Source organism: Vigna angularis, chromosome 3 (assembly GCF_016808095.1).
Source record: "Vigna angularis cultivar LongXiaoDou No.4 chromosome 3, ASM1680809v1, whole genome shotgun sequence".
NCBI classification, from domain to species: Eukaryota; Viridiplantae; Streptophyta; class Magnoliopsida; order Fabales; family Fabaceae; genus Vigna; species Vigna angularis.
Window position 1 is genome coordinate 34,544,871 of NC_068972.1, and position 136,066 is coordinate 34,680,936.

Consider the following 136,066-nt stretch of genomic DNA (forward strand, 5'->3'; position numbering starts at 1 on the left):
ATCACACATAGTCATTCACCAACACAACACCCTTTATGCATGACACAACATTGACTTTGATTGTTCGGACTTAGAATGATTGTCGAGCTATGGTGGGTTGTGCACTCGTGGTGGCTTCTACTACTTTACAAAGCCATTGCCAATGGGTGTCATCCTACCACACTCACGAGGTTTGTAACACCCAAATATTTTAAAGGGTATTACTGATAGTAGAGACTAAATTAATTTAATATCTCATATAAACAATCAAACTTTATTTCAATTACTCCAAAGTACAATACCAAACATACAAACTTTAAACAATATAGTCTTCACCATTGAAATTTCAACTTATAAGTTTTACACAACATAATCTTCCCAATACAAATTTATTCTTTTTACAAAAATTCCTGAAAGTTTTTCCCCGCATCTCTCTCATCTCTAAGCTTTTTCAACCGCATCTGCAACATTATCTAATCACATATAACATGAGTTATATGATCATAGTACAAACAAATAAGGGTAAGCTAACCATATCATAAAATCATTAAACTTGTAATAAAAATATTATAATCATGTTTTTTTGCAATTGATAAAATATCATTATTCCGATGTCATTAATTCATCATTATCAAAAGCATCTTCCTCATTCCCATAAATCTTACAAGTGTACCATGCTTACTCATGAAGCCTTATGGTCAGACCGCTCTCTGCATGCTTCCTTAAGCCTCACTTATATACTATGTCTTACTTTCTGAAGCCTTATGGTCAGACCCCTCTCTGCCTGCTTCTATAAACCTCAATGTTACTTTGTTCATACCAAACTCTCATGGTATAACTCGATCATACTACTCCCGGTAGTAACATCATTTCATAAGTAATGAATTTCTCATATCCACCCCAACATTTCATAAAACCAACAATTCATACCCTCTTATCCACCTAACTCAATCATGTTCATTCTTTAATCATGAATTCATAATAACCCGTTTTGGTATCAATAAATTAAACATATTGCCAAATATCATGCTTCATATTATAAACTCATTTTGCCCATAACGAGTATAACTCAACATATTTTCACCAAACAAAGATTATGGATCAACAAAAATATATCAACATATCTTAGGAACTACATAATAAAGTCTGGGCTCAATGTAATAACAAATAAAATATATATGAAGTTTTTACCATGATAACGTTATGCATCTACAATTGACTTATTTTATTTTATTTTCATCCTATTAGAGATCTTTCTTTACCCCAATTGGTCACCGGAGAGGACCCAGATGTCTGAACGCATCAAACTCACCTTCGACGCCAGCACATATGACTAGTCACAACTGACTGGACCAGGCCAGGGCTGCTCTATGATCAGGGATGTGCCAACTCAGGTTTTTAAGGTTCCTCTATCCTACCAACAAAGGGAGGCCCTTAATAATTTACAATTTATTTATTTAATTTATCTACCTTGTTCTCTTATGCTCTAAATCTAAAATACCTAATTTTAATATTTTACTTCCTCTCACAACAACCTCAAACAGTATCTGTATATTTAATACCCATATACAAATTATTACAGAACCCTTTCTCCAAACCTTCCAACAAGATCAATTTCAGCCAACAAACTCATTCAATAAATTCATCACAATAAACATCCATAATAGAATTCATACAAGATAATTATAAATAATTAACAATAATAAAATATTACTATAAATGGTCATAGAAGAATACAATATTTGACAATCATAAAAATAATCTTAATATAAAATTTTATGGGGAAACAAGAAGTTGAATCTGGCAGAGCCGGTTAGACAACTTCTAATCCATCCAACAATACAATATAATTAAATAACAAGAACAATACATGTCTGGGGAAATAAGAAGTTGAATCTCGCAGAGCCGGTTAGACAACTTCTAATCCTTCCAAAAATTGCAATAAAATAAATAAGTAAAGCAATAAATAGTTTGGGGAAACAAGAAGTTGAATCTGGCAGAGCCGGTTAGACAACTTCTAATCCTTCCAAAAATGTAATAAAATAAGTAAGGAAAGAAATAAAAAAATTTGGGGAATCAAGAAATTGAATCTGGCAGAGCCGGTTAGACAATTTCTAATCCTTCCAAACTACAATAAAAATAAATAAGGAAAACAATAAAATGTTTGGGGAAACAAGAAATTGAATCTGGCAGAGCCGGTTAGACAATTTCTTATCCTTCCAAATTACAAAAATAAACAACTAATAACATACAAATGGCATAACATATTCAACATCACAATTTACAACTATCACACTCGGATATCAACACAAAAGCATACTCTCATTTAAATTCAAGATCATACATAAACAAAATATTCCATATTCAAGATTTAAGATCAAACAAAAGCAAAATATAGCATATTCAAGACTCAAGATAATATAAAAGGAATTACTCAAAGTTAGCTCCCCTTACCTCTATTCCAGACTTAGTTTCCTCTTCTCAAACCGTTCTCCGGAAACTTCCAGAATTTCCCCTCTTCAACTAGAATTTCCTCCAACTCTCTTCTCTCACAATTTCTCTAGAATTTTGGTGTAAATCTTCAGCCTCCCCCCTTGGCTATTTATAGCCAAAAATTTTACTATTCATTTTTACTATTCATTTCTACTATTCACTTTTACTATTCATTTTTACTATTCAAAAATTATTTTTTATTCACCATTCTTATCTTTGAATGATTAATTCTACGTGGAGTGTTCTCTTCCACAATTTATTTTAATATTTTTTTTTAACCATTCACTATTCACTATTCACTATTTACTATTTACTATTTACTATTCACTTTTCTAAAAAAATCCTAAATAAGTTATCAAAATTTTGAAGCTCTCCCTCTAGAATTACTATAATTTTATATCCAAAAATTTACATTTTTCTATCCATTAAAATTATTATTACTAATAAAATGCTAAAAATTACTAATAGAAATATATATATATATATATATTTTTTTTATGGGTCTTACAAGGTTAGTCTGTACCATGCCTTGGAGCATACTGAAAGCCCCCAAGACTAAGCCTCCTGCTACTTCTCACAACATGGAACAATCCTCTCTACTTGAGAATGAAAGACCATTGAAGTTTCAAGATAATGTCCAAGACTGAGCTCTTGCATTCATTCTAAACATACTTGAACCTCAACAAGAGACTTCACTTTGGATCACAACATAGGGTACCACCATGTAACCTCTCCTTGAGGATCATGAAATGTAAGACCCATGAAAAATATCTATAATAGTAAATTTTAGCATTTTATTAGTAATAATAATTTTAATGGATAGAAAATATAATTAAATAGAAAATTATGGTAAAAAATTAAAATTTTTTATATAAAATTTTAGTAATTCTAGAAGGAGAGTTTCAAATTTTTGATAACTTATTTAGGATTTTTTTTAAGAAAATTGAATAGTAAAAAGTGAATAGTGAATAGTGAATAGTAAAAAGTGAATAGTAAAAAAAAAATAAAAAATTGAAAGGATAAGAATTCCTACGTAGCATGGAAGGAGTTAGGATCAGATTTGATCAAGTTGATGATTAAAATATTATTTTTTAAAATAATATTAAAATAATAAATAATATTAAAAAATTATTGAATAGTAAATTTTTTTACCTATAAATAGCCATGGGAGGGAAGGGTATTCTGCACCAAGAAGAAGAAGAATCAAGTGAGAGCTTGAGAAATAGAGAAGAAAGAGTTAGGGAGAAATTTTTAGTTGCAAGAAGAGTAAAGGTTCTAAAGAGTTTTCGGGGAAACAAATTCGGAGCAAGAGAAGTCTAGAATAGAGGTAGGGAGCTAAGCTTTCTAAGCTTTTATATTCTGATTTAGTATTGTTTATTAGTATGCATGTCTTGAAATTATGTGTGAATACTGTTAATGCTTACTGTATATTTATTTATATTGAATTTCTGTGTTAATATTATGTGCTGTTATTTTTTGAATCTGTAAATAAGAAATTTGTTAAAACTAGTTGAGGAACACTTTGGCTAAGGAAAGAATTGGTACTTAAGTTGTCCATTGTGACGCACCTCTCTTTCCTGGAAGTCTACTCGACAAGCTTTTAACTTAAATCTTGTTGAACAGATTATGTACTGTTAAACTATTGAGCAATATACCTCGTTGGAATGAATTCATGTTATTGTGGTAGATACGAAATTATGAATTTTAATTGTGATGATTGTAATTTATTATATTGGATTTGAATTTATGCGTCTGAACATGATATGAGTATTATGGGGAGATTTCGTAATGGTATAATATGAGTTGAGGAATGTGAGCATTGTATGAGTCTCGTGGAGAGATTATGTAATGATGTGGTAATTGTGTATATGTTGATGTTGAGGGTCCTGTAGTTGGAGGTTATCCTGATACTCTAATAATCATTCAGTCTCAAGTAGAGAAGGATGAGTTATGTAGTGAGAGGGGTAGGAGGTCCTGGTCTATGTGCCGGTTTTGGACATAGTGTTGAGGACTAACCTTGTGAATGATATGGAGTATTTTTGGAACTGTATTTGTAAGAAGAAGCAGAAGTCATCACAAGTGCATAACCTCCCGTGACCGCTCATCAACGTATCATCCGGATGAGTGTCAAATAGGTATTGTGGAATGAATGTCTATTAGGTATTGTGGTGTTTATTGGGTATTGTGGGACGAGTGTCTAATAGAAATTATGGTATGATGGTATGTTGCTAAAAACTATTATAAAAAGAAGTAGTTTGTTTGAATTAAATTTATTAACAATTATTTCAGATGAACTAAACGAAATTATATTTTGTTCTATCAAACTACATTGCATTAAACTATAATAGGTCAAATTCAGACGAATTTTAGTTAGGTTGACTGGGTCAAATTCAAACGAATTTTGATTGGTTCGACTTGGTCAAATTCGACCGAATTCGCCCAAATTTTGACTGGGGTTGACTCAATCAAATTCGACCGAGATTCGATCGAGGTCTACTCGGTCGAATTTAACCAAATTTTAGTTGTGGTTGACTCGGTCAAATTTGGCTAGTTTCGATTGGGGCCGATTCAGTTCAATTCAGGCGAACTTTAGCTAGGGTCGACTTGATCAAATTTGATTGAATTTTGGTCGGGGATGCATTAGTCGAATTTGACCAAAACTCGGTTGTGGCTAAATTTAGCCAAATTTCAATTGTGGCTTGGCCTCACCCGTCTTAACCTTCGATCTAACTCGTCTCACCCTTTGTCCTAGCCGACTCGTCACAACCTTCGGTTTATATCAACTTGTTTCGATCTTCGGTCTAGATTAACCTATCTTAACCTTCAACCTAGACCGATTAATGTTGACCTTCGATTCGGGTCGGCTCGTTCAATTCGTCTCAACCTTCAATCTGAATCATTCTGTCCAGATCATCTCAAACTTATCTAGACTGACTTATCTCAACATGATCAAAATTTATCTAAATTTAATCCAAAACAATTTAAATGTGATAGAATAAATCATAGAAACTTAGATAAAGTTGATTCCAAACTTTAATGTGTACATGTATTCTAATGGAAAAGAGAAATTAATATGAATGACAACTTTGATAAAGTTTTCTTTGTTTAAATAGGTATATATTCTTAACTATTTTGCTACTTATTCTTCTTTGTTGTTTATGAGAGGAATAAAATTATTAAAAATTGAAACATTAATGATGGTGGTTGGCAGTGGAAAAAATAAATGTAAGAAAATGTTTGAAATTCGGGTTGATATATGATTTGAGTAGTTAACTGAATCATATCTTTTGTCTAAAGTATTACAATGTACAAAATTATGTTCATGTATCACGGACTAAATTAATACAAAATTTTCTAGAATATTTTTAATAACTATATACCCAAAAATAATTGACCTTAATTTATTTATACAGAAACTGAAGGAAAAGTGAATAAAAAGGTGAATTAAGAAAAGAAATATTTTGACAATCATCTTTACGAGTATTTCACAACTTTTGTTTTTCAATGATAAAACATTGAATTAAAATATAAATGAAATCATTTAATGAAAATTTAATAAAAATGATTGTAGCTAGTTATATATAATTAGAAGGTTGTTAATATATGATCATTCTTCCGTCAAAAACGTATAACCCGGAATCAGCGCATTCCTTCCTTCAGACCAAAACGCGTTTCACTCGCTTTCCCACTCATCCCCGCAAACATGCTATTTCTTCACTGTCTTAATTATAATAATATCACAAAAAGAAAATGCCACTAGCTTTTCATGCACTTTTTTTTATTATTTTTATAACAAAACAATCATTGAATTATAAATGGAATTACCAAATTTTTTCATAAATTTTATTAAAAATATTTTTTCATCAATTTTATCGTTAGAATATCTATGTTATCTTGACGATTGTATATATACAATTTAGTAACACGTTAGTTGATACAAACGGTAATCATTTATACTTCAGATCATAAATATCGGAATTTTATTAATAATTCTAATTGCAAAAATAGTGCACCAAGAAAAAATGAGTATAATTTAAGTATTTATGGTGATTATTAACTGGATTGTAATTTGGTAAGTAGTCATTTTCGATCTTGTATAATTTTTATTTCGTTTATTTCAATTAATTTTAATTTTTATGAATACAAGTAACTTTATAAAAAAATTATCAATTAATTTTTTTTAATTGACAATTCGCATTTCACATATTTCTTGCAATATAACATTTTTATAATGTAAATGTTAAAAGTAGAAAAGACAGAAAATTTCCATTATTTTCGCATTTCTTTTTGTAACAATAAATAAAAAAAAGTGTATCTGCAGGAGATTCATTCCCAGTTGAATACATTTCTTTCCCATTAAAAAAAGTGGTCGAAGAAAAAGTTGGATTCAGTCTAGATTCAAATATACTAAACAATAGTTAATTTTGTACAAAACAATGTTATCAAATTTATTTAATTTATAAAATGATAATCAAATTTAAAGGTATATATATTTTCAGAATAGTTATGTAAAATAAACTAGTTTATTTATATTATAGTAAATTAAATATGATGTTTTGTGTAATGTTTGAGAAAAATATATATAAATGACACGAGAAATTAGAAATAAATAAACGAATTAACGAAGCAGTGTAACATGGTCCAAGAGGTACGACACCAAACAACCAAACCAGAAGACCATGTTTATCTACCAAACTATCTTTGGATTCATCAAGCTCAAGGTAAACTCAAGGTTTGTCTAATCTCTGACTGTTCCTTTATGCTTCAATCTTTAACTGCTCTCTCTCTCTCTCTCTCTCTCTCTCTCTCTCTCTCTCTCTCTCTCTCTCTCTCTCTCTCTTTCTCTTCTAGCCATCCTTGACTTCTAATTTATTTACCTTCATTTTCGGTTTTTATAGTTTCTGATTTGTGCTCTTTTGATTCCATTTTTTTTTCTTTCAAAAGGGTGTCCTTGGAGTTGTATAAAGTTCGATTCTTTGTTCTTTTCACCAACTTGGGTGTTCAACTGTTCTAACTATTCATTACCTTTTGCTATTTTTTTCGTAGTTTTATGACTTCCCCCCCTTTTCTTGTGGCTGTTATTGTTAATATCAATCATTATCTATTAAATTTTTTAATGTTGTCTGAAAAATGAAAAGATTTTCTTTCTGTTTTCTGGTCCAAGCTAACTCTCATTTTGTTGGATGAGGATATGAATCTTTGGATTTGTTGATTATTTTAACAAAATTTTGGTTCAATTCTTGGGGTTTGACTTTGATGCTCACTTAGAGGGACTTGAAGTTCATATTCAGATCTTGTGTCTTGTGTTTGTATATGATGCAGGTTTTGAGATCCGAGTGATGAAAATTGGATATTTTTTAGCTGTAGCACAATTTTTTTCAGTGTGAAGCAATATGGGAAACACATGTACTGGTCCTAGCATTTCAAAAAATGGTTTGTTTCAATCGGTTTCAGCAGCAATTTGGCGGTCTCAATTGCCTGATGAATCAGTGTCCAATAGAGAATCTGTAAAAGAGGAAGCAACTAGTGTGCCCGAAACGCCTTTGCCTGTCCAAAATAAACCTCCTGAGCAGATAACTATGCCGAAACCTGAAGCCAAACAAGAGGCAAAATCAGAAATAGAACCAGCACAAGAACAAGGGAAGAAGAGGCACAAGAAACATGGTTCTGTGAGGAGAGTTTCTAGTGCAGGGCTTCGAGTTGATTCTGTGTTGCAGAGAGAGACTGATAATTTCAAGGAGTTCTTCACTCTTGGAAGAAAACTTGGACAGGGTCAGTTTGGGACAACTTTCTTGTGTATGGAGAAGGCAACAGGATATGAGTATGCCTGTAAATCTATTGCAAAGAGGAAGCTTGTCACAGATGATGATGTTGAAGATGTGAGAAGAGAAATTCAGATAATGCACCACTTGGCTGGTCATCCTAATGTTATATCCATCAAAGGTGCATATGAGGATGCTGTAGCTGTTCATGTTGTGATGGAATTGTGTGCAGGTGGAGAGCTTTTTGATAGGATTATACAGCGTGGTCATTATACTGAAAGACAGGCAGCTGAACTTACCAGAACTATAGTTGGAGTTGTGGAAGCTTGCCATTCTCTTGGTGTCATGCACAGAGACCTTAAACCTGAGAATTTTCTCTTTGTCAATCAGCAAGAAGATTCACTTCTAAAAACTATTGACTTTGGATTGTCTGTCTTCTTTAAGCCAGGTATTTTCAGATGGTCTTGCTTATATTGTGATTAAATAAATGGTTTTGTTAATGTTGCTCTTTAGGGTTGATTATGCAACTAAAAGTAAAACGGTTTTACCGAGAAAGAAAACGTTTATTGTGCAATAGATATTTTATTTCAATAAAACATTTATTTTATCAGAAGCCAGTTTGGTCTGTGCAAGTTTAGTTTATCTCATTTTAGTCTTACTCTGTGCACCTGCATGGTGTAAGATCTGAAAAATAGTATGAATGTATACTTACTAACATAGTCAGATTGAGGTGGACTGAAATATGAAGCTTCAAACTGGTATGATTAGGTTGTAATGAATTGTAACATTTATGAAGACTTCATTTATTAAACTAAAAAGTTGAGACGCCAAATTAAGAAAAAAAGCATACCTTTTGAAGTCCAAAACCAATAAATTTTCATGTGAGCACATACACCCTGATAGGACTGGAGCACAAGTGGGATGGAGATATCATTGGACGCTGAATTTGATTGATCTGCAGGCATTTTGGTTATTTTGGATTTCTTAATTTGCTGACTATTTTACATGCAATATGTTTCATAGAACTGGATTAATATTTTAAGGTGCTTGGCATTTGCCGATATGCAATGTGTTGCTGTTGCTTGTGTATGAATTTGTTAACTTCATTTGTCATACTGACTTTTTAGTCTTTAAAGGGGTCGATAATTTTTGTTGGCCTTATCAAGTCTTTGAACTTTAGAAAGCTTCTCCATCTACTATATCCTAAATTCATAGCAACAATGTAATATCCTTTTTAAATTTTTGAGAATTTCTGTATTACATGCAAATGTGCTATGAATTCTGTGGAGAAAAACTTCATAATAATCTATGTATATGTTATCTTGTCTAAATTTGGGATATGTTTCTTTGACTTTTAGTATTTTACCTTCCGTCCTGCAATTTTGTTTATACCCATATAAGCGACTTCTGTATACTGGAATTAGTGTTAGATCGACGAGCTGTTAATGTTCCAAATATTTACTCATTTATTTTTAGTGTATTATTATGACTATAAAATCATTTGAAAAGAAAATCTCTCTCTCTCTCTCTCTCTCTCTCTCTTTCTTTCTCACACACACACACACATTGTGATTAGGTAGAGAAATTTTTTCCGAGGGACTTCTGATCTGGGATTACAGGTGGTATTTTCAATCTATTATACAATTTTTCTACCTCTGTTCAGTTGGTTCTTAACAGAGTAATTCCCCACATGTGTGTATAGATGTAGATATTCAATCAGGTTTCTAGAATTATATGAATCATGCATGAGTCTGTTCATTATTTTAACTGAAGCTTTGTACAAGTTGAAGAAGTAATTTGATTCCATGGAGAAAAACTGATGATATTTCACTTCCAGGTGATATCTTTTCTGATGTGGTGGGCAGCCCCTACTATGTTGCCCCTGAAGTATTGCGAAAGCGATATGGTCCTGAGGCAGATGTGTGGAGTGCTGGTGTTATCCTTTACATTCTTTTGAGTGGAGTACCTCCGTTTTGGGCTGGTGAGATCTTTTGGATTTATTTTGACACTGTAATTGTGATCTCCTTGCTTATAAATTTATGCCACTTCTTTTTTCTGATTATTAATTTTCTCCTCCTTTGCATGGTTTGTTTGGTTGTGCAGAAAACGAACAGGGAATATTTGAACAGGTTCTGAGTGGTGATCTTGATTTTTCTTCTGATCCCTGGCCTAACATTTCTGAAAGTGCAAAAGATTTAGTACGAAAAATGCTTGCTCGTGACCCTAGAAGGAGGTTGACAGCGCATCAAGTATTATGTAAGTATAAATTTACTAATTGATAATTCAGTCATGATCTTGAAATTTCTTTAGTCTTTACAAGGATGAGGGAATTAGTTGAACGATAATGATGTTAATTTTTGTTGTTTGGCAAGAACTTCTTATAGTTTGATGCTAGGGTAAAGAGTGGGATGCTCATTTTTGTAGATTGAGCATTAATTCTTTTTAAAAGGAGAAATTCTTTGTGAAGGGGAAACCTTTCAAGGGGCAATCTTGTAACATGAACTGCTGTTGGAGGTCCTTCAGGTAGCCCTGTAGTCGATGCTACAGGCAATCCTGTAATATATGACTTCCATTAGTTCTAGTTGATTTAACCTTGTTGGATATCCTACAGACTAGGACTAAGACCAAATTATAATATATAAGTGGAGTGCAGTCCACACTTTACAAGCCAATTGTGAGGTTGAGTTTGGCATAAGCTCAATTATTAAGATGGTAAGTAAGCCATTTAGAGCTTATTCTAGTCAAGTTCTTAAGGTTGTTGTGTCACCTACTATTGGACTTATGTTAGATCATATGCAAATATCTAATTCCACACTGGACATGTTCATTCCTCAATGTGAGAAGTGTATTGGAGATCTCACATTGACTAAAAATAAAGCCAAATTATAATTCATGTGTGGGGTGCAGTTTTCATCTTTCAAGCTAGTTTTGTGAAGTTGAGTTCAATATAAACTTGCATATTACGAAACCTTTCAAGCTAGATAACATGAATTACTATTGGTTATATTTCTAGTCAATGTGTGATCTCTACATGACCAATTGAGTTTAACTCCGCAAACACTACCAACTCTTATTAGCCCAAATGTGTGTTTCCTCCATCTCAAAAACATTGATCCTTGCTCTCAAAGATCTGACATGTTAGACCAATTGTAAGAACCTAGAATTTGAAAGAGAAATACAAGAAAGACTTTATTAAATAGAATGAAAAGAACAAGAAATTGAGAGCACTCTCTCCTCCAAGGGTTTCTCCTTCACAAAGGTTTTGTCCTTTCCCAAAGAGCTAATGCTCAATCTACAAAACTGAACCTCCCTCTCTTTGATCCTCCTATTCATTGATATGATTGACCTGACCCACAATATTCCTTTAATTAGTAATTATTCTATATCCTAATACTTTCTTACATTTGAACAATGCAGATATAAGTATTATTATTGACACTATTTTAGTGCTAAATAATGTGTCTGCAACATTTGATGCTTGTGTATGGGTTGTATGCTCTTTGTATCACAAGTTTGATGTTACTTCTCCTTTGTATTACAGGAAGTATACTAGTTCTTCTATGCTATGTGGATTAATCTTTTCTATGCTATAGGAGCGCCCAAGCTAGTTACTTTGGGCATAAATTTTACAATCATAATTAATTTGAAATAATATGGCATTCCAAACTCAATTTTTCTTGCATATATATGTTTAATTGCCTGTAGGTCATCCTTGGATTCAAGTTGATGGTGTAGCTCCAGATAAGCCACTTGATTCTGCTGTATTAAGTCGCTTGAAGCAATTTTCTGCTATGAACAAGCTCAAGAAAATGGCTCTTATAGTAAGTCTCTGGATGTGGAAGCTTGAAAGTCACGTGCATATAATTTGGACTTACAGATACATAAAATTGACACACGTGTTATGTGATTTGGACTTGTAGATAGATAACATTGATTATGGGGATACTTAGCTATGTCTTTTGGATTGGAAGTCTTTAATGTGCACCTTTTCATTTAACAGTCGTTTGCCTTTTTTGTTTTTCAGATTATTGCTGAGAGCTTATCAGAAGAAGAAATTGCTGGCTTAAAAGAGATGTTCAAGATGATAGATGCAGACAACAGTGGTCAAATCACTTTTGAAGAACTTAAAGCTGGTTTGAAAAGAGTGGGTGCTAATCTTAATGAGTCTGAAATATATGATTTAATGCAAGCGGTAAGTGTTTTAAGCTTATTTTATAAAAGAAAAAGGGTATTACATAGAGTATAGAGTATGGTGTGCACAAAATCAATGAGAAATGAATATCTTTTGCACTGGTTAAGCTTTCTGTAATTATAGTTACTTTAGTTTTTGCCATACATTTTGGTTGAATATGACATAAATTTCACACCCTTAAATATTTAGATCTCCCACCAAAGAAGTTATAGGAAAGGGCTGATCACAATGTAGCAATCAATGATTCTTAATTAATCTTTATTTTGCAAGTCCTAATTTGTAATTTTAAATGAGACTGTTATTTGGTAGTCATCTGTGCATCTTTGTAGATATCGCCTTATCGACTAACTTGAAAACATTATCATTTGTTTTTTTGTTTGTTTATATATCACATGCCAGCAAGGTCATGAACTTTGTTTGACATTTGAAATAAAAATTTACTATATTCAGTAAAATATACAGGTAGCTGATGTAAAATCAAAGAAAAAATTGAAGCATTATGATTAAACCTCATCTTTATCAAATATTTATAGTAATAATGTATTTTGTTTAATAGGCTAACTCTAAGCTCTAACCTTGAAATTGTAGGCTGATATTGATAACAGTGGGACAATTGATTATGGCGAATTCCTTGCTGCAACATTACATCGCAACAAAATTGAAAGAGAAGATAATCTCTTTGCAGCCTTTTCGTACTTTGATAAAGATGGAAGTGGCTATATTACTCAGGAAGAACTTCAACAGGCTTGTGATGAGTTCGGCATAAAAGATGTTCGTTTGGAAGAGATAATCAAGGAAATTGATGAAGATAATGTAAGTTATTTACAATTCTATTGGTTCCTCTTCCATCCGTGTCACTCTATAACAAATGATGAACTACTTGTCTTTGGTATCATTTCTAGCTAACCCCTCTGATTTCTTCAGCTCAATACTTTCCTTTGATTAAAAGCAACACTAGTAATTACATAAAATAAGGGTTAATGATGTTTTTAGTTCCTGAAAATTTTCCAAATTTTGTTTTTGGTCTCCAGCTTTTAAAATGAATAGTTTTTGTCCTTGTCTTTAGTTCAGAAAGCTAACTCTTTTCCTCCATACCCAAAAGGATTGCATGAATAGTAGATTCATTACAGCTGAGAATGAATCTTATTTTCCTCTAGAGAATTCATTTGACTGAAAAAAGAAATCAAGGAGCATCAAATAAATGAATTCATAACTGTTTGTAGTTATTTTGAACATCATGGTACAGATGTTCCAGTTGTTAGTTTGTACTTGGAACAACCACACTAATGTATTGTGCTATATGTTCAATGTTTTGCTAAAAAACTGAACACCCTTTAGCAAGAATATGATGCTTAAATAGAATATATACAGTTTATGATTGATGTGAGCTATGTTTTTGTCATATGCAGGATGGACGCATAGATTACAATGAGTTTGTGGCTATGATGCAAAAAGGAAATCTTCCAACAATTGGTAAGAAGGGCCTAGAAAATAGCTTCAGCATTAAGTTCAGGGACGCCTTAAAATTGTAGTGATCATTGTCAACATTGAGATTTTATTTTTTGTTTTTTCGTATTCCTTATTTCACACACCCCTACTTTGTTCTTTAAAGGTTCAAGATTTTATGTTATGCTCTTTAAATGGATTTTTGTAATTACGTGAATATATATCAAAGAGGTATCTGGCGGAATATTGCTGTTATAGGGGAAGTTGGTTATTTATTTGTCAATTGAACTGATAGACTCACATTTATTAACTCTTTTAGGGCTCTTTGATAAATAAAAATAAATGAGGAAAAAAAAATTAAAGACATTAATGAAGAAGTAAAAAGAGAAATGGAGAGTTTAATAGAAAATATATGAAAAATAAAATATAAAGGTACTTATTAGTGTTATTCTTTTATATTTGTTAGCAACATAATCAGTATTATCTTCACTTGCTATTTTCACAACTATTTTAGTTATTAGACTTTTTTCTTTTTGCACCTCCTGGACTACTATCCACACCCCATGCTAACAACAGCAAGACTAAAGTGCCCTCATTGCATTATGCCAACGCTGCTGCTAATTGCCATCGTCATTGTCGCTGTATCTCTAACTACACCTTTGTTCTTAGTTCAATCTTTGAGAAGAAGAAGAGAGAAAAACTATGGATTTGGTGTGAGATTTGTTGCTGAAAGGTATTTTGTTCTAGAAATCTTATTCAGAAATATATCTCATATTTTGAGAAAGTTTACTTTGGAAAACTTGTTCTGAAAAGCATTTCACATGTTTCAAAAGCTTGTTGTGAAAATCCTTTTATGGAAAGTTCATTTTGTAAATCTTGTTTCAAAAAGCTTGTTCTAAAATTCATTTCTCACGTTTTAAAAGGCTTCTTCAGGAAATTGTGTTATGAAAATTCTGTTTTGAAAATCCTATTCCAAAAATCCGAAAGTTACCTAAAGAAATGATAAACTGGTAATTTTAAAATTTATGAGTGTAACAATAAATAATATATATATATATAATTTATTTATTTATTGATGCTCTTAATGTTTGTACATTATTATTCTGATCATCTTTATTTTTAATGCAATAATTTTGCAATCCGTTTCCGTAAGTCGTTTGTGGAATTTCAATTTTTTAATGATAAATGTCTTTTTCACTCTTAAGTTTTTATTAATTTCATTTTTTTGTTATTTCAGACTTTTAATCATATTTCATCTTTTTAATTTAAAAATACTCCACTTCTTGTTGTTGAGAGTTATGTTGGTGAAGAGGAGGCTTATGTTGTTGAGGAAGAGGAAGATGAGAATGTGGATGTAGAAGACGTCCACATGACTAAGGAAGAAGAAGAGGGGAATGTCATTGACGAAGATGATGGGTGACGAACAACCTTATGTTGGTGAGGATGAGGAAGAGGAAGAGGAAGAGGGGAATGTGGTTGAGGGGGAAGTTGAAGCTTCGGTTAAAGAAAATCTGGATGACAGTGAAGAGGAAAAAATGACAAATAATGATAATGGGTTTAGGATGGAAAATGAGAGGGTGGAGAAAGATCGTAGAAATATTAATCCTGTGTTGGAGAGGTGAAATAGAATGAAAAAGAAGAAGAAAACTGTGAGGAGAAGAAGCATTGTTGATGAAGGGTCGTATATCATTAATGAAGAAGTTGGAGACCATGACATAAATGAAGAATACAATACAAATGAATTGTCTTCAGATGTAGATAGTGATGACGGTGTGAGTTTGAATAGGGAAAAGTTTCGAAAGTATGGAGGAGATATGAAGAGGTTCAAATTTAAATTGGGAATGTAGTTCTATTCGTTGAAAGATTTTAAATTTAAATTGGAGATTGAGTTTTATTTATGATAGTTGAGGAACTAAAAATATATTTAATCATTTTAAGAATAAAGTTGAAACACTTTTAAATTAGTGAAACCAATATAACAAATTTTTAAAATAAAAAAAATCAAATTTTAAAATTGTAATAGCATAGAAAATATATTTAGTAAATTTCACTTCCATTTTCAGAAAAATTTTCAAACAGCACATAATATTTTTTTATTTTTATGTTTACGGCAACCATCCTTATATAGGTTATAGGTAATGTTTTTAATTATTGAGGAGGAATTTAATTTAATTAGTAAGCTGTGAGTTAATAATTGTTTTAATTCCAAATTCCTCTATTTTATTTGTGGCCGGCCTAGACACTGATGTCTAGGGTAAAAAATATCAAACATGATTTTCACTTATTTGCAGCATTTACGGGTTTGTGATGACTACATAATGTTAGCAAGTAGGTTATTTCTTTATGCACCTTCAACTCAAGGTTTTTATTTTTTTTATTATTAGTTCTGTGGAGTTTTCTACATTTTTATTTCTATGGAGTGTGTTGAAATAAAAATACATCCCTTTTAATATATCTATAAACTTCCTATATATTGAGAGAGTTCACAACTCTGATATAACCCTATCTAAAGAAAAAAATATTAAAAATTTAAATGTAAATTTAAGTCTAATGTTAAATATTAATTAAAAAGTTGAGTATTATGAAGGAAGATCATTATAAACACACTGGGCTAAGATTATGGGTTACAAGTGATATAAATTTTTTATATAGATTGAATTCACTTTTATTAATATTATGTTTTCTCCACAAATTTTCTTAAAAAATCTATTAATAATATCAAAATCGATAAAACAAAAATTAAAAAAAAAATTAAAGTGAATGGTGAACAATGGACATATGAATAAAAGTTTTTGTGAAGCCTAAGAAATTTATAAATTACAAAATGACTAAATAAATAAGAGAAAAATATTGGGTGGAAAAAGATAAAATAAATTTAAAAGTAATAGATAAACATGAATTATGTGGTTTAAGTTAGTGAATAGAAAAAGTTGTGATAAATGGAAAGGTGATGTTATGAGATGAAACAAAATTCTTCACAAATTGGGGGAAGAAAATGAAAGTCAATGGCTCCCCAAATTGTTCACAAGCAAACTAAGTTTTAGCAAAATTCTTTATATATATATGAAGTAAAGATAATGACTAGTGACTTTTACAGACACCAAAGGGGTGAATATTTTCTCTCCCAAGTGAATTATTCTAAGATGAAGACCATGCATAAAGCAATGTGAAGAAGAAAGAAATAAAAAAATGAAGTGTATGGCTCCTTAACTCCTTCACAAGGTACATGACAAACTCTAGCACAATTTTCAAGCCATTAGTAGCTTTTACACACAAGATTGAAGTCATCTTTGCACAATTATCCTTGGTTAAATATTTGATTATATACAAGGTTTCATATTTTAATGCTCTTTAAACAAATTATAAATTAAAATTGAGAGGTTTTGTCTAACTTTTGTCCATAACACTTTTGTCTCTTATCATCAAGCAACAACATTAAATAATATAATAATGTTAACATTGACTTGTATGCCTTGTAGAAGTTTGATAATACCATCATGTGTAATTTTTTTCTACTAGCTAAATGGTGTTTTTGATCCTCATTTGTTCATATCAATTTATAACATCAAACTAGTTAGTAAGTGATTGAAAACATACTTTGCTAAAATGATACTTGATTATCACGGAAGATTCTTAATGAAACATTTCGGAACTGATACCTATCAATATATTTTTATATAAGAACTAAAAACAAAAACCTAAAAAAGTTTAAAAACAACCAAAATAATAGCAAATCCTAATTTATAATGAATGAATATGGTTAATTTATAAAAATTTGAAAAAGATTTTATAATGAGTAAAATTTTATTTTAGTCTTTATAAGATTTTTATTCGATGTATCATCCTTAAAACAATAAAACAATTATGTTACACTTTTTTTATCTACATGAAAATAAAGACTTAAAAAACTTAAATGGGAGAAACAAATCACACTATTATCTTATATCAACTAAAAAAATCTTTAATAATAATGAATTAAATAATTTATTATCAAAACTTGCCTTAGTTCATATCTAAAAGAAATATATCAATCTAATATTTCGTAGTAAATATATAATATTTTAAAAATATATAAATACATAACCATTAAAATACATATAAATATTGACTATTTGATTACTATATTGTTTATTTATTTTTTCTAAAGTTTAACATAATCCATTACAATAACGTGTAATTATATATTGAAACATAATATAACTTTATAAAGACGGAGATAATTTCTACAACACTTTTATATCTTAACTTAACTTGTAGATTGTCTTTATCTTCAAGTTTTGAGCTTCTCAATCTTAGAGTTTGAGATGAGAAATGACCCGAAATACATTTGAACATTTATGTCAATGAATATATACATGAGGTAATAAATATATATTTAATGTATAATATATACAATAAAACTTACTATCTTTAAACAATTTTTATCATTAGATCCTTCACATCAAACTCAAAACTTTCAATAATACCTATAATAAAATACTATTTTCAAAAGTCATTTTGTTATTGAGAATTGATATTGTTAAGAAGTAACATTATCTCTAGTTTATGTAAAACTTGCAATACATTCTCTCACGTCGAGATATATACATCTCGTGCATGAGACTAGACATTAGTGATGAATAATTTGATAGCAGTCTGATAACAAATGGAATAATAGACTCAACAAATAGCAAATTTTGTTAGGATAGACTCTAACACATGACGTGATACTATGTTAAAAAGTGGACTTTAAACCTAATTCAAGTCCATACAACTAGCTTGCAAAGATGAGATTTACACTTACTTATATACAATAAATTGACTTTATCTTTAGTAGGACTTTCAGCATACCTCCTTCACACCAAGACATATACATCTCAAACGAGAGACTAGACATTAATGGATAGTTCAATAACGACCTAATATTGGGTGATATAATAGATCCAATAAACAACAATTTTTGCTATAATAGGCTCTAATCCACATCTCCGATACCATCTTAAGAAATGAATTAAGTTTACCTCAACCCTACAAAATCGGCTTGTAAGATGAGATTTACACCTACTTATATACGATAAATTGAAGTGAGAAGATGTTTTAAAAGTCTTACATCAATTAAAAATAATACCAATTTATCGTATATAAAGATATATAAATCTCACATTTTAAACTAGTTTTATAAGACTAGATTTAGACTTAAAAGTTTACTTTTTATCGTATATATTTTTTATTTTGTTTATATCTACTTACACTTATTTTCTTTTTCAATTTTTCCTTCTTATCACGTCACATAACTTATAAACCTTTTATTTTCTCTCTCTAAATGTATATTAGATGTTAATACAGCTTATTGGTTTCCATGAATCATGATTGAGCTAAAATCCCCACCATGTTTCCCATTATAAATAATGAAGAGGTTGAAGTTTCCCCCACTCTGAATCTCAGCATTTGTACTTTTGCGTGTTTCAAAATGAAGATTCCATTTCCCAGTGTGATGTTGTGCATGATGATGCTCAGTGGTTTTGTGGTTGAAGCAGTGGTGGCAGTGGGAGTTCCGGTGGGAGCTCCGGCAGCAGCAGCAGCTCCTTCATCAGAGTGTTGCAATGTGATGGAGCTGGTTCCATGTGCGAATGCCTTCACGAGCTCAACAGCACCGTCAGCAGAATGCTGTGAAAGACTGAAAGAGCAAAAAGCATCGTGCATATGCAAGTACATCACTGATCCAGCCCTTGGAGGTTTGATCAACACTCCCAATGCAAAGATGGTTAGTGACAGTTGTGGCTCTCCTATGCCTAACAATTGCTAGCTCTACACTCCCATCAATAAATTAGGGTTCTTCTCTCTCCTCCTAAAAATCTTACCTTTCTTCACTTTTCTCTTTCATCATCATTCTGTAACTCCTTCAACCATCATGTATTTAACATCCCATTACGTTTTTACTATTTTACTTTTTATTTTTATTCTTTTTAATGAATATTTTTTTCTAAAAGTAAATTATCAAATAGTTGGAGGAATATTACAATATAATTTCTTCAATTTATTTTGTGATAAAAATAATTATCTTACAAATTTTTACACTCGTCTTATATTTATTTTACTCTTTATTATATTTTTCTTTTTCAAATACAAAAATTATCTTTTAAATGATTATATTATTTTAATAATGAGTTGTAAGGTAGTTGGTAGAGTATCAGAATATAATTTCTTTAATTTATTTATTGACAAAAATAATTATATAACTTATTTTAATTTTTCTTGTAACTGATTTGAAATATTAATCAACCCTCTCACACAAAAGGTGGTAATTTTCTTCTTAATAATGGAATTTTAAGCACACTAACAAGGTTCCAATCTTAAACCGCTATTGAATTAAGTAATGTTTTGTAGTTTTTTATAATCTCGGCTAAATATAAATAGTTGTTTAATATGTGATTTTAAGATACTTATGATAAAAATTAACAAACTTATAATATACGTGTGATCAAATAACTGTACAAAATTTATGCTGTCAATGTAAAATTTATTTTATTCATTTGTAGTAAAGTTGTTCACATATACAAAAAAAAAAAATTAAATATTGAGAAATGAAATGTTATAAACACTTTGGATACAGACATGTCGATAAGAAAAAAATTATTTTTGGAAAATAATGTCATTTTGCAATGGAAGTGGTTATTCTCACGAATGGTGGGTTGTGTTGATGAAGATGTGCTTGTAAAGAATGCCTATCCATAGGGTCAGCATAATGAAAAGTCGTTTTTCAAGGATCTCAAAAATATCTTTCCATCGACCAGTATGCAATCACATTGTACGAAATTTGTGGGTTGTATAGTAAGAAATCATATTTATTGAAATTTATAATTTATAATTTGTGGGTAATTTTTTGATTGACATCATTACCATTGCTTTATACTGTGAAATTATAATTCTTTGGGAATACTTGATTTTGCAACATGAATATAAACATTTCCCAAACACAATTCTTAGGAATATAGATCCTAACTATGATAAGGATGGTCTAAGTATTATTTGCAGTTGGAACAATCTAGTTCCGGTTAAAATAGTTGATTTACTTAAAGTTTATGAAATTTTGATGATAACAAAACAAACACTTTATTAGACAAGAAAGTCTTTTATTAGAAGTGAAACAAAGACTAAGAGAACATCTAATATATATATATATATATATATATATATATATATATATATATATATATATATATATATAATCAATTAGAATGTCTAGTGAACATGTTTTGCAGTTCAAAATATATATTTTATAGATGTGCTTAATTATTGATATTCAAATGTTTTAAATATTAATGCAAGTTTGAAGTTTCAGATATACAAAGGCCAAGTGGTAGACGAGTCAGTGTATTAATACACCAAAGGCAACTACTGGATAAAAGCATTAGATGACCCAAGTCCTCTAAATAACCTAAGTCACTAGATAATATAAGGTGTTAGACGACTAAGGTGTTAGATAATCAAGGCGTTAGATGACCTAAGACCATTCAAGTCATTAGATGACTAAGGCATTAGACGACTCAAATAGTAGAATTAAGAGCATCAATTTTAACGAGTCTTGATGTATTGTGTTATTTGACTAAGTGCTTTTATTCCCTAGTATTTGATTGATCATTTGAATTAAGGTCTAAAATCTGATAATTTGAAATAAAGAATTAATTACAAGAGCTTCAACGTTCAAGACAATTATCTTGTGATAATTTACATTTTGAAAAAAAGAATTTTTGAAATCAAACATTCAAATAATAACAGAAATGATTGATGAACGAATTGTTTGATTGATTGAGAAGTATTTTTTCTCTGATAATTCAAATGCATAATTATATTGCACAACGCTTCCTTAACAGGACAAGCATGAACGTTGAAGAAAAAGAAGAATTCAAATCAAGTATGAGCTTATTAAAGAAAGGAAAGAAGGCATATGAAAGAGCATCAACAAATTTAGAATCGAAGTCTTGAAAAATGACATTGAAGATTCAAACTGAAGAATCAAGTTAAAGAATTAATCAAGTCATTCCTTATTAAGAGGAATCACGAAAATCATGATGAAACACTAAAAGTTGAATTCACAATGACTATCAATGGCAACAATTATATAAAGGATTTAAAGCTATACGAGAAAACTAACTAAAGCAAAACTATCTCTTAAATAATAAAGTGCTGAGAAATTGTCATATCAATAGTGTTTATTGATATTGGGTTGAGTGCACACATATTGTAAATCCTTCCCCAAGTGAAATTGTAACTTGTGCACATTCTTGTTGTGAGAGTGTCTTTTTTTTTTGTAATTATTCATTGTAATTGAGAGTTCTTGATTTGAGTACAAGATTGAGAAAGATATAAAATACAACTTTCATCACATTATTCTAGAGATTTTGATGTTGACAATCATTTATTAAAGTTTGACATATACTATGAAATATTTACATTTTGTTATTTCTAAACAAGGTATACTTGTGTCTACAAAATATTTGTGTCTATTACACGAAGCACATTTTAAACAACACTTCAATTGTTCAACCACTGGGTCTGTTAGGATACACTGGATCCTTTTTGTCTAATGTGATAAAACTGTTTTACACTTATTTATTTAAATCCACACTAAAAATTAATTGAAGGGTTTGTTGAATTTGGATCAAATAATATCCCCTTTCTTATGACGATTAAAATAATAAAGTTTAAACATATATTTTTCAAAACACATTTTCAACATATTAACTTTACATAAAAGATTTCATAAATAAAGAGGATGAAGTATAAAGTAGAAGAAACAAAGAAATTTAAAGTTTTGACCATTTTCTTCTTCTTGGAAGCTCATCCTTAAACCCAACATCATATGTTGAAGTATGTGAAAACTGTTGAGAATCCAAGTGTGAGTCTAAGTCCCACATTGAATAGAAATGAGAAAGTAGAGTCGTATATAAAAATGAAAAACCCATTAATCCATTGCCTTAAGGTTTTGGGTAGAGAGTGATGTCGATCCCTTATATAGTTGGCTCAGATGTTATTGGTGTTTGTGTAACCCACAGGGAACCTCCTCCTCGATAGACCCAACATTGGTATCAGAGTCGATGGTTTGTCTTGGTGACAGACTCGGATGAGTATAATGATCCCTATACCGAAAGTCTTCCTGGCAAAGGGTATTCAGGTAAGCAAGTCCCGTTAAGATGAACAACGGTTGAAAATGGTTACTCGTGGTTGTGGTTGGTTGGGAATGCTTCCGTTGGAAGGGGATTGTACCTATGTGGAAGGGACTCATCCTTGAGGGGGAGATGTTGGGAATCCAAGTGTGAGTCTAAGTCTCACATTGGATAGAAATGAGAAAGGTAGAGCAGTATATAAAGATGAAAGACCTATTAACCCATTGCTTTAAGGTTTTGGGTAGAGAGTAGTATCGATCCCTTATATAGTTGACTCATATGTTATTGGTGTTTGTGTAACCCACAGGGAACCTCCTCCTCGATAGACCCAACATTTTTTTCCCTGAAATTGAGTCTTACTATTCATTGATAATTGAAAGACTTTAAATAGCCATAACACTTACAATATTACGGGGAATAAAAATAAAATATCAATTATCTTTAAAATAAAATCTGTTTAATCTATCATAAAATAATATTGTACCTAGATAAACCGAAAATCATAACTACATATCCTTATTTTATCTCTATCAAATCAAACTAAATATTACTATAACTAAAAACTCATAAAATAAGATTTAAACAAAATTAGTAATAAAACCCTAAAATTTATGTTTATTCCAACAAACTCCCTCATAAACTTAAATCCTTCCTTCCTTTGTTCGACTTTCCATGTGCATCATCCCACTCCGTGTTTGCATCTTCTCTCCAAGATTTTCAACTCCAATTCATACAACCGGTTCTTCTTGACTTTTACCTGGGTTGTTAGACGACCATGCTTATCCTTTAAATACAGTACCTGATTTTTCATAAAAACTTAATTACCTTTTTCAATTATCTGACCCATGCTTAAAATAATGCTCTTCAGTTCCGGAACATAGTAAACATCCCTAATCTCTCCAACTCGTCCATTCTTTTACATACGTCGGATATTTCCAAGCCCTTTCACGGCCACCTTGGAGTCATCTCCAAAAGACATAAATTTGGCCTCCACCTTGGTGAGTTTATAAAAGAAATTCTTGTTTCCACACATATGATTGCTTGCCCCAGTATCTAGATACAATACCGAGTTGGTAGAAATCTCATCAGCCTTCATCTCTTCTTCATCTTCTTCCCTATTTTTATCTGGTTCAAGAACGTTAGATGCTTTCTCTTCCTTTTCAAGAGTCGCCTTCTTCAGTTTCTCAAGCTCAACCTTCTGTTTATTCATAATTTCATTAGCTTCATCTAGAAGCCTCCCTAACCATTGAATCTCTTCATCTTTTTGTTTGAGTTCTTTCTCCGGGTTTTCCTTCTCCACAATTGTTACATCCTTTACTAAGATCACTTCATCCATTGTTGGGATTGGGCTCTCCATGTCCATTGCATCCGAGCTCTTTGCCATCAACAAGATTCCACACTGTTCTTCAATATCTTCAGTAACGAAATTCGTCTCCCCCTTTGTCTCACTCTTGCAATACTTTGCAATATGACCAACCTTGCCACAGTTGTAGCACTTGCTTGATCTACACTCGTTTGCATAGTGACCATACTTGCCACACTTAAAACACTCAACTCCTGATCGATCACCTCGGCCATGTCCACCTCGTCCTCGACTTCCTCGCCCTCTACCGCCAGGACCTCGGCTCTGAGTAATTCGAGATTTATTCGAGTCAAACTGTACCTACAAAAACATCATCTAAATTTTCTAGTAATCACATTTTTACTCACATTTAAAATATTTAATTTTTTTTCTTGGATTATTTTTTAGATTAAATCAACTATTTTATTTAGAATTTGTCTAATTGAGATTATCTGAACTTTAATTGAAATTATTAATTAAAATTAGTTCTTAACCCTAATAGACATTCTAGTGGACCTATGGACGAACTAGAAGTTTATAATTTGGTGATTTGAATTGAATAAATGACTATGCTCACTTTGAATTGTAATCTTATTTGCAATATTGTTTGATTTGTTGCAATATAAAGATGAAGATACAACCTAATAATGCTAATTTTGATTAATTCAATTCTATTTAGAAATTGAACGAATACTAATTACATAATAACTGATGAAGAATTCAATTGAGTATATGCGTCTTTAATTGTTTTATTTTCATTATTTTAGCATTGTTGGCAAGAACCTCATTTTTACTTTACTATTCTTTCTAATTTATGATTATGTAAACATTCTTAAAATTTGATTTACCAAGAGTGTAGTTGAATTCATTTGAAGAAGACTTTGAATTGATCTCACAATGAACAATCTATTCTTTTATTAGATGATCTAGTCTTTTAATTTGATGGAAAACGACTATGATGAATTTGTCTCAAGGTAGACTTCTCTTCTATTTCTTTTCCTTTTGTACCCTCTAAACATCATCAACCTTTAAATTCTATCCTTAACTTCCCTTAAAGACCATGAAAAGATGACTTTAGAAGAAAGGATGCATGATTTATGCTCCTTGACTAGAAGTTTCTTCTTCCTATAAAGAGTACTTGCATTTGATTATCGTCTAAAATTTTAGTTGCATAGAGTTAGAACAACAATTAGTGACATTGACATTTATATAAAATGTTTGTTTAAGTAAAAAGGTCCTACTGTATAAAGGATCTGGTTTCACTTGGGGGATCTTATACATGTGATTTTCGTCTATTGCCTTGTTCATTGTACATGCAAGAGGATATATCAACTCTTTGGTACCAACATTTTCTTGGATCCTTTCTTGTTACTTTTATATGATTGCCTTTTATATTTACATAACGACCTTAACATGCTATTAAATATGTGTTTTACCTCTTTACATTCATAAATTCTTTTGATCATGGTTCTAGTGGTGGGTCTCTTAACCCATGCTCTTCCAACAAGTTTTTTCTAAATTCCAGATTACATAATTGAAAATATATTGCTAAATCTAGAAAACATATCAAATTATATAATACAATATATTTGTAGATTTGAAAATGTATTATTTTTTAAAATTGAGTGGGAAGTGTGCAGTCCGATTTGAAATGTACATTATTTGATCTTCTTGGTTGCTTAATCCCCTTCGTCTTCATACATTCACCATCCTCTCACCCAAATCCCCTATGCTTCCCACCACCATTTTAGCAAAAACTATGACCTCTTATCTTCCTTTTCCCACTACCAACCGCCCCTTTCCCTTTGCTGCACATTCCACCATGTAATTTTTTGCCTAAATTATATGAATATAAAAGCTCCGCTATGAAAATTTTTCTGAAGCAATCCATCTTAAAAACCTCCGTTCATTTATATTAACAGAAGGTGAGGTGAAGAGGAAAACCCAATGCAAATCAGTTTTTGATCAGAGGTAATTGAATGATGCATAAGGAAAAGTAATCTTTTCCTTTTAACACAAAGAAGTACGGTACCCAAAACTAAGGTGAAAGGCACAAGGGAAAATTTACATGTTAGCCCTGGCAAAAGCATTAGACATTTCCCCATCCTATCGAAGCCTCACTGACTGAAGGAAATGAAAATCCCACAATGGTGCAGTGGGCCAAAGGAAAGAGTTAACTATAACTATATTCCTATACCTTTTATACAAAAACCAGCCCCAAAATATTATGTACCAAAATAGAAAGGGACCATCATACCCAATCTCTTAACCACCAAAGATTTGTTTGCTCAAGACGTGTTTAAATCCCTATTGGAGGCTAAACCTCCGGTAAAAAAATTGAGACTACCCTGAAGAAGATTGGTAGCTTCTCAACATTCCCTGTTACCTTCACACCACTTCAAGTACAGCTGACATACAAAATTGACTTATCAAAATGAAACATGTTTCTAAACATGGATTTTTACTGCCTTCTCGTATGGGTGACGATTCTGCAAAATTAATAAATAATCATATAGTAGGCTTCTGAAACCAGTAATAAAATTAATTCCAGTAACATTACAAGCATCTATATCTACTTTTGCTGTTAACATTTAGGGGGCAGATAGTTCGCTGCAAAGGTCAATCGTGGAATGCTTGGAAAGTAAAATAGGATATCTTATTTGTACCAAGTACATGCCGTTTATTTAAATTTTAAAATTCAAGTTTCTATAGTTGTAACAAATTTCCTCTTTTCATTTATGCACCATTGACCATGTATACCTATTTTACGACAAGGAGCACAAACTCACCAACCCCCATTCCTCTAAAAAAAATGAAGAGCTTCATGATAATACTATACCTGATTCGCTGCATTCGATCTTTTAGGAGTATTGTCAGTGTGTTCCAGTCCGAGATACTGCTCCCATGCGCCATATATATCCCTTCTCTGAACAATAACAAATAAAATGAATTAATTTTGCACAAAAACAGGCATTTTTTCTGGATTCCGCACGGTAATATTCATAACCAAAAGGGAAAAGAAGATTGGCAGACCTGAAACCGAGTGGAAACAATATCTGAATCTTGAAGATACTCTGGACGACCAAATGACAAAAATGCAAATCTCCACTAAAGGAAGAAAGAAGAAATACATTAATCATTGAAGCTAGAATCTTTCCTACCAAAAGACTTTGGTTAAAAATGACAGAAAATTTTTACGAAGTATATTAAAATTCAATTACTTGACATATATGCAATTTTGTGAACCTGTCCGATTAGACGAAACATGACGCAAGTAATACATAATACACCCAGATATGATGTGATGAGAGCAAAGAAGTAGGAAACAGTGGTTTTTAATAAAAAAGATGGTTGTGTAAAATCACTCGGTGATAAAACTGCAATAATGTTTAAAAAATAAGTAGCATGCTTTAGTATCGCACAGCAAAATGACAACAAACTTAAAGTTTAACCACAGCAAAATAGTGTTGTGAAGTCAAAACTGTTTCCAAACCAACTAAACAAAATTTGCAGATATTATTAGTTCCATTTGATATGACTAGCTAACATGCACATATATGCATCGAATGCAGAGTGTTTGGAGGATGAAAAGTTTTAATAGATAATTTGAAATGCATTATAACAAAATATGTTGCTTTGATAGAGAATTTAAAAATAACTTGAAATTCTAAAACTTTAAGAATATTTTGATTATTTAAATAGAATTTCAAATTTTACCTAAAGTTCGGATTTGAAAATTTTCATTCTCTTTTTCTCTCTTACATCTGTCTTTTCGTACTCTCCTCGGTTTGGCAAAAGTTTAAACATTATCACGTCAACCTCAACCTAGATGTCCTCATCTCATTATAAATGCAACTTCGCTTTTTCAAATGATGCCAACCATCACCTTTTAAGCCCAAATCAATCATATTATTTGCTGTCAACCTCAACCTAGATGTCCTCATCTCATTATAAATCCAACTTCGCTTTTTCAAATAATGCCAGCCATCACCTTTTAAGCCCAAATCAATCATTAATGATTGATTAATTTGCTGTCAATCTCGTCAAGAATTGTTTTTTTTTTCAAATTGAAGCTGATCATGAGATTTCTAGTGTTGACTACGGAAACATTCTATCACTAATGATTGGGATTGTTTTTGACCAATGTTAGCCAGGGGAATTTTTCAGCTGACACTAACCAAAAAGTTGGTAATAAAATAATCTCGACCAACAATGTTCAAAAGTATAATACAGGTTTTTCTTTATTGTCATTGGCCAAGGTAATTTTAGCTAATGCCAGCCAGAATTATTTCAGCAGGGATTAGTAAATTACCAATTGACAACTTTGAATTTTTAAATATTTTTTAATACTAAAATAAATTTTTGTATATGGTAATAGTTGAAATACTCTATCTAAACAAGAAAACTAAAATTCAATAAATTTGAATTGTATTTTCTAAACAAAACATTAAAAAATGAAACAGTTATTCATTGTATTTTAATGTCCTTGAAATTGTAAATTCCCTATATTTATAAACACATGGTAAAAGCAAGAGCGCATAATTCAGTCACGTTAGCAATATGTACCTTGGAAAACTCCTCATCTGGAACTTGCAACTTGCTCTGTATTCGCAATTTGACTTCAGCCAATGTCTCACCCTCATGGATCACCAAGAAAAAAGGATGTCCGAAGTTCTGAACTTGCTGTTATTTTCAAGTCACACCAATACATAAGAAAACAAAAATGTTAGAAAATTCAAGGGTAGTAATTTCACAAAAATAATTTTATATTAGACTGGGGGCAAAGCACCTGATTTTGATTTGTGTCTTTCAAGAAATGATAAACATGGATCAACCGATGTTGAGGGCCAAGGTTTTTCTCCTCCTCTGGAATCTAAATCAAAAGGAATTTGAAAATGCAGCTTGTAAAATTAAGAATAATGTGCTAGGAGAAAAAGGCATAGCCCCATATCAAGAATGAAAATAACATCGAAGACAAAAGGTTTGGAAATTTAGGAACAGCCAAAATTGAAAGGTCTGGGATGGTAGACTTCAATCGTTCAAATTCAACCTAAGACTCCGTAACACCTGTCCTGTTTTCCACAAATCTGTCATGGGATTGGCAATTGTCATATTTCCCTAACAAATATTGTGTAGTAACAAATGAAGCCTAGGGTAGTATTCCCCCCATGGATAATATACCTTTGGTGAATCTTTTAAAGCATGCTTGGAAAATCTGTTCAAGACCATGCAAAGCGTTCTTCAGCTTGCACATCCTGTTCTTTCCACTATGAGGATAGAATCTAGGAAGACTATCCAAGTAGAACTCCACTTCTAGGTCTTAATGAACGAGCACATTTTTAACATCATGCTACAACAAATCCCAGCCAAAATGGATGGCTAGAAAAGAATGAATCTCACTTTATCCATTTTTTCTACTGTAGCATAAACTAGACCAAAACTTTTTATTTAAGTCTATTTGGCTAAGAAGCTCAAGCTCTGAGTCATTCAAAAATCCTTTCAGGTCTAAGAGACCAACTTATTTTAGTAAACATATATAATAAATTTTGTTTGCTACTTAGGAGAAGGTCTTTCCTTAATATGAACCTAGAATTCTTGGGAAGGAAAGACTTTCTTTTCTTTCTAAAGTCTTCTATATTGTTCAAAGTAACAAGGTTCATCAAATGTTCTCTGAGAAGGCTACCACCAAACCTGTTAATTTAAATCTTGAGAACATCAAACTCAACCCAAAAGGTAAGTGATTGGTGCTCTCGTTGTAATAAATCTAACCACACTAAGGAGACTGCTTTAAGCACAAGGAAAGTACAAAGTTATCATTCGTCTTGCAGAAGTAAAAGGTCAACCCCAAGGAAGGCTTATCGAGCAACTATAGATGTTGAAAATTCTTGCAAGACCCCTTTATCCTCTTTTGTTGAAGGAATGTTTGCACTACAAGCTAAAATTGAATGTTTAAAATCTCTCATGAATTTTATAAGTAAGCCGTTTTTTGATACTTGCTCTCTAACCATGATTGTGATAGGATATAATGTGTATGATAGGAGGAAACAAATCAAAAATTAGTTGTTAGTTGGGTTGTTAGGTTGAGTGAGACTTCCTTTATATAGTGGGGTGGGGGTGGGGGTTTTCTTTGTAGGCAGGGGATGTTTTTTGATGGTTTAGAGAATTGTTGACAGGATCATTGGCCTCTTGTGTGATGGGAACATTGTCCCTTGGAGGCATTCTTGCTATTCTCAGTGAGTTTGGGTGTTCTGCAGTGGTGTTCTTGGATTCCTCTATTTAGGAACTTAACAAAGTGGTCCGACCTGCCAGATCTCAGAAAAGGGAAAGGAATGGAAGGAAGAATCAGCGCAATAGAAAGGGCGATAGATGAGCTAAAGGAGGTTCATCAAGAACTCAAGGAGATGATCAAAGGTCTTATGAAAAATTCCAAGAATCTAGAGTCAAGGGTAGTGAATGGGGAAAGAATAGGAAAGAAAGAGGGAAAAACTGGATTGGATGTTGAAAAAGATAGTCTACAAAACAGAAAGAAAGGCAAGAAATTCTTTGAAGAAGGAGAGTACTTGGCTAATGATGAAGAGAAGAAGGAAGATTGATATACACAGAGTAGTAAACCAAATAAGGAGGGAGAAGAATTGTTGAGACCTGGGGTTAAAACAGTGGGGTCAGGGAGTGACCCAATTGAGGCCCTAGTGTCCAGGGGTGCATCCACTATAGCAGTTACAAATCCATATCCTGAATTTCCTGATGTTATAACACCTGCAAATCTTGTTTCTAGCAATGACCACAAAGGAATTTCTTGCAGAGTTGTTTTTAACTAGCCATCTTGAATTATTCAGAATGGAGGAAAGTAAATATGGTAGGAAAGAAACTTCAATAATGGAAGCAGTGCAAACAGTTTCAGAGCATACTAACACTTGTGCTTTATGGGGATGGCCAAGTAATTATGGAAGATCTAGAAGTAGAAATGAAAAAACCGAAAGATGCCGTGAAGAAAGATGTCATGAAGATATACTACAGAATTTTTAGTTGTGCAAGAAGTCACTGGTTTTCCAAGTCCTTTGGTTTGAAAAAGTCCTTTGGTTTGATCGAGTCATATCGACCACCACCCAAGCCTCAAAACCTGAATTGACGGGTAATAGCCAGTGGGTTTCCTTTTTATGATAACACGATGAATATGAGCCATCAGATCAAGATTCACTATTCCAACCTTGAGGACAAGGTTGTTCTGCAATGGTTTGTAATGATAGGATATAATGTATATGATAGGAGGAAACAAATTAGGGGGGGGGGGGGGGGGGGGGGGGGGGTTCTTTGTAGGCAGGGGATGTCTTATAGAATTGTTGACAGGATCATTGGCATCTTGTGTGAAGGGAACATTGTCCCTTGGAGGCATTCTTGTTGTTCTTGGTGCCTAGAATCAATAATACAGGATCTTTTCAGTGAGTTTGGGTGTTTTTGCAGTGGTGTTCTTGGATTCCTCTATCTCAGATTGGCAGTAAGAACGCTGATTCCTCCTTTAAGGTATTGTATTGCATTGAAAACTTGGGAACTAAGAATAGTATCAATAGACAAACAATTATCTCTTGTCTCCAATTTTGCACTACTTTTGAGTCCTCTCAAATTTGGCTTCTCCATGGTTTTGTAAGGCATTCATCCTGTTATGTTCCAAGGTTTATGTTTCCTTCTTTACTTTTCAATGAATGTAGAGTCATTCAAATTTGATGTATGTCAACTTGCAAAGCACCATCAAACCACATATCTCTTAGTAATACAAAAAGTGGTCATCCTATTGATTTGGTTCATGCTAACATTTGGGGACCTACATGAAGCTCTAGTCTATCACGTGCCAAATGATTTGTCACTTCTATTGATTATAGTACCCATCTCACATGGATATTCCCCATGAAAGAAAAATTTGAAGTTCTTACCCTATTTGTCAAACTAATTTGTGTGATAAAAACAAATTTTGGAAAGTTAATTAAATGCTTGCATTCTAATAATGAGAAAAAACGTAAACCATGTCATGTATAAATTTTTCCAAAAAGATATTGTTCATGAGTTAACATGTCGATAAAACACAATAAAATGGCATTGCTAAAAGAAAAATTACGTATAGGTGACACGATCACTTCTCTTTCAAAAGTATGTCCCTAAATCTTAATGGGGAGAGGTTATCCTTATTGCTACCTACCTTATCAACCAAACTATCCTCTCAAACTCTAGAGGTTATCCTTAGGGCCAAACGATATATACATCAATATCGAACAGTGGCTGCAAGGGAGGAGGGAGTGAAGGACCGAACGGTATAAAGTGATAATAGCAGAAAAGTTTGTTAGTTTGTGAGGGGGAGAGAGAGTATAAATAAAGACTGAGTTGGCTGAGGAGGGGATCAGATATTATTTTGGATTTAGACTGGACCTCTTGGCCAGTGGAGGAAGGGAGGCTTCCTTGAGAACATTTACTTGTATTTTCTTCTTTCTTTACAATACAGATTGAATAAAATACTTATACATATAGTATATCTTCTGCTGTTGAGTGTGTGTGTGAGAAGAGAGTATCGATTAGGTTATTTGCATAAAGTAACCTAACAGATGCACATAGGCTTATAATGTAAAAAAGAATTCTAAAGGCACATTGGATCGTTACAAAGAAGGTTAGTTTCTCAAAGGTGTTGGAAGTCCCACATCGACAAGAGATAAGGCCAATTCATAGTTTATAAGTGGGTGCAAACCTCACCCTACAAGCCGGTTTTGTGGGGTTGAGTTAGGCTTAAAGTCCACTTCTAATATGGTATCAGAGCCAGGTTAGAGCCTATCCTAGCGATATTTCTTGTTTCTTGGGCATTTCTATTCCACCCGCTATCGGGCCGTTATCGGACAACCCAATTTCTACTATCACGCACGAGATGTCTATACCTCGGCATGAAGGGGGTGTGTTGGAAGTCCCACATCGACTAGAGATAAGGCCAAATTATAATATATAAGTGAGATGCAAACCTCACCTTACAAGCCGGTTTTTTGGGGTTGAGTTAGGCTTAAAACCCACTTTCTAATAAAAGGTATACTCAATTTATGGTGTTGAATTGAGGAGACATTTGCTCTAGTGACAAATCAATAATGTCAGAATATTCTCAGACTCGCAGAGCATATTTTGGTCGGAAATTGCAATATTTTGATATGTAGAATGTTTTCTTGCATGGACATATAGAGTAAGAAGTCAAACATGGAGATTCCTCCAGGATTTAGGTCTAGAGGAAGAAGTGTATACATTGAAGAAAACCTTCTTCCATTGTTCTAAAAAATATATAATCAGGTCTCAATCTTGATCATCACTGTTTCTTGATATTCTATTTTAACAATAATCCCCATAACTACTCATTCAGACTTGAACATGCACTTTTTCCAGATAACTGAAGGTCTAACAAATTCTCAACAACATATCTAAAATATTAAAAAGAATTTTATAAAGCAGTATATGTACAAATATTTACCTCTTCTGCTCGGAGTGTCCAATACTGATCATTAATATTCTCAATCCGTTCATTGACATGGAATATCTGCAAAAGAGAAGACAATATTATTAATTGAACTATAAAAATTTAGAAATTTTCCCATGAATTAAAGTCAATAATTGTGGCAAGTGAATGACAACAAACAACAAAAGGGAAAGACTAATAAGGTATGAACTTGTGAATTAACCATTGGAACTCTCCGAGAAACCACATTCATTGTGCCAGATGCATTCTCAACAGAGAAGAGCAAATCCATGTTGACTCATCATTACAGTCTATTATTCAGTATTAAACTATCTAAAATCCTTAGTTATTTGATCATTATAGATAATCTCCAGTTAAAATGTGATCTACCCGTGGATTCTTGAGCCCCAGCCTTGCACTGGTATGGATATCAAGTATTGATTTAACCTGCGATGCATCTGGTTATAACTGTTGAAATGTAATATGTTTTTAGATATAGGCTCTGTAGGAGCCTATTGTTTACTGTTTATTGTTGATTACTGTTTTTCATTATTGTATAAGTATGTGTTTAGTGTGAAGATAATAATATGAAAAAGAGAGTTTCTTTCTCTTAATTCTCCAAAATGGTATCAAGAGCCAAGCACCGGGGCTCTCTTCTGTAGACGCCATCAACCACCAGCCGCCGCCGTCGCCGCCGTTTTCGCCGTCGCCGTCGCCGTCGCCGTCGTCGCCGCCGCCGGTACCCCATTTTCTCAGGAAAATTTAGGGGTTTTGTGCGCCTCCGTGAGCGCGACCCAACCCTGGTGGTCGCCGTCCCTGCAAAGCCCTCACGCGCTGCCACGCGCCGCCGCAGCCCGCCAGATCTCGCGCGCGTACTGTTCACGCGCCGCCCTACGCTGGTCGGAATTTCACCGCGCATCTAGGGTTCCGCTCGCCTCACTCTCCTGAGCCTATATCTGATCTTACTTCCCTGTTTCAGTGGGTGTAATTGATACCTAGGGTTTTCTCTCTCCCAATAGTTGAATATCTCTCCAAGTCTGGTTCTTTTTCCGATCTGTAATGGCATCTACTGCAATTAATTCCTCTCTATCTGCAACTCCTATCATTACATCTGCAAAACTCAACTGGAAAAATTATTTATCTTGGTCTTCTGCAGTGGAATTATGGTTTCTTGGTCAAGGACACCATGATCATCTAGAACAAGATATCTCTATGGTTCCAGATGAAGAAAAATCTCAATGGCAAAAATTGGATTTTCAGTTATGCGCAATTTTGTGGCAGTCAGTGGAGCAAGAGGTTTTAGATATCTTGAGACCCTATAAAACATGTTCATCATTCTGGAAGAGGGCAGAAGATATTTTTGCAAATGATGTACAACGTCTTTTTGATGCAACCCAAAGAGTAGCTTCTCTAAAACAAGTCAACCATGACATGGTTTCTCATATAGGAAAGGCTCGGGCTGCTGTAGAAGAATTAAAGAACTTCTTTGTAGCTGATTCATTAGAAGGGATCAATAAAAAGCTTGACAAGTTTTACATGGTCCTAATTCTGAGAAGCTTACACTCCGATTATGATCATGTACGTGATCAAGTTTTAGCTGGTGATCAAATCCCTTCAATGGATGGTTTGGTTACTCGACTTCTTCGAGTACCTCCATTGGTGAAAGATGAGAATTCAATCGATGTTATTGGAACATCAGCTATGATAATGCCACAAGGAAGAGGAGTGCCACAAGGAAGAGGAGGAGGCAGAAGCAACCGAGGACGTGGTGGTCGTAGCATACGTCCTCCTCCTCAATGCACATACTGTAAGAAACTAGGCCATACTCGAGACAAATGTTATGTTCTACATGGATATCCAGACAAAGTTGCTCATGTGTCTAAATCTGGTGATCTAGAATCCAGAATTTCAATTGAAGAATATGAAGAATTTTTACGTTACAAATCTGGAAAACCGTCTAATCCTGGCCAATCCTCTGTCATGACTAGTGTGCCTACAGCCAGCCTATCTCAATCTGTGGAAGGTCATAATCCATGGATTCTGGACTCAGGTGCCTCAGACCATATCTCTGGTAACATTCCTTCATTTTCTTCATTGTCTTCTCCAAGAATTCCTCATCTCATTACCGTTGCCAATGGATCAAAAGTGAAATCTCAGGGAATTGGAACAGTTTCCTTATCTCCTTCACTAAGTTTAAATTCTGTGTTATATGTTCCCAATTGTCCATACAATTTAATCTCTTTGAGTCAGTTGACTCGTACCTTAAATTGTTCCATAACCTTTACGGCCAATTCTTTTGTTATACAGGAACATGGGACAGGTCGTCTGATTGGAGAAGGACATGAGTCTCAAGGACTTTATTTCTTAAAACCTCATTCCTCAGTTTCCTGCTTTACCACTTCATCCCCCAAACTTCTGCATGATCGTCTAGGCCATCCAAGTTTGTTCAAGTTGAAGATGATGGTTCCAAGTCTCAAAAACATCCAAGTCTTAGATTGTGAATCTTGTCAATTAGGAAAACATGTTAGATCTTCCTATCCTAAAAGATCTGAGACACAGTGTGATTTTCCTTTCTCAATAATTCATTCAGATATTTGGGGACCAAGTCGTGTTACTTCATTTGGTTTTAATTATTTTGTAACCTTTATTGATGAATTCTCTCGATGTACTTGGGTTTATTTAATGAAAGAGAGATCTGAACTTTTGTCCATATTCAAGTCCTTTTTTATTGAAATTAAGAACCAATTTGGGAAGACAATTAAAATTCTTCGAAGTGATAATGCTAAGGAATACTTCTCTCTAGCATTTTCTTCATTCTTATCTTCCCAAGGAATTTTACACCAGTCAACCTGTCCTCACACTCCACAACAAAATGGCATTGCAGAAAGAAAGAATAGACATCTCATTGAAACTGCACGTTCCTTAATGTTGAATACTAATGTTCCTGTACATCATTGGGGCGATGCAGTCCTCACTGCCTGTTTTCTTATCAATAGGATGCCTTCTTCCTCTCTTAATAATAAAATTCCTCACTCTGTCATTTTTCCCAACGACACTTTATACCATGTTTCCCCACGTGTATTTGGGTGTATGTGTTTTGTTCATAATGTTTCTCCAGGTCTTGATAAGCTCTCAGCAAAAGCTATCAAGTGTGTTTTCTTAGGATACTCTCGTCTTCAGAAAGGGTATAGATGTTATTCTCCCTTCACAAAGAGATATTATATGTCAGCTGATGTCACATTCTTTGAGGATACACCTTTTTTTTCTTCCTCCATGGAGGATCGTTCCTCTGTTCAACAAATGTTTCCTTTACCAACATGTGATCCTCTAATTATTCCTGATTCAGTACCTCAAAATCAAAATCCAAATAACATTGTTCCTCCACCTCTTATCACATATCAACGTCGAACCCAATCTCGAACTCCTAACACTGACGATCCTCGAGACTCAGATCCTTCTGCATCAGATCCTCAGACCATGGATCCTTCATCATCTTCACCTTCTACTGATTCAGATGATAACTGGCCCATTGCCCTCCGTAAAGGTATTCGTTCTACTCGCAATCCATATCCTATTTATAATTTTGTGAGTTATCATAACTTGTCTCCTACATATTTCTCCTTTGTTTCCTCATTATCATCGACTAAGGTTCCTAATAATATTCATGAGGCACTTGTTCATTCTGGATGGCGACAAGCCATGGTTGATGAGATGAAGGCACTTGAACACAATGGCACTTGGGATCTTGTCCCTCTTCCTCCTGATAAGAAGCCTGTTGGTTGTAGATGGATTTATACTGTTAAAGTTGGTCCTACTGGTAAAATTGATCGCCTTAAAGCTCGACTGGTAGCTAAGGGCTATACTCAAGTTTATGGCCAAGACTATTGTGATACTTTTTCTCCTGTGGCTAAAACCAGTACCGTTCGTATTTTTCTTGCTATGGCTGCCATTCGTCATTGGCCTCTTTATCAGTTAGACATTAAAAATGCCTTCCTTCATGGTGATCTGGAAGAGGAGATATACATGGAGCAACCTCCTGGATTTGTTGCTCAGGGGGAGTCTGGATTAGTTTGTAAGTTGCGTCGTTCCCTTTATGGCTTAAAGCAATCACCTCGAGCTTGGTTTGGTAAATTTAGTCAGGTGGTGCAAAAATTTGGACTGAAACGTTGTGAGGCGGATCATTCAGTGTTTTATGGTCACTATTCTCCTGACAAATGTGTTTATCTCATGGTGTATGTTGATGATATTGTTATTACAGGGAATGACATCACTAGAATTAATCAGTTAAAGAATCATCTGTTCAATCACTTTCAAACTAAAGATCTGGGTCGTCTAAAATATTTTCTTGGTATTGAAGTGGCACAGTCAAAAGAAGGTGTCATTATTTCACAAAGGAAATATGCTCTTGACATTTTAGAGGAAACAGGTCTGACAAATTGCAAGCCCATTGACAATCCCATGGACCCAAATCAAAAGTTAATGACAGATCAGGGTGAACCTTTCTCAGACCCAGAGAGATATAGAAGACTAGTTGGAAAACTCATTTATCTTACCATAACAAGACCTGATCTTTCTTATCCAGTTGGAGTTGTGAGTCAATTTATGCAAAATCCACATGTTGATCATTGGAATGCAGTACTTCGCATTCTCAGATACATAAAAGGAAGTCCAGGACAGGGACTATTGTATGAGAACAAGGGAAACACTCGGATCGAAGGATATTGTGATGCAGATTGGGCTGGTAGTCCAATTGATCGAAGATCTACTACAGGATATTGTGTTTTACTTGGTGGGAACCTTGTATCTTGGAAAAGTAAGAAACAAAACGTTGTTGCTCGATCTAGTGCTGAAGCTGAATACCGATCTATGGCTCTGACTACATGTGAACTTGTGTGGATTAAACAACTTCTTCAAGAATTAAAGTTTTGTAAAAATGAGCAAATGAAACTGTACTGTGACAATCAAGCAGCTCTACACATTTCCTCCAATCCTGTGTTTCATGAGAGGACGAAACACATAGAAATTGACTGTCATTTTATTAGAGAGAAGTTGTTGTCAAAGGAACTGGTTACTGAATTTGTCAATTCTAATGAACAACTCGGAGACATGTTGACCAAATCTCTAAGGGGGCCTAGAATTCAATTTATATGTTCCAAGCTTGGGGCATATGACTTATATGCTCCAGCTTGAGGGGGAGTGTTGAAATGTAATATGTTTTTAGATATAGGCTCTGTAGGAGCCTATTGTTTACTGTTTATTGTTGATTACTGTTTTTCATTATTGTATAAGTATGTGTTTAGTGTGAAGATAATAATATGAAAAAGAGAGTTTCTTTCTCTTAATTCTCCAAAAATAACAACTCCAGTGTTTGAGTATTTACAGTTCATATTTTATATAACTATGTTTCAATCCATTTTTGGGGGTTTAAAGTATACCAATCAGGTATAGTTATTATTAAGTTATATTTCATAGATTAGACAACAAAGAGAAAACAAATTGCATGACCTAGTCATTAAAACTCATTATAATCGGCATGATAGAATAAACAAATTGCCACATCATAATGTGCAGGATTGTAATGAATGTATACTGGGAAAGCCAAAAACATCAGCACTGACTGATTTGATCTTTAGCACTAGGTGAAGGCTACAATAAACCAAATAAAGCCTTGGATAGTACAGGGTGCCCAAGTCTAACATGATTGCCCCCCATTCAAAACCAATTTTTTATGGAAGGGTTCTCCAAGTACTTGATATTTCATTTTTACCATGCTTTTCCACATTTATATTCCCATAAAATATGGTAAGTTATTGTCTATAATACAAATGCAACTTCAAGTTTTATTGCACCTACTTGTATACTAAAGTTTGGTTATATCTTTAGTTAACATGGGATCTCAAACACATCTCTTCACACTAAAGAATGAACATCTTGTGTGTTATAGCAACTAGATAGCATCCGACACAAAAGGCATAACAAACCATGTTCGGATAGATATTGATAACATCTTCGAAAGTAGACTTTTAGTCCAACTCAACTTCACAAAGTCAGTGTAAGAACTCCAACAACTCATTGTAACTATTTTTATTAGTAGGATATTAAGTGTATTGTTAGAAGATTCTAGAGATCTCTTCATAATCAATACTTTAGGGTTAGAATTATCTATATACAGGTTGATTTACTGGTTAAAATCAATCAATTGGACCAAATCTCCTCTTCTTCCACATTTCTTCTTTATTGTATTAGCTTAGGTTGCATCTTTATTTTAGGGTTGCCTCACATGCACCCATTTCCTTCTTTTCATTATTGTCCCTACTAATTCTATAGTCATTGTCGCAATCACAGTCACATCCACTGTTGTGGGATCCTTCAATCAGATTAATGATCCACCAAATGATTCATCGTCCTCCAATTTGCCCATGCATGCAACGTATTTCAGGCACATGCTGGCATGTTCGATAGTCATTCATGTTGCCACTTGCATCACCTCAGGTTGCATCTCTATCCTTGGAAAGGAGTTACGTTTAGGGGAGGCATTCTTTATTTATTTTAGCATGGCAACTCCCCTATGCTATGTTGATGATCCACACTTTCATGATAAGAGTCATCTGGTTGGATTTATCTCTAGTGGGCTAAATTTAGCATATGCTAGTTAAAGGTACAAGTAGGCTCAATAATATTGAAGAAGAGGCCACTAAAGATTAAAAAATAAAAATATATATATTAGAGTGCTTGAAAGGCCTTATGATCTCCTATTTATAATAATAGAAAATTGATACAATGACAACCGCCTTAGCCAAGGGTAAGTGTTCTTTCTTCTTACACCGTTGAACATTTGGAAAATTCCTTGAATAATAATTGTGAACATGACCTGAATGACCTACCCATTGCTCCGAGAAAAGGAACGCAATCTTGTACGAAGTATCCTATTTCTCATTTTTGTCACCACTAAACACCCTTTTACACAGCACCAAAGTTTCCTCTCAACCATTGATGAATCCATAGCAATAAAATTATCCTATTCTACCCTAATATCAAAATTTAATAATCAATGTATCTGAAAGCGAAATTAAAACAATACATTTTCTCACCTTATAGATCTTGTGATAAAAAACTTCAAGCAATCTAAGTTCTGCATCTGGATGTGATAAATCTACCTGTATAACAGGAAATAAATTCGGTTAACAAATTTCCCATAAGGCATATGTCAATATATAGAAGACAAGAGATTACAACCAACATACAATCCAAGACCATATGATTTTTTACTTATTTGTTTTATGGTAGGCTAATTTATACTTTAATGAAAAGAACATTTGGGGCATTTAAGACAAGCTTTTAGTACATTACAACAACATAGATTCTGCACAGATTTTAAGAGGTACGAGTTGCGGCTAACAAAGTATAGAAATCTCGAGAAAGTGAGTTTTGTGTAATGAGTAGCGCTATTGATGCATAGAAATTGAAGAACTTAATACTCTAATAAAATGATAAAAAAGGGCTTAAGAGATTAATTATCTATTGCTAATACCATGTTCAATATAGTAAAGTAAATTATATATGGGATTAATCTTCCGTTGTATTGAATATACACACAAGATATTGTATTTATAATAGAAAAAATAATGACTAAGCCCAAGATACTAATAAGGAATAATATATTTAAGATATCTAGTAATCTAATATATCTAGTCAATTTAGGATCTCCAACAGATTATGCATTAGAGACAAACATATTCCAATTTATGTACTAGCAATAAAGAGACAAATTTTGAAAGATCAGTTCCTCAACGTTTAAACACATTCTATACTATTCATTCATACTAATCCAAAAACTACAAAATTATGAAAGATATTTAAAAAATAAGAAGTTGGTGGGACTAACAAAGTATGTTTGAAAGATTGTAAAGGTATGACATAATTTCCTTGTGAAATAAATTTCCAAGAGTTGCAAGTGTAACATGTTTTGCTATACTGGATATTGTTTTTCTAAATATCTTGTCATTAAACTCATAACGCACTAAGTTATTCATGTGAGGATATATAATTACTACAATGTTTTGATGTTGTTACTAAAACCTTAAACACAGACTAATTTATACTAATCACAATTATAACTATTCAGAAGAACAAATCATAATAAACTAAGGAAACATGATGAGCCATAACAAGTAGAATAAATACAGATTAATACTCTAGATTTTATACACACATTAACCAATTATAATAATCCGATTACAAAATAGAATATTAAACAGCACCCCTCTTCTCTCAATTCCCTCCCCCTCAATAACACCATAATTTCAACAATTTCCACTGTGTATTTTCCTGTTCTTCTGTTTTTTCATACATGGAGAAGACAGAATTTATAAATTTAGTTACCTTCTGCATACAAATTTTAAGTAACTAATAAGTGCGATGCAGCTGTCAGTCTTAGGCTCTGTGACCAACAGGTCAAAAGATCAAGTCAAAGAATCGGTCTATTCCAAATGGTTCAGACCCTTCAGATAGTAAAAGATTTATAGAACTACGCTTCCAGTTTTGGCACGTGTTAAACATTTGTGCACAAATCATATACTATAAGCACAGCATATGAAAAAGTTCCAAATTTAATTGGTTTCACATACAAATTAGCATGGGTAAATTATATGATCTAAAAACTCTCTTGTAAATAATAATAAAAATACAATTAGACAGCCAAGCTCAAAAGACGTGTTTCTATTTGCCTGGAAATCTGTGTGGTGTTTCTATAATCAATGTGCATCAATAGGTAAACCAACTTTGATTATGTGGATTACTATCATACCTTTGATTTAAGATCATTAATTACATCTGACACAATACAATGCTTCTGTAATCTAATAGTATGAATCACCACCTGAACAAGAGTAAATCAGTTAGAAATATAGCACATGGCAAATAATTGTGTAAAAACTAAAAGTGAAACTAACAAAACTCACTTCATCCTTGGAAGCATGATGGAAAGCAATTTTAAGAGTTTTTAGGCATTGCAATTCTGGCAAAGGGATATCCAATACTTCGTAGTATAGAATATCAGAAGCCTAGAAACAAAACCAAAGAGACAATGATTTTAGCATATTGGAAACTTAAGCAAAACCCAAACAGTCTTTTTAGAATGAAACAGAATCTACTGAAAAATTTTGCACTGTGAAATGACACCTGATTATAGTGAATCAGCATGTCTGACAAATGTTCTATTCCTCTGTACTTTATAGAATGCGGTTTAGGTTGCTGGGAATAACAGTTATGACATGTGAGTCTGATTTTAGAAGGATCATTCAAACCAATATGTTGAGCAACTTCTTCTACAACATTGTCATAGGTGTCAAGCTTTGACCTGGCGCATTAAAGTAATAAGTTAAACTACCACATATACTTCACTAAAAATTACAATAGAGAGAGAACTAACAGCTCAAGACAAAATTCATCCTCCTTTGGTTTTTCCAAAATCCTAAAGCGAACAACCTGCAATCAAAACAAACTATTGAATGCACAAATAATCTCCAAACAGCAGGACAATTCAGTTTTGATTCTTTAACTTTTGCAAATAGAATTATAACAAAATTCATTAAACTATGAATTTGTTTGCCTTTTACTTTTAAGGTATTTGATAAAATAAAATGAGGAATGACCAAAAAAACTCCATTTAAACAATTTGATAAAATATGTAAAAATCCAAAAAAATATCCTATCATGACTTACAGTATCCTCTAGACTTAGTTTGCCCATTTCCATGTTATCTCTAAAGGATTAGTTACAATAAATCCTTAGTGTATCATAATATGTTTCCTTAATAGTTGAGATTGAAATTAGTGCACATAGCTTACTACTCCAGGTTTCATGATTATATCAAGCACCATTCCTTAATGTGAACAGTTAGAAAAAGACACAAAACAACAAATGAGTACAGTCGGAGATGATTAAATTAAATATACAAAGGGAAATAATAATATGTCCACTTGGATAAGAATTTATAATTCACAATCAATGCAATATACTTGCTTCTAATAGCAGGATATACTAAAATTGAGGAACAACATTTTAAAATAATATAGCAGTCAACAAGACGTTACATGCTAATTTAAACCGTTCATACCACACGGTTATGCACATATTCCAAGAAAGAAGGAACATCCGGATAGCGATATTGCTCTTTGTTTCTAGTTTTGTTGGACTTCTGAAAGCAAATAATGTCACCATCCTCAAGCTGCTCAAATTACAGCAGAGCAAGAGAAGTCAGCTATGAGTTGAAATATTTATTATTATTATTATTATAAAAACAAAACACTGATAAATGGCTGAAGTCAAAATATAAACTACCATAAACATGTTAGTCACCCATGATGCATACCTGACTCTCACGGAATGTGGAATTCTTGTCAACACGTTCACACATGACATTAGGTTCAAATTTTATCTCCTGATCATGGACAACAGAATGTAAACAGTGATTATAGGCAGTGCTATAGATAGGAAACTATAAGAGAGAAAGAATAATTCTTGTGTATATTATTCATGAATAAAAGATTTACATAAATAGGATAGGCTGTCAATTACATAAAAAATGTAGAAAGTAAAGTATATAAAAAGGATCAATTCAAATCAGAGTATTAGAGATATAAATGTAAACATCCAGTCATTCAACTGGATGTTAGTTTGTTACATTAGTAACCTCTATCTATGCTCAACTTGTATCTTCTTTTTCCTTCCGTGCAATAATAATTCCATTCTCTTTTGTTTATCTTTTCTCTGTTTTCTTTGATACCTAAAACTCTAATACAGAGAGATTTTACAATGACCCAAAGTACTGAAATCAGAAAAATCTGATTCTGACCCTAATCATTCCAAATCAGATGAAATTAGAATAATCTTACTTGAGATTAAAAAAGAAAAACATATTTCTAGAGGGCTTAAGAGATCTCTCTCACTATCTTCTATTTAGAATGAAAATACAAAAGTATATGGAATATTAAGGGACTGCATTAGACACCTAGATGCAGAACTAGGTACGACTAATAAATGATCCAGCGGACTACACTATGCTTAGGTTTAATGATGATACATAGTAGATGTAATTATTCTAACAATCTTATTAACTATTTAATTTTATAGAAAAAAAAGACCGGCTGTCTAATTAATTCCTAATAGATATATAGCTATCAATATGAACATTATTGCACGCCATTGATATTGCAATCGTGGAACATATCTGTGCATGAAATGAAGATTGGCTACCTCAAACATTTCTATCTCTTCATCAGGAGCATATCCAGCCATTTCATTTAGTTTTACCAATATATCTACTGGCTTCCCACTGAACATCACAAAGAGCCGTCCAACATACCTGAAGAAAGAAAGGAATAAACATTTCAATAATAAAATGTAGATTTACCTATGATAAGTAATAGGAATTGCACGCACCTAAGCTTTTCATTTGAAGGCTCATAAAGTTTAAAGAAAAGCAACAGATTCTCTTTTGACTTCTCAGGAGGAGGAATAGGCTGCAAATCCTGATTCATTGTGCAAGGTGCAGGTAATATATCCATGTCAGTTGTGACTCACTTAGAAGGGGATGGAAGAATATATAATATTTAGTGGTCACCACCACACTATCCAGGAAGATTAAATTACCAGAAGAACATTACCTTCCCTATTTCTAGTTCCAAAAACAACTTTAGCTCTGCATTATTTGATCTATTGGAAATTTCTCTTAAGAGTCCAACCTACAACAGTTACGGCACCACAGCACAAATAAATCTTTATTAGAAAAACATTGAAAAAGTAATCAGATGAAATTTTGAAAGAAAGAATACTATGTGTTCAAACTTCCATAAAATAGAAAAAACATGTCTCAAAAAATAAGAGAAATGCTAGCAACAAACTCTCGAACACATTCTTTTGAACACATTCTTTTGAAAACATCTCCCCTATTGGCTGAAATTTAATGAAAAAAAGAAAACTAATTTTAGTGGATTTTGCAACTCTTTTAATGTCCCTTTCCTGATTTTGTAGTCTTCAATAAATTATAAAGAGTGTGTGGTAGAAAGAGTGTGTTAGAGAGTCTACTACTAGCACTCCTCATAAGATAAATAGGTTACATTTATAATACTACATCTTTAGAATTATAGTTAAAAGTTCTATAATTTAAAAAAAATAAAGTAAAAAAAGATAACACTAAATAGTTTTTAAACCACCCCCCTCCCCAACACACATCCGAGTATCAAATTACAGTAGCATTATTTTTGGAATAGCAGATACTGCAATAACCACTACAATAAAGAATGTAGATGAGATAAACATGAATGATTACAAAAAATGGGAAAAATAGATAAATACTCATAAATAAATGGCAGCTCCATAATTAATAGAATAAGAACAGATAAATGAAATAATAAAAATAAAATTAATAGATAAAAACAGAATACATTAGATTTTTTGGGTAAGTAGACCACATTACATATCTTTAACACTTCATAGAGACCAAAGGAGGGGGGGGGGGGGGGGGGGGGGGGGGGGGGGGGGGAAGTTAACAAAATACACAATTTTCATTAACAGTAAAACAAGAGCAGCATGAAATTAAATAAAACAGATGCACAAGCAACGGATGCAAACAGATAAGACACTAATGGAACTGTGTTGTGATGCATGAACAGACAACAAAGAAATATTTACAGCACAGACCAAAGGGAGAACAGAGGCCAGTGTTGACTAAACAATCATGCAACGAGGCCAGTAGCTGAAAACAAACTAGAGGTCACAGGGTGTTCTTCGGATCATAGCATAAATCCTAATTGTTTTGGAAAATAAAACCATCCCAAATTACAAAAATATTAAAAACTGAGAAACAAACAAATGGATTCTATAACTCAGAAAACAGGCGAGTAAGGAATAAATTTTTCCCACCAAGGTAACAGCTGCTATAATGACAATTTGCCAAGAAAGCAGCTGCTACCACAAGAGCTGAGAAACATTACACAATATAAGTTACGTAGCACTACAAGGTCACTCCACACCTATAGCACATTATTTATTCATAACACTACTCTTTCCTATTATATATTATCAGACATAAAAAATATATCTACATTTGAATTTTGCAAACATTACACATGTAGGGACACGTGTGGAGTATCCTAAACCAGCTTCCACAGTATTGAAGAAAACAGAAAGATCAGTCTTCAAAATCCCTAATTACTAAGCTTATAAATCAATATAATATACCTAACATTAAGCTAATAGAAACATGCCAGCCACCCAGCTATACACGAAAACAGCAGTGGAAGTCCTTTCAGTACTTACTGATTGTGCTTCTTCCTGAGGTGTCAGTGCTCTATTTGGCCTGTATGTGTTGTTTTGGCGCTTGGCCCACAACCAAAAACGTTGATACTGGATGGGTATACCAAATTCCTTGGCAACTTCTTCCTGATAAATTTGTTGTCAGAAAGATTCAAAGTAAATTGAAAATAAAAATTAGTTTGTGTTATAACAGATGCTAAATAGGACAATCATCAATTTCAATAGATGTCAGAAAGATTCAAAGTAAATTGAAAACAAAAATTAGTTTGTGTTATAAAAGATGCTAAACAGGACAATCATCAATTTCAATAGATGAGAAAGAACGCAATGAACATGATGCAACTCCACGCTGAAAAACACTTATTCAGCAAGGAACTGAATGAGACTAAAACCCTAAAACAACATAAATAACATCCACGACATGTAAGCAACAACAATTTAAATGTAACCATTTAGCTAACAAGCTAATCAAACAAACATATCAGTCCCTGATTTAGATAAACTTTTATCAGAAACCTAGCTCCAAACAAACTAAAGATGTCATATATGGAATGTGTCAACGTGACTTGTTATATTTCTGGTCCCAAGATAAAAAATTTGACAAAAGATTGTTCCCTGATTGATATGTTCCTGAATTGGGAACCTAATCAAAGACTCTCTCACTCACCAAGAAGACACAAGAAAGAGAGAAAACTGAATATTATTTCCAGTAAGAGTATTTGTACAGAAAGAATTCAGAGGCATAACCCTCTTCACAGGTCTAAGGCCTGTCAACAAACAATGTACTAAAAAAACCCCTTCTAACTATCCAATCAATCTATTTATACAATTCTTCTGCCTTCTATCCTAATCCTCTTTCCCATTATATCTGTTGAAATATAATGTATTTTTAGAGTGGGCTTTTCAGGAGCTCTCTGTTTTTCCTTTTTTATGTTGATCTACTATCCCTTAAATAGGGTAATATGTGTATTAGGAAAGGAGAGCAGTAATAATAAAAATATTTTCAGTTTCTCTCCTAATTTTAAGTTGGTATCGAGAGCAAATTAGGTTTTGCTGCCGCAGCCGTTCCGCTCCTCCGCTGCCGTTATCCGCTGCTTGTCCAGTGCCACTGTCCAGTGCCGCTTTCTATCGCCGCTGCCACCGCCGTCCGCCGCCACAGTTTTTTCTCCGGCGAAGTCAAGGGTTAGGTGCGCCTCGACGAGCCCGACCCATCCCTTGTGGTCGCCGCTTCTTTCTTCTCTTGACGCGCCGTCACGCGCCGCTTCTTTCTGGCCAGTCTTGAGTGTGTGGGCTTCACGCGCCGCCTTTTCCATGCTGGAACATCACCACGTCACTGCCGGTCGTTTTGCCTCAGTCTCCTGAGTGTGTTGTGGTCACTGTTTTGCCGTTCCGTTGACAGTAGCTCCAATTAGGGTTTCATCCCATAATCAGTTTTTCTCTCTTTTGTTTGGCATTAGAATGACTTCTGGTTTTGGAACACCTTCTCTGTCTGCTACCCCTACCATTACTTCTGCAAAACTAAATTGGAAAAACTATCTATCTTGGTCTTCTTCCGTGGAGTTATGGTTTCTTGGTCAAGGATACCATGATCATCTTGAACAAGATATTTCCACCGTACTTGATGAAGAGAAATCTCAATGGCAGAAGCTTGATTTTCAATTATGTGTTGTCCTATGGCAATCTGTTGAACAAGAGGTCTTAGAAATTTTGAGACCTTACAAAACGTGCTCCTCTTTTTGGAAAAAAGCACAGGATATCTTTGCTAATGATGTGCAACGTCTCTTTGACACAACTCAAAGAGTGACTTCCCTCAAACAAGCCAATCATGATATGGTTGCTCACATAGGAAAGGCTCGTGCTGCCGTAGAAGAATTGAAGAATTTCTTTGTGGCTGATTCTTTAGAAGGCATAAATAAGAAGCTTGATAAGTTTTACATGATCTTAATTCTAAGAAGTCTACACTCAGATTTTGATCATGTTCGTGATCAAATGTTAGCTGGTGATCAAGTCCCATCAATGGACAGCCTAGTTACTCGACTCCTTCGAGTACCTTCATTAGTTAAAGACGAAAATTCAATTGATGCTATTGAAACATTAGCAATGGTAGCACCACAAGGAAGAGGAGGAGGCAGAAGCAACCGAGGAGGACGTGGTGGTCATAGTATGCGTCCTCAATGCATATATTGTAAGAAAATAGGCCATACTCGAGAGAAATGTTATGCCTTACATGGATATCCAGACAAAGTTGCTCATGTTTCTAAATCTGATAATCTAGAATCCAAAATTTCAAATGAAGAGTACCAAGAATTTTTGAGGTACAAGTCTGGAAAATACTCTAATCCTGACCAATCCTCCTCCATGTCCAATGTGTCAACTGCCTGCATATCTCAGTCTGTGGAAGGTCACAGCCCATGGATCCTTGACTCAGGTGCCTTACACCATATCTCTGGTAATATTTCTTCATTTTCATCCATGTCCTCTCCGAAAACCCCTCATTTCATTACTGTTCCCAATGGATCCAAAGTTGCATCTCAAGGAATTGGCAGAGTTTCCTTATCTCCTTCACTAAATTTAAATTCTGTTTTGTATATTCCTCATTGTCCTTACAATTTAATCTCCTTGAGACAATTGACTTGTTCCTTAAATTGTTCTGTAACCTTTACTGCTAATTCCTTTTTTATACAGGAACATGGTACGGGTCGTCTGATTGGAGAAGGACATGAGTCTCGAGGACTTTCTTTCTTAAAACATAGCTCTTCAGTTTCCTGTTTTACAACTTCATCCCCAAAACTTATGCATGATCGTTTGGGCCATCCAAGTTGAAGATGATGGTTCCGAGTCTCAAGAACATTCAAGTCTTAGATTGTGAGTCTTGTCAGTTAGGAAAACATGTTAGATCTTCTTATCCTAAAAGGTCTAAGACACGATGTAATTTTCCTTTCTCAACTATTCACTCTAATATTTGGGGTCCAAGTCGTGTTACTTCGTTTGGTTTTAATTATTTTGTAACCTTCATAGATGAATTCTCTCGATGTACTTGGGTTTATTTAATGAAAGATAGATCTGAACTTTTGTCCATATTTATGTCCTTTTTTAATGAAATTAAGAACCAATTTGGGAAGACAATTAAAATACTCCGTAGTGATAATGCTAAGGAATATTTTTCTACAACGTTTTCTTCATTCTTATCTTCCCAAGGAATTTTACATCAATCAACATGTCCTCACACTCCACAGCAAAATGGTATTGCAGAGAGAAAGAATAGACATCTCATTGAAACTGCACGCTCCCTGATGTTGAATACTAATATTCCTGTGCATCACTGGGGCGATGCAGTCCTCACTGTATGTTTTCTAATCAATAGGATGCCTTCTTCCTCTCTTGAGAATAAAATTCCTCATTCTATCATTTTTCCAAATGACACTCTATACCATGTCTCCCCACGTGTATTTGGGTGTACGTGTTTTGTCCATAATGTTTCTCCAGGTCTTAATAAGCTCTCCGCAAAAGCTATTAAGTGTGTCTTCTTGGGATATTCTCGTCTTCGAAAGGGTATAAATGTTATTCTCCCTCCACCAAGAGATATTATATGTCTGCTGATGTCACATTCTTTGAGGATACACCTTTTTTCTTGTCCTCCGTGGAGGATTGTTCATTTGTTCAACAAATGTTTCCTCTACGATCATGTGATCCCTTGGTTATTCCTGCTTTTGTACCTCAAACTCAAAATGTGAATGACATTGTTCTTCCACCTCTTCTTAGTCGGAGACAATCTCAAACTCAGAACACTGAAGATCCTCGAGAATCAACTCCTCCTCCATCAGCTCCCCAGACCATGGATCCTTCATCCTCCTCGCCTTCTCTTGACTCAGATGATAGTTTGCCCATTGCCCTTCGGAAAGGTATTCGCTCTACTCGTAATCCATATCCTGTTTATAATTTTTTGAGTTATCATCGTTTGTCTCCTCCCTATTTCTCTTTTGTTTCCTCCTTATCCTCCCTTAAGATTCCTAATAATATTCATGAGGCACTTGATCATCCTGGATGGCGACAAGCCATGGTTGATGAAATGCAGGCCCTTGACCACAATGGTACTTGGGACCTTGTCCCTCTTCCTCCTGGTAAGAAGCCTGTTGGTTGTAGATGGGTTTATGCTATTAAAGTTGGTCCTACTGGTGAAATTGATCGTCTAAAAGCTCATCTAGTAGCTAAGGGATATACTCAAGTTTATGGCGTTGACTATTGTGATACTTTTTCTCCTGTGCCTAAAACCATTACAGTTCGTATTTTGCTTGCTATGGCTACCATTCGTCAGTGGCCACTATACATGGAGCAACCTCCTGGGTTTGTTGCTCATGGGGAGTCTGGGTTAGTTTGTAAGTTACGTCGTTCCCTCTATGGCTTGAAGCAATCACCTCGAGCTTGGTTTGGTAAATTTAGTCGGGTGGTGCAAAATTTTGGATTGAAAAGATGTGAGGCGGATAATTCAGTGTTTTATGGTCATTCTTCTCCTGACAAATGTGTTTATCTCATGGTGTATGTTGATGATATTGTTATTACAGGGAATGACGTCACTAGAATTACTCAATTAAAGAATCACTTGTTCAACCACTTTCAGACTAAAGATCTGGGTCATCTAAAATATTTTCTTGGTATTGAAGTGGCACAGTCAAAAGAAGGTGTCGTCATTTCACAAAGGAAATATGCTCTTGATATTTTAGAGGAAACAGGCCTGACAAATTGCAAGCCGATTGATAGTCCAATGGACTCAAATCAAAAGTTAATGAGAGATCAAGGTGAACCTTTCTCAGACCCAGAGAGATATAGAAGGCTGGTTGGAAAACTCATCTATCTTACAATAACAAGACCTGATCTTTCTTATCCAGTGGGAGTTGAGTCAATTTATGCAAAATCCACATGTTGACCATTGGAATGCAGTGATTCGCATTCTCAGATACGTAAAAGGAAACCCAGGACAGGGATTGTTGTATGAGAACAAGGGAAGCACTCGGATTGAAGGATATTGTGATGCAAATTGGGCTGGTTCTCCAATTGATCGAAGATCTACTACAGGATATTGTGTTTTACTTGGAGGGAACCTTGTATCTTGGAAAAGTAAGAAACAAAGTGTTGTTGCTCGATCTAGTGCTGAAGCTGAACACCGTTCTATGGCTTTAACTACATGCGAACTTGTGTGGATCAGACAACTTCAAGAATTGAAATTTTGTGAAAATGAGCCGTTGAAACTATACTGTGACAACCAAGCAGCCCTTCATATTGCCTCCAATCCAGTATTTCATGAGAGAACAAAACATATAGAAATTGATTGTCATTTTATTAGAGAGAAGTTGTTGTCCAAGGAACTTGTTACTGAGTTTGTCAACTCTAATGAACAACTCGGAGACATTCTGACCAAATCTCTAAGGGGGCCAAGAATTCAATTTATATGTTCCAAGCTTGGTGCATATGATCTATATGCTCCAGCTTGAGGGGGAGTGTTGAAATATAATGTATTTTTAGAGTGGGCTTTTCAGGAGCTTTCTGTTTTTCCCTTTTTATGTTGATCTACTATCCCTTAAATAGGGTAATATGTGTATTAGGAAAGGAGAGCAGTAATAATAAAAATATTTTCAATTTCTCTCCTAATTTTAAGTATATCCAAATACCCTATATCCTAACATTACACCCCCCTACAGAACAACCTTGTCCTCAAGGTTGGAATAGGGAAGCTTGGTCTCATGGCTCCTCTTCCTCATCGGGTTACCATATGAAGGGAACTCACTGGTTATGTCCTCCAATTCAAGTCAGGAGGCTTGGGTTCTTGTTCAGTCACACTCTCGTTTTCCTCCTCTTCTTCGGCCAGTATCAAAATTCTTAATCCCTTCTCTGGGCATCGGTGGTCGGGGCTGAAAAGCCCGCCGCCCCGGAAGCATCTTCCCTCCTCTCGCTGCTTTACGAACTCCGAGTACGATAGGTTGCGAGTATTCCATTCCCTCCCGTCGCCGGTGGTTCTCGCGGTACCGCCTCCTTGAGTCGCCTCCTTTACGGACCCAACACTCTCGGCGGCCCCTCCTCAATTCTGCATGTCTCGTTGGGTTTCCACTCGCGCAACTACCCCCGCCGTTCATCCCCACGAACTCTGACTTTTGGACGCCGATCCTCCTCCCGTCGTTGCGACCATGCATAATTTCTCCACATCACGCGCGACTCTCATGGTCGTCATCAGGTCTTGGGGGTCGTGCGGCCTAACATGGTCGACCACCTTCTCCCGGAGTCTCGCCATGAAGTAACCCAAAATGTGCTCCTCCGGAATCTGGGTCGTCTGTCCCACCAAGATTCGAATTCCCGAATATATTCTTCTACCGGCCCCGCCTGCTTAATGGCCGATAGTCTCTCATAAACCGTTCCTCGCGTTCCTCCCACGAATCTAATCCCCAACGCTCCTGTCAACCCATCCCAAGAATGGATCTTGGTCTTCTCCCTCCAAAATCGAAACCAACTCCCTGCGTACCCCTCCATACTAATGAAAGCTAATTGTAATTTTTCTTCATCTGCCACTCTCTGAACTTCGAAGAATTTCTCCGCCCTACTAATCCAGTTCCATGGTTCGCCTCCTTCAAATACAGGTAGCTCCACCTGTTTCCTCCAGTTCGTCAGTCCGTCCTCCTCGTCCGGTCCACCCTCGTTATCATTCACCGATGACTGGCTTCCCTCTTGGAGCTGGCCGTGTGGGTCGCGGTTGCGATCTCCTAACATCTTCAAGATCGTTTGGATATCTTGGCGCATTGCTTCGTAGTTCTGTCTTATGGCCCTTGTTTCATGCCGCAGAAACATCGTATCAGCCTTCGTCTCTGCTATTGCAATTTCCACCGCCTCCAACTGTCCTTCTACCGCCACCACTCTTCCCTCCATCGCTAACGAACGCTGCCTCACCGAAATTGATCCGGCAGGTCGGACCAATTGATAGGTTCCTGAATTGGGAACCTAATCAAAGACTCTCTCACTCACCAAGAAGACACAAGAAAGAGAGAAAACTGAATATTATTTCCAGTAAGAGTATCTGTACAGAAAGAATTCAGAGGCATAACCCTCTTCACAGGTCTAAGGCCTGTCAACAAACAATGTACTAAAAAAAACCCTTCTAACTATCCAATCAATTTATTTATACATTTCTTCTGCCTTCTATCCTAATCCCCTTTCCCATTATATCCAAATACCCTATATCCTAACACTGATACAGTTGCTGCACTATAAGAGAAAAATTTAAGAATCTCGTGAAAATCAAGTGTGGATCAAACAAATACAAACACATTACATAATATGTCACTCCAAAACTTTTGTTAAATATTGTAACATAAACGTATATCAAATGGGTGCCACTACACTCAAAGGGTTTTATGTGGCAAAAAGGAATCAATTTTTGAGATGTGTGTGTGTGTGTAATTTCTAACAATACCGTAATTCTAGAGATTCCCGAGACATAATTCACATGCACCATGCTTATTGCATATGACAAAATAAATTATAGCTCATACCTTGAAAAATAAAAACGGCATTTGTTTTTGAATACGAACACTTCGAACTTTATCATGATCCACAAGATCAAAGAATATATCATTTCCAATCTGCTCACGCAGATCTTCATCACAAGCAACCTGACACCAATGAATAAATAACTAGGCATTTATTCTCATCTTACAATGCATTTAATAAAGGGGCCAAAAATAATAGAGAAATAAAAATAGGGTTTTAACCTTTATGATGGTGTACAAGTGAGCCTCGGCCTTCTCCTTCCTCTTCAAATTTTTTTCCTCTTGTTGTCTCTTTAATCTCATCTAAAATGTACAGTTGAACCTTTAAAGGGAGTATCTTTACATTGAAAATAAGCATAAAAAATGGGCTTAGATTTTACCCTCTATTATCATTATTTCAGAAATTTGGTCCCTTCAAAACTTTTTACCAAAATACGATAATCCCATTTAATTAATAGTCCAACTTTGGTTCATTCATTACAAAAGTGTTCTATTAGACTATTTATTAGGGTATAAGGTGGGAGGTAATGAGAAGGAGAAGAAAGGTAGGAGGGAAGTGAGGCCGAACGGTATTGACCTTAAAGGCCGAATGGTAGAAGGCATAAAGAGGTTAGGCCGAACGGTGGACAAAAGGGTAAGCGAGGCCGAACGGTATTGACCGTAAAGGCCGAACGGTGGAAGGCATCGAGAGGTTAGGCCGAACGGTGGACAACGGGGAGCGACCAGGCCGAACGGTAGGAGGCGGGGAGCGACCAGACCGAACGGTGGAGAGCAGAGAGAATATTCAGTATAAGTTAATTAGAGTAAATAAATATAGTATAAGTTAATTAGAGTAAATAAATATATATTCAGGGAAATATTCAATATAAGATATTTATAATTAAGGATATATGCTAGGATAATATATGGGGAGATATTTATATTAAATATAGGGATATTTATATTAAATGCAGATATATTCTAGGGAAATATTTAATAAGGGATGTGCGGGAAATAATGAATATAAATAAAGTTAGAGTCTAGGGTTAAAGGTATGCTTTTGATTATTGAGTTTTGTGACAGACATTATTGTCTTGTGAGGGAGGTTATGCTCTCAAAGTAATTGAAGGAGGTTATGCTCCCAATTATTGTTTACCCTTGTTTATTCAGATATTACCATCAATAAAAGAGATTCATTCATCCATTGTTATTCATTTATTGTTCTATTACGTGTGAGAGAGTGTGAAAGGTTGTATTTGGCTAGTTTACGTACTCAAGAACGTAACACTATTGGTTAGTGTAACTGTTAGGAACCAATATTATCCTAAGAGCAGAACGAAGAAAAGAAAATTTCGACTTCTCTAATTTCACCAGTCATACAGCAAAAGATACAGAGGAGCCCTATCCTTCCCACTAGATTATTCCAGTTACAAAACCCAATTCTCAAAAACTGCCCCCCTTTCCCCCTAAACACTAAGCTGAAAAAACTACCTTATAACTGTATTCTTAGTTATTGTCTTTAAACTTCATTCTATAATAAACCTGCAACCCTGTCTTATTCTCAACATGTTGTACTTGCTTCTGCCTAACAGTAACCGTTTCACTAAACAGCTACAACTAACATGGGTTTGAGCTCTGTATAGTCTTATGTTAATAGTCTCATAATTCATCTTGGAAAGCGGATTTAGGTCTAACTCAATCTTACAAAATTAACATATAAGGTATCCAGAGCAAATTGATCCCTTTTCAAGGTTTCCTCCACAATTCTTAACAGAAATGTTTCTTCTCCAATCCGCTGCATCAGTTGTCAAACCTTGGAGGTTCCATCTGATTTCAGCAATATTGTCAATCTAATTCATCTCAGTGGAACTCTCATCCATAGAAATATGGCAATCCATATCAATGGAATCAATCTAGTTCCTCTCAGTTGCAACCACAACAACAGCAACAGTATAATCAAGGGAAACAACCTCAGGCTGTGTGGTGTTACATGTCCCTCATGACAATTATGTATATTTTTACTTTCATTCTAACAAGTGTTTTGTTAAAACTCAGGATTCCAATGACCTTCAAAAGTCATGTTGGTCCTGACAAGCTCAAACAGTTTTACAGTCTGTCCCTCTCCTCAGCTACAAATTTGTCCAATTCTCAGTACATTCCTTGTACAAAAATTGTTTCTGATTGTTATAATAATGTTGTCAGGTGCTGGCTATAATTCGCATCTCAGATTAGGACATTCTGGTTTGAATGTTCTAGGTCTTGTCTTTTGACAATGTAATATCAAATTTCCTAATAAAGTTCAGTTTCCTTTTTGTTTTGATTATGTGTGGGACAAACACATTGTTCACTCTCTCAATTGTCTCAAACTAAATATGACTTTCCTTTGGATTGCAATTGATATTCATTAACAGGTGTATTATGAAAAATAATATAAATAATAAAAATAACTCATACAAAATAATAATAACAATAATAATAATAAGTCTTAAGTACTAAAATTTAGTGCATAAGTCCTCCATAAAAACAACCAAGGCAACCATATCAGTAAAAGGAGCCCCAAAAGGAAGAGAGGCGGGAGCAAAGTAAAAAGTAGAAGAACAAAGGCTAAGAATCGCTAGCCACGAGGCAACCCAGCATCGGTGACTACAAAGGCAAAGAGCATCAGAGACTGTGAGGGTTGTCAACAATGGTCAGCACTCTTGAAACACTCTTTATGTGGGTCTTCTCCTCTGATTATGTGTGCAAAGGTAACCCTAGCAGAAAAAAGGTAAGAGTGTTGGGCTTCTCATAGGTTGGGTCAATCCGAGGACCAAAAGGATCGAGACAGCCCACAATCCCCAATTCAGTAAGCATCTTCACAAACTCGCTGTGATCCGCACCGTTTACAATCCACCCTCCACATCAATTCACATGGTGATCCAAACTCACAAGATCATGCGAGTTTGCCATTTTAACAAGACTGCATGATAAAGCTAAACATAACAAAGTGGACAAACACTTTATTAAGAAATAGCTAGACAGTGGCTTAATTTGCTCCCCCATGAATCTAGTAAGAGTCAACTTACCAACAGACTCACCAAAGGGATGGCGAAAATGCTTGCTCATGAGCTTCAAGAGAGAATCAAAATCGAAGTGCTAATTGTGTATTTTAGGAAGTTTTATAATTTATCCTAGTTGTAATTTAATTATTTATCAAAGTCTATCTCTATTAATACTGGGTTTATGTACTTAGAAACAATCCATAATCAAAGGGATTGGTCTCATTAGAATTAGTGTTCCATATTTCCTTAATAACTTGCAGAGTTGTGTATTTATAGGTCTAACTACCTCATAATTGATATAATAAAGTAGAATGATATTCCTCCAAATCCGAGAATAATAAATCAATGTATAAGTTTTGTACATAGTAGTATCATATGATTTACTATACAAATAGTGCGATACAATATGATACCACACCTGCACGAAACGAATCGCTTGAAGACTCGTTTTCGCACCCGTATCATGTTCGTATGCCCCAAATCGTAGCATCCATGGGAAGGGATGTTACTCACAATGGCACCTCTCACAGTAGCATCTCTTACCCTGGCACCTCTTGTCGTGGCACCTCTAGTTGCCTCGTGGTACAATCCCATCCAGCAAGGAGGGAGAAGAAGCCAACAGACCATGCCATAATGACAACTCTTTCGGTGGCTATTGCGTCGGCGACTCTCACAGTACCTAGCAGTGGCACAGCCTCGAAGCTAGCCTCGAGTACATATGTGAGCAATGACAGACAACCCTAGGGCTTTTAGGGGGTTGGAGTTGGGCCCGTTTTTAATCTAAATTTTAGCCTATTTTGTTTAAAACATTTTAAAGCCCAATTAGTAAATGTGACTTCCACTAATACCAGTATTGCACAGAAAAAAAGTGACTCTGGAAACTGTCACTGCACCCAAAAAGTAAAAAAAGGGGATAATTCACGATAAATAAGCTATCATATACGTGATATGATTCATGATTCCACTACCATGGTTTTATAACACCATACAACACTATAGATCTACCAAATCAGCACATCTATGCTGAAGCAACATTCTACTAAACACCACATCAACATTTCTGTTAAATATTAGATTTCAAATTAATCGATGAACCAAAATTGACCAATTAAAATAGTAAGGGATTATCACATATACAGGGAGATAAAATTTGTAAAAAATAATGATAATTAGTTAACAAATGCAAATATATAACATCAATAAATCAAACATCTTACTCTAAGGTGTTCAGCAATGTCAAGCTCATCCACATCACAAATTATTTTATCCTTGTCACTTTCCCGTACATAGACAAGCATATATGCATTTGAGTATTTTGTAAATTTAAAGGAAGAGTTGTTGAACCCAGGATTAGTATGAGGTAACTGTTGACAAAAGAAAAGTAGAATGAAGCACAGAAAAACTGTCATGCAAAATACACAAGAGAAGCCCAACAAAGGCATTCAAAATATTACCTCCTCTTCACTGCCATACTGTTCTTCTAAAGCCCTCTTTTCATCCTCTTTTGTTACACGTTCGTCATCAAACTTAAACCTGATGCAAATATTTTATAAGATTGGATCACATACACAAGCAAGTTATGTTTTCCTCTAATTCCATATAAATACATCAAAGTGTGTGGTCAAGACACGGAAACTTTCAAAAAAGCATTATATCAAAAAATCATAAACATAGTTGTTGAAAATTTTACCAACTAATCACAGATTTACACAGCTTTATACTGTGTAGATGTTAAAACTGTATGATCTTAATCTGATTTTAGAAGAAAAACATCATCTTAAAAGGAAATATTTAAATTGTGAATGTACCAGCAACTGTGAATGACAATTCCAATATTGACAAGACATAATTGAAAAAGAAGCAAAGAAAGAATAAAAAAGGAAATCAAATATCAATGCCCTCTTATACTACCATATCACAAAGAAAAATAAAATATTGATTATTGACATCCAGCAAATCATCTAAATAATCTTAGAAAACCATAATAAATCCCTAGTGCTGAATCTGAAAGTTTATTTCACATTTTTCTGTATCATATAACAGCATTACTAGTTATAGTACAAAGGGACTTAGTTAACTTTCCACTAACATACAACACTAAGTGAATTATCTACAACACCTTCAAACGTCTAAAAATTTGATTTAACCAACATGATAAACTTCCGATGGAATAAATTTGACAATAATGAAATTGAATGAGTTGAAGAGATTAAATAGTGATGTTTACTGTTCTAGCATCACTAGCACGGTAGGATGCCAATACAAGTAAAGGATATGTTTGATCTTAGTAATTAAAGAAATATGTACAGCTATAATTAGGGATATTCTTCGTTATTATCCATATTAGGTTCCCCTACATTGAATGATTACAAATAATAGACTTACAAGTGTGATTAAAAACATAATTCACAACAGAAAAGCTCTTTTAAACATGACTCTGATTTTCCTGTTTCATAGTGGCAAATATTACCCTTGATAATAATCAATTTCATCACATTACTTGTTTTATGACAATAAACAAGTGCACAATGAATAGTAAGATGAACATTATAATAAATATACAAATACTGAAAGATTAAAAAGAGTGTACCACTGGTTTGATAGCGTTGGCCTAATGTAAGCATAGTAGTGTCCACCATTCACCCCACTACTGTGCACCAAAACACTGCAAACAAAAAAGTGCAGACAAGGTTTTTAGAGATGTTAACAATGAGGCAAACCTATAGTAACAGCAAACTACATCATAATTCAGGGCTAGCCCACCTCATAAACTAATGCAATAACAAGTAAAGTCAATATCAATCATGCAAATATAGATCAATTATAAATTTAGTCCTAAACAAATTGCACCTCTAAAAACAAATTCCACGTTCGAGAAGTTTCCTTGCTTGTCAGACCATCACCAGCAATCAATATTTATCCTAATATTTATCGTCCACTCTACCTCCTCAATGCCTTATTCAGAACCTCATTGCATTTATCAACCAACCTATTGACTTATTAAATACCACAGTTTTGATTATAGCCCTTGCCACAGTTTTCCTCATGCCATCCACATACAATGATAATTAAAAAGCTTTAGATATTTAAAAAGATGGGTGTTTGGAGATATTAGGGTTATTGGTCTAATTAGCAGTGACCTAATTGATAGTATAGATGCGCAAACTAAGTTGCTACAATTTCTCTAAAAGTTGTAAGAGCCTAGGAGGTAATAATTTTTACAAAAAAAAAAAATTCAATGATGTCTAGATAACAAATTACTTAAAGACCTTTAGTTAATAATTAATTAAAGGGTAAACGGTCAATTAATAAATATTGGCATATATGATTTTAATACAATTTTAATACAAAAAATTAAACTATGTTAACCTTGTTTGAACTCTGTAAATAGTAGAAATAATTAAAACGGGTGCTTGTTAAAGGAAAAGATTAACGTTAATATGCAATTAACCTTCAGTAACGGAGCTATAAGGTTGACCTAGTGGTAAAAGTTGGAAGAGAAGGTGGAAGAGGTTGTGGGTTCAATTCCCTCCACTAATATTTGAGAGATACAAGGTTAGTTTCAAGGGTTAGGAAGGGAGGGTGGGAGAGTTTGTGGGTTCAACTCCCCAACGAACAAAAACTAACAACTAACATGTACTGATCAAAACAAAACAAAAAAAAAAAGAAACTTCCATTAATCTGCAGTAAAAGCTTGTTGTATTGAATCAACTATTTGCCCTTAACTAAATGAATTATAAAGAATAGAAAGCAAAGGAACAAAGAGTGGATAGCACAATCTATATGAAATTAATAACATGAGCAACATTATCTTTAAAGTAGCCTGACTTTGCAAGGCAAATCAGAATATCTACAACACAACTATGTAAAAGTTCAAATTTTAAATCAGCATACAGCCTATTGCCAGTAAAATCCACACACTGCTTGAAATATATCCTCAAAACTCCACTAAGATCAAATAACACCAATTATACTTCTATCTAATAAGTTGAACGTCAAAGATGAAAAGAATAAATGAAGGCACCAGTTGTGACCTTTTAAAGAGTGTATGTACTGTAGACTAATGGTAAGAAAAACTATACATACAGTTCTGTTCTGCCAGTCCTAACTTATGGACAGTTACTAATGCTTACAAACCAGTGTATGTAACCTCCGAGAATTACAAAATAAATTAAACATGAAACTAGACAAAGTCATGATAGGACAATTAAAACATACATGTAACACTACTATCACCCCCTCAAACTCAAGGTGAAGAATTGAGGTGAACGAAATCTATCACATTAAGTTTGCTTCTAAGCAACTGAAAGCGAGAACAGGAGAGTGGTTTGGTGAGAACATCGACCCACTTATAAGATTGGGAATGAGCGACACCACGAGTTGCTGGAATGGCATCTGTTCAAGAACAGAAAAGACATCAGTCTCCATATGCTTGGTCTTGTAGTGAAAATCAGGATTAAGAGTGATAGCAACAACACCCTGGTTGTCACAGAGAATGACAAGAATGTGTAATTCTGTCAACAGCACTCAGATCCATGAAAGCTCAGTAGAGGCTTCAGCTAAGCTGTGGTAATCATCTTTTTTTTTTATAGAACGAGCAATGACATGTTTGTGAGATCACCAGCAAATCAGGTTAAGACCTAGAAAAATTTTAGCACCAAAGGTGGATTTTCAGTCATCAACATTGGACGCCTAATTAGCATCAAATATGGAGGTGTTAGTGAAAGGGGTGGAAGGAGAGGCAGCATGCAGATGAAGACCATAGGAAGTAGTGCCCTTCAGATAGAGGAGAATGTATTTGGCAACAATCCAGTGAGATTCAAATGGGTGATAAAGAAATTGGCAAACCTTGTTCACAGCATAGCTAATGTCAGGCTTGGTGACAGTAGTATACTGAAGAGAACCAACCACAGGGCGATATAGTGTAGGACCTGAAAATGGGGTTGACCCAACCTTAGAGAGTTTGTAGGAAGAGGCCATAGGAGCGAAGACTAAGTGGGCATCAATCATCATAGTTTTGAGCAAGAGGTCAAAAATATATTTGCCTTGAGTGAGAACTACTAAAGTGGGGGAATGATAACTAATCTCAATACCTAAGAAGTAGTCTAGGTGGCCAAGTTGTTTGAGGGAGAAAGTGGCATTCCATTGATGAGTAAGGGGTTGAATAAGAGATGTAGAGGTGCGTGTGATAAGAATGTCATCAATATAGACCAAGATGTAAACCGTGTGACCATGTTGATAGTAGAAAAATAAGTCCCATCCATGTATCAAATCCAAAGTGAGGATAATACGAATGGTAACAAGCTTAATAACTGGAGGAGAGAAGGTTTTCTTAAAACCAAGGCCTGGAACCTGATTATATCTCGTAGTAACCAAACGAGCTTTCTACTCGTTAACACTGCCATTAGGGTTCTGTTTAATGTGAAAAACCCATTTACAACCAACAACCTTTCGACCAGGTAAAGACACCAAATCATATATATTGATGAAGGAAAGCCTAATCTTCAAATTTCATAGTGGGAGAGGAAGACTCAAGAGAAGGATGTCAAGGGGGAGTGGTGAATGGGGGAGACAAATTAGGATTAAGATCAAAATATTGGTTGGGGAGAGAAGTAGAGGCAGTGGCTGCAGGAAAAAGGAAAGTATAGGGATACATGGTACAAGTAATCAGCAGTAGAGGGGACATGTGATGGTCCCCACAGATCACTAAAAAATAATTGAAGTGGTTGTGTGTAAACATTAGTAGAAGAAGGTCAACAATGACACTTGCCAACACAACATGATAAACAGAAATCCAAATTTTTATTACGAAATGGGACATTTCACTGAGTCATTACAAGTTTTAATACATGAACTTCGGCTAATCTAGAATGTTATAAATGAGAGACTTGTAAGGAGATGCAGCAGTTGCAAAAGACAAAGCAACAACAGGAGTGTTGGTGGACAAAGAGGAAGGACTCAATGAGAGAGGAGCAGAACAGTGATGAATCTGAAGATTGGGGAAGGAATATAAGCCATGAGCTCCAACAACACCTTGGAGAAGGATTTCATGATTGGCTTGAGATTTGACTGAACAATAGTAAAGAAAAAAAAAACACAAACACATTATCACGAGCAAATTGACAAACACAACGAAGATTTTTGGTGATAAATGGAACAAGTAGTAAATGATGAAGATTAAAAATACCAGACGAGTGGGTAGAAGGACAAAGAGAAGTGGAACCTAATGCCAGAACATTCAAACCTTCACCATTGCCCACATAAATGTGATCAGGACCATCAAAATGTTTAAACTACTGAATATTTTGGGAGTCACTAACAACATGAAAAAAAGCTCAAGAGTCAAGGATCTAAGAAGTGGTAACAGGAGTGGAGGAAGAAGCAAGCATGGCACTGGGAAGAGTGGAGGCAAACCAGGGAGGGGTTGTTGCAGGAGCAGGAGGTGCGGAGGACTAAGGAGTGGTGGATGTGGGAGGAAAGTGCAGAGGTTGATTGGTGGCTGGATTATAGAGGACCAAGGACTCATACGGTTGAAAAGAGGGATCAGCATGGAAATGGCAGACATTAGAAGCGTGACCATATTTGAGGCAACTCTGGCAATGGAGTTTGTGAGCCTTGATGACAGGTTCAACATGTTGCTTCTAGTGAAGATAACAGTCATCAAGTTTTTCAGCAACAGAGATTGGAAAAATATGGCAGGGAGATGGGAGGGAATTGGAACTAGGAATGGCATTGTGGATCATCAACCAGTTCTTCATACCATAATGGAGTTTGAACGAGAAAGATAAAAAGAACAAATGAAGGCACCAGTCGTGTGACTGTTTAAAGTGTGTACTGTATATTATTGGTAAGAAAAACCGTAGATACAGTTTTGTTTTGCTAGTCAGAACTAATAGAAAAACAAAAGAGTTACGGGTCAGTTATGGACAGAGTTATTCATGGTTACAAACCAGTGTAACCTCTGAGAATTACAAAATAAATTAAAAAAGAAAATAAACAAAGCCATGATGGAACAATTAAAACAAACAACAAACATAACACTAATACTATCAATTCTTTCAACAACAAAAAATCCCAAATGCTTAGACTGTAGGATAAATACATGTAAATGATTCTAACAACTCTAAACAAATTCCTCACAAACGCTATTTGGATATGAAGCACAAAAAATGAACATGCCCAATTAGTTCAACTTCAATTTAGAAGAACAGAATTCCTCACCACAATGCCAGAATGCATTGATTCCATGTCAAGAGCCAAAAATAAGATAGATTATACTAACAAGAAAAAGCACATAATCGTTTATAGACTTAAGAAAAAGAAATATGTTTATATATCTCTTGACTTTATCCACTAATAGAATTAGATAAAGGATGTGCTAAAAGCCAAGTCATACAGAACATGCAACCAAAATTGCAAGTTGATGATAAATAACTTTATATCCTTTTGATACAACAGTTAGTTGGTAAGTTAATAGACAAATATATCATTTCAACACAATTAGCTTTAACTCTCCCATTTCAACACAATTAGCTTTAACTCTCAAATTAGCTTTAGTTCTGCCCGCATTCTTTTCAAGCTTAAATGAGAACTCCACCACTAAATATTTGTTTTTAGGTTATACATGTCTAAAAACATATTAACAAAAAATACAAGGCAAGAAAGCTTTTATTTTCTTTCATTGAGTCAAATCATCCAAATATCATAGTGGTACTGAGTATGAAGTGGTTTTCTTTTCAAATCATCTACCTTCCCAGTTTCACCACTTCAAGCAGAAGCACAAATGTAGTTTCATGATCCAGCATAGCATGTAGTTCAAATGCAGGCATTGCATAGAAAAAAATTGCAACCATAGCATGCACTATCGAAGATACCTGTGAAGTGAATAAAGATTCCGAATACTTCTGTCTGCTTCAGGTGATAGATACTTGCCATTATCCCTATCAAGATCTAGTTGCAAAGGAAACTCATAGCGATCATTGATCTGATGCCAACCAATTACCAAGTTAAAAAGAGGTGTCAGTAGTAATAGAAATATTACAAATGGAATAATAAACATAAAATATTATTATAATAGTATCACTAGAAAGAATTAATTTGAAAGAAGATTTTTATTCAATTGATTCATTTGAAACAGTAAATTAGTCTCTATATATAGAGAACGTTGACCCTAAAGTAACAATTACAAGGAAATCTCTAGAATCTTCTAACAACTTATATTAGCTTCTAGTAATACATTCAATATTCAATCAACTTCTAGTAATACATTTAATATCCTCTTACAACATTCCCTCTCAAGCTAGTGAATGGATATCTATCATTCCCAGCTTGCATGTGAGATCATGAAATATCGCTCATTGGGAAGACCTCTTGTAAACAAATTTCCTAGCTGAATCCCAAATGGGCCCTAAGAAGTAGTGATAAGACCACTATCTAGTCTCTCTTTAAAAAAATGTCAGTCTATCTCTATTTGTTTGGTCCTTTCATGCCGAACTGGATTGTGAGCAATGCTAATAGCTGACTTATTATCACAGTTAGCATAGGTTCTTCACATACCACATTAACATCATTTAGAATCATTCTTAGCCATAACAATTCACACACCCCTTGTGCCATAGTTTGGAACCTAGCCTATGCACTAGACCTTGCAACGACATTTTGTTTCTTACTTCTCCAAGTCACCAAATTTCCACCCAAGAACATGGAATATACTATGGTAGCTTTCCTATCTGTGACTGACCCTACATAATCTACATCAGTATATACTTCATTTTTTAATTTTTCATTCTCTTCAACAATAATCCCCTTTCTAACCTTCTCTTCAAATATTGAAGGATTTTGTTTTTAGTTTGTAAATGTCTCTCATTTGGATCATGCATGAACTAACTAACGACACCACAGCATAGGATATATCAAGTCTAGTGTGAGCTAAGTAAATGAGCTTCTCAACAAGTCTTTATTCACAAAAGAACTACCTTCATCACTCCCAATTTTATGGTTTTGTTCTATTGGAATTCAAGTAGTCTTTCAATCAATCATACTTGTTTCTTTAAGAAGATCAATAACATACTTTCTTTGGGAGATAAAGATGCCTTTCTTTGAGTAAGCTACTTCTATCCCAAGGAAGTGCTTCAACTTTCCTAGATCCTTGATTTCAACTTGACCAAAAAGTTTTTCTTTCAAAATTTGTTTCTCATGTTCATCATCTCGTGCAACAATTATACCATCAACATAGACTAAGAGTAGTGTAAGTTGACCTTTTGGGGAATGCTTAATGAACAAGGTGTGGTCACCTTGACTCTGTTGATACCCAATGGAGATCATAGCAGGAGTGAGCCGACCAAACCAATCATGGGCTGACAGCTTGAGTCCATACAAGGCTTTCTTCAACCTACATACTTTATTCCCTTCTTCATAAGGCCTAAAACCTTGGGGAATTTCCATATAGACCTATTCCTCTAATTGTCCATGCAAGAAAGCATTTTTAAAATCAAATTGTTGCATTTCCCAACCAAAATAAGTTGCCTATTAGAGAATGATTCTAACTGTATTCATCTTTTCCACTAGAGCAAATGTCTCCCCGTAATCAACACCATAAGTCTAAGTAAATAATCCTTTAGCAACTAACCTTGTTTTGTAACATTCTAATGTGCCATCAGATTTTTACTTTACATTATAAACCCATCTGCAACCTACTGCCGTTTTATCAAGTGCCATGTTAACAATTTCCATTTTTGGTTCTTTTCTAAGGTACTCATCTTTCCATTCATGGTGTGAACCCGTCCTTCAATGCTTCTTGAACCGAAGTAGGGACTCTAATTTCATCAATGAAAGAGAGGAAACTAGATGTTTCATACATAGGTTTTTTGTAGTCACAAAATGAGAAATAGGATAGTTGGTACAAGATCAAGTTCCTTTCCTCAAAGCAATGGGCAAGTCATCAAGGTTTCTCTACACGACTAATTTCTAGAGTTGACCCTATTTCAAGAACAGAGTTTCCCTTTTGAGGAGCAGCTTCATAAACATGGCTAACTTTTGGAGCTGACCTTGACTCTCGGCCTTGTTAGGAGCAGCTTCAGAGATGTCCATACGAGATGTTTCAAGCATACCAAGAGTAGTACGAGATGGTTCTTATATGAAAGAGGTAAAAGATGACTCAAAAGATTCAAAAGACTCAGCTTCAAAATAACTCTCCCCCTAAAGCTGAGAATGTTTGTAAAAAAGATTCAGTTTCATCAAAAGTAACCTTCATGGAGGTAAAAAAACCTTCACATTGTAGGATGATAGCAACGATATCCCCTTCTATTAGAAGCATAGCCAACAAATACACATTTAATAGTCTAGGATCTAACTTTCCACGAAATTAACTATGAATATGGACAAACACAACACATCCAAACACTCAACTATGAAGACTAAAGAGAAAAGGAACAAATGGAAAGAAGGAAGATATGAACTCAATAGGACTCAGACCATCTAGGACTCGAGAGGGTAGTTGGTTAATAAGATAGGCTGCAACGAGGACAGCCACAATAAGATTTTGGGACATGCATTTGGAAACGAAGTGTTTGTGTTACCTCAAGAAGATGCCTATTTTTTTTATTTCAACAATGCCCTTTTGTTAGGATGTATTCACACAAGTAATTCATGAACAACACCATTTTCAGAAAGGAATTTAGACATGTCATGATTTACATATTCCCTCCCATTATCAAAACGCAAACGTTTAATTGACTTCCCAAATTGTGTTTTTACCATATGGTAGAATTTGACCAATAAAGTAAAAACTTCATATTTTTCTTTCATGGGGAAAATCCATTGAACACAAGTACAATCATCAATAAACGTAACAAACCATTTAGCACTAGAAATACTATTGTTTCATGCAAGCCCCCAGCCATCATAATGAATTAAGTCAAAAGGTTGGACACTCTTTGTATTACTAGGAGTATATGTGGCACAATGGTGTTTTCCAAGTTGGCATACATCACATTTACATGACTTAACAAACTCTTTAGAAAATAAGGAAGGGATCATAAACCATAGAACCGAAAAGGAGGGATGTCCTAGACAACGATGGAGAAGCCAAATTTGAGAGGACTCAAAAGTAGCGCAAGATTGGAGTAAGGGGTACCTATTTGTGTACTAATATTATCTTTAGATCCCTAGTTGTTAAAACAATACAACCCTCCCAGTTCCTTAACAGTTCCAATCGTGCTCCTTATGGCAAGATCCTGGAAAACACAATGAGTAGGAAAGAATGTTACAAAACACTTTAGGTCATGCGCAAGTTTCTTAATGGAAATAAGATTATTAGAAAGGTTTGGAACATAAAGAACGTCTTTAAGGTTGAGGGATGGTAAAAGGGAAACATTACCATGTCCAGTTAATGAGATATGAGTCCCATTGGCAACAATAATGTGGTTACCGAAAAGAGAAACAAATGATGTTAAAAGAGATGAATGAGAGGACATATGGTCTGTGGCCCCAGAGTCTAGAGCCTAAGAGTCCATACATAAAGTTTTAGAAACGTTAAAGATGAATTTAAGTTCTTACTAGTCATAGCTAGAGACCAAGACGAGAAGGTGACTTATTGGTGGACTCCATCCGAGATTTCAAACTTCAATTTCATCACGTATTGCATGAATCTCTGAAGTTAGAAGCTCAACATTGCTTAGTGGAGCTGCCATGCTGAAGTAAATAATAGAATCCCCTCTTAATTAAAAGAGAACAATAAGACAAAAGAGCTCCAGATGTGGCAGCAGTGGCAATAACGACAATTCTGATGATAGCAATGGTGAAAGCTCTAACAAGATAGCCCGACGACGACTCCGACAACAACTCCAGCAAGGGTACAGTGACAAGGTCTGCCAACAGCACTGGTGGATAGCGGGGTGCAACAACAAACAAAACCACAAGTTGGGTGCACTTCAGGATATCCAATCCCAATATTTAAAGGACATGGGTGCACTTCAGGCAACCCTAAAAGGAACTGTAACTAAGATGGTAAAGAAGAAATGAAGCAAGACTCCCAAGATCGGGAGCTTATACCAACTAGAAAGAATTAATTTGAAAGAAGATTTTTATTCAATTGATTCATTTGAAATAGTACATTAGTCTCTATATATAGAGAACTTTAACCCTAAAGTAATAATTACAAGGAGATCTCTAGAATCTTCTAACAACTTATATTAGCTTCTAGTCATACATTTAATATTCTACCAACTTCTAGTAATGCATTTAATATCACAAAAGTATCTGTCCAATGGGGGAAAAATCAAGGGAAGACAGAGAAAAGCACGTCTCAGACAGAAACAACTATATAGAATGTTTCAAACTTCAACTAACTACTAGTTAAACTGACTTCACTTTAAGTATTAAACAAAGTATACAACAGGATATGGTACAAAAATTCCTGGACAAGCAAGAGAGAAAGCTTACAATAACAATAGAAACTTTGTGAGAAATGTTGAATATAGTAAAAACTATGTATGAGATTAATTTCTCTTATGCTAAATATATATATATATATATAGGGTTTTCTATTTATAATAGAAGAAATATGGGATAAGCTCAAAATACAAGTAAAAAATCATAACAAACTAACTAAAGATAAAACATAACTATAAAATAAATATAATATATCTAACACTCCCTCTAAAGCTAGTGCATACAAATCGAATGTATCAAGTTTATTACTAATATAATCCATAAAAACTTAGTAAAAATATTTGTTTCTGCACTCGAGTGACACCAAATTGCTAATGATTTGCAAAATGAGATAGAAGACGAAATACAAACTAACTAAAAATAAAAGATAATTATAAAATAAAGATAATATATCTAACAAGAAAAAAAGATTAGTGGATAAAAATCAAAGACAACCCAATCAAGGCATTTAGTCTTAGAATCCAATCAATGAGTACTGGTGCATCATTCATTTAATAAAAAGCAAAAGGTCTTTAACTGATAATTTATAATAGAAAAGCTTATCTGTAACTGCAACCAGCAAAGAAAGAATGGTAAAAAGTCCTATCGGAATATAATATTATAAAGTGAAGAAAAAGAAAATATGACAGAGTCACAAAGTAAGGAATATTTTGTTGCTTATTGAATTAAATACCAACCTTTACCATAGTGTCTCGCATAAAATCATACTCAAACCGTTTTAACTGAAGCTGTAGAACAGGTGGGAAATCAATGAACAATACACCCTTCCTAGCATCCTGAAAGAGTAATCATAATCACATTCCACGAAAACAATCATCCAGATAATGAACACAAAAACGATAATAATAACAGCTTCAGAAATCATTCAAGTGAAACTGTAACTACTAAGCAAATACAGTTAACAAAATAGAAGAAGATCAGTACAAAAGAGATGTTTATCTATAAAACAATGCAATTAGTGAAGTTCAGCCTGATAATAAAAGGCAAATAAAAAAGCACAAGGGTTCAGATTTTACCTGCAACCCATGGTGCTCGGCATGATATTTGTTATCACCCTCAAGCCGTTCCACTTCCACAAACTTATCAAAAGAAGCATACACATCCTTACAGCCTTTGACATCAAGCTGAAGATCTGTAATCAAATATCCAATATTCCATAAGGTCCAATAACATGGAATAGTGTGGTAAATAGCAGCATCCTAAAAGAAAAATGCATACCATAAAATGACTCCTTTCTTGTTGATTTATAATCCTCATTGATGCATTCAATATAGTTCATATGGTGGCCTTCAAATAATTTCTGTATAGTGCCTTCCACAACAGTTCCCTGTCAAAGACAAAATCTCAAGAACATAATAGGAGCACACAAATCCAGAGTAAAAGCTACTTTAACAAGACATAACAATAAAACACTATTATAAATAACTAAATACCTTCATTTTGTCTTCTAGCTTCTCACAAAGAACCCTATTAAGTTCTTGGACATCATGCTGCATGAATGAATCATATGTATCCCATCCAAAAGACTTGGTTAACTCTTTCGTTGCTACACTAGTGTCACTGTACTGCAATTTGTAAAACAAACTCTGTAATGCAAGATGTATGCTCCTCGATGGCAAATCACTTTCAGTCGTGGGCATATGGTACACAGCCTGCAAAAGCAATTCTATACATGAGCTGATTTCAAATATAAATGCTGGCCCTTTTTAAAAAATAAGACCTTACAAATGTATATAAATCAGCTAACCTTTCGAAAATAAGAAATGTGGTACAGTGTTTGAAGCAGGGAATTCATATAACAAGTAGCTCCTTGGTTTTTTAATCCAACATAACCAGTTTCCTTTTTTGAGTCATATGACCAATCCATGTCTTTACGCACAGTAATGTCAGCCTCAACTATACATGTATCATTCACAAGATAACCTCTAGCAGAATCATACAATTGAGCAAGTGGCATGAAATGAAGAAAACCCCAATCACACTCACGCGCATGGAACTGATGATGACATTCTGGAATATGGAAAAGCAATCAACTTTATTTTTCTTAATAAGAAAATGACAGGGAGCTAAAGTGTAGATGATAAGACATTATGGATAACACAAAACAAGTTAAAATTAGAGAACTAAGAAACAAAATCCAACATAACTGTGTGATAGATTTGGATTTTTCAGGGAACCAAGAAAAAATCCTATGTTGTAAACGGAAGCCCAATTGTAGAATAAACTTGATGCAGAGAATTAGTTACAGACAGAATATATTTTCTGAATGATGATAATTTCCTTTTTTATCTGCCCCGTAGACCTACTAATATGCACAGGAATTACATCCTACCAATACAATCTAGAATATTCTACCAACCCATGTCAACTTTTAGTAACAGAATAACCTAACAAGCTTAGCACAAACTCACCCAGAGAAACTTCTAACATAGTAAAAATACAAAATTACGGTGGTATTTGAAATGAAAATAACACATACAGAATGAAATACTTAGTGATTGTTACAGTAAGTAATTAACTGTCTAACCTCCCTAAGTATCAGAAAAAGAAATCTGGTAAAGAAACAATGTTTTCAGAAGACTGGATTGTTTTTAAAGATTATTTCAATAATCTATAATACTTACTGTCGTTATAATTGAATATGTGAAAATAGGTTTTTTTTTTGGTTTTATATGTGAAGATAAATTATTTTCCTAGAATTGTCAGAAATAGTTGTTTCTTTTATAGTAAAATTAAAAAAAAAAAAAGTGATGCCCATAGTGATAGTAGCGACAAGAGTAATGATAATGGTGACAATGACAAAACTTAAAAATTGAATTTAAGTTTAACTAAACCTCACAAAATTAACTTACATAATGAGGTTTACACTCATTTATATACTTGGTCATATCTTTAGTTAACATGGGATCTATGGTCTAATAAGGGGAGTACAATAGGCTCACCAAATCTTATTAGGATAGGTTTTGATACCATCTTTAATAATAGATTTAGACTTAATTCAACTCCAAAAAACTAAATTCTAAAGTGTGGTACTCTAGTTAATACAGGCTCTTCGAAAAAATTGACCATAATAAGATGGTAGCACTAAAAATGGTGGTAGTTGTTATGACAAAGATGACAATGAGGGTGGCGAAAAAGGAACAGTGATGACAAGGAAGGTGGTGGCAGTGGTTATAATGGAGGTCAAGTGGTGAGATAGTAAGAAAGAGATCAACTACTCTATCATGCTGCCTTCTAATCCCCCGCCCCCCTCTTGGAGATAGAAAATATGCTACATAAGAGAATAGGTAGGCAATTGGATAAAGAAATCATAGCATATCACCACCCCAAACAATTTAATACAAGATATGGTAGTCATTCTTTCATCATCACTGACCCTAAAGTTTATTTAAATAGAAGAAACACCAGTTGCTTCATCTTCTATTTATATTTCTTGAAAAAGATTTTCACTTTTAGATTTTCTATTTCGACAAAACCATGTTTAGTTGTCAAATTTAAGAAAAATACTACTTCTATTGAAAAATATATAAAACATGTTAGACAACTAGAGAATATTTTGAATAATGTTGGTAAAATCTAGACAGGATCGCAAATGGTGAGATGACTATTATTCTAATAATTTTATACACATTCATTACTCTTATTCATATATATATATATATATATATGAATAATATATATGAATAATATATAAATCTCGTCCACTAATAATCATTAGTAATAAAATGTAATTTGACTTTAAAAAACATAAATTCGATCATAGTAGTCAATAGAAGTAGCAGGATAACCACTTCTGAATTTTTTTACCAGTTCAAAGAACCTCTAATATATATTAGCTTTCAAATATACGTATATAAATATTTAGTTTGTATTATATAACTATAACTATATTATTGCTTAACAATATTTTATATTTTTTTTAATTTATTATTTTATTATATTTATATATATATATATATTAATATTTTTTAAAATAAGAATGGTAAAACAGAACTTTTATTTTACTAACTCATAAGATTTTCATGTATACTAATACATTATTTATAATTTTCTATAATTTAGCTTATTGTATTATATATTATGTTTTAGTTAGTTTTTATTACTAGTACTAAGTGGTTTATTATACATTTTCATTACTATTATTTTTCATTTTAATTTTTAATTTATCATATTAGATAATATGTTTTATTAAGTTTACTAGATTATTTAGTTTACTATATACTATATTATGCTTTAAGTAGTTTCTTTCTATTTTTTTAATGTTATTATTTTTATTATTATTATTAATATTATTATGTTATTATTATATCATAAATAATTAAAAACAATTCTTAAGTAACAAGTGAAAAACCCACCCATGTTGGAATGAAATTGGACAGAACTTCAAACAAATCAGAAAGGAGAGAAACACATCCAATAACCATAAGGACCAGACCCATCATGTTCTCCATAATGCCTATAACATTTGAAAAATAGAAGTGTGGGAAGTGTTGAGCATAGTGGATTTCACTTGGGCTTCAGAGTCGCAGTACCAAATCTCCAAAACATTAAAGATATAAAAATAAAATCATAAGATATTTCTCAGATTTTTTTATACTCTCCCTTGACCCGCAAATAAAAAACATAAAAATTGAGCTACGCCAAAAACAATAGTTGGAAAAACAACTCAGGGATATTAGAGAAGTAAAAGAGAATTGCTAGAAAGATAGCTAAGTCACACAGCCAGAAAGGCCATCAGCTGAGAGGAATTTCTTGGCAAGAAAAGCACGGTCTCGTCAAGAGTCTTGACTACACAAGAGAGACAGTTTTATAATTGAATGATCGACCCTAGAGCTATGAAACCATAAACCAGGAATGATTAATCAATTACAAACAATTCATATTTCAATTGATCGTCTCTTCTTCCACCAAATTATCTTATCAGGGTGACCTGATTAAATTATAATCTGCAATAACTTCAAACAAACAATTAAAAAATAAATGATTTTATTGCCTGCCTACAATCCCTAGGTCCATCAGTTTGCTTCTTAAATGAAATTGAAAAACAGGAACTTCATTCACATCAAATAATTAATATGAATTAAATGAATAATTCTGAGATGGCATCAATTTGACAAAAACCCAATCCCCAATATTTTTTAGGTCTGCAACAGAGATCTCTACCTTAAATTATTAACTGCCCACAACAGAACCACTATGCTAGTTCTCACAAACATAATATCCCATATTAGAAAGAGGAATATAAATTTTGTTATTTTACTTATTCAACTTGGAAAAGAGAAAAATTTTCAAAGAATACGGTCGGTAGCGATATTACCTCTTCTTATTGAAAAGTTACTGTGAATTTGATTAACAACAGTCAAACTGAGTTGGGCATGTTTACTCCAACCATAAGGCAAATTAGCTGCATCTGCAACATCTACATACATTGAAAGATGGTCAACACTGTTCCCCTTTGAAAAGATAAGTACCCGCCTGCTCATTTAAACTAATGCCAGTTAGAACAACATTCATAATAAGGATAACTTGACACGCACACACATGTAATTAACATTAGACATCGATGGATAAGGGTAGAAATGGACATACCAGTTAAAGCCCCCTACACAGAAAACATCAGAGAAGACTTTGTGAGGAAGTTTTGAAAAATTGTCAATGGTCCAGGTGAATTTCGCAGATGGTGTATCATCCATTGTTGGAGCAGCCACTATACTCGTGCTTTCTGCTGCTGAAATTGAAAAAGTAAAGAAACACTATACAAAATAATAAGAATATAAACCAACATGATGACTAATCAGTTAGACCAAATATTAATAAAAATAAATAAATAAAAGTTTGTTAATTTCACAAACCACGTGGAAGAAAGAGTCCCAAAAATTACCTTACCCATCCATCCCAAACAAAAGGAAGCACCACTTAAAATAAAGCTTATACTCAAACCTCAAAAAACATAGCAACTTCAATGCTACCTCACAACACATAACATTAGTCCTAATAACAAAATCAACACAAGACATCAAAATCACCATAGGTCACTGCTTGAATTTTCATAACGTTCATTCATTCAACCTAACCAACCTTTACGCACTCACACTAACCTTAGTGCATGTAGCTCTATCGTCACCAGCCCCACTATAAGAAAATAATTTTCCATTTCATTGCTCATTACAAAAATGCCGCCCTATTTCACTCGAATTCCTTTTTCTAAACATTCATAAAGAATTGCAACAGCCAATTCCCACAAGTTCACACATTATGATTAAATAACAAATTCAATGTGATGCAACCACTCATTCACTGAGTCTTCAACAATGAGCATTATCGAAATTCAAGAATTACCTTCCATAGGTTGAGGATCAGGAGGAACCTCAATCTCATCATGTGGCTGCTGCGGGGACTCAGGCTGCTGCTGCGGCTCTGGCTGCGGTTGCGGCTGCGGTTTTTGGCGCTTCATGCAACGCAACAAAATGAAACATGTACGTCAAAACCCTAGCAATCTTCCAACAGACAAACCGCAAAATAAAAAAGAAAAGAAATAGAACCAAAAACAAGATAAAGAATGCAATCGAATTGAATTGAAAAGTAAAAGAAAAAAAAAAAAAGAAATAATTCCTTTACATCAAATGGAGGCGTAGTCATTAGAGTCATGTTGAAAGAAAGAGATGCAAAAAATCATAAACCAAGAATTGTAATGTATATAAAGGAGAGGGGGAAGAAGACGAGTGATGGAAAGAAGCAAACAGTAACTTCAGTAAGATGGGTTGCTTTAGCACGGAAGGGGATGTTTACGGAATTTCGTAGCAATAAACCCCATTCTGAGTTTTACAGAGGGTACAGTATTTGTACACTTACTTTCTTTTTCTTTTTGTAAGTTTTAAGATATTTTTATTTATAGAATCACATACATTTGCTTTTATATAACTAAAATTTATGATAATTAAATATAATATATAGATGGCGTTTCAATATCCCTAATTTATAACAATTAATAATGAGAATTATATTTTACAGCTATTTCTTGTTATATACTTTTGTTATCTCAGCTTACCTTTTACATCTTTATATTTATTAATCAAATTTTTAGTTTTTATTGTCTAAAATAACTGCTTATAAAAATTGAAATTATTTTATTTTATAATTAAAATTATGATTTTTGTGAAAAAATTAAAATATCATATAACTAGTTGTATAGATATTTTATCTTCATTTTAAGGTTGTATTTTTATAATTACTTTTTACATACCCTTTTCACCTCTCTTACTTTTCTTTCTTTACATTCATTAATTAACTTTTTAATTTCCATTAAAACCATCCATAGAAATTGAAATGCTTTTATTTTATAGTTATAATCATAATTTTAAATAAAAATTAAAATTTGTATTATGATTTTTCTTTTATTTTGATCAAAATTTAGAATCCCTATTATTTAATTATAATATAATAAAATTCATAAAATTTATTTATAATTGACTTTATATATATATATATATATATATATATATATATATATATATATTTCTTTATAAATTCAATATAAATTTTAATAATATATTTTAATTAATTTTACCACAAAAAAAAAGTGAAAATCGCAACATTTCCAGTAGCGTCAATAATAAGTGTTTATTTCATTTTATTTAAACAAATTTTATAATCAAAATGTTTTCGAATTTATAAATTAAAAGTACACGAAATAAGTATGCTGACAACTAAAAACAATTGTATAATTATCAAGAACGACATATAATATGGTAAAAAAGATATTTTCTTTTGTGTTTAAAATATAAGATATTTTAATTATTATTTTTTAAATAAAATATTTTTAAAATATAAAGAATTCAATTATAAGCAATTTAAATGTTATATATTTTAATTTTTTAGAATTGTAAAAATCTTTTATCCACAATTTATATGAGTGTGTACTATCTTGATTAGTCTCTCTGGAACATCATAAAATGAAAATAATATATTTAACGTAAATTGAAAACAAAGTTTTGTAAATGTAAAATAGAAAAACTTTAACAAAAATAAATAATATAAATCAAGATCAGGACTGGGTTTTTCCATTTTTTATCAAAATATTTCAAATTGCTCTCCTAATTTTGTATTTATTCAATTAGATCTTAATTTTTAAAAATTAATTTAATTTAATCGGTTCGTAGTTTTGTTTTTTGTTATAATTTTATTTTTATTTTTATTTAATTCATAAAACAAATTGTCTATATATCAAGTTAAATGCCGTAGTGATAATGTTGTATCTCAATGTTTGGGCTATGATTATCTTATATTTACTATAATTTAACTGTTTTTTTATTTGATTCAGTTTTATTTTTTTTAAATTAAAATAATTTTAAATTAAAATCAAATTAAGTTTTATATAAATATTATATTGATATTTTAATTAAATACTTTTAAAATTATTTTTAAACTAACTCTGGCTATATTATTAATAGGGATCACAATAGATACATATTTGTCTCATCTTAGCTCTCATGTTCACTCTCATACACATTCCATCCTTATTCTCGTTTCATTTAAATTATTAAAATAGTCAATGGTAATTTAATATTTTTCTATTGTTTGACATGTCATAAAATCAATTCATATCTTCAAAATAATTTTTCAACGGTTAGAAATTTTATGTAATTATGTTTAAATTATGTACGTAAAATAAACATTTTTTATGTATTATATTTGAATGTTGTTTCTCCTCTTTTTTTAATATTTTTATAATTTGATATTTTTTTCAAATGAAAATATCTAAATCTTATTTAATAACTTAAACCCTTCACTTACCAGGTGATATAAAAAATTTCTTTTATTCTTATTCTTACTTTTTTTTTTCATTTGAAAAATCCTTTTTGTTTTTGCCAAAACAATATTAATTATCTCTTAAGAATTTGACTAGTTTGATATTTGAAAAGTTTATTTAGATTTTTATGTTGTATTTGGATGAGGCAATTTATAAGAGTAATTCATTTATTTGTAGAATTTAAAATTCTTTGAAGTAAAATAACTTGTCTAAACGAGGAAAATAAAAGAGAATTGAAATTAGGAAATTTTAAGACAGTATTTCAAATAATTAAAATAATAAAATTTTAAGAATAACTAAATTAATAAAATTTGAAATTCACTCAAAAAAAAAAGAAGAAAGTTGAAATTCTACAAAGATATGGAATTCCTTGTTAGTCAAAAGGAAAATAGTCCATAAATCCAAAAATTCAACTTATATCAATCTTTAACTAAAACCGAATCATCTCAACATCTAGCACGAGCCGACTTGGCTCAACTATAAGATGAGATTGACTTGACTTGACCTTTGGTCAAAGCCAAAGGTTGAGTCAACTAGGCTTGGGCCAATGATTGAGCTGAAATTTGACCCAAGTCACCTCAACCTGAAGGTTAAGTCATGTCAGTATGTAGCAATATGACATAAACCAAAGGTTGTGTCAATTCAGAATAAATCGAATATAAAATTCAACTTGGCATAAATCAAAAGTCGAACTGAATGAAAGGTCGAGTCAAGCCCACTCGAGACGAAGATTAGGTTTAGATGGACTAAACTAAAAGGTCGAGGCGAGGTGGCCAAAGCCAAAGGTCGAATCACGGTGACCTAGGTTGAAGGTTAAGCTGACGAGGTTGAGACCAAGATCGAACCAAGTCAGTTGGGCTCAAGATCATGCTGAATTGAAGGTTGGGTCGAGTTGGTCCAAGCAAAAAGTTAAACCGAGTTAATCAAGGCGGAAACTCAAGTCTAGTTGGTTGGGATGAAGGTCAAGTTGAGTCTACCCAAACTAAATGTCAAGCAAACTCAATTTGAGCCGAATATCAAGTCCAATCGATTCAGGCTTAAGTTAAGTCGAGATTAATCATCCTATATCAAAATTCAAACTAACTCAAATCAAACTCAAGAATAGAGTCGAAGGCTTAAATAAAAATTAAATTGTTTTATAAAAAAAATTAAGATATAAAAATTATTCCATCCAAACAAAAGAAAGAAAATTTAATTAAAAGTAATTTATATATTATGTATTTTCAATTTTTTGGAATTATTGAATTTTTTTTTCAAACACAAGGTTAAGATATCTTTTTATTTCATGTACTTTAATTATATATTTATTTTACTTTGTACCATTTTATTCCAAATTGTATTAAATTATTTTTAAGTTACACATATTACTTCTTTTTAATATTTTTGTTTTTGTTTATCTTTTTAATGTAAAATAATATTTTGATGTTTTTATATAATGGGGACGTTGAAGAAAAAAAGAAAGGAAAATGTGGAGAAGAAAAAATTAAATAAGAGCAAGACCTACATACATACACATTTAAAGTGCACGTCTCATATCATAAACAAAAAAAAAGAAGTTAAATATATGTCATAATAGCCGATCAAAGTCATCGCTGAGCGCCCACAATCAACCCAGCCTTGCTGCCAGCACTTACACTGTTAAGACGGTTTTGTAGTTCATTTAGTTCTCTTTTTCAAGCATGTATATATGCCTCGTTTTCTCCCTTTTGTAAACACAAAAAATGTTTATCTCCCAAAATAATCAGTTTTCTTTCTTCCTTCATGTTCACGATGTCCACCATCATTCATCCCTTATGCTGCATCATCAATCACGCTCTTGCTGATTAGAATCAGGTTTATTAAGATGGTATCAGAGCTCTACAGTGCATCACTCTGATTTATTTTCTTCTTTCTTCTTCCTTTCTTTCTCCTTTTTCTTGTTTTTTTTCTTCTTCCCCTTTCATTCTTCCCATTTCAAAGTTATTTTCTTATGTGGTTTTGCAGGAGAGGCAGATTGCTGGAAACAGTTTTCTGAGTGGAACTGAGGTTAAGATCAACAGCACCACTATTACATGCAGCTATTGCAAAAGTACTGGTCATACCGAGTCTGTGTACTTCAGAAAGCATGGTTTCCTAGGAAATAACAACACTGACAGCAAGAATGCAAAATACGTTAAGAAGGTTTGTTCTTTTTGTGGTCGGAATGGTCACACTATTGATATTTGTTACAAAAAGCATGGCTTCCCACCTGGATATAAGACATATAACAAGGGACCACTGTGAACAATGTTGACACAACTCAAGAATCAAAGCGTGATTCTGTTGCAGAAGAACAAGATTTTAGACTGCCACAACAACAATACCAGGCTTTGATGAATCTTTTGAAACAAACTAATGGTAATGACAGTGATAATGTCTCTGCCAATCAGTTTGGTTCCATTATATCTTGCAGCATAGATAAGGGTAAGAATCATGTCTCTTTGATTAGTTTCAATTCTCATAATAATTGGATCATTGATTCGGGTGCCAAGGATCATATATGCTGCTTGTTTTCAAACTTAATTTGCTTTAAAGAAATATCAACTAAGGTTTAAGCTACTCATTCGGGCACTGCAAAGATTTTTTAAAACTTATGCATACAAGATGTTCTTTTTCAAACTTAATTTCTCATTTCAATTGCACCATTATCTTCACTACTAATGGGTGTCTTATCCAGGACAAGATATCCACCAAGAGGATTGGTACAGCTAGCCTTCAGTCAGGATTATACGTGATTAAGACTAACACTCAAACTAAAGGAGGCCTTTCTACACGGATTTGCAAAAGTGCTGTAAATAACAATGTTTGGCACATCCGCCTTGCCCACCCCTTTCGTTAAAGGATGGCAATTCTCAATGAAAGGTTTCCTTATATAATGCTTCCTATAAACTCCAACTGTGTGTGTCATTTAGCTAAGCAACGAAAGTTGCCATTTCCGAATAGTACATCTTATGCAAATTCTACTTTTGATTTGATACATAAAGATATTTGAGGACCTTGACTTGTTAATTCATGAATGGTGATAAGTATGTCCTTACCATTGTTGATGATCACTCTAGATTCACTTGGCTGTATGTTATGAAAAGTAAAGTTGAGACTCGTGTTCATTTAGTCAATTTTGTAACCATGATTAAAACCCAACTTCAGATAAAGATTAAGATAATTAGAACAGATAATGGCTTAGAATTTAATATGATTCAATTCTTTAGTACTAAAGATATCATTCACCAAACTAGCGGTATAGAAACCCCTAAACAAAATGACTTGGTTGAAAGGAAACATCAACAAATTGTCAATGTCACCCGTACTTTACTTTTCCAGTCAAGTATGTCTCAGAATTTTTGGAACTTCGTTGTTCAATATGCTGTTACTTTAATAAATTGCTTGCTTACACCCTTTCTTAAGAATTCCACTTCTTTTGAGATTTTGTATGGTCGTCTCTTTGATACGAAGCAATTGCATGTTTTCGGATGCTTGTGTCAGAGAAAATACGCTCTTGACATTTTGAAGGAAGCTGGAATTCTTGGATCAGCTCCTACATTAACACCCATGAACTTTTCCAGACACAAGACCACAGAACCAGGGGAGACTCTTCAGATCCTGCTCCTTTAAGGCTTCTGGGTCGTCACTCACACAAGACCAGACATTACCTTTGTTGTAGATCATCTGAGTCACTTCATTGCAACACCTATCGATCAACCATCGGGCTTGCATGAGAATCCTCGCTACTTAAAACAGCAGCCGGGCAAGGCATCTTCTTTGACTCCAACAGCAGTTTACAGTTGAAGGCTTTTCTGGATTCAGACAGAGTTGGATGCCCCATCACCAGAAAATCCGTCACTGGTTACATCATCTATATTGGTAATTCTCATATTTGCTGGATATCCAAGAAACAACAAACCGTGTCTAGAAGCTCATCACGAGGCCGAATACCGTGCTATCAATTCCACAACATGTGAAATCCAATGGCTTCATCACCTCATGCAAGATCTCAGGATTATCATCAACAACCTTTTCTTCTATACAGCGACAATCTCTCTGCAATTCAAATAACTTCCAATCAAGTTTTTCATGAAAAGACCAAACATACAGAAAAAGATTGCCACATGATAAGAGAAAAGGTCAAACAATGTATCATCAAACTCGTTCACATCAGCAAGCTGACATTATGACAAAAGCTTCTTATGTCCAAGTTGGGGATTCTTAACATTTACGCCCAGCTTGAGGGGCTGTCAAAATAGCCAATCAGAGTCATGCTCAGCGCCCACGATCAACCCAGCCTTGCTATCAGTGCTTATATTAAGACAATTTTTTAGTTTTTTTAGTTGTTCTCTTTTTCAGGCATGTATATATGCATCGTTTTCTCCCATTTGTAAACACAGAGAAAGTTCATCTCCCAAAATAATATCAGTTTTCTTTCTTCCTTCATGTTCACGATGTCCACCATCATTCATCCTTTCTGCTGCATCAATCACGCTCTTGATGAGAATCAGGTTTATCGAGAATATAGTTTAATAACACATCAAGTTGTACGTAGGAGTGCAGTGTACATTAAACATTTTCTTAAAGTATCGAAAAATGTAGGAAGACGAAATGTGAGAGCTTGTTAACAAACGCTGTCAAACGACTTTAATTGCTGGTTAGAATAACGAATGATTTTATTTAATGAAAATATAATTTGAATTTTGATCATAGGAATTGATTTAATCCACTTATTTTTACAATATATTCTTGTCGTTTTTTATTATTTTAACTTTGAATGTGATGATCGGATATCCAAATTAATCATTATTAATTATTATTAATTCTTTTAATCTAAATTGAGTTATTTAAATCGGTTTGAGAAAAGAAACGTACCATCGATATAATATAAAAATGAAAAAATATTTATTTATTGTGAAGTATTATAATTATATAAAATTAGAATATTATATTGTATATATATATAGAAAGTATTTGGATAATCAATACCATAAACACAGTATTATAATTACGAAAATGTTTTTTTATTAACAATTTTTTTACAACTGTGATTTATGATTAATTAGTTTCAAATATATTTTTAAAATAAATTGAAACAGGTCAATAAAATATTTATATTTAATCTATTATAAAAAGTTGTTATAAAAAATTATTAAAATATCGTCCTTTTATTATTATCCTGAGCGTCATAGGTCTATTGACACACATGCATGTATTACAACGCTCCTACGTTCTATCCCGTTCCTTCCGATTTCAACGCTCCCACCGTTCAAATTCTCAACCAACAGTGGTTGAGAAGTTATAAATACCCTCTTTGGAACCCTCATCATCTTCATCTCCCTCCCAAGAACCCCACCATGGCAACCCTTGCCGGAAGCTCGCGTTTCCCTTCCCACCATGCACTTCTCGTCGTGCTCTCTCTACTCTCTCTGTCCTTCTGCTCCTTCGCCCTCGACATGTCCATCATCGACTACGACGAGGCCCTCCTGCAGAAAACGTACGAGGCATGGCTGGTGAAGCACGCCAAGGCCTACAACGCCATTGGTGAGAAGGAGAGAAGGTTCCTCATTTTTAAGGACAATTGGAAGTTCGTTCAGGAGCACAACAATGGGGCGGGGAACAAGGAGTTCAGGCTTGGGTTGAACAAGTTCGCGGATCTCACCAACGAAGAGTACAGGGCCATGTTCTTGGGCACCCGGAAGAAGCTCACGTCGAGGAAGAGTGGTCGCTACGCTTTTCGCGACGGAGAGACGCTGCCTGCCATGGTGGATTGGAGGGAGAAGGGTGCCGTTGCCCCCGTCAAAGATCAGGGCCAGTGTGGTGAGTTTTGTTCAATTCTGTTGCTGCAAATCTTTGTTTGATTGTGTGAGAAATTACTGCATCAATATTAACTTCTTGACTATAGAAGAAGATACTGATATCTTATCTTATTACATGACAATACAAAGTTTCAAGCTTTTCTATGAAAACTGAGGATTATAACATTAAACTGTGACAATTCAACATAGGATGTATGTTTTTTTTTCTTAAATCTTTCAATGCTCCTTGAATAAAGGAAGAATGGTTCATTTTGTTGTCATGTGTGATATATATGAAAAGTGTTTGGTGGTGATTGATTAGAAATTGATGTGTTAATTGACTTTGATCTCCATGAAGGGAGTTGCTGGGCATTCTCAACGGTGGCAGCTGTGGAAGGAATCAATCAAATTGTAACTGGCAATCTGACCACTCTATCAGAGCAAGAATTGGTGGACTGTGACAGAAGCTACAACATGGGGTGCAATGGAGGTCTCATGGATTATGCTTTTGAGTTTATAATACAAAATGGTGGCATTGACACAGAAGAGGATTACCCCTATACAGCACGTGATAATATGTGTGATACAAACAGGGTATATGTCTGTCTTGTTCTTTTTGTCTTTATTTAATTAAGATGTGTCATGGTTAGCCTACTTTTTTAGAAAGTATTATATCATGCAAAAATGTCATTAAAAACATTTACAATTAATTCAAAGGAGTCTTATATATTGATGAAAGAAAATGTGAGAAATCATAGTTAACTTTCCTGATTTTTATTTGTTCAGAAAAGTGCTCGCGTTGTTAGCATTGATGGGTATGAAGATGTCCCAAGCAATGATGAGAAATCTTTGATGAAGGCTGTTGCAAATCAACCAGTTAGTGTTGCCATTGAAGCTGGTGGCAGGGAATTTCAACTTTATGAATCGGTAACACAAGGGAAAAGCATTTCACTATGGGGTAAAAGTCATTCTTCCAGATCATAACACATGCTAACACAGTGATTTGTTTGTTATGCAGGGTGTTTTCACTGGGCGATGTGGCACAGAGCTAGATCATGGTGTTGCAGTAGTTGGATATGGAACAGAAAACGGTACTGATTACTGGATAGTGAGGAATTCTTGGGGTCCAGGATGGGGTGAAAATGGTTACATTAAGCTAGAGAGAAATTTGTTGAACAGTGAGAATGGTAAGTGTGGTATTGCTATGGAGGCATCCTACCCCACAAAGAGTGGTACCAACCCTCCAAATCCTGGCCCTTCTCCCCCAACTCCTGCAACCCCTTCAACAGTGTGTGATGAATACTACACTTGCTCCCCTGGAACCACATGCTGCTGCCTTTTTGATTATAAAGGTTTCTGCTTTGGATGGGGATGCTGCCCCATTGAGTCTGCAACATGCTGTGATGACAAGTCCAGTTGCTGCCCCCCTGAGTTCCCTGTCTGTGATACCTTGTCTGGTTCTTGCTTATTGGTAATTTATCCTCTTTCATTAACATCTTATAATCATATCAAACAACCTTTTTTCCTACTACCACTAAGCCACTCTTATGGATGTTTTGATGTTCAATTTCATTTTGTGCATGCAACAGAGCCGAGATAACCCATTTGGGGTAAAAGCTTTGAAAAGGGAGCCAGCTACATGTACTTGGACCCAAAGGAAAGCTTCCATGAAGAGTAACTAAGGGACAGAGTAATGATTTAGGCGCAACAAACTTTAATGTGCTGGAAAAATGCTTGAACATGGCATCCTCTGGAACTTTTAATTTTATCAGTTGGAATTAGGTTCCACTAATGTCTAGATAGAACTGAAACCCAACTTTTCTTTTCCAAACTCGTTGCTGTAAATTTCTCCGCAACTACTCAACTGGTATTGCAATTTGAATATTCATTCTTCTATTAAATTGTATATATACTTGGTTACAATCTCTGCTTTATGTTTGAATATTTCTTTTCATAATTATCAGTAAAAAAGGAAATAAAAAGATACAATTAATTGAGTTATTTTATGAATAAATTAGTTGAAGAAAGCTTGAATAAAATGTATTTAAACTTTTATAGGTCTTGGTAAATATTCAAGAATTAACAAATTATGATTTATGATAGTGGTAAAATTTGTAATTTTTTTTCATATATGGAAACTCATAATGTTCTAATTTTGAATTAATAATGATGTAAGATTTCTCCTTACTATTTCCAACAAAAAGATTATATATATATATATATATATATATATATATATATATATATATATATATATATATATATATATATATATATATATATAATTTGCTAATTTATATAACCTTTTTAAAAGTGTATCAAATTTTAGTTGATAAAAAAAATTCTTATTCATAAAAAAAGACATATTTTAAACAAAGGAGTATTTTAATAATTTTTATTTTTAATTTAAAATAATTTTTTTTTATTAAAATACCCTTAATTTTAAAACTTAAAATTCATAATATATAAAATTATTTTTGTCAATTATAATTTAGTACAACACTTTAAGGTTACATAAGCAAATTCTTGTATATATTCTATCAAATAAATTAAGCATTATAAACTATAGATTATCTTAAAATTAAATCTTATTGTAATTAGGTAAGTTATTTTTACGATTAAAAAAATAAATATTATGTAAATATTGATCACAGTTTATAAGAAGAACTCACTAATATAAACTTATAGGCAAAACTGAAAATATTGTTTACCTTGAAAAAAAAAATTAAAGTAATTTTTAAAGTCTCAAAATTAACCATTATACTCCTATCTCACTAATACTATATTTAAGACTCAGTTAATTTTTAATCTTATTATCACATGAGCATGAAAACCTTTGAATTAAAGAATTGATACGTGAAGTAACTAAATATAGATACAATATTAATAATAATAAATATATCTAAAATAACTAAAAATAATTAATAGTGATAAGAAAAAAACTCCTTTGTATCACAACCATTTACTATAGATGCACCATTTATTCTTCATCACTCACATAAAAAAAGTGATCATCACAAAAAAAACAACAAGATAAGTTAATGTGCAAAAAAGTTTTCATAAAACAAACATAGAGATATTATCATACATTAATCATCCATAGAAACAATCATATCACATATGTATACTCATATTAGACTCAATTATCCGGATAAAACATTGATGTAAAATCTTGAGGGGTCTTGCACTTGTGGTGACCTATAGTACTATGTAGAGTCATTGTCAATGGGTTTCACCCTAATACAGACAAGGTTGGTCCATTAATATCTTTGGTCAAAGTAAAGCTCCTAGATAGACCCTATTGCACCTCTTACCACATACTTCGTTCTACTCTACCTAAACTTGAATGATTGTTAGAGCAACAAGATAACCTCGAATATCTGAGCTCTCACATCAATGCATACACTAATGGAACACCACCATAGAATCTCCCCACGAGATCCATGGAATTATGCATCATTAAAGTATCATACATCATTATTCACATGCATATTTATCCATAAATCTATTTTTCATAAAACAAACATAGAGATATTATCATACATCACACATTCATAAAAACAATCATATCACATATGAAGACTCGTGCTAGACTCAATTATCCGTTTATAACATTGATGTAAAATCTCGAGGGGTCTTGCATTTGTGGTGACCTATAGTACTCTATAGAGTCATTGCCAATGGGTTTCACTCTGACATAGACAAGGTTAGTCCATTAACATCTTTGGCCAAAGTAAAGCCCCTAGATTAGGCCCTACTGCACCTCTCACCACGTACTTCATTCTACTATACTTGAGCTTGAATGATTGTTAGAGCAATAGGATAACCTCCAACATCTGAGCTTCCACATTAATGCATACACTAATGGAACACTACCATAGAATCTCCCCACGAGATCTATGAAATTACGCATCATTACAATATCATACATGATTATTCGCATGCATATTTATCCATAAATCTATCAATCATTCTCGAATTAACTTTATAAACCAATTATCATTTTAACATCACATAGTCCTACATTAAACATACAAAAAAAGTACATGTAAATAGAGTTAGACTCTATTAATTTCGCTCAGCGAGAATATCTACTTGCTCAACGAGTAATGCTTGAAAGTACACTCATCCAACAACCATATAACTCGTCCATCGAGATTATCACTACAATTCATCCAATGAGTTTGCATAATTTTGTAGAACTTACAGATTTTTGTCATTCCAACCCTGCACGTTCAATCCAACAACTAACACAAATGTCAAAACATACCAAATTCAAATTACACAATCTTCAGTAACTCAAATAATCTCATTTGCAATACCAATTAGACAACATTCTCAAATTTCATCATACAATCAATTCATGCAATTTAAGAACCTAACCACATTTCAATAAATCACACTTATCACACAAATCAATCATTCACTCAATTCACCATACAATCATAAAATTAGAAATTTCAAGGTATTAATAACTTAATATAGTGAAATTAGCTTCACTTACATGATCAACAACCCATAAGACACTAATCAGTGAAATTCCTCCCAACTAGAAGATACTTTATGTGAACAAAGACATTGATTAGTACAAATTGAAGAGTTCGCTGCAAGGATCAATCCTACAGTCTCGATTTTTCAATCAGACAAGCAAAGAAAAAAAAATTTAGAAAAAAAATCAAAAAACTCTAAAAAAGTGATTCTTATAAATAATGTATTTTAAAATAATAAAATTCGTTCATAATCAAACTATTTATATTTTAATATTAAAACCATCAAGATTATTTTTAAACCACTTCTAAAATGTCATTGAGGTTTTTAATGACATGAAAATTATCATTTAACTAATTTATCTTTATATTTTCCATAGGTGTCTCTTGATTATAAAATGTGTTTTTTTCACGTTGGATTTTTATGGTATAATTATTTACATATTCCAATTTTAGAACAATAAAAAATTATAATAAACTTAATTACATTAATTTTATTTGAGTTGTGTTAATAATTAAAATAACTAAATATGTGTTTTATATTTAGTAATCGTAATGATGAGTTTATTAAAAAACAAGATTAATATAAAAACAACCTTAAAGAGATACTTTTGTTGTTTACTTTTTACAAATATTTAATGAGTTTTTCAACGTTAATTATACATTAACGTGTTAATTTTTTCCTTAATAAACTTACATGAAAATTACAATTACTTTTACTTAACTATATTAACAATTAATAAAATTTATACGAAATTAGCGAAATTAAAATTAGTATAATATATATATCATATTTAAAAATGTATCAATACTTACATTATTCATCCTACATAGTACATTAAAGAATAACTTAGCATTACTTATAAAATAAAAATTAATAGTGTAAAAATAAATAATGATGGTTTATAAAAAAAATTAGGTTAAAAATGACAGGCTTTTTTTCATGAATAGAATTCTAATGGATCAAACACTTATGTACAACGAAACAAAACTCAATTGTGATTTATTTACATTACACAAAAGAAAAATAGTTTTTAATAAAATCATACATGTATTACTCAAATCATCTATATATTACATTGATTATATTTCGACTAACTTAAGCCTCATTATTAGCGAATCAACATTTAAATACTTACCAAAAAAACTGTTCGTATTTAATACCTATGTGCATTACTTTAAAAGTTAATACATATGAAAAGAATTCATGTTAAAAAGTATCAGTATTTTAAAATAGTTAACTATAAGTTTTATTAATCAATTATAATTATTTCATTAATTTTACTATTTAAGATTTTTTTTTCACACATTTTACTATCTAGTTTTTAATTTATTTTCTTATAATTTATTAGCATACTAAATATGTATCTTTCAATTGATATTTGCAGTGTATTCTTTAAAAGAAAATTGTTTTTAAGATATTAATACATTGTCACTACATTTATTTCAATTTAAGGGGTTGAGAATCAGTCTCCTTACTCCACTATTTTGTCCTTCTACATCTTGATTACCAAATAATTTGTAATTGTTCTTGAGTTGTTCTTTAAAAGAAAATTGTTTTTAAGATATTAATACATTGTCACTACATTTATTTCAATTTAAGGGGTTGAGAATCAGTCTTCTTACTCCACTATTTTGTCCTTCTACATCTTGATTACCAAATAATTTGTAATTGCTCTCGAGTTGTTCAGTCTGTCCGAAAAGCGTGTTTTATCTCAATGTCAAACTTATATTTATAAACTTGGTAATGATCTTCTAATAAAATCAGACCTATTAATTACAAATTAATAGTTGTTATTATTCTCACCAATCATTAATCAATGACTTTTATTATTCCAATTAGTTATCTTAATTATGGTTCAACAGCCGATCGACTATTAGGTTATTGGCGTTAGTCAATCCATAGACCGAACAGGTGGTCTACAACACTTAACTTGTCTATAAAATATATAAAACGCAAAATGATATGACAATAAAATGTTAAAAAGATAAAGTGTTAAAATTCATAAAACAAATATAATAAAATAATAAAATAAGACTAATTGTTATTTTAATCTTTTATACGGATTGAAAGTTCTATATTAACTAGAAATAACATTAATTTAAAATATATAAATGGATATAAATTTTATTTTACAAATAAATTGTATTGACCCGAGTTAGGTTTAAAGTATCAAGTTAATACCATATTCTATGTATTTATTTTTTTTATAAAAGTTCATTCTTATCTTTTAAAAAAACATTAAATAGATTAAAAATAACATTTACCCATATAATAAAATACATAAAAAAAATAAGTAATGAACTTTTTTTTTTTAATTTCTTTGATTTTTACCTTCTTCTTCTGAGTACCAATCAATTCCATTCCATATGAGTCCCACCATGAAGTACTCACCACCAACCTCTTGTGATTGAAAGAAAAGCACTTGTTTTTGTGGTTCCCACTCTCTTTTTTTGCATCTCACTTCTCTATTCAAACAAACCAAAAATAGACCAAAACAATAGAACACAACCTCACCCTTCTATAAAGAACTCACCCTAATTTATGTCTCTTATACTCTCACTTTTTCTCCTTTCCTTTCTCGTTATTTTATTCATATATGTATACTTATCTGCTTACCCTAGAATAAGGGTGGTCCTCTTCTCCTTTATGCATCATAACACTCATACCTTTCTAAATCAACACTCCTACCCTTTCAATTATTGTCAACGTTTTTACTTTTTACATTTAGTTTCTTATGTTTTCAAAAGTTTTACATTCTGAAAAGAACAAGAAGAAAGAGTCTACCTTTAATTTTTATCATTATCGATTAATTTGCAACCGTAATGTTTCGTGCGATAGGGGTAGAACAGATTTTTAATTTAGTAAAGGAAATAAACTTTTTAATAAAAGAATATAAAAAATGAGTTATTTTCTTTTCTTTAAAGTTAAATTAACGTACATAAAAGTTTAAAATAAAAAATTTAGAAAAACTATATTAATAAAAACTTCTGTGTGTATAGTTAATCTTACATCTAGGATTAAATACCTTGTTTTTTTAGGTGACATTATTACTCAAAGAGTCTTCTATGTGTGCGTTGTCACGTAGAGTACTAGGAGTACAATTGAGTTCCTCCTCTTCAATCTCTATATTTCTTAGACTATAAAGTTTAATCACATTGTTTAAATATTTGAAAGTAGGTGTTGAATAATGAATTTTGCACGATGAGTTTTGAAAATAAATTTGAGAATGTTAAACTATTGATATTTGCCATGTATTTAATGAATTAGAATTTGCATGAGAAATTAATAGTATTATTGTGTTAGATGCTTAAAATTTTAGTTGAGATAGGTTAGAGAATTGTATTTGAGTTGGAGATTGTATTAATTTCAATACAAGAAAATATTTAAATAATGAACAATTTTGATGACAAAACAAAATAAATAATCATCAATTTAGATAAATTTATAAATTAAAAAGTATTGATAAATAAAATACTTTCTAAATTGGTCATTATAGTGAATTAGTCTCTAAAATTAACTAATAAAGTTTTGACTACCAATGAAATTGGTCTCTAAATAGGTATATTACAATAACTAATTTAGAAACCAATTTTTTTATAGTCAAAACTTTATAGTCAATATTAATGATGAATTTATTATAATAACTTCAAACCAATTTAAAAATTATTTTAATTATCAATAATTCTTAATTTATAAATTGATATCTAATTTGATTATTATAAGGGTTAAATATGTTTTTAGTCCCTAAACTATCAATTGAATTTGTTTTTAGTTCCTCTTTCAAAGTAAACTACAGTTTAGTCCTTTTCCTTAATAAAACCTTAATTTTTAGTCCTCCAAAACTAAAAGCGTTAAAAAAAGCTCAGGTGGCTAACATCTGGCCATGTGTGTTCACAACTTTCCTTCCTAACTGTTGCCACGTGTGATAACACCTTGGGATCCACCCTCAACATCATGACCCGTCCCACCTCCATCTACCTCCTCGACTTCTCCTGCTACCGTCCCCCAAATCACGTCACTGTCCACTCCAAAAAGTTCATCCACCACTCCACTTTTACCGGCGACTTCCTCCCATCCTTCCTCGATTTCCAATGCAAGATTCTCCTCCGCTCTAGCCTCGGCGAGGAAACCTACCGTCAGGGAAGAGGCCGAGTAGGTCATATTCGGCGCCCTCGACAACCTCTTTACCAACACTCGTGTCAAACCCAAGGACATCAGAATCCTCATCGTCAACCTCACACTCTCCCTTTTCACCATGATCGTCAACAAGTACAAGCTCTGTGGTAATGTCAAAGCTTCAACCTTGGCGGCATGGACTGCAGCACCGGCATCATCGCCATCGATATCGCTAAAGGCATGTTTCAGGTTCTGTCTTCGTCATCAGCACCAAGAACATCACTCAGAATTGGTACTTTGGGAACAAGAAGGCCATGTTGATACCCAATTGCCTCTTCCGCGTCGGTGGGGCCGTCATTCTCCTCTCCAACAAAAGCTTTGATAAAAGGCGAGCCAAATACAAGCTTTAGCACGTGGTGAGGACTCACAAAGGGGCGGATGACAAGGCCTTTCGGTGCGTGTACCAGAAACAAGACAATGCCGAAAAAACCGAGAATATAAGCATAATATGCTCTCGGTTTTGATATGTAAAACGAGAAATTTACCCATTTCCAGTGAAGTCAAACCGGAAAGAACTGATGCCTGCATTCTCTAGAACAACTGCAAGATTTGTCATGATAAAGTTTTCCTAGAGATAGAAAAAAATAACTAAACAATGACAGAAACTGAATCAAGGCTTTCTTATTATGGAATCAGATGTCATATTAATTTCTAATATCATTTGCATCATAATAGAAAAAAATTGTGAGTTCATAATTTACAAATCAGGAAAAGTAACCTTCGAAGCTCGACCCCCATGGCATAGGAGAACAATCTCTTCGGTTTCAGATTCATGTAAGATGCCCACTAGATAGAGTGATTGTGAATATTTCCATTCCATTGCATGTTATTTCTTTTGGTATGTGAAGGCTAATACTTGGCTTAAAATTAGCTCAAATAACGGACCTTTATCAGATTTTTCCTAGCTAGTGATGATTTGTTGCCCTTTTAATTTCTACTAATGAATTGATAATCTTAGAGAGCTGGTGTAAATCTAGAAAGAATTTTCTCTAAATAGTAACCTACCTTGGTTGATCTCATCAACAACTCTAAATGGGCAGGAGGTTGAGTTTCACGGTGGCGGAGATGAAGGACTTCAAGATCCGGCTCCAGGAGACGGCCATGGGAAGGAAGGGGCGGCTCGTGATCATGGCAAAGGTGTTCAAGGTGGCGTCGGAGTGGCTGTGGTGGAGTCACAGGAAGAGAGAGGGAGAGGAGTTGGGAAAGATTGACTAGTGTCAGAAAAGAAAAATGACGTGGCACAACACACCTCAGTTGATTTTTAACGCTGTTGGTTTTGGAGGATGAAAAATCATGGTTTCATTAAGGAAAATGACCAAAATGTAGCTTAGTTTAAAAGAGTGACTAAAAACAAATTCGCTTGATAGTCTAGAGACTAAAAACATATTTAACTCTTATTATAATAATAATTTATTTTTTGTTATGTGTTTTTCAATTCAAATAAGAGTGTCATTGTGGACCCATAGAATGACATAAAATAAACAATTTTTTTAATTTACAAAAAATATGTTTTCTCTTTTACTATCTTAGGTTTAGGCTTTTCATTTTTTTTTTTTCAATACCATTCACATTGTAGTATTTATGGAGTCCAATATGGAAGTTTAAACATCTTAGTATTAATTTGTAAGGCCTCGTTAAATGCACCCAAAACCCCTCCTGTCAGACTCATTAAAAACGCACCCAAAACCATCTGCGCGGACCAAGGTGTCAATCAACGAAGATTCAAAAATCAGATAGTGGAATGCAGGTGTCAGCAGACGAGCGACGTTCGTTTTAAACAAAACTGATTTCTCTGAAAATCGCGTCACACTCTCTGCATGCACTCATCTTCTCCAAAAATCCTGATCTTTCGAATTCTCCTTCTTCTCTCTAAAGGTTCTTCCTTCTCTCTACAGAAACTCACCAATTCTCTACTCCAATCTCCGTTCAGGCACCGTAGAAGCACTCCCGGCGTCCCAAGCTTCAATTTGAACCGAACAGATTAGAGTTCTGAAACTGGTAAGTTTCCTTGTCCTTAGCCGTTCGTTCTCTGGTACATGCAAACCAAGTACCGGTTGCATGTTGTTATCCTGTCTGAACCACTTTTGGTTTTTGGCTGTTTGGTTAGTTTAAAGAGTTGTGGAATGTAAGGGTAGAAGGAATTTCAGTCAAGCGAAGCGTATTCTGTCTTTAGGACGTTCGTTCACGCTAGAGGTAAGGGAAGCTTATCTAATTTAATTGTATGTTGTTTGCACGTTCGTTGATAATGAATGCATGTAGCTGAGTGGTTGAATGTATGCATAAAGTATGAATACTGATTTGGTTGTTGATGTGGAATATGATTTCTTAGTATGATATGGATTGTACGAAGTAAGCAAACTGATTATGATATGAATTTTATAAAGTTATGAAAGTATGTATTGAGAAACGAGTCGAATATAAAGGAAAGATGAATATGAATTACCCTATGATAGTGTACGTTCGTCATTGAACGGTCCTTGACCGTTCGGTGTTTATAGTAAATTTGTTTGAAATTGAATTCTTTCATTTGGAAAGAATTCTAGTTGAGGACGAGCGTCTTCTTGTGATAGTACTGTGCTTGAGCGTTCGGCCGAGCGTAGTTGCACCTGAGTATCCGGTGATAAACTTAAACCTTGTAAATATATGTAGTTGTATATGATAGTTATTCTTAAACACAATTTCGATAATATCTTACTTATTAATCTTTCTTTTATAAGTAGTAGTGCTTGGTCTCATACCAAGCTCTTGTAATGAGTGGTGCTCGGTCTTATACCAAGCGCTTGTACTCGTTTGTAATTGATCCATCTTGATGAAATAGCGTTCGTCCAACTTCAGTAGAATTTTCCTTTACCATGTCCGGTCATTGACTGGCATTGGATTCCTATATATGAATTAATCTAAGTATGATTCTTTAACGTCTTGACGTGTCTACATTCATTGAATCCGACCTAGAGCCTCCGTACTTGAGATATTCTTTAAATATTGGTTTGAGTTCATGAGAGTCAGTTCATTTAACTGATTCACATTGTAAGTAACGTTCGTCGTATATTGTATAGTTGTACTAGGTTTATTCCTAAATAACAGTAACTCTCTCGGTCTTATTCTATTCTAGAACGGGAGATTTCTCGGTCTCGTTCCTAGTGTTCATCCTCGTTCTGAGTGAGGACTGAACGTTCGGTATTTGATGTTTTTAAAATTTGGGATAAAGATGAAATTAAAATGATGGGTAATAAAAGATGAAGAGTATATGAGATGGATGAAATGTTGTGAAATGTGAACGAGCATTCCGGGGAGGAACGACTCATGAGTGAATATTGGAATTTGTAAAGCATGACTGTGGTAATGCTAAGCTGTCAATTCATCCTGATGTTCCGTGAGTACTCGTCGTCATGTAGAGGAGGGTAAGTCATGTGTGGGAACGACATGAGGTCCTAGTCCTTAGGGGTACTTTGGACAGATAGGATTAACCTCGGGTGGCAGCTGATGAGAGTATTCCAGTTACTACATCACCCGGGTACACGAACGTCGTAGCTACACAGATGTCATACAGTCCGGACGGTCAGTCTAGTGATAGGCTTTGTATGTTACGTACGTTGAAATTATCTTATGTGTTGGATTGTTTAACATATATGTTTATGCATGAATTAAATTACGTAAGCTTACCCTGTATTTCTTGTGTTGTCTGGTTTTGTACGTCCGTCCTTGTCATTCCAATGATCATCCGTGTGGATGTGAGCAGAAAGAGACGAGCTGCTAGAAGAGGCGCTGGAAGAAGAAAACTTGGTAGAAGTCGAAGTTAAGACCGAACAGTAGGACGTTCGGTCAGTAGAGTAGTTTTGTAATGAGGTGGTCTTTCACCTCTTTCTCATCTTAGTAGGTATGATCGATCGGTATTTGACTTTTGTAAGTCGTTCGGCCAGACTCGTACTTATATTTTGATTATTTATATTGTAACTCTCTGTAAGGTCGTTCAGCCATGCGCGTACGTTTTCTTAATGTAAAACTGAACTGAAATATTATTAAATGTAATTATTCGATTATATGGTTTATTGCTGTATTTTTTGGATGTTACATAATTGCTTACAATTATTCCATATATTAGATTTAGAATTGTTAAATTTGTTTTGGAATTGATGAGATTTGATGTAATAATTATTATGATTTAAAAGGATTATTTGACTAAACCTTAATCCTAGTTTAATGTCATATTAATCAATTTAATTAGTGATAATTGATCGTTTAATCAGAATAAATAATTGATTTTATTTTATTTAATCTCATTCTTAATTCTATGGCTTTTTTTAGTTTAGTTTTGGTTTTATTTAATTGTATTTTTAAGTATTTTTTTTAAACAAACCCTAATTTTTTAGTACATTTTTAATTGTTTGATGTAGGTGTTTGATAAATTAATAGTAAATTAGTTTTATGAAATTGATTTAGGATTGAACAAAACCTAACTATATTTTGTTTTTAATTGTTAAAATGTTTCATGTATAGTATAACTTAAACATTGTCATCTTTGAAAAGGAGGTACTCACTTGCAATATCTGTTTTAGTGGAAAATATTGCTCAAACAAGAAAACTTCGGTAAAACAATGTTTTTGTATTTTTATAACATGTTTTCTTGTTTAAAATTGTTGTAATTCTTATATATGCTATATGTTCTTAATTATTTAATTCTTATATTATTAATTTGAGTTGATGATGAATATTGTGAAATGAGATAAATAAATAATGTCTTGTGAGATGAAAGAAAATGGTATGGAATTACCGTCAGGTAATCCCATTTGCATAGTATGAATTGCAAATTTTGAAAAAATTCCGACAAGGAAAGTTGGAACGGTGGTATTCACATTTTCATATTCAATTTTAATGAATACGAATTTTTTGTCTTATCTTCTTTTTTAGCTAATAACGGTATACATTTGTATTTGTGCTCGTATCATTGCTTTTTTAATATCAAATAGTGGTATTTAAATTAAAGTATTAAATAAAATTTTATGAAACCAAAACATATATTAAACATTAATTAAAGTTGATACAATTTAAAAATATTTTTAAAAAATTACAAAATAAAAATAAATATTCAAATTTATAAATATTTTTCTCTCATCCTTTAATTTCCCAATGAAATATATTTTTATATACACTAAGAAAAATTATAATAAATTACTTGAATGAATGAAAGCACCCAAAAAATAAATATTAAACTAATAATAATTAGAATTTATTTTAAAATAATTAAATGATAATGATATTAAATTATTATATTATAATAATTGATTTTGTTTTATACAATTGTAGTTCTAAAATTGCACTTATGACAATGAGTTAAAAAATAAAAATAATTATATAAAAAATATCAAAAGATTAATCTATATGATAAAAATATTAAAAAGAAATAAAATTAATCAAATGTCTGTTTTAGAAACTATTTGATACATTATTGAACAAAATTGCATAAAGGAAAACTAATATATAATTAAGGGTACGATAAGATAAAAAATATCTTAAAATCTAAGAAAGTTAAATTGTTGAAAGATAATGAAAATTGTTTTTTAAAACAAAAATAGTTATTCAAATAAAACAAAATATAAGATTAAGAAAATTAAAAAGATAATTTTTTTTATATAACATATTAAATAAAAGGGTTTATGCAACTAAACACTTAAATTGAGAGTTAAGTATTCTAATGTGAAAAAAATAAAAAATAAAAAAATATTTAAAAGGGTAAAAATATTTAAATATGAGACAAAAAATATTTAATTTATCTATATCATTTTAACAAAACTGCACAAAAGTTCTGATAAGAGATAAAATATCTTGGACATGGGTGAGCAAAACAATTATAATAGGAAAAAAAAAGTGTACCTAAAAGAAATAAAATTATAAAACTAAAATTAAGAATAATAAAAATAATATATATATATATATATAACTTATAATAACTATGAGAATTTTAGTAATTTAAACGGGATGGAGATGAGGACAGGATGAGTATTTTGGTATGTATGTGGTAGATATGTACATACTCATTCTCATACCCAATTGAAAAAATAGAGTATTACCCATAGTCATATCGAATCAATGCGAAGATTTTCCATCTAAATAGGACGAGTTCGAACAATACACACAAGAACAAATTTATTTATCAACTCTAGTTGGGACAACTTCATGATGGATTCCCACTGTTGTATTACATTTATCATGTTGCATCTAATTTCAACAAATGGTTAACAAATGCGGAGTTGAAGAAATAGTTAATAAACATGGGTACTTATATTAATTACTTTGCAATTTGCATATATTATAAACACTATTACATGTTTAGCTAATTCTAATTATTACATTGTCACAAATTATAAAATGAAACAACCCACCTTTCAACCAAAGTTATTCATTATGAGAGTCAAATTTCAACAAGTGACTTCTTCTTAGACCAGCTACCATTGGAAAAGTGGACCCAGACAACAAATCTAGTCAAATGTGTGGACTTCATTTAGAAGGAAGCAAGATCATTATCAATTTATGCTCTTATTAAGATAATTTTCAAAAGAACCAAAACATGGTTTGTGGAACGAAAGACAAAAACTAAATGCATGTTACAAGTTAATCACCAATATCCAGAGGATATTTATGCTTTATTAAGGAAAAATGAACAATAATCAATCATGTGCCGTGTCTCGTGATATAATCGACATAATTCAGTGTTTGATGTTAAGGAGATTGTCACTCCCCAATTTGAATACACCCCAATGTCATATATCGTTAAGTTAAATGATTGGTGGTGTGATTGCGGAAAGTTTCAAGCTCTTCGCTTATCTTTCCCTCATGTAATGGTTGTTTGCTCGTGATGACATTTGTAGATCTTGACTATAGTCTTCATAATATTTTCAAGGTTTATGAGGTGCAATTTCATCCTATTCAAAATGAATATTATTGGTTTACTTATACAAATGCAAATTTAATTTCTTACACCCCACATGCAACGCAAAGAATCGAGAAGACCAACTACAAGTCATATCCACAATAAAATGGACCAATCAATTCCAAACAATCCAAATAAATGTTCCTATTGTAAAAGTATTGATCATAACAAAAGCAACTATCCAAGACTAAAATTTTATTTTGTGTAACTCCCACCACTGCGTTACATCAACTTTGTTTACTTTAGTTTTAATATATGTTATTTTTTCTTTACCAAGGATGTTATTAAATGTACTTCTTATTTTGTGAAAGTATTTTTTTCCTTCTCTTTTATTATCTTTTATTTAACAAATATTTAACTTTTATTCAATGTATTTAGTACTAAAAATATTAAAACAAAAAGAACAAGCATTAACAGAAATAAGTCATACAAATCTTTACGATTTCAACACATATCACATTATACAAATGTCGTGCTAAACTCGGACAACTTTAATTCCATATAAAGTCATGCCTACACGATTTTATTTTTGTCCAGAATTGCAATTAATTTAACTAAACTAGTGTGTGATTGCGACAACTTCACCAAATATACTAAAGTCTCCAAAAAAAAAATAGCATGACTTCTTGTCATTCTAAATAAAATTGTGATATCTTCACACGACTTCTTTATAATGAAGTCATCATCTATTTACGACTTACTCTTATTATAAATGTTTTTTAAAAATGCATCGTTTTTTTTATTACGATTTTAAATTACATTGGTAAAAAAAAATCTATAATTATGTGACTATAATATGACTTTTGAATTATAAATTCATCAAAGACAATTTAAATTAATGATCAAAATCATATAGATCGATGTATAAAGTAAAGAAAAAGTGATGAAAGTTATTGAACGTAATTTTGTGAAACTAACATAAAAAACAATCCTAACATGATGTTGGTTGCTAAATGAGAATAAATTTGTGGCTTTGATTGATGCCCTTATACCTTACTCAAGTGTGAAATTTCTTTATGCCTTTGTTGAGGTAAAAAAATGTATTTGATATATGAATGGGTTGTATAAGTTCTGCCTATTCAAACTTTTGAGATTTCATATTTGAACATTTTCCAACAATATTATTTTATGATATGTTTTGTTGTGTAAATAATAGCGTGTTCACGTGTAAATAACTAATAATAAAAGTTTAGGACAATTATAAAAGCTAACATAAAAATATTTATTATAAATATTTTTGTATTTTTTATAAGTTAAAATATGTGTTTTTTTATAAGTAGTATCTGAAATTAATGGTATGGATTAAATATGTTTTCAACGTTTTAATTTTTATACAAAATTCATCTTTCATTTGTTTAAAAGTTTGATATATTTTAGTTTCTAAAATTTAAAAATAAATGAATATAATTTTTTTAATTTAATTAAATTAAATTATTTTAATATATTAAATATGTATCATGTTAGTGTTTAAGTTAGTTGATTCCTTTTCAATTTAATGTTAACTAAAAAAACATGTTTGACACATCGAAAATATAAAATAATTAGATTAAAACTATATCTATTTATTTCAAAATTTGAAAACCAAAATATATTAAAATTAAAAAACAATAAATTTCATGTGAAAATTGAAAAACTAAAATCATAATACGCATTTATAATCTCTTAATGAACACGAAACTTGACTAATGGTCGGTATTATACCGTTAGGAGGGTCGGTATAATACCATTAGGAGGTTATAGATGTAATTATCACTTTTTATTTTAAAGCTAATTTAACTGTTCTATACAATCTTATGAAATAAATTACTTGATACTTTTTTTCGGAACTATTTGATTGTTTTATTTATTCCAGAGACACATTAAATTATATATTCCAAATTTGAAGTTTGTCGTCTTTAATTTTTTTGTCGTAAATTTAACCCACCATGTTTAATCACGTAACCTTCCTCAATCAATTATCATGATGTTTAATATTTGATAAAACACGAACACGAAAAAACAGATAAATCAAAATATTGAACATCAAACTAGCAGGTAAACCAAAATTACGTAATTAAAGTAATAAACAAACTAAACAAAAAAATTAAAAAAATGGTAATTATCTTGAAGCATATAATGAAATTATGTAAACCTTTTTATCCTTTCCATAAAAATTCATGTGATAAAATTCGACGAAACAAGTTTTATCTTGTTTTCTCATTTAGTTTACTCATGTGATAAAATTCATGAGAGTGAATTATTTTGTTATTATTAAAAAAGTTTAATATCATTGTTGGTCTCAATTTTTGTTAGTTTTATTCGAAATGATCCTAATTTTTTTAAAATGTTAAATGTAGTCCTAGTAATTTGTTTTAATTTAGTTCTTTTTGCAAACACCGTTTAAATTGTTAACGACCAAATGTCCAGCGGTACAATTAGTGAATGAAATGTAATTTATTAGCTGACCTAGACACTTTAAGTCATAGTGAGGTGGATTTATGTTTTGTTTAAAATGTATTTCTGATATTTAATGAAACTCATCAATCTCCCTCTTTCCCCTGTAAGAGTCTGAGTATCATCCCTATGTGTGGAGCTATGAGGAGCCCAAGCAATGACATTCACACTCCCACGATGCCTCTTTAATTTCGCCACAAGAGTAGTGAGGGATTTAATATCCAATATCACAACTTTATTACTATCCAACAAATTGGTAGCCATGTACCTGAGATCCTTGCTTATTCCAAGCCAAACAAAGCAAAGGGGTATCAAGATGGGGGCTTTCATAGATAATGGTGGAGTGTTCTTTGTCACACAAATCGAAGATTCGTGTACGGAGCCGCCGGCGGACACGAAGGCAAAGACTCTTGCCTCGCCCCAAGCGATGTCGTAGACCTCCTTGTCGTGGACGATGAGTTGTGTCTTGACGACGGTGCGCTTAATGTCCTAGATGGTGCAGGTGGTGTCGATGCTGGAGGTGCCGATGCGGTTGTGATCGATGTCGTTCCAGTCGAAGGAGGTGAGGGACGAATATAACTCGTTGGTCTTACTGTTGTTGAAGAGGGAGAAGGGCTCGATGGAGTTTTCACGGACGTCCCAAAGGCATAGATAGTCGCCAGAGGTGGCTAGAAGGTCGGTGGAGGAAGAGGGAGAAGGTTTGCGAGGATGGAACATTAGCTTGGTTAGAGGGTAAGGGTGATCGAAGGAGATGGAAGGGTGTGGGGAGATTGAGAGGGTTTTAGGGTGGAAGGATAGGATGTGGACGCGGTTGGTGTATTCTTCAATGAAGCTTCCAAGGGCAAGACGTTGGGGGTGGGAGGGTGAGAAAGCCATGGCGTAAATTGGGTATGGTGATTCATAGGTGACGGAGTTCTCCGATCGCATAAGAGAATCTTGGGTGGAATTGTCCATTTTGTTTGGAAGAGAATTGGACGTGGGATTAATGATATTGTTTGATGTTTTTGATGATTGAGATTTGAGGTTTGTGGTGTTTGGTTTTTGATGGTGTCGCAGGAAGGTGAATTGAAATGCTAGGTAAGAGTGGAGCATAAGAGACCGAAGAATTGGGGTTTGGTGAGTACAGGGAAGAGAGGGAGAGTGATGAGTTTCATTAAATATCATAAATACATTTTCAAAAAAACATAAATTTACTTCATTATGCCTCGTTATGCCTTAAAGTGTCCACCTCAGTCAATAAATTACATCTCATTCAATGATTGCACTGCTGGACATTTGGTCCTTAACGATTTAAACGACATTTGCAAAAATGACTAAATTGAACACAAATTACGATCTTTAGAACTACATTTTAAAAAAATTAGAACCTTTTTGAACAAAATTGACAAAAATTGGGACAAACATTAGTATTAAGTGTATTAAAAATGAACAAAACTCATCTCCTTTATTACTAGAAATCTCATTGTGAGTTTGGTTTACTAAGTATTTTTTTTAAAAAAATTTTCGGAGAATGACTTTAAAGGAAAAGCGAAGTGAGAATGAAATTATTTGAAATAAGAAAAAAATGATTAAACTTAATAAATTTGAGATGAAAGTTTATAAATATTAATGATGTAATGAATTTAATAAATTAAAAAATTGATAAATTGATCGGTTATTATTAATATTATTTATATTATTATTATTAATACTGGTATTATTATTAATATTATTATTGTAATTAATGTTATTATAATTTGTATTAATTGTTATAATTTTATTATTATTATTTTAATAATAATAATTTATATTTTATCATTTTAGTCATGTTATATTATTTTATTATAAAAATATAATAAAAACTAATTATATAAAAACAAATATATATATATATATATATATATATATATATATATATATATATATATATATATATATATATACTTTATTTTTTTATACATCTTCTCATCAGTGCAAACAAAGTCTAAAATAAACTGTCTCGTTTTATGTGTTTTATTACATTAAAAGTTGAAGCTCATTGTAAATCTGTATTTGTTATATTTCTATTGCTGAAAAAAAATATAATAATAGTAAAATAAGAAAGTTAAACATAGAAAAATTTATAATTTTATTATCTTAAAATTTTTAATTAAAAATAATATTAATATCTTATATGTAGTTTTGATTCATATATAATTATTATTGTCTTTTTATAACCCTAGATGAGAAACTCATCACTCATTACTTATTTAACGATATTAATATTGTTATAAAACATATTTTTAACAACAAAAATTACTTATGGTTTTACACAATATTTCATCCCGTTAACTATATGACCTTTTACACTTATAAATAAATACAAATAAACATGATCAACATACAATATAACAATCACATTACTTAACTAATAAAAAAGTAAATATTGAGGAACTCAATTAAGACTATACATTTTTTAAATAGTTAGCATAGTAATAAATATTAAAGTAAATATTTTACTTTAATAGTAAAATATTAAGTCTAGTTAAAGTTAAAATATTTAATAGATTTATATAAAAAATGTAAACTATAAGAACTATTGATGAATAGCAAAACACTATTGCCCACATAAATAATTTAACATTAAAGGGAGTGGTTACACAATCATATTATTGTAATAATAAAGAAATTTTCTTTAAAAATGGTTGAAAAGGGAAATGAAAATCAGAGGCTTTTGACTATGGGAAGAAAAAAGTAAAGAAGTGTTAGAAAGAAGAGAGGAGAAGTGAAGTGAAGAAGAAAGAGAAAATGAAAAACGAAAGCTTTGTTTTTTCTCAAACACTCTAACGCTCTTCTTCTCTTATCTTTCACCAATGTTGACATCTCCATTCTTGCTCTCTCTCACCCTCTTACTCTCCCTCCCTCTCCTCCTCCTCCTCTCCCCTCACCTCCTCTTCTCACCACCCGACGCCGACGACCTCGCCCTCTTCCGCCGCGCCGCCGCCCCACACACCACCTCCCACCTCTCCTCCACCCCCAAAATCGCCTTCCTCTTCCTCACCAACTCCAACCTCACCTTCTCCCCTCTCTGGGAAACCTTCTTTTCACACTCCCACACCCACCTCTTCAACATCTACATCCACGCCCACCCCCCAATCCAACCGCCCGGCGGCCCCTTCCCCCGCTCCCGCTTCATCCCTTCAAAACCCACCTCCCGTGCCTCCCCATCTCTCATCGCCGCCGCCCGCCGCCTCATCGCCGCCGCACTCCTCCACGACCCCCTCAACCTCTACTTCGCCCTCATCTCCCAGCACTGCATCCCCCTCCACTCCCTCCCCTTCACCCACAACTACCTCTTCAAAAACCCCACCTTTCTCCACCGCAGCTTCATCGAGATCCTCTCCCACGACCCCAACCTCGAAGCGCGCTACGACGCGCGTCCTCCCATGCTCCCCGAAGTCCCCTTCTCCTCCTTCCGCGTCGGCTCCCAGTTCTTCATCCTCACCCGCCGCCACGCGCGCATCGTCGTCCGTGATCGCCGCCTCTGGAACAAGTTCCGCCTCCCCTGCCTCACCCCAGAACCCTGCTACCCCGAAGAACATTACTTCCCCACTCTCCTCTCCATGGAGGATCCGAATGGCTCTACCGGGTTCACCCTCACCCGGGTCAACTGGACCGGCTCCTGGGACGGCCACCCCCATACCTACACCGCGCCGGAGATCTCGCCGGAACTTATCCACCGCCTGAGGCGCTCCAACTCCAGCTATGTTTACCTCTTCGCCAGGAAGTTTGCGCCGGAGTGCCTCCAACCGTTGATGGAAATAGCCCATGACGTCATTTTCCGGGATTGAAAACAGGTGGTAAGTTAGTGCGAACTTTCCGGTTTCTGCTTCTACTACTGCTACTGAGCACTCTGTGCCGACGTCACTCTTTCTTTTTCTAGAAAAAAAAATCGTATTTTGTAGAATAAAAGATAAAGAGTAAATAAATATTCGTCCTTATTTGGTGTCCAGAAAAACAAAAGTGAAAATGTATTATATTATACAACCTATTTTGTTGAGTTAGAACTAGATTCATGTTTTAAAGTAGAATAATCTTTTAATTAATTTAGAATATTTATACAAAAAGGGTAATAGAAATATTGGTCAGTGTTTGTTATGGTGATGTCGCTTTCGAACTTTGGGGGATTCGGTTTTCGGTGTTTTATTAATTTTATCTTTGGACATTTTTGTGAGAGGAAAAGTCAGGGGGCATCTACCTTCTAGTGGGATGAAGTGTGAAATGATAATTAGGATATTGAAATTCAGACCACTAATTTATTTGGGCCACAATGTTTGTTACAGGATTTTCTTTTGATGGGGTTAGCTGAATTTAACAGTCATGTGAAATACTATAAACTCTTATTCTTAGTACAATAATAATGACTAATATTACATGAATTGATGAAGAAAGTAATCTATATTAAACAGTTGTTTATTTGCTTTGAAGTGATGTGACCACTTATTCTCTTGTTTTTTGCTTTTGGTGTTTGTTGCTTGATATGGGTCAGGAAAAACCTTATTTTAATTTGCCAAGGGTTATGAGTTGTGATTAAAAAAGTGATTTTGTTGTGATTGAGACGTTAGATTAGTGATTGGGGTAGGTATGAGCATTTGTTTTATTGCCAAGTTAGAAGAGAAAAAGACACTTAAGAGACTCTAACATCAGCAAATATCTGATTAGGAAGATGCACTCTGATGTTCAACAACACTTGTATGTTGTGTGATTAGGTCCTTCTCTTCATAATGTAATGTTTCTTTCAGTTTGTTTGAACACTACCCAGGTTGTCTGATAGTGACATAGGTCTCAACATGATATGATGATAAGAGAACCAACCTACATAAACATTTTTCTAGTATCATACAAGTCTATTTCATCCCTAGTTATTCCTGCCTCATATGATTACTAGATCTTAGAACAGCTATGCACAAATCCGGTCAGAACAAATTAGACTAGTTTCACCAATTAAAAATTCTGAACAAAATTCAGTTATTTTACATTACCACTCATTTAATCAAGGACGACCACACAACTGCAATCACGATGCTTCTTGACCATACCCTCTTTCTTATTTTTATTTAATTACAAATATTAACTCTTAATCTAAAAAAAGTACACAAAATTCACAGAAGAAACATCATGTACATAAAGTCTTAAAGTTAATGGATCTATGTTTTCTGCAATACAATCTGTAGGAACCCTTTTATTGGTACTTTGACTTCATCTTTTACCTCTAATATTCTCTGATCCTCTGATGAGTTGAAAGAGATCTTAGCAATTCATGAGTTATCCAATGGGTAATCTTTGAAGGGTCCTACATACAGTTACAAGATATGGCCAAATCTTTGAGTACTGATCACTAGCAGCAAGTTGCAGCATCTTTTGTATAATAATACTGCCAAATGGTTGAAATTCTGTACTGAGGTCACGTGGTTGAGAATGTGAACTTCATTACATTACATCCAACCATAAGAAAACTATGGCAGTGATTGATATAATATACATGTGTGCATATATGTGGCAATGGACTTTTATTCTCACGTGAATTTGAGTTTTATATATGTTTTCAGGGCATCTTTGGGAAGAGAAAGGCTTGTGTTGATGATGTTGAATGCAAATGTGTGTACAGAAGATCTGATTTCTTTAATTGTAAATGTTGTTTGTGAACGGACTAGGGACATAGAGAGAGCCAAAATGGTCTCCAAAGGAGGCCACATGGTAGAATGTTGAGAACTGTATTGTTAAAAGTTGAAAGTTTGTAAGATTGATCTATAGATTATCTATTCTGTGCTGTGCTTGCCAAATTTTGAGTGCAACACAGAGAAAACAGTCAATAGTAATTGTTTTCTTTTTTCAGTTCTTTGGAAACGAAGTGTATAATGTTTTTACCCATCCGCGTAGAATGAAAAGAGATGAATAAAAGAAGAGATATCTGTAATTCTAGCATGTCTGTAGAAAAGATTGCCTTTATAAAATAATAAGTGGATTAAAATTCTGAACTCTTGAAAGTTAAAAATGTATGATGAATAAAAGATATATTAAAGTATATCAAGATTATTTTCTTAGTAAATTTATGCTGGTACTTTTAATTATACAAACTATAACAGAGGATTATAATAGTAATAAAAGACATAGCATATACATGTCTGAGCATATTTCAATAAAAGATTCTCAATGGTACATTGCATTGTTGGTAGTGTTGTTGTAGGTCACTCCAAATTTGTTTAGTTGAAAGGGAGTTCAAAAACCATGAAACATTGATGTTCTCATTCTGAAGCCGAATAGAATGTGTAATGAATCTAATAATAGGTTCATTTTAGCATAAGTATGACATCTTATGAAACATTTTATCAAAGAAAATGTAGAAAACCTTTGTGCTGATTGAAGAAAATCTAATCTTATATCCTAACATGATTCAGAAAAACTATGAAGAAAACCAAAATGATTACGAAAAAATTAAGAACAACTCAAAGGGACTTTAAAAATGGACTGACAAGAGAGATAACATTTCAAAGGGACTTATTCCTTAATTTGTTAGTCCTTATCAAATTCCCAGAAAATAGATCTTGTTGTATATCTAATTTCTTTATCTATTTTTCTTTCCAATTTTCGCAATATCTTTCATGTGTCTTAATGAAGAAAATATATTTTTAACATTTCTCATATAATAAATATATAGTAGAATTAAGTGATAACTTCACATTTGAAACGCAATATTTCTATTAAAGAGAGAGAATCGAACAATTGAAAGGCAGATAAATTCCACTAGTAAAAGTTAATTGGAATGAAGTCCTTAGACATGGAACTCAAAAGAATAAACATGAGAATTTTGCCATCATTTATTTTAGTCAATAATTTTTTTGAAATAACTTTACTAAATATATTGAAAAGGATATACGATTATTTCAGAAATATGTTAAAAATGATAGGTAAAGTTTGATAAATAATAAAACTCTATATGAATTATAAAATTAAAAGGAAAAAAAAGTCGATAAATTATAAAATTATATAAGTCTATATGAATTATAAATTATATGTTTTCATTCCTTTTTAATATATTTAGTTTGTAAGCTTTTACAAATTAAATAATCCGTTTTCATTTTTATCCCCACCCAATAATGGGTATAGTCATATTTATGTTCGTATCCATTTCTTACTTTTTATTATTAATTAAATAATTTTTATAAAAATTCATAACAAATGAAAGGTGATATTATCAAATAGTTAGTATAAAAAAATGTATTCTTATTTTTTTAATATCCAATATTTAGAAAAAATATAATTATATACATTTTAAATTAGAATATTATGTGAACCAAAATATTTATTAAATTTGTAAATATTAATGAAACAAAGTTGATAAAATTAAAAAATATTTTTAAAAGATTATAAAAAACAATTACCAAAGTTTAAAAATATTTTAAATATTGTTTACTTTCTTTCACTGTTTCGGTTGAATTGGTTCGATGATCAATCGTTCAAGACATTCTGACGCTCAAGTCAGATATGTTTCATAAAGAGGTCTATATTTTATTATAATAAATTAAGATAAATAAGATAGAAAAGAATAGAAAAAAATGTCTTTACTGAAATCTTTTTCTTTTTTTACATATTAATAAAGATTATAATATACCATTTGAACGAAACCGCATAAAGAACAAAAGTTAAACTCGTTGAAATTTAACATACATATTTCATTTTTCAAAATTTTAATTTATGTTAGATAATAATAAACAAGTTTCGTGACAATAATATTAAGTTATTATATTATAATAAATAAAATGTTTATACAATTACAGTAATAAAATTATATTTATGATAACAAGTTATAAAAATTAATTATATAAAAAAACATTAAGATAATACTCTATGTGATAAACATAAACAACAAATAAAAATATTAAAAAAAATTAAAATATCAAATATGTGTCTTAGAAATAATTTGATACACCATTCAACAAAATGATAGAAAGGAAAATAAATGCATAATTAGAGATGAAAATTATAGTGAAGATTTAAGATAAAATTTTACATGTCAAACTAGTTCAACTGTTAAGAGATGATGATCATTGTTTTAACGATATCCAATGATAAGTTTTTTTACATGACTTAGACTTGTTAAATGAAAGGTTTATGTAATTGAATACTTGAAATTGAGAGTCAAATATTTTATATGAAAAAAACAATAAATAAAACATTGAAAATGAATGAAAATATTTAAATATGAGATATAAAAACTATTTGAGTCACCTATAATACATTATTTGAATATAAGTTTTAAAGGTACAAACATAAAAGTTAAAACATATTGGAGATATAAGTGAATTTCATAATATAAAACAAGTCAAACAATTAGGAGAGAGAGAAAAAGGGTGTAATGAGAAAGAAAAAGAAGTTATAAAACTAAAAAGTAAATACATATATATTCTTAAGAATTAGGACGAGTATGAAAACTGTAACACCCCTGATAGGATGCTACTTATAAAAGAATAATATACAAATTGTATAACATGTTCTTGTCCAATTTTTTTTTCGTTTAAAAATGTGAAAGCAAATCAGAAACATATCATATGTTCGTACACTTTATTAAAACAAATATTAATTGTCTTTTACAATACCAATATCAACACACTTAAAGAAACCACTTTAAATTAAAAAGAAATCTCGACAAATTTTATTCTTCATCTCTCTTGTCAAGCTATTCCAAACCAGCTTCATCTACAATACCATTTATTCCCGTACAAGTACATGTATAATACAGTATAAACACATTATACACAGACTATAACAATCTATAACATCATATTTTGATGCAAAACATAACATCACAATCATGCTTTTCATAAACTAATGTCATTTCTTTGTATTTCGTCGTCATAACTTGTTCTTAATAACAGTCGATTGTCCTTTGATGAACTAATCATTTCTTTGCATTTCGTCATCAAAACATATTCTCAATAACATGTGATTCGAGTCATCTTCTATCGCAACTTCAGACTTATCTCTCCTGACTCCTCAAAGACTAACGAGTAAAAAACATCAATACTACACGTATTAGTGCACTATACTTAGCACGGGCCGAAGTCATTAGGCGAGACGTCCACCCATTTATTTCTTCGCATAGAAGGAAAGGTAACACTCGAATCTCTATCTCACATGAGACTCGAACTTGTACTCATATTGAAATGCTCACATGTCAGACGAAATTACAAGCAAATGACCAACAATTCAATAATTGTTTAAAACAACTTTACTGAGGCACCCCTCTAAAATGAATAAATTCCCCCACTGAAAAATAAAATTACTATCACACCAACATGGGCCCCACGCGGGTTCATAAGTTATAATTCTCCAGAATTACTAACTCTTCTCAATCTTTCTCATTTTCCACCTTTTCTCCTGTTTACTCTATCAATCATTCAAACATTCATTTTCCTCTCTTTTCAAACTTAACTTAACCCTTTCTCTTCTTTACTTCTGGTCTCCACCAATTCATCCTTCTCTTCAACTCAAAGAAAGAGAAACACTCATCTTTTTCGTCAAAGCCTAAGTGCTTGTGTAAAATAGGATGTTGTCAACTTTGACTTTTGCTTACTATTTTGTTCATAACTCTTTGTACATAAGTCCAAATGAGTTGATTTTTTTTTATTGAAAACTAGACTCAAAGAGCCTTAATTTGACTATCTATATGTATGTTTTTTTACCTTGGGAAGGGTCTCAAATAAATCGGGAAAAATTGTAAAAGGTTTATTTTGAGTTTTAATGTGGTAATCTATTACCACTTATTTTAATCTATTAATATTAATCGATTAACACTTAATGTAATTAATTACTCAAAAGAGGAATTCGTGTTTTTGGACCTCTAAGCTTGAAATAATTGATTACCACCTATTTTAATTTATTATTTACGTCAAAAATATGGAGACAAGACAACTTGGAACACGTTTTCTTGTGTAAAAAGGTGGGAATACTCCTCCAAATCTAGTTTCTTACTAAACTTCATGCATAACCACCGCTATTTTCTCTGTAAAATAGAGATCTAATCTATACCCAAAAACTCGTAAACTCACAACCATAATCACCTTTCTAACACTTTCATATACTCACTCATCTCTTTCACTAAAAGAAAGAGAAAACTCAACCCTACACACCCTAAAAACTCTAGATTTAGAGTGTAGGAATGTACCCCACATGCAAACTATAAAAACATAACATGAAGAGTTCCAAAAATAACAAGAAAACACAATATGTACATTCAAACGTGAAACACCGCAAGAAAACCAAAACATGCACACTTTCACATCCACCACAAGCTTTGAAATACTCATGATACATATTTTGCTCATGAACATGGTTACATCCTTTACATGCAACATCAAAATGCAACCCATGCAAGCATCCCATCTTACACACACACACACACACACACACACACACACACACACACACACACACACACACACACACACACACACACACACACACACACACACACACACACACACACACACACACACACACACACACACACACACACACACACACACACACACACACACACACACACACACACACACACACACACACACACACACACACACACACACACACACACACACACACACACACACACACACACACACACACACACACACACACACACACACACACACACACACACACACACACACACACACACACACACACACACACACACACACACACACACACACACACACACACACACACACACACACACACACACACACACACACACACACACACACACACACACACACACACACACACACACACACACACACACACACACACACACACACACACACACACACACATATAACATGACTTTAAAGAAAAACTCACCCTTCTCAAAATATATATACATACCCATGGTTCCCCTTTCACATACATCAACAAAACATATACCCATGAAAAACATATTTCATATTTATACCCCTTACATGCAACAACAAATCAAAAGCTCGTGTAAAACATATTTCATACATGTTAAAGATTGAAACTAACCCCCACCACATGCAAAACATATTTCAAGGCTACTCCCCTTACCTCTAGGTTTAGAGAATTTTCCAAGGGGTTCTTTGGTTGCTATAAGGTTTGAAGAGCCCTCTCCTCTAGTCCTTTGCTTCTCACTCACACCTCACTTAATTATAAGAGCAAATGGTTCTTTTTCTAAGAGTAATTAAGACTACAAGGATGAAAATGATGTTTTAAAGAGTAACCACGGTGGTTATTTTGAAGCCTACATGGAGACAAGTGAGCCCCTCTCAAGAAACCCAAAAACTTCCATATTCACTACCAACGAAAATGCAACATGCAGTGAAGAAATAGGAAGCAATAAGACCAAACACTTTGCCAAATTACCATGGCAAGAAAAACAAAGCTTTCTCAAGCTTTTCTACCTCAAAAGCCAATAATTAAAAGCAAACAAAGGAGGCTTAAACTTCTAAAGCAATCCACGTGCCCATGGACAAAACTTCACACAAATTTTTCTCTCTCTTCTACATCAAGTGGATCTCACATGTCCACCAATCACAAATATGCAAAAGTAGAGCTAATGAAGGTCTTGGGTAAGAATTGAACTCATGGTCTCTAACACTCTTAGACATGCACTCACTACAACACCATTTCATTTTTGTGATAATATAGTGCAAATAATACCACTTAAGTCTTATTTTGAAAATTAATATAAAAGCTAACATATATTCACTTTCTTAATACTTTCTACACACCAATACAAACTATAATTAATTATTTAAGACCACAAGATATAAAATAAAATAGAAAATATTTTTATTTTTTGCGGGTCTTACAAAAACGTTGATGGATGGGTTTGTATATATTTATCCCCGCCCCGATATAAAATTGAAAAAAGAAAATATTAATCGAGAAAATCCACGTATCGAGATAAGAGAATTCGAAGCTAAGGTTGAAGTTGAAGACATACACCTCGCTCAGCCCAAGCAGAGAAAGACCAACACAAAGCATTTGAAAATCCATGAACAGTGAAGCTTGTGGTACAACAAAATGAAGATTGTTGTGCAGGCAAGGGACTTGGGAGAAATCGAGAAAGGATTAGGGTTTTGAAAAAAATAATTAAGGATGCAAAAAGAATGAAAGTACGAGAGAAATATTTAGAATAATATATAAATCTTATTTTATTTAAAAGAAAAAAGTTAACTACAATTTAGTCATAAACCATCATAAATTACTCGAAATTTATAAAACTGCCGAAAAATAACTCTTACTAAAACGTATTATTTTTGTAGTATACATGAACCCAAAGTATTTCATCGTTAATTATTTTATACAAAATTAACATATACAAATATGGTATTTTGGTAACTTTGAAAATATATTAAAATGTTATTTATATCCCATTGTTGAAAGACATGTAATCGTGATTATCCAAAATTTCCACACACAAAAAAAAGAAAAATCAAAGATACTTAAGTTTTAATTATTTTATAACTTGGCTTTTAAAACATAAAGTTTCTGTCATAAATATTCATTTTGCCCCACAAAAAATTTTGTGACAATGAAATGTTCAAATTATTCTTTATAGTTTAACTTTCCACATCCTCCTCATTTAACTTCGTTTGAGGATAGAACTTTCCACATCCTCTTCCTTTTGTATGTTTTTATTCTTATATCTATTTATTTTGTTACCAAATCCCAATCAACAATAATATTTTAGATATTATTTTATTTTAAATTAATTGTACGGCAAAAAAAGTGTATAAATAAAAACATATTTAGTTATATTTATAGTTTTGTTTTGTTTTCTGTTGCCTTTTTATTTTTTTCTTCAACCCAACTCTTATGAATCCTATCTCAAAAAATGAATCTGATGTGACGGTGAAGGAATTCTTATGTATGATTAGAACGTTTTTTCTTCTTTATTCCTCTTTCTAGTTGTTTGTCACATTTTCAGTAATGAATCTTTTCTTTATTCCTCTCATCAATACAGCCCTAATTTGACTTCTCCAATTAAATATGTGCAAATGAGTTTTACACATTTAGACATATTCTCTGTTTCAAAAGAAACAACTCAAACTTAAAAGAAGATATTATAAACTTTAATTACATAATTAAGAAAATTTATATGAATTGAAAATTTGAACAATTTAATAAAACGGGAGGTTTTTTTTAGGTTAAATTATTTCATTAGTATCCATTTTTGTAGTGAAATTATAAATCGGTATTCTTATTTGTTTCAATTTAATTTTTAATTTTAAAAAATTGATGTAATTAGGTAATTTTTGTAACATCTCAAAAATATAGCATAACACCATATCTAGAATATTCACATATTAACAATATTACAGTTCAGTTTTTTTTTTAGAATAAGAAATACAGTTTTGACCAAACGACCTTACGAAAATACTACAGAATTCAGACTTTACACAAACCAAAGTCTAGACTGAACGGTTTCCAGAACTACCCTTACACCGAACGGTTATAAAACATACAAGCCAACTTAATTGACCGAACGGTCCTATGTTTCAGCTTTCACTTCTACTTCTTCTAGGGCCTCTTCCAACAACTCTTCTCCTTCTGCTCACATCCACAAGATGATCATTGCAACAGGAACAGACAACCGAACGACAAAACAGACAAGACAAAAATAGGGTAAGCTTATGTAATTTAATTAACTCAGTAAAACTTATACTTCACATAAATCTTAACATAATTCATTATACAATCATGTAACGTACAATCATACACTTCCAATCAAAGTTATAAGTCAAAGCATGCAATGACCGACCACTTTACTCTAACTGTCCGGATTGTATGAATTTTGTGTAGCTACGACGTTTTTGCACCCGGGTGATGTAATAGTTGGGATGCCCTCAACAGCTGTCACCCGAGGTTAGTCCGTTCCGTCCAAGTTCACCTTATGGACTAGGACCTCCTACCATCCTCACACATGACTTACTCCTCTCTACTTGAGAATGAGTAATCACAAAATATCAGAATAACCGCCAGCTAAGCATAACCACATTCATACTCTACCATTCAATAACCACTCATGAGATATTCCTCCCCGGAATACTCTTTCATTTCCATATTATTTCATTCATATACCACAATACAATCAAACCGAACCAATAGAAACAGATCCCATCTGAAACCAAACTGAATACTAACATCCACCCCAAAGACAAGACCGAACGTTTTGAATACATTCTAGAAAACACAATTGAACACTTAGTGTAAGACCGAGCAGTCTTCCACTTATACACAGAACAGGACCGAACGGTCCTTTCTAGACAAGACTCATCATAAGCCGAACACTCATGGTACTATTTGGACTTTTACTGGTTACTCAACAGTTACTTATAGAACATATTTTTACTAGACAAAACTTCTAAGGATGTACTGAATGCTAAAGAATACCTATATTTTATACTTAACTGGAAATCATACTAACTATTGATGAAACCTAAGAATGTAAACCAAACTCTACAAGCTTAAACCGAAACCATTGACTTGGACCGAACACTCTTAGTTCAAATACAATGCTCACTGGAGTATAATAAAATACCGAACGCTTGGTTAAAGACCAATCACTATGGAGATCGAGTGCTTGGTTTAAGACCAACCATTACTGAGACCGAGCGCTTGGTTCAAAACCGAGCACTACTGGAACCGAGCCCTACTAGAACCTAGCCCTACTGAACTTATATTAAAATGAAGGAGAATAAATATACAATTACACAACACTTATTTTCAATGAAGAATAAAGATAATGTCTATGACTTTAAATATTATAGAATATATTAACTAACTGATTAAGAATCATAAATGGGAAACTATATTTAGACCGAACACTTACTTACAATTATGTTAAGAGAAAACTGATCGGTCACTAACTGAAATTCTCCATAGAAGAAGAATCCAGTCCAGACCGAATACTCAAGGATAACCTGAATAGTCAATAATGACTCTCGGTAACAACACATAATTACTCATAATACTGCAACTCAAATTCAAACCCTACACCAATCCAGTTCACATTATTCATAAATCATCCACACCTTCAGGTAAACATGCAGTAGCATCAATAGTTCACATCCATCAAATAACCAAACAAAACATCATTCAACATACACCCATTCAAAACAGAGAATCATAATCAAATTATATAAGCTTCCCTTACCTCTAAAGCTTATCCGAACGCTCACAGTTCGCAGAGAATAGTTCACCACCAGAATTCTTAGAAGTCTATGGTTCACGATTTATGAAACTAAACAAATCAAAAGACCATATGTATGTTCAGAATGAGATGATAACTCATGAAACTAGAAACTTGGTTTGCATGTACCGGAAAACACAGTGCTCTGAGAGTGATAAACTTACCAACTCAAACCAGCAACTTGATCGATGCAAAAGAAAGCTCTTGACACCAGGAAGACTTAAACGTGATCTAATTGTTGATCAGGAGAAGGAAAAGGTGAGAATTCTTAGATAGAAGTAGGGGATTTGTAGAGAGAAGGAGGAGAAAATGAGGTTCAACAGTTTGGAGAAGAAAGATGCATGCAGAAAGTGGAACCGAATCTCAAAATTCCAACTTAAATACTTCCTGTCGAAAACCGATCGGTCCACTCTCCTGCAGCCACCTGTCTTCCACTCCCTGAAAATCTGAACCCTTTCCTTGACACCTGGCTTCCACTACTTGGGGTTTTTAATGGATTTTGACAATTTTGGTTAGTATTACATTAATATAGTTAAAAAGATATCATGTGTCAGTTTGTTGTTTATTTTTTTAATATTTTTAATTTTTATTATTTTTATTTTTTATATTTTATGAAAATAAAAATATGTTACATGTTAATATCATACCATACCATGTGAGACAATGTCATTTGTCACTATCATACAAGATATCATAACCTTAGCTTTAGTGTTATATTTTTATTTTGTCTTAATTTTTAAAATTAATCAATTTTGTTCCTATTTAAATAGAAACGAATTTTAATTTCTATATAAACATTATATAAATATTTATATTAAAATTAATATTTTTATTAAATATTTTTAATAATATTAAATTTATTTATATTTTACATTAAATTTTATTTAAAACGGTTTTAAAGTTTTTAACAAAAAAGAAATGTTAATAACAAAATTCAAAATTAATTTCATAAAATAAATTTATCAATTTTTTTAATATATTGTTAAAACATGTAATTTCAGTAATTTTCAATTTAATAGTTCATAATTTTTTATTGTTTTGAACATTTAATAAAACGCATGATATTAAAGAGTAAAAGTAGCATGAGTTTTTTATTAAATATAATTTGACAGTAAAAGTGAAAATTGAATAAGGTTACATAATATTAACAATTAAGGGATCCAAATGATATAAAAATAAACTCAAAGACCAACGTTATAAATAATTAGAAGTTAAAGACTAAAATTACAAGTGAACAAAGACCAAATTAAAAGAAAATATGTTAACTCAAAGAGGGTGAGCTTATAAAAAAATTTGGAAAACTTTTCAAAATAATTATATTAGTTGCTATAGGTGGTTGTATGATAGTTTTTAAAACATTTTCACAATATTTTCGAAAATGTGTACACAATAGTTAAAATAGTTAACTTGTATGAAAGAAAACAGTAATTAGGTTTATTTATATCACTCCCTACAATATTAACAAAATTTAATCTCAAGTATTATCACTACCACTTTTGGCTTATGGCTTACAATGAGTATATAAAGTTACTTCTAATTATCTGCTAATTTTCCTTTTAGATTAAACATAAATACACAACACCACTTTTACTTAAAGACACAAAAGTCACTTCTGATAAATTGTCTCTTATCTATAAATGTATTTATGTATTATGCATACTTCAATTTAATTTCCATTCAGACTTTATTTATGACTCTTATATATAAGAGGAAAATTGAATACAACTTAAAAACACTTGAAATTTTTTACAAAAAAGAACCTATTCGACAAATGTTAAAGGGTCACGTAATATACAAAAATGATTATATCATGTTCCCCTTTACAAACTACAAAAAGATTTACTAATCAATAAAAATTACAACTATTATCAATAATTTCAACTTAAGACAAATACGTAAATTTCTCAACTTAGACTCAATATGCAAAATCTTCAAATTACATTAAAATCTCTCCTGAAATAAAATACTCAGTATATAATATCTATTTAAACTAAATATACAAAGTCTTTTCACAATTCAAAATTTTCAAATTGTATTAGTAGAATACATGGGTTGATGTTACAACGTGAATCCCCTCCTGACAGGGGTTAGCCGATTGATCGAAGCAATCGTGTTATGTGGTTAAAGACTGATTAATAGTGTAACTGACATTTATAAACAATTAATAGGTATATTAACATGCATTAATGGTTAGTTAATAGATTTGATTGCTATAAATTATAAATATACCATTAATATTAAGGTAAAAATATTTTTTTTTAAAATTTAATCAATTCTTAAAATTATATTTAACTTGAACGTTAGACAGATCAAAATATTAGGTAAAATAAGAAAGAACACCCGACTCTCGACTCTTTTAACTGAAACACAGATAAAATATTGAAAAAAAATTAAATATGCACAACTAGCTCATATAATATTATTATTTTAAAATATTATTGTATTAGTCGGGATCGGGTATCGAACAGATCGGACGTCCGCATAACCATAATGGTCCAATCACGCTACCTTGCCGCTCCTCATCAGGAGGGGTCGGGCAGTGATAGGCCGGACATCCGTAGGTCCATGATTATCCAATTACGCAACCATGCCGCTTGCCATCTGGATGAACAACAACTCATATGAGGTCGGCTGGTCATATCGCTAATTAACCAGATTGCCTATATGGGCCGGCCGGTCATAGGACCAAACTTCGGGAGGCCGGCCGACCACATCGCTAATTAACCATGATTAAGATTAAGGTAAGTAATCGCTAAAAGCTATTGGGCTGAATTTGGGTCGTGATTAACTTTTCACTAATCCCAAGCCCATCACAAAAACTATAAATACAGATCCAGGGTGAGTGGTAGATAGGTTGCATTTACTGCACATTTATTACTGTTCCATTGAAAACGCTGTTACTCAAACTGACTTTGGCATCGGAGAATCTTTGACAGGTCTCCCACCCACACACAGAGGAGGAAATCGAGGAGTAAGGAACGAGAACCGGACGGACGAGAAACGAGAAGAGGAAGACGTGGAGGTATTAGACGACTCAGCTCCTACCACCGAAATAATTATAAAATAATAAACTTATTATTATACTTAGTTATGATTGAATCGTCATAATATAAAGTTTTACACTTATTCATTAAGCATATAAATTACATTGCCGTACTGACTTTTAACTTATTTTAATACATGTTACCTTTAAAACCTGCACGTCCTTATCCTATCCTAGTAACTCCACGACACATCCATGATTTTCAAATTGGGTTTCTTTCCACGTAGCAATTTCATATAAATTTTGGACAACCATGTTTCAAAGAAAGAGAAAATTCTAACACCTTTTTCAAATATACTTTTACTATTAATTAAATTTTAAAAAAATAAGAAAATGTTAGTCTCTTCTCTGTCTTAATTTTATAACTTTAACCAATTTTAATTAATCGAAGAAATTAAATCCTGGTTAAGTCAAGAGCAATTTGTTGTCAGAAAATTGAAAATTTTGGAACTTGTTTGGACGATGATGTAACGCGCACACAGAGTTAATGGTAAATCTGTGAAACAGGCAAAGATGCCATTGTCCGCACTTGAAACACGCGCGGGTATAAATAGAGCGAAACTCGAAACCGTAAAATCACATCTTACTCACTCTTTCACTTTACTTAAAAGGGAAAGAAAAGAACTGAACAACGTAAGAGCGTTCCAAAACATGGCGCAGGAAGTTGTGGAGGGGTTCAAGTTCGAGCAGAGGCACGGAAAAGAGCGCGTGAGAGTTGCGCGCGTGTGGAAGACGCCCCAGGGTCGTCACTTCGTTGTGGAGTGGCGCGTGGGTATTAGTCTCTTCTCTGATTGCGTCAATTCCTATCTCCGCGATGATAACTCTGACATAGTTGCCACTGATACCATGAAAAACACGGTAATAACAAGTACCACCTTGTAAATATCAACTCGTATCTCTGATTTCTTCTTCTTCTACTTTTTCTTTTTTTTTACATTTTAACTCTGAAGTTTGTACTTTTTCTGATTGATGATTTCTATTGGAAGGGGTTAGTCCTCAGAACTTGAGGAATCAAAGTTTTGAAATCTCTTTGAAAAAAGCGTTTACATTTTCACATAGTTTACGTGGAAAGATTTGCGAGGAAAGTGGAAAACGAAAAATAGAGAATCTGAATCTGTTTTCAACTTGTTCTGCAAGTGAGATCAGGTGTTTGGGTGTGTGGAGTTTAAGGTTTTGATTCGTTGAGCTCTTTAATGGGGCTGATATCATACCAGTTAGTTGATATCTGGTTGTGAATTTTTTTAATCCGTCAACCCCTTTGATCTGAATGCATACTCCTTGCTTAAGATCTATTTTCAATGGTTTACTCATTTAGTTGAGCTTAAACATGAATAATAATTTGAACTTTTCAAGTTTAGATCGTATACATGAATGACAATCTTATTTTCTTGTTATGGTACATGTTTCTCGAAAGTTGAATTTGTATAGAACATGAATATGTTTGTCTGATCTTCAGTTCACTAAGTTTTTAGCTTTTATCTAATGTTGAATTAGGTGTATGCGAAAGCAAAGGAATGCTCGGACATACTTTCTGTCGAGGACTTTGCTATTCTACTTGCCAAGCACTTTGTATCATTTTACCAAAAGGTTGGTGACTGAAAATCTTTTATCAGTATCTCTACTTCATGCTCTCTGTTTGTTTTTGTCGTTCCTTTATCCTGTTGTAGTTTTTCTAATCTGTTTTGAGCTGAACATTTTGTTCTGAACCGTCTTATAACGAGTCATCTACCATATTATTCACGCACCAAGTGCAATGGTTTTGAGCGTGAGCAAGTATATAAGTTCAAATTTTCTGTCAGATCTTTGGTGTTGTTCTTCTGCTTTGCCTTCATGAATCTAAATTCGAAGTATACTGGGAAAGAACTCAAGTCCCATATTGACGAGAGATTTGGAAGTACCGTTTACCATTTTATCAGCTAAAATGAGAGAAATAGTTGTCTATTTTTGCTTGCCTCTGAAACGAGATTTTAAAAGATTAGGGATCATTTACCATGAAAAATCATGGCAGAAAGAAAATTCTTACATGTTTTTCTTATTATGCCAAAGAAATTCTTACTTGCTTTTCTGTAGGTTACTGGTGCTATTGTGAATATTGTGGAAAAACCATGGGAGCGTGTCATTGTGGATGGTCAACCTCATGAACATGGTTAGTCAAACTACTATAGATTTCAAAATTGTCTGTTTTAGAATGTGCTTGTATATATCGTACTATGTTCCATTCAATTTCTGTTACAGTTGAAGATTCTTTGTTTGATCTTGGTTATAAAATCTGAAATATTTAAGGGAGTTTTAGCTACCCTTTCTTTTGTTCAAACTTTTATTTTTCATCTTGAACTATGCAGTTTTTATCATTGGCACTATTGATATCACTTAATCATTTTTTTGGTTTCTTCCCTTTTGTTTAAGTACTTATTGTTGAAACAGAATATACTGAAAAATTCTTGATTTAGTGAAACAAATCTGACTTATAAACTGCAGTTTGTATCTTTTCTGAATCCTTGGTTTTATTTCTGTAAGGTTTCAAACTTGGATCTGAGAAGCATACAGCAGAGGCAATAGTACAGAAGTCTGGTTCACTACAACTGACTTCTGGTATTGAAGGATTGTCGGTGTTGAAAACAACCCAGGCAAGCTTTCCACATATAATTTTCGTGTCGTTTTTCCAATTTCTGTAACTGTAATACACAAGTTCTGGTAAAAAAATAATGTTGTTAGTACAACTGGAGATAACAGTATATAGTAGAGAACTGGTTTTTGGACTGTGTTGCATAGTTTTTTGCTACAAAGATATATTCTTCTGAAAATAAATGTTGATGCTGGTTTCCTTCTCTGTTTTTCTTGCAACTTTTGGGCAGTCTGGTTTTGTGAATTTCATAAGAGACAAGTACACAGCACTTCCTGATACCCGTGATAGGATTTTGGCAACAGAAGTAACTGCTCTGTGGAGGTAAGTTTTGTCCCTATATAATTTAAATTGAACTCCTTAATCCTATATACCAGTTCTGTAGGCACAATATGAACAATTTCATTAGTATTTCTTGAAAATTTTCTTGTCATTGATTAATTGTAAAATGAAAGAGTTCACACTGCTTCATCCAGGTAAGGATTTTTAGCTTGAGAAGTTTTCTCATAGATGTAACAGGCTTAGGTCCATCTCTTTGTATTTTCTCATTTACAACTACATAACATCATGTGTTTCATACACATTAAAGATTCATCGTATGTCTCTTTGTCTTTTATTTCAACAACTTGTATTTGGTTGTAGGTATTCATACGATTCGCTATACACCCTCCCTCAGAAGCCACTTTACTTCACAGACAAGTATCTGGAAGTGAAAACAGTTCTGGCTGACACATTTTTTGGGCCACCAAATAGGGGAGTCTATAGCCCTTCTGTTCAAAACACACTCTACCTGATGGCGAAGGCCACACTGAACAGGTTATTTGTCTCTCTATTGTCTCTGCATTTGACAGACATTTTAGGTTGTCCCCTAAATGCCACAAGTTCAATGCATTTGTTTCAATCATTGAGGGAATAACAAGACTTTCATGCTTTTATGCTTCAGATTTCCTGACATTGCTTATGTCCATCTAAAGATGCCAAATCTTCATTTCTTACCAGTCAACATCTCAAACAAGGATGGTCCAATTGTGAAGGTATTGATTCTTTTCCCTAAAAAGCTTGCACAAGTTAGACATGTTCACCAATTGACTATCCTTAGAGCATCCCCAATAATAAACACAGTTGGAAATTTTAACTCTTTTTTTATTACCCTTACTTACTATTGGAAGTCTCACATCCATTAAAGGCCAATTTATAATATATAAATGGGTACAAACCTCACCTTATAAGTTGGTTTTGTAGGGTTGAGTTAGTGGGTTTGTTGTTTGTTGGGCATTCCACCCTCTATCTTTAAAGTCCATTTCTGGCATAATGGGTTTTACATTGTTATCTTTTTCCATTGAACTTGCTCTTAACCTTTGAAAACCTACTTAGGATTTGGTTTGGTATGAAACTGTTTGGTTAACCATTTTACACATATTCATGCATGAGCATGGATAGATTTTGCAAAGAATCTGATCGAACCACTTTCATATTGTGGTTTGTTTTGAACCAGAAATGTTTTGTGCAAATGATCCTAGTCAGACTTTCTAAAATGGTTCCATTTTTCATTAATTAGAATTTGAAACGGTTTGGTTCAAAGTTGCTGTTATGCTCTCACGTATTCAATTTGTCTCATATCCGTATATGATATTTCAAGATATTTTACTTATATTTATGAATGAAATATCCATCTATGAAACACCAATATTTTTATGATAACAATAATTTATTACTTTTTATTTTGATAATTTGCAATTATATATTTATTATGTTTCAAGAGTTTTTATACATTTTTAAGTACGCATTTCACGGGTAGTATCCTACCATTTTCAAAATAAGCTTTGAATACACATCAGACCCAATACATGTAGATGTGCATCATAGCTATTACGTTGAAAGTATAAGTTATTCAAATAATTATCTCAAATCAACTAGAGACAGAGCCAAATTATAATAAAGACGAAACCAAATTATAATATATAAGTGGGATGCAAACTTCATTTAAAACCCTAATTTTGAGGGTATTAGGCATAAACTCACTTTTTAAGATAATATCCGATGTTATCCAAACTCATGTCATTATCAAGTTCTCTCCTAGTCTAATGCTCGAGATGTCTAGTCTTTTGTTTGAGAGGATGTGATGAGGAGTCTACATCGACTAGAGATAAAGTTAAATTATACTATATGAATAGATGTCAACTCTGGTTTTACAAAATTAGTTTTGTAGGGTTGAGTTGGATTTAAAATCATCATGTGTTTTCTAAATTTTAGGATCTGTTGTATCATTGATGTCTTACCAGTGTTGAATGACACTTATGCAGTTTGAGGATGATGTGTATTTACCAACGGATGAGCCTCATGGCTCAATTCAAGCAAGCTTGAGCCGTCTTTGGTCGAAGCTGTAGAAACTGCAGAAGCTATTTGTGGTGCTCATCCCTTCTTGTGGATTTTCCAGTGCAGCCTAAACAAGCAAACCTGGCCTCAGTGATACTGCTTTCTTTCCATATTGATGCGTGTGTCATGTAGTTCTGGTTTTTGTTATCTTTGTATTTTGTTTAATGGAGAAACTAATATGCATGAATAACTTCCACAAGGGATATTCTGTAGGTTCCAATAAATTTCCTAGTGACCTTTATCAATAAAATGTTCTTATTATGAGGTTGATGCAATGCTTCTTTATTCTCATGCATGCATTGTTTATAGTAAAAAAATTTGAAGCAAACTTATGAAATAAGTTTATTTAAATATTATTTTTTGTTTAACTAGACCCTATGAGTTGGTTTGACTCAAACTACTTTTGGTTCAATTAAATATTATTTTCTATTGAAATAAGTTTATTATCACTATGTTTTATATCTATTTTACTTTTTAAATAAAAAATAATTTAAGGTAATTATTGTTTTAACTTTTTTAAGTAGTTTTAAAGTATTACTTGAGGGTATGCATGATTTATATCTAATACTATAGTCTAATTTAATTCTCTCTACTTTTTAAGCGTCTGGTAGAGTGTGGATAAGACATGATTATTTCATATCTTTTCATCATAACAAATAATCAGTTTTTATGAATTAATGTTTCTATCTAAAATATTATAATAATTAATGACTATGTTTTTTTATAAGAGTCATCAAACTTCTCATTATAAAAGTAATTTAGTATCATAAAATACTTGTTCTTTTATCTCATAAGGACATGAAGAGGATAATACCTGATAAGAGTAATTAAACCCTCATAAGAGTAATTAAACCCTCATCATAAAAGTAACTTCAAAAGTACTCATAGTGTTTTAAATATCTCTAGAAGATAAAAAAAAAACAATAAGTAATATTATGTACTTGTGTAATTCAAAATAATAGTACGAAAATTTGTATACATTTATTTTATTTATAGTAAAATCTTTTAGAAGTTGTCTTGTAGCACGAATAGTAATTTAGTTTAAGTCAACATGCGTAAGAAAAGCCTCGTTACTATTCTATTATACATTTATATTATATTTTGTGAAAATACTTGTAAACTTGTATGTGATTACATCATATCGTTTACTCATATTTATCTTTTGAGAAATCTTTAAAAAAAAATAAACTATTGTTATTTCTTTCCTAACCATTCTAAAGATAAAGTAACTTATTAAATTTTTATATTATTGAGAAAATGCAATTATAAGGGCAATGTAAAAGTTATTAGCTTTTTTCATTAATCGATGGCATTATCGTTTACTCAACATACATAATATACTTTTCTTGTTCTCTATTTTCTTATGCATCCTACTTTTCCCTTTGATTTTCATTGGCAAATCAACACGTAATAATTAGAGAAGCAAAAAGGATTCAAGTTTGAGATTTTTTGTTTGAATTATTCTTTGTAAACTAAAATAAAAAGAAGCTGAATTTTATGAAAGAGTTAATGAGAGGGATTAAAAATGAACACTTATTAATTGAAATAGTGAAAGAAGAATAAATCAAAAATTAAAAATATCTATCCAGTTTCAAAAGAATTGTTAAGATTAAAAAAAAATATGCAAAAGGGTGAACCAAATAAAACAGAGGATAAACATGTTCTGATACCAAATGAAATAGATTTATATTACAGATTCAATAAATCTAAATATGTCAACCAAACATATTTAAGCATATTCAAGTTATAAGAAAAGCGGAAGCAAAAAGACAAACCTCTAGTCATTGTTGTATGTTTTCTTAACTTCTAGTTTCTGAACCCTTACTCTTAAAATATGATGATGATGTATATGAAGTAAAGAGTAGACTCATTGGCCAAATTATTCAAATTTATGTCGAACTCTAAAACCATCAAGTCTTTTAATGTTAGAAGAGTTTGTTGTTGGAATCATAGCACATTCCACACATGTTTGGAAACGATTTGAAAAATGGATATTTTCATAAAGATTCTAACTGAAATTTAAAAAAAGAGAGGAGAAGATAAAGTCATAAAGAACGAACACATTCTATTGTAACCTCTTTGTTGTGTAAAAGCTAACACGTCATTGTCTCAACTCAAAAACATCTAAATATACTTTAAATAGAAAGTCTTATTTATTCTTTTTCACATTAAAAAATCTTTTGAAAACTCGCCTTCGGTAACATGGTTGTTGAAAAACAAAAATTTTTTTAATTATAAAAATGGTAAAAGTAATAGATATCAATTCATTGTATAATTTTGTTCAAATCTCAATCTAGCATTTCTATATTTGAAACAGCACATTCATTTTAAATAAAACCATAAAATATTTCACACCTAAGAAAAAAATAATATTTTGAAATATATGTACTATAGAAATAAATAAATGAGAATGAAAATTAGTGTTAATGAGAAATATACTTTAAAATTGTGTACTCATGATCCGAGACAGATCTAGAAATTTGCTTAACAAAGATAAAAAAAAATTATAGTATTTTTTTTTATCTAAGGAATAATCTAAAAAATCTAATTATTTTCATATTTTAAAAATATTATATCACTTCTTTATTCTCAATACTATAATTATTTTCCCTATATGAACCAAACAACGATTAAACCATTTATCTCCAAATAATTGCACATTGATGATGTATTTTTATGTCATAATAATATTATTTGAAAAACAATTAAAATTAGAAGAAAATATAATAAAATCAGTATCAATTCATTTTTCACATTTATTTATTGTATTAAAGATTGTTGAGACAATTGTTCTTAGATGATAAAAAATCTACACCTGTTGATAAAATTTGTGACAGATAATATCTGTTGATAAAATTTGTGACAGATAATTGATATATATAGATATTTATTATCTGCGAGTTGCGGGTATTTTTAATACCTGCTTATAAACGGATCCGGTGTGAGATTATACTATCTATACCCATAGATATTCGTTACTCGTAAAAAATAAAAATTTAATTTTTTAAGTTAAATTTAATTAAAATTAAAATTAAAATTAATTTATATTTTATAAGATAAAATTTAATTAAAATTAAATTTTAATTTATACTATATTTTATATACTTTTTGTAATTTTATTTTAATAATTTATAAAAATATATTTTTTAAATATTTGCAGAGGTATATGCAAAAATATATATATATATATATATATATATATATATATATATATATGATTATCCGTAAATATTAAAATATCTATGAATATTTTTTAAGTGGTCTTCGTGTAAGTAATGAATGAGATAGCGAGTTATTTTTTATTCTTTTTTTCAGGTCGGGTTTAGATACTATCCGTGTTATCTCCCTAATTGCTCCACTCATTTTCTAGACCAATATTATTAATATTTAAAATTAAAATGTAATATAAAGGTTGACCGGTCAGAATCATATATAGGGGAATGTAAAATATTAATGTATGACTACTATTATTTCTTTTCCCCCACACGTTTTCATCCTTCATCTGGGTTGAAAAGAATTAAGGGTCAAATTTTAGAAAATGAAAGAACCAAAACATGTATAAATTCCTAGGTAGTATCAAAGTTCCTTTTGTCCTTTCTCATATTTGCATGTACCATTGTACCTTATGAGACCCCACTTACCAACTTCCAAATAAATCAACAAGAAGCATATTTTTGGTCCAAAGTCAACTTATCTGTAAAGTAAAACTCATGAGTGCTACTCTGGCTTTGCTCACTTCTCTCAACAATAACAACACAACATTCAAAACACAAGAAAAACTTCACCACCACATTCTACATATACATTCACAGGTACACCAAACATGGAGCAAGTGAAAAAGGAAAAAGGAAAAAGGAAAAAACCCTTCTAAGTTATTTCAAGGTTGAGCATGCACAACACAACAACCATGTTGATCATGCTTTTGGTGTTCATCAACTTGCTGATACAAACTCAACTTGGAGCAAGCACTGTGGTTGACCACAACACTTTCTCCTTTGTAACTTTCACTTCTGAGAGTTGCACCAATGGTGAGCTGCTTTGCATGGGTTCAGCCACTGCTGGCAATGGGTATTTGAGTCTCACCCCAGAGCCACAACAAAGCAGCAACTCAAGTTCAACACTGTCTAACACAACCAGAAATGTTGGACGGGTTTTGTACCCTCACCCTGTGAATGTTTGGCCTGCAATTATCTCCACCACTTTCACTCTTAGGATCACTCCTTTTTCAGAAAATTCAACCAGCTATGGGGATGGAGTGGCACTGGTGTTTGCTAACGATAATAGGCCCTCACCAAATGGCTCATATCTTGGCATCTTTGATCAGTCTTCACCAGGTAAAAACACTTTTATGTTAGTACATGATATACATGAAAATAGTTAAGTTATAAGACTTTGATTCATTAATTTTGATGAATGTTGTGCAGGTGGGGGTTTTCAACAGCTAGCTGTAGAGATGAACACTGTCATGAATGAATTTGATCAAGATGGAAGCCACATTGGGATAGTGACGACAAGCATCACAAATCCACTTGCATCTGAGAGTCTGAATAGCACTGGCATTGACCTCAGAAGTGGAAGAGACATTGAGGTCAAAGTAGACTATGATGGATGGAGTAAAATGATTTTTGTCTCTGTGGGATACCCAGAAAGCCAATTGAAGAATGTCCTCAACCATTCAATTGACCTACCTGATATACTTCCAAGCTCCATTTATGTTGGTTTCACAGCCTCCACAGGCAACACTTTTCCTGAAAGCCACCAGGTCCTCAACTGGGTATTCACATCAGTGCCACTTCCTTTTCTTTCTGTTCAACACAGTAGAGTTGGCACCATCAAGACCTTGTTGGTAATTGCCCTGGTGTGCTTATTTCCTTTTATTTCGATAGTTGTTTGGAGAAGATATGTGAGGGGTAAAAAGAAGGGTGATATAGAAAGCCTATCAAAGAAGGCTGCAGATATCCCCAAGGTGTTCACCTACAAGCAATTATCAAGAGCCACATGCAACTTCAGCCAGGAAAATCTTCTGGGTAAAGGTGCATTTGGCAGTGTTTATAAAGGAATCATATCATACTCTGGAAAAACTGTTGCAGTAAAGAAGATTTCAGCAACTTCTAAACAAGGTATGTTTTGGCAAATAACACACACCTTAACAAAGTACTCTAACAACTGCAAGGGATAATGTTACCATTTAAAAGACTGAGAAACTGGTCTGGTAATGTTCATTATTTAAAGTTAGAATGCAAGTGAAGTGTGTAAAAGTCCAATTGATAATGGATAACTTGATCTGCATACAAAATAACAAGGATTTGGAAATCTAATGTATCTTAAATTTACCTGGGTTTGAATGATCTATGACTTGTATTCCATTCAATAGGAGCAAAAAACTATATGCATGGATATGTACTCCATATCTTTGAACCTATAATTAAAGAAGTTGCTTCTTATTTGTTTACACCTTCCATAATTTCCCTTTGATTTTGATTGTTCTTCTATTCTTAACCATTTTTTGCCCCTTGTTTCTTTGGGTGTGTACACAGGTGAAAGAGAGTTCTTAGCTGAAATATGTACCATAGGGCGTCTTAGCCACAAAAACTTAGTGAAGCTCCAAGGCTGGTGCATTGAAGGCAAGAATCTTCTCTTGGTTTATGAATACATGCAAAATGGAAGCCTTGATTACTTCATAGCCAAAGGCAGTCTGAACTGGCAACTGAGGCACAGAGTATTGACAGGATTGGCATCAGCATTACTCTACCTTCATGAAGAGAGTGGAAACCCTTTTGTTCACAGAGATGTTAAGCCAAACAATGTCATGTTGGACTCAAATCACGATGCTCATTTAGGAGATTTTGGGCTAGCAAGACTACTCAAAGGTGAAGGCTCAGTGACCACAAATCTAAATGGAACTCTAGGATATTTGGCTCCTGAACTAAGCTTCACAGGGAGAGCTACACCAGAATCAGACGTGTATAGCTTTGGCATGGTAGTTCTTGAAGTGATATGTGGGAAAAGGTTAAACTGGATCAAGCAAGGGAACAGTTTTGTGGATTCTGTGTGGAATTTGCACGCAGAAAATGATTTGGTTGAGTGTGTTGACAAAAAACTAGAGAACAAATTTGATGAGGAAGAAGCTAAAAGGGCACTGATAGTTGGTTTGGCATGTTTGCATCCTGATTCCATGTTGAGGCCAAGGATGAGAAAAGTGGTGAACATTTTTCAGAACCCAAATGAACCTTTGATGCAGTTACCAAAAGTGAGGCCAGCAGGAGTTTATGTATCAGTTTCTTGCAGTTCATCATCCTCAAACACTACCTCTAAAACTGAGATGCAGCTCCAATCATCCACAACATCATCACATGAAAAATTCAACAGTATATGAAGAATGATCAGCAGTGACAACATTTGCAACTGTCTACGATTACTTTCCTATGAAACACAAACATGACTCTTCAATAGCTTGTCTCAAGAATCTTAAAAGACCTTTTTTGCAGCTTCAGAACAATTTTGGATTTTGGGTAGAGAGATTTTTGTAGAAGTTAGAAAATCTTGTGTTATGATTATATACATTAGGAGTCAATTTTATATAATCTAAAATATTTAGATTATATATTTATTGTTAGGAATATTTTTGTGTGTAGTCTTTTATTGTATATGTATTCTTTTATTCTATTTTCATATATTATAAATTTTTTTAAGTTAAATAATTCCATTTGTCGAAAATTTCAAATAATTTTTTTTTCAAATTAGTTCTTGGAAAAATAGTTGCAATTAGATCATTAATGGTGTCAATTAGTGTTAAATAAAAAGTGACTAAGAATGCTTATGTGCAATTTTTTTAATTAAGTAGCTTAAGAAACAATTCATGATAAAATTTTGTTTTTTAAATAGATAAGGGGAATATTTGATAAAAGAAAGTTTGTGGCCCAATTAGGAATTAAAATTGTGGGTTCATTTAGTGAAAGAATTCCTGGTCGTCAGGAGTTAATTCGTTGGAATACTGAGTTGTTGGAATAGAAGGGCATTGAAAGTCAATAAATATTCTGTGTGGTTTAAAATTATCTTATTTATTCAAAGATGAATATTTAAATATTTTGATATTGATAAATTTTAATATTTTCTCAAAATTATTATACCATATTAAGCTTAAAAATATATTTTATTTTGATTTATTATGATTATATTTGTTTAAGAATAATTATGATATCATTATTTAAATCTTTTATTTATATAATAAGGTATCCGGTCTAGAAAAGTTTCACCTCAATAAAAAAAATCTTTTACTTCAAATTAGAAGTTCTCCATTCAATTTTTGTTTATACATTTCTTCTTACGAAGATGACGAATATGATTATTAAGAGCAATTTGAGGTATTTTATCATTGAATTGATTTTAGGATTTGTGTTTCTTTAAAAGATTGTTCTTATGCATTTTTGGATGTTAAATGATATTTCTAAGGACTGATTGGGGATCTTTAAGGTTAAAACCTTTAAAGAAAATTTGAAATTTAAGAAAAAATGGAGAACAAAACTTTCAAAACGTAAATATCTTGAGCTATAAAATTTTGGGGGTGTTTTCAAAATGGTGTGAAAAATCACGTTTTGAATTACAAAATAAGCTAAAAAACACTCAATTTGGATGTGTAGAACGCAAGTTATTACTATGAGATAAACTAGAAAGAATTTGAGATTCTATAAATCAAGAAGGAGAAAAAACAACAAAGAAACAAAGATAAATAAGAGGAAAGAATCACTCTTCCATTGAAGGTAACACACAAAGAATGGAAAGTCCTCCAAGGATTCTTAAACCACTCAAGAACTTAGGATAATCACCCTCAGTAAGATAGAAGGGATACAATCCTAATTTCTCTGTATAAAAACTTGACTTGTGCATTTGATGAAAATACATAATTTATGTCTAAGTTTTCAAATTGAGTCATTATTACAACTTGAAAATAAAGTCAAACTAAAAACCGCTAATTGATTGACCCAAAGAAATAACTTGGTCAACCAATTTTACAAAGAGATTGGGCTATTTTAAAAACAAACTAACTTATAAAATAAAAGAGCAGTAAAATAGTGTTTTAGTTCTCCTCCATTTGGGCCATAATGCAATTCACTTTCTTGGTCTTTTCTCCTCAAAATTTGGGCGTGTATTAAATTAATATGGACGACATCTGTTGAAGAGATTCCTTTGCTTTCCTTACTCTAGTCCTTGTCATAGGTCATCCAAGTCCTTTAAGTGAATAATTTCCCTTGCTCTTGGTTATTTCCTCATCATTATCTTCATCTGTTGACGTCGAAATCTTAAATATCAGACATCCTATGTCCACCAAACATTTTAATGAATTCATAAACATATAAGGTCTAAAAGGTGAAACTCCAACATCAATCAATTAACGTCACAATTTCACTTTTCAAATATGTAATTGTTTTATTGAAAGCCAAAAATCACTTATGTGCATATTGAAATAATTCATGAAATTATATAACATCTAGAAAATGAGATTCCAACGTGTAAAGTTGTCACATTCCAACATCAAATAATAATATAACAACGAAATTCGAGCATTTCTTATGTCTAATTTAAATATTTATTAATCATTTTTAATTTAGTTTTTTTCAATACTGACCTTGAACAATGTAAAAAACTTATTTCATAATGTATTCAATTATATATTTGCAACGTTAATTTCCATACTGAAACTTCACAAGTTAGTCAAATATACATGGAGAAATAAATTAGTATAAAAACTCTTTCAGTAAATACTTTTTATTTTTAATCTGTTTTATTTTGCATGTTATCAAACCTAAACTAAGTAAAAGGAAGAGTTTATTTTGATATATATATCACTTGTTTTCTTACTTCTAAAGACCAAAGTTACTTTCTCTTGATAGTGTAATTGCTTTGATAAACACAATTATATCAAAATATTATTTTATCAAAACTTAATGATGTTGTTATGATATAAATGATAAGGTTTTTTGTCAAGACTATTCTATTCTATGAATATTAAAATATCATCTGTGAAACTATTAAAATAACTTAATTAGATTGTTTATGAATAAATTATTTTTGTCTAACAAATTAATATTGTCCTTTGAAACAACGTGAGAAGTATCTATAACCGAATTGCATTAATTGGCTTAACATTTTGGCTAAATGTGGTTTGAAATCACATTATCCTCCACAATAACCCAACTTATTAAATTAACCTTTTACGTTAACATGTTTAGTCACTGGTTAGAATTAACATAACCATTGTACCTTATTGTTAACACATAATAACTAGGAGGATTAGTGATAAACATGACAAATCATTCTAAATATAGTTTATGGATTTTTTTTTTCAAATACTTCTTTATATAGAACACATCCAATTAACTTTTCCGTAGTTGTATAATATTGTTGGAACAGAAGAAGAACGAGGGTTTGGATCGAGCGCTAATCGAATGGTTTGTGATGCCAAGTGTATCTGACCGAGCGGTAACGCTTCAGCACCGAATGCTATGGACACACTAGCAGAACACTGCAGCACAGACGATCGAGAACGACCCAGCAAGAACACGAACAACACCGAACGACCAAGGAGGTGAGCAGAGAAAGAAAGAGTAAAACTCAAACACATAGAAATTTTTGTATATTCACACTGATCTCAAAATCAACTATTTACAAGTACAGAGGTCCAACATTTATAAAATGAAAAGCAACTGCCAAGGACAGTTAATCAACAGTTGTCCTGACCAACTAACTAACTAACACTCGGCTTAACTCTAACACTCCCCTCTAAGCCGATCACTTAGAGGTAGCACCCATCCTTGCCAGCTTATCTCGCGCACCACGTTGAGACCGAATGGTGTGTGATCGAATGGTGTGTTTAGGACTCATAGAACTCACACTTGCCAGTCCATTGAGCAACTGTTTCTGCCAATCACGTGACGAAGGCGAATGCCAACTTGCGCGAGCTGTGCGACCAAGACCGAACGGTTCGAAAGACCGACTGAGT

General features: G+C 32.7%; 7 protein-coding genes, 1 long non-coding RNA gene and 1 pseudogene across 12 annotated transcripts; 6 read left to right on the forward strand and 3 right to left on the reverse strand.

Annotated features, from left to right (window-relative positions):
- Positions 1 to 7,062: 7,062 nt before the first annotated feature.
- Positions 7,063 to 14,127, forward strand: LOC108326163 (calcium-dependent protein kinase 1). Of its 3 annotated transcripts, none has more exons than XM_017559482.2 (8): positions 7,063 to 7,204; positions 7,795 to 8,682; positions 10,072 to 10,215; positions 10,338 to 10,490; positions 11,940 to 12,055; positions 12,259 to 12,426; positions 13,015 to 13,239; positions 13,836 to 14,127. In XM_017559482.2, exons 2-8 carry the CDS (start codon positions 7,866 to 7,868, stop codon positions 13,956 to 13,958), a joined length of 1,746 nt encoding a protein of 581 aa, XP_017414971.1. In that variant the 5' UTR covers positions 7,063 to 7,204; positions 7,795 to 7,865; the 3' UTR covers positions 13,959 to 14,127. The 3 variants fall into 3 exon arrangements, with proteins under 3 accessions (XP_017414971.1, XP_017414973.1, XP_017414972.1); XM_017559484.2 differs by having other exon boundaries at positions 7,067 to 7,193; XM_017559483.2 differs by lacking the exon at positions 7,063 to 7,204 and having other exon boundaries at positions 7,214 to 8,682.
- Positions 14,128 to 19,156: 5,029 nt separating this feature from the next.
- LOC128195778 (probable non-specific lipid-transfer protein AKCS9) lies at positions 19,157 to 19,790 on the forward strand. Its single transcript, XM_052874428.1, has one exon. It carries the CDS (start codon positions 19,241 to 19,243, stop codon positions 19,655 to 19,657), a length of 417 nt encoding a protein of 138 aa, XP_052730388.1. The 5' UTR covers positions 19,157 to 19,240; the 3' UTR covers positions 19,658 to 19,790.
- Positions 19,791 to 26,298: 6,508 nt separating this feature from the next.
- On the reverse strand, positions 26,299 to 76,968 carry LOC108326260 (ubiquitin C-terminal hydrolase 12). 2 transcript variants are annotated; one of them, XM_017559648.2, is made up of 32 exons: positions 76,773 to 76,968; positions 76,494 to 76,602; positions 75,744 to 75,882; positions 75,472 to 75,629; positions 71,902 to 72,164; positions 71,588 to 71,806; positions 71,373 to 71,481; positions 71,171 to 71,286; positions 70,832 to 70,930; positions 65,579 to 65,688; positions 60,295 to 60,369; positions 59,159 to 59,237; positions 58,922 to 59,068; positions 54,907 to 54,987; positions 54,688 to 54,807; positions 47,156 to 47,278; positions 45,502 to 45,579; positions 45,278 to 45,366; positions 45,092 to 45,200; positions 44,208 to 44,276; positions 43,953 to 44,063; positions 43,266 to 43,321; positions 43,016 to 43,193; positions 42,796 to 42,897; positions 42,642 to 42,713; positions 40,927 to 40,992; positions 33,851 to 33,916; positions 29,150 to 29,233; positions 28,927 to 29,043; positions 27,394 to 27,468; positions 27,200 to 27,286; positions 26,299 to 26,849 (listed from the first exon to the last, which is right to left on the reverse strand). In XM_017559648.2, the coding sequence occupies exons 1-32, from the start codon at positions 76,800 to 76,802 to the stop codon at positions 26,808 to 26,810; spliced, it is 3,378 nt and encodes a 1,125-aa protein (XP_017415137.2). In that variant the 5' UTR covers positions 76,803 to 76,968; the 3' UTR covers positions 26,299 to 26,807. The 2 variants fall into 2 exon arrangements, with proteins under 2 accessions (XP_017415137.2, XP_052730389.1); XM_052874429.1 differs by having other exon boundaries at positions 75,472 to 75,573; positions 75,744 to 75,879; positions 76,773 to 76,967.
- LOC128195779 (uncharacterized) lies at positions 68,618 to 70,194 on the reverse strand. The gene is made up of 2 exons (XR_008247644.1): positions 69,261 to 70,194; positions 68,618 to 68,938 (listed from the first exon to the last, which is right to left on the reverse strand). It is a non-coding gene; the product is annotated as an uncharacterized LOC128195779 (long non-coding RNA).
- Positions 76,969 to 84,264: 7,296 nt separating the features above from the next.
- Positions 84,265 to 86,630, forward strand: LOC108324482 (cysteine proteinase mucunain). Its single transcript, XM_017557429.2, has 5 exons — positions 84,265 to 84,783; positions 85,120 to 85,355; positions 85,548 to 85,688; positions 85,780 to 86,232; positions 86,351 to 86,630. Exons 1-5 carry the CDS (start codon positions 84,321 to 84,323, stop codon positions 86,441 to 86,443), a joined length of 1,386 nt encoding a protein of 461 aa, XP_017412918.1. The 5' UTR covers positions 84,265 to 84,320; the 3' UTR covers positions 86,444 to 86,630.
- A 16,201-nt stretch (positions 86,631 to 102,831) lies between these two features.
- LOC108324481 (protein TRANSPARENT TESTA GLABRA 1-like) lies at positions 102,832 to 103,743 on the reverse strand (annotated as a pseudogene).
- Positions 103,744 to 105,492: 1,749 nt separating this feature from the next.
- On the forward strand, positions 105,493 to 108,654 carry LOC108326543 (glycosyltransferase BC10). 2 transcript variants are annotated; one of them, XM_017560105.2, is made up of 2 exons: positions 105,493 to 106,604; positions 108,357 to 108,654. In XM_017560105.2, exon 1 carries the CDS (start codon positions 105,621 to 105,623, stop codon positions 106,596 to 106,598), a length of 978 nt encoding a protein of 325 aa, XP_017415594.1. In that variant the 5' UTR covers positions 105,493 to 105,620; the 3' UTR covers positions 106,599 to 106,604; positions 108,357 to 108,654. The 2 variants fall into 2 exon arrangements, with proteins under 2 accessions (XP_017415594.1, XP_017415593.1); XM_017560104.2 differs by having other exon boundaries at positions 105,494 to 106,607.
- Positions 108,655 to 121,638: 12,984 nt separating this feature from the next.
- Positions 121,639 to 126,334, forward strand: LOC108326630 (uricase-2). Its single transcript, XM_017560234.2, has 8 exons — positions 121,639 to 121,925; positions 122,562 to 122,654; positions 123,138 to 123,213; positions 123,585 to 123,694; positions 123,923 to 124,014; positions 124,333 to 124,506; positions 124,634 to 124,724; positions 125,994 to 126,334. The coding sequence occupies exons 1-8, from the start codon at positions 121,719 to 121,721 to the stop codon at positions 126,075 to 126,077; spliced, it is 927 nt and encodes a 308-aa protein (XP_017415723.1). The 5' UTR covers positions 121,639 to 121,718; the 3' UTR covers positions 126,078 to 126,334.
- A 3,639-nt stretch (positions 126,335 to 129,973) lies between these two features.
- Positions 129,974 to 132,442, forward strand: LOC108324480 (cold-responsive protein kinase 1). The gene is made up of 3 exons (XM_017557428.1): positions 129,974 to 130,400; positions 130,491 to 131,186; positions 131,604 to 132,442. Exons 1-3 carry the CDS (start codon positions 129,974 to 129,976, stop codon positions 132,440 to 132,442), a joined length of 1,962 nt encoding a protein of 653 aa, XP_017412917.1.
- Positions 132,443 to 136,066: the final 3,624 nt, after the last annotated feature.

Coding starts and splice junctions, on each gene's coding strand:
- LOC108326163 (XM_017559482.2), top strand. CDS start 7,866: ATGGGAAACACATGTACTGGTCCTAGCATTTCAAAAAATGGTTTGTTT. Junction 10,216..10,337: donor AGTACCTCCGTTTTGGGCTG/GTGAGATCTTTT, acceptor TTGGTTGTGCAG/AAAACGAACAGGGAATATTT. Junction 12,427..13,014: donor TATATGATTTAATGCAAGCG/GTAAGTGTTTTA, acceptor TTGAAATTGTAG/GCTGATATTGATAACAGTGG.
- LOC128195778 (XM_052874428.1), top strand. CDS start 19,241: ATGTTTCCCATTATAAATAATGAAGAGGTTGAAGTTTCCCCCACTCTG.
- LOC108326260 (XM_017559648.2), bottom strand. CDS start 76,802: ATGACTCTAATGACTACGCCTCCATTTGAT. Junction 71,482..71,587: donor AGCTAGAAGACAAAATGAAG/GTATTTAGTTAT, acceptor TGTCTTTGACAG/GGAACTGTTGTGGAAGGCAC. Junction 43,194..43,265: donor GATGAATTTTGTCTTGAGCT/GTTAGTTCTCTC, acceptor TTAATGCGCCAG/GTCAAAGCTTGACACCTATG.
- LOC108324482 (XM_017557429.2), top strand. CDS start 84,321: ATGGCAACCCTTGCCGGAAGCTCGCGTTTCCCTTCCCACCATGCACTT. Junction 84,784..85,119: donor CAAAGATCAGGGCCAGTGTG/GTGAGTTTTGTT, acceptor ATCTCCATGAAG/GGAGTTGCTGGGCATTCTCA. Junction 86,233..86,350: donor TGTCTGGTTCTTGCTTATTG/GTAATTTATCCT, acceptor TGCATGCAACAG/AGCCGAGATAACCCATTTGG.
- LOC108326543 (XM_017560105.2), top strand. CDS start 105,621: ATGTTGACATCTCCATTCTTGCTCTCTCTCACCCTCTTACTCTCCCTC.
- LOC108326630 (XM_017560234.2), top strand. CDS start 121,719: ATGGCGCAGGAAGTTGTGGAGGGGTTCAAGTTCGAGCAGAGGCACGGA. Junction 123,695..123,922: donor CGGTGTTGAAAACAACCCAG/GCAAGCTTTCCA, acceptor ACTTTTGGGCAG/TCTGGTTTTGTGAATTTCAT. Junction 124,725..125,993: donor AGGATGGTCCAATTGTGAAG/GTATTGATTCTT, acceptor ACACTTATGCAG/TTTGAGGATGATGTGTATTT.
- LOC108324480 (XM_017557428.1), top strand. CDS start 129,974: ATGTTGATCATGCTTTTGGTGTTCATCAACTTGCTGATACAAACTCAA. Junction 130,401..130,490: donor CTTTGATCAGTCTTCACCAG/GTAAAAACACTT, acceptor AATGTTGTGCAG/GTGGGGGTTTTCAACAGCTA. Junction 131,187..131,603: donor TTCAGCAACTTCTAAACAAG/GTATGTTTTGGC, acceptor GTGTGTACACAG/GTGAAAGAGAGTTCTTAGCT.